This window comes from Monodelphis domestica, chromosome X, assembly GCF_027887165.1.
Source record: "Monodelphis domestica isolate mMonDom1 chromosome X, mMonDom1.pri, whole genome shotgun sequence".
NCBI classification, from domain to species: Eukaryota; Metazoa; Chordata; class Mammalia; order Didelphimorphia; family Didelphidae; genus Monodelphis; species Monodelphis domestica.
In genome coordinates this window covers 83091577-83235755 of record NC_077235.1, presented here as the reverse complement: position 1 = coordinate 83235755, position 144179 = coordinate 83091577, and the positions used below count along the sequence as shown (strand labels likewise).

Genomic DNA, 144179 nt, shown 5'->3' with positions numbered 1-144179 from the left:
CTGCCCCCCCCCCCCAGAGTGGTTTTACAGGAGATTCCTACTCACAGGTGAGAAGAGATCACAGAGCACGGGGGCAGGCAGGCTGAGCACTGCCATAGGCATGCTAACAAACCTTGGAGGCTGGGAAGAACTAGTCTGAGGCAACCTAACTCCACAGAAAACCCACCCATATCACCCAGACCTCAGACCAAAAAGGAAAGGGAAAAATAACCACCAAAGGGATGGCTCACGTGGCCCAAAATCAAGCCTCCAAGAAGAAACGGAAAAAAGTGACTATTGAAAACTTTTATAGTGGGAGTACCCAAGGAAAAGAAGATAAAGAGGATGAAATCCAAACAAAATCAAAACATGCCCCCCAAATGGAAATTATCCACAAGCTCTGGAAGAACTCAAATTGGAGCTCATCCAAAAGATGGAAATCTTCTGGAAAGAAAAATGGGAGAAAGAGATCAGCAGTCTGATAGACAAGACTTCACAATTGGAGAAAGAGCTGGAAGTCTCTAACAAAAGGGTAGAATAAGCTGAAAAACAAATCCAGTCCCTAAAGACCAGAAATAAGCAACTGGAAGACAGTGAGCTTGCAAAACAGCAAGAATTAATAAAGCCAAGCCAAAAAATTAATGAATTAGAAGAAAACATAAAATATCTCACTGACAAGGTGACAGACCAGGAAAACAGAGAAAGGAGAGACAACCTGAGAATCATTGGTCTGCCCGAAAAACCAGAGATAAACAAAAACATCAATGCTATACTACAGGAGATTATAGAAGAAAATTTCCCACATGTTCTGAAGCAAGGGGGCAAAATAGAAATAGAAAGGGTTCATAGAACACTTTCTATACTAAATCCCCAAAAGACAACCCCCAGGAATGTAATCGCCAAATTCAAGAGCTTGCAAGCTAAGGAGAAAATCCTACAAGAAGCCAAGAAGAGGAGCTTCAGATATAGAGGGGCCCCCATAAGGATCACACATGACTTAGCAGCTAACACGCTAAGAGACCACAAAGCATGGAACACAATATTTAGAAAGGCAAGAGAGCTGGGTCTCCAACCAAGAATCAACTACCCATAAAAACTGACTATATACTTCCAGGGGAAAGTATGGGCATTCAACAAAATAGAAGATTTCCAAGTATTTGCTAAGAAGAGACCAGAACTTAATGGAAAATTTGATATCCAATCACATAAAGCAAGAGAAACATGAAAAGGTAAATCTGAAAGAAACGGAAAAGGAGGAAAATCTTATCTTTTTCTTTAAGTCAAACTCTCCTCTATAAGGACTACATTTATATCAAATTATATATATATTAATATGTGGGGAAAATGTATTGTGTAACTCTCTAAAATTGTATGCATCATAAGAGTAGTTAGAAGAATCATGCATAGGGAAAGATTGGGGCATCAAGAAGATTTGGTGAAAGGGGGGACAAAGAAAGAAAAAGGGAGGGGGGAATTGTTGATGATACTAAGATTTGCTTCAAGAAATGGGGGGGGGACTAAATAGAATAATCTTTCCCACACAGAGATACACATGGGAAGGGGAGGGGAAGAACTCTCATATGAGAAGGAGAGGAAGAGAGCACGAAGTGGTATTACTTAAACCTTACTCTCAGTGAAATCAACTCTGAGAGGGAAGAACATCTAGATCCATTGGGATCCTGAATTCTATCTTATCCAACAGGGTAAGAGAGAAAGGAAAATTAAGGAGTGGGAGGGTGGAGGGAGTATAAAAAGGGAGGGAGGGAGAGGGGGGAGGGGAAGGGAACATAAAAAGGGAGGGGCCAGTAAGGGAAGCATATCAAAGGAGGGGACTAGGGGGACTGACCTAAAGTAAAGGTCAGAATTATGGGAAGATATCAAAATGCCAGGGAATCCACAAGTGACAATCATAACTTTGAATGTGAATGGGATGAACTCACCCATAAAATGTAGATGAATAGCAGATTGGATTAGATCCCAAAACCCTACCATATGTTGTCTTCAAGAAACACATATGAGGCTGGTTGACACTCACAAGGTTTAGAATTAAAGGATGGAGTAAGACCTTTTGGGCATCAACTGATAGAAAGAAGGCAGGAGTTGCAATCGTGATATCTGACAAAGGAAAAGCAAAAATAGACCTGATCAAAAGGGATAGGAAAGGTAAATACATCCGGATAAAGGGGAGTATAGACAGTGAGGAATTATCACTAATCAACATGTATGCACCAAATGGTATAGCATCCAAATTTCTAATGAAGAAACTAGGAGAACTGAAGGAGGAAATAGACAGTAAAACCATATTAGTGGGAGACTTGAACCAACCACTATCAAATTTAGATAAATCAAACCAAAAAATAAATAAGAAAGAGGTAAAAGAGGTGAATTAAATCTTAGAAAAATTAGAGTTAATAGACATATGGAGAAAAATAAATAGGGACAAAAAGGAATACATCTTCTCAGCACTACATGGCACATTCACAAAAATAGATCATACACTAGGTCACAGAAACATGGCATTCAAATGCAGAAAAGCAGAAATAATAAATGCAACCTTTTCAGATCATAAGGCAATAAAAATAAATAAAAATAAAAATAAAAATAAGGGTACATGGACAGCCAAATCAAAAATTAATTGGAAATTAAATAATAAGATACTCCAAAATCTGTTAGTTAGAGAAGAAATCATAGAAACAATTAATAATTTCATTGAGGAAACTGACAATGGTGAGACATCCTTTCAAACCTTATGTGATACAGCCAAAGCAGTACTCAGAGGAAAATTCATATCCTTGAGTGCATATATTAACAAATTAGGTAGGGCAGAGATCAATGAATTAGAAATGCAAATCAAAAAACTTGAAAGCGAACAAATTAAAACTCCCCAGAAGAAAACCAAACTAGAGATCCTAAAAATTAAGGGAGAAATTAATAAAATCAAAAGTGATAGAACTATTGAACTAATGAACAAGACTAGAAGCTGGTACTTTGAAAAAACAGACAAAATAGACAAAGTACTGGTCAATCTAATTTAAAATAGGAAAGAAGAAAGGCAAATTAAAAGCATCAAGGATGAAAAGGGGAACCTCACCTCCAATGAAGAGGAAATTAAGGCAATCATTAAAAACTACTTTGCCCAACTATATGGCAATACATATACCAACCTAGGTGATATGGATGAATATTTACAAAAATATAAATTGCCTAGACTAACAGAAGAAGAAATATATTTCTTAAATAATCCCATATCAGAAAATGAAATCCAACAGGCTATCAAAGAACTTCCTAAGAAAAAATCCCCAGGGCCTGATGGATTCACAAGTGAATTCTACCAAACATTCAGAGAACAGCCAATCCCAATGCTATACAAACTATTTGACATAATAAGCAAAGAGGAAGTTCTACCAAACTCCTTTTATGACACAAACATGGTACTGATTCCAAAGCCAGGCAGGCCAAAAATAGAGAAAGAAAACTATAGACCAATCTCCCTAATGAATATAACTGCAAAAATCTTAAATAGGATACTAGCAAAAAGACTCCAGCAAGTGACCAGACGAGTCATTCACCATGATCAAGTAGGATTTATACCAGGGATGTAGGGCTGGTTCAATATTGGGAAAACCATCCACATAATTGACCACATCAACAAGCAAACCAAAAAAAATCACATGATTATTTCAATAGATGCAGAAAAAGCCTTTCATAAAATACAACATCCATTCCTATTGAAAACACTAGAAAGCATAGGAATAGAAGGGTCGTTCCTAAAAATAATAAACAGTCTATATCTAAAACCATCAGCTAATATCATCTGCAATGGGGATAAAGTAGATGTTTTCCCAATAAGATCAGGAGTGAAACAAGGATGCCCATTATCACCTCTATTATTTGACATTGTACTAGAAACACTAGCAGTAGCAATTAGAGAAGAAAAAGAAATTGAAGGCATTAAAATAGGCACGGATGAGACCAAGTTATCACTCTTTGCGGATGACTTGATGGTCTACTTAAAGAATCCTAAATATTCAACTAAAAAGCTATTCGAAATAATCAACAACTTTAGCAAAGATACAGGATACAAAATAAACCCTCATAAGTCATCAGCTTTTCTATATATCTCCAACACAGCATCATCAAAACAATTTGGTACTGTCTAAGAGACAAAAAGGAGGATCAGTGGAATAGACTCGGGGTAAGTGACCTCAGCAAGACAGTATATGACAAACCCAAAGATCCCAGCTTTTGGGACAAAAATCCACTATTTCTTAAAACTGCCAGGAAAATTGGAAGACAGTGTGGGAAAGATTAGGTTTAGGTCAACACCTCACACCCTACACCAAGATAAATTCAAAAAGGTTGAATGACTTGAACATAAAGAAGGAAACTATAAGAAAATTAGGAGAACACAGAATAGTATACGTGTCAGATCTTTGGGAAGAAAAAGGTTTTAAAACCAAGCAAGACTTAGAAAGAGTCACAAAATGCAAAATAAATAATTTTGACTACATAAAATTAAAAAGCTTTTGTACAAACAAAGCCAATGTATCCAAAATCAAAAGGAAAGCAACAAATTGGGAAACAATCCTCATAAAAACCTCAGACAAAGGTTTAATTACTCAAATTTACAAAGAGCTAAATCAATTGTACAAAAAATCAAGCCATTCTCCAATTGATAAATGGGCAAGGGACATGAACAGGCAGTTTTCAGATAAAGAAATCAAAATTATTAATAGGCACATGAGAAAGTGTTCTCAATCTCTTATAATCAGAGAGATGCAAATTAGAACAACTCTGAGGTACCACCTCACACCTAGCAGATTGGCTAACATGACAGCAAAGGAAAGTAATGAATGCTGGAGGGGATGTGGCAAAGTAGGGATGTTAATGCATTGCTGGTGGGGTTGTGAACTGATCCAACCATTCTGGAGGGCAATTTGGAACTATGCCCAAGGGGCGATAAAAGAATGTCTGCCCTTTGATCCAGCCATAGCACTGCTGGGCTTGTACCCCATAGAGATAATAAGTAAAAAGACTTGTACAAGAATATTCATAGCTGTGCTCTTGGTGGTCGCCAAAAAATTGGAAAATGAGGGGATGCCCTTCAGTTGGAGAATGGCTGAACAAATTGTGGTATATGTTGGTGATGGAATACTATTGTGTTAAAAGGAATAATAAAGTGGAGGAATTCCATGGAGACTGGAACAACCTCCAGGAAGTGATGCCAAGCGAAAGAAGCAGAACCAGGAAAACATTGTACACAGAGACTGACACACTGTGGTACAATCGAATGTAATAGACTTCTCCATTAGTGTCAATGCAATGTCCCTGAACAATCTGCAAGGATCTAGGAGAAAAATCACTATCTACAAGCAAAGGACAAACTGTGGGAGTAAAACCACCGAGGAAAACCAACTGCTAGACTACAGGGGTTGAGGGGATATGACTGAGGAGAGACTCTAAATGAATACTCTAATGCAAATACCAATAATATGGAAATGGGTTTGAATCAAGAACACATGTGATACCCAGTGGAATCGCACATCGGCTATGGGATGGGAGGGGGGGAGGAGAAAAGGATCTTTGTCTCCATTGAAAAATGCTTGGAAATGATCAAATAAAATCATGCTAAAAAAATAAATATCTATGCTATGCATATATGCTTTTTGTTTTTTTTCAATTTTAAAAATATTATTTTTGAAAATTTTGTGTTCCAAATTCTCTCTTTCCCTCTAGTTGCTCCCCTACCCATTGAGAAGGTAAGCAATATATAAATTCTCCACATGAAATCATGCCAAACACATTTCTGTCTTAGCCATGTTGCAATAAAAATAATTAAAAATGCAAGTAAAAAATTCTCCATTAATAAATAATGATCAGGAGTTTAGCTTGAATCTGAAAGCTATTACTTCCTCTAGACCCGTGATGGCAAACCTATGGAACACATGCCACAGACAGCACTCAGAGAGCTCTCTGTGGCCATGCGTACCATCTCCCACAAGAGTTGGTTACTAGAAAGACAGAGAGACTCAGGTGAAGATGCTCCGTCCCCCCTCTTCACCACACCTGAGGACATTTTTTCACTTCGCCTGCCCCTCTGTCCAGCAACCCAATGGGAGAGCTTCCTCCCCTGCCCAGGTAAGGCAGTGGGGGAGGGGTGGTGGTGCACATCACATGGTCTCTAAAAGCTTTACCATCACTGTTCTACACAATTAATATTTAAGGGAACAGATCGCTATAATTCCAACTTAGTTCTTCTTCTCTCCAAGAAAAGTAGAGTGACCAAGCCTCTGACCTCAACCTCCTACTTCCTCGACTGGCAGGAATTAAAGATTCCCTTGGAGAAGGGATAGGGGAAGCCATGTCCATTCTTACCTCCCCACAAACTTCACACAACACCCTTTGTTTCACCTGTTAATGATCAGCTAGAGAATTCTGGCTCTGATGGCTGACTGAACAGACTTGGGTTGCCCAATTCCTCCACCTTCATTCCAGCAAAAACCTAAAATTTGCACCCGATTGAATAATGAATAACCAGTGAGAAACTCTAGTGACTTCTTTCACCCCCTAACTGCACAAAAAGAAAACCAGAAGCCAAAGGGCAACAAGAAAGGGGGCTACCAACAAAGGCAGGCAAATAAGCCAGCAGAAATTTAGAAGGATCAGACTAGCCAGAGACTGTGTAGCCTGAAGGGCTCTGTGTTCAAGGTCAGGAAAGTGGAGGGCTCCCACAAAAAAGCCCAGGGGAGGTTGGAAATTGGATTATGGAAGCCCTAAGGAGTGACAGTGACCAGTATGGGGCAACAGCACTTAAAGCAGATCATGCCCAGGCTCTAAGGTCTCTGTAGTAAGACACCAGAGAGGACCCTAAAGATAATGCTTTGAACCTCAAAGATCCATAGAGAACTAACCTTGGGAGGTGAAGGTTGGTACAGAAACCCAGTGAGACCTAGCAGGGCTGACCATAATGACCAAAATACAATCCTGGCAGAAATCCTCAATTACTAAAGCCTTGTAGAGGACACTGACCAGTATAAAAAATTAGTGTAGATCTAGAATAACCAAAAATTCAGTCTAGCAGAAACCAGTAACTTTGTCACAACTGCAAGCAAAGATTTGAGAGAAAAAAGGGAATATTTCTTGAATACTACATTATTAACTAGAAGGATCCAACCAGGCTGGAGGGCAATTTAGAATTATGCTCAAAGGGTTATATAACAATGCATGCCCTTTGATTCAGCAATACCACTAGTGGGTCTGTTTAAAAAAATGGGAAAGGGCCTGTTTGTACAAAGATATTTATAGCTACACTTTTTATGGTGGCAAAAAATTGGAAACTAAAGGGATGTCTCTCATTTGGGGAATGGCTGAACAAATTGTGGTATATGATGATGGCAATGAAATACTACTATATTATAAGGAATGATAAACTGCTTGGTTTCCTTAAGAACTGGAAAGACCTCCATGAATTGATGTGGAGTAGAATAAGCAGAACCAGGAAAATATTATACAGAATAACTGAAACATTGTGGGACAATCAAATGTGATAGACTTCACTACTAATAGCATGCAATGATCCAGGACAATTCTGAGGACTTATGGAAAGAATGCTCTCCACCTCCAGAGAAAGAACTGTGGGAGCAGAAATACAGAAGAAAAAGTGACTTATCACTTCTTTATTTGGGTATATATTTGGGGGGTTGGTTTATAACATTCACTTACAAAAATTAATAATACGGGAGTTGGACTCTTCCAGGTAAACATGGCGGCAGTCTAGACACAAGACTCATCCTCTCCTCAGCACCCACCGATATAGACTACATCAAAAGACCAAAAAAACCAAATTCATAAGAACAAAGGGACTCTACAATAGGGCACAGCATTGAAGGAATGTGGGATTTGGGTATTGCCACACTATAAGGGGGTGAAAAAGCTCCCACCAAAATGCAAGCTGATCTACCCTCCCCCACCCCACCTACAGAGCCAGAGTCAGAGCCAGCATGCGTCAGAATCAGCAAGTGAGTGAGGGGCACCTCTAGGTCCTTGGGAGCTGACTAAGATCACCAAAGACCTACCAGTGAGAGCAGCTACACCTGAAACCCCAGCAGGCTGAAGAGTGCAGACCATGGGAGCTCGTGGGAAGAAAACACAGAAAAGGGCAGCAAACAGCAGAAGCTGCGGAGATTCGAGAGCTTGCCTCAGGCAAAATCCTTGCTCCTTAACTCCATACACAGAGAGCCTGCCCATCTCACTCACATTTCTGACTTAAAAAGGAAGGAAAAACCTCCACAGTGATGGCAAATTGTGCCCAGGAACAACAACCTCCCTCCAAGAAAAACAAGAAGAAGTTTTTAACCCTGGAAAATTTTTACGGAGGAAACACCCAGGCTACAGAGGAAATAGAAAAAGAAATTCAAATAAATGCACCAAAAGCTTCCAAAAAATGGAAATTGTCCACAAGCTCCTGAGGAGCTTATCACAAAGATGGGAGCCTTCTGGCAAGAAAAGTAGGAAATAGTTCAAAAAGAAAATAACAGTTTAAAGAACAAGAACTCCCAATTGCAAAAACAGCTGGAAGCCACAAAAAGCAGGATAGACCAAACTGAAAAGGAAAGCCAGTCTTTAAAGACCAGAATTAGGCAACTGGAAGCCAATGATCTTTCAAAACAATAAGAATTAATAAAGCAAAGTAAAAAGACTGACAAAATAGAAGAAAACATAAAATATCTCACTGAGAAGATGACAGATCAGGAAAACAGAGGAAGGAGAGGCAATTTGGGAATCATTGGTCTACCTGAAAATCCAGAAATAAACAGAAATATTGACATCATACTACAAGAAATCATCCAAGAAAACTGCCCTGATGTTCTTGAACAAGGGGACAAAATAGACATTGGAGGAATTCATAGAACACCCTCTACACTAAATTCTCAAAAGACAACTCCCAGGAATGTAATTGCCAAATTCAAGAGCTTTCAAGCTAAGGAGAAAATTCTACAAGAAGTCAAAAAGTGACAATTCCGATACCAAGGAGAACCAATCAGGATCACACAAGACCTGGCAGCTTCCACACTAAAGGACCGCAAGGTTTGGAACATGATATTCAGAAAGGCAAGAGAATTTGGTCTTCAACCAAGGATCACCTATCCATCAAAACTGACTATATACTTCCAAAGGAAAGTATGGGCATTCAACAAAATAATAGATTTCCAAGTATTTTTAAAGAAAAGACCAGAACTAAGTGGAAAGTTTGCTATCCAAACACAAAGATCAAGAGAAACATGAAAAGGTAAATAAGAGAGGGAAAAGGGGGAAAATGTCTTTTATTCAAACTTTCTTCTTTAAGGGCTACAAGTAGATCAAATTATATATATTAATATATGGGGAAAATATTATTTTTAACTGTCAAAAATTATATTCACTATTATACTCATTAGAAGAAATATTCACAGGAAGAGATTGGGGTAATAAGTGCTATAAGATGATATGGAAAAAAAGAAAAAGAGAGGGGGAATCAAAGATGGCACCAAGAGATACTTGAAGAAATAAAATAAATAGGATAATCTTTATCACACAAAGATATTCATGGGAAGGGGAGGGGAAGAATACTCTTATAAGAAGGGGAGGAAAGAGTGCTAATGGGTAATATTTAAACCTTACTCTCACTGAAATCAACTCTGGGAAGAAAGAGCATCTAGATCCATTGAGGTCTTGAATTCTATCTTATACTACAGGGAAAGTGAGAAGGGAAAACTAAGAAGGGTAGGGGGGCAAGGAGTACAAAAAGGGAGGGAAAGAGAGGGGGGAGGGAACTTAACAGACCATAAAAAAAAACAAGAAGGGAAAAAATGGAGGGGTCAGAAAGGGAAGCATATTAAGGGAAGGGATTAGGGGGACTGATTAAAAGTAAACCACTGCTTTAAAAGGATATAGCAAAAGAAGAAAGAACAGAACTAGGAGAGGATGTCAAAATGCTAGAAAACACACAAGTGACAATCATAACTTTGAACGTGAATGAAATGTCCTTACCCATAAAATTAAAACAAATAGGAGAGTGGGTTAGAATCTCAAATCCTACCATATGTTGTCTTCAAGAAACACATATGAGGCTGGTTGACACTCACAAGGTTAGAATTAAAGGATCGAGTAAGACCTTTTGGGCATCAACTGATAGAAAGAAGGCAGGAGTTACAATCATGATATCTGACAAAGGAAAAGCAAAAATAGACCTGATCAAAAGGGATAGGAAAGGTAAATACATCCGGATAAAAGGGATGAGGAAATATCAGTATTCAACATGTATGCATCAAATGGTATAGCATCCAAATTTCTAAAGGAGAAACTAGTGGAATTGAAGGAGGAAATAGATAGTAAAACTATACTAGTGGGAGACCTGAACCTACCACAATCAAATTTAGATAAATCAAATCAAAAAATAAATAAGAAAGAGGTAAAAGATGTGAGTGAAATCTTAGAAAAATTATAGATATATGGAGAAAAATAAATAGGGACAAAAAGGAATACACCTTCTTTTCAGCATCACATGGTACATTAACAAAGATTGACCATGTACTAGGTCATAAAAACATGGAAAACAAATGCAGAAGAGCAGAAATAATAAATGTAACCTTTTCAGATCATAACACAATAAAACTAATGATCAGTAAGGGTACATGGAGAGCCAAATCAAAAATTAATTGGAAATTAAACTATATGATTCTCCAAAATTGGTTAGAGAACAAATCATAGAAACAATTAATAATTTCATTGAAGAAAATGACAATGATCAGACATCAAAATCTATGAGGTGCAGCCAAAGTAGTATTCAGGGGCAAATTTATATCTTTGAGTTCATATATTAACAAATTAGGGTGGGAAGAGGTCAATGAATTGGACATGCAAATCAAAGAACTTGAAAGCGAACAAATAAAAAATCCCCAGAAGAAAACTAAATTAGAGATCCTAAAAATTAAAGGAGAAATTAATACAATAAAAAGTTAAAGAACTATTGAACTAATAAATAAGACTAGAAGCTTATATTTTGAAAAAACAAACAAAATAGACGAAGTATTGGTCAATCTAATAAAAAAGAGGAAAGAGGAAAATCAAATTAACAGTATCATGGATGGAAAGGGAGAACTCACCTCCAATGAAGAGGAAATTAAAGCAAACATTAAAAACAATTTTGCACAATTACATGGATATAGATATTCCAATCTAGGTGATATGGATGAATATTTACAAAAATATAAATTACCTAGGTTAGTAGAAGAAATAGAATTCTTAAACAATCCCATATAAGAAAAAGAAATTGAACAAGCCATCAAAGAACTCCCTAAGAAAAAATCCCCAGGGCCTGATGGATTCACCAGTGATTCTATCAAACATTCAAAGAACAGATATCCAAATATTATACAAACTATTCAACATAATAAGCAAAGAGGGAGTTCTACCAAACTCTTTTTATGACACAAACATGGTACTAATTCCAAAGCCAGGCAGGCCAAAAACAGAGAAAGAAAATTATAGACCAATCTCCCTAATGAATATAGATGCAAAAATCTTAAATAGGATACTAGCAAAAAGACATCACGAGGGTTATTCACTATGATCAGGTGGGATTTATACCAGGAATCCAAGAATGGTTCAATATCAGGAAAACCATCCTCATAATTGACCATATTAACAAGCAAACTGACAAAAATCACATGATTATCTCAATAGATGCAGAAAAAGCCTTTGATAAAATACAACATCCATTCCTATTGAAAACACTAGAAAGTATAGGAATACAAGGGTCTTTCCTAAAAATAATAAGCTGTATTTATCTAAGACCATCAGACAACATCATCTGCAATGGGGATAAACTAGACACATTCCCAATAAGATCATGAGTGAAACAAGGATGCCCATTATCACCTCTATTATTTGACATTGTACTAGAAACACTAGCAGTAGCAATTGGAAAAGAAAAAGAAATTGAAGGTATTAAAATTGGCAATGAGGAGACCAAGCTATCACTCTTTGTGGATGATATGATGGTCTATTTTTAAAAAATCCTAGAGAATCAACTAAAAAGCTAGTGGAAATAATCAACAACTTTAGCAAAGTTTCAGGATATAAAATAAACCCACATAAGTCATCAGCATTTCTATATATCTCCAACCCAGTTCAGCAGCAAGAATTAGAAAGAGAAATTCCATTTAAAATCACCCTAGACAAAATTAAATACTTAGGAATCAATCTGCCGAGACAAACACAGGAACTATATTAACACAACTACAAAACACTCTCCACACAATTAAAACTAGATCTAAACAATTGGAAAAACATCGACTGCTCATGGGTAGGAAAAGCTAACATAATAAAAATGACAATCCTACCCAAATTAATCTACTTATTTAGTGCCATACCCATTGAACTTCCAAAAAACTTTTTTAATGAATTAGAAAAAAACATAACAAAGTTCATTTGGAAGAACAAAAGATCAAGGATATCCAGGGAAAGCATGAAAAAAAATGCAAAGGAAGGAGGACTTGCAGTCCCAGATCTCAAACTATACTATAGAGCAGCAGTTATCAAAACAATTTGGTACTGGCTAAGAGACAGAAAAGAGGATCAGTGGAATAGACTTGGGGTAAATGACCTCAGCAAGACAGTCTATGATAAACGCAAAGATCCCAGTTTTGGGGACCAAAACCCATTTTTTGATAAAACTGCTGGGAAAATTGGAAGACAATATGGGAGAGATTAGGCTTGGATCAACATCTCACACCCTATACCAAGATAAACTCAGAATGGGTGAATGACTTGAACATAAAGAAGGAAACTATAAGTAAATTAGGTGAACACAGAATAGTATACTTGTCGGATCTTTGGGAATAGAAAGACTTTAACACAAAGCAAGAGCTAGAAAAAACCACAAAATGTAAAATCAATAATTTTGATTACATCAAATTAAAAAGTTTTTGTACAAACAAAACCAATGCAACCAAAATTAGAAGGGAAGCAAAAAATTGGGAAACAATCTTCATAACAAAAACCTCTGACAAAGGTCTAATTACTCAAATTTATAAAGAGCTAAACCAGTTGTATAAAAAATCAAGCCATTCTCCAATTGATAAATGGACAAGGGACATGAACAGGCAGTTTTCAGTTAAGGAAACCAAAACTATTAATAAGCACATGAAAAAGTGCTCTAAATCTCTTATAATAAGAGAAATGCAAATCAAAACAGCTCTGAGGTATCACCTCACACCTAGAATAATGGCTAACATGACAGCAAAGGAAAGTGATGAATTCTGGAGGGAATGTGGCAAAGTTGGAACATTAATTCATTGCTGGTGGAGTTGTGAATTGATCCAACCATTCTAGAGGGCAATTTGGAACTATGCCCAAAGGGCACTAAAAGACTGTCTGCCCTTTGATCCAGCCATAGCACTGCTGGGTTTGTACCCCAAAGAGATAATAAGGGAAAAAACATGTAGAATAATATTCATAGCTGTGCTCTTTGTGGTGGCCAAAAATTGGAAAATGAGGAAATGCCCTTCAATTGGGAAATGGCTGGACAAATTGTGGTATATGTTAGTGATGGAATACTATTGTGCTCAAAGGAATAATAAAGTGGAGGAATTCCATGTGAACTGGAACAACCTCCAGGAATTGATACAGAGTGAGAGGAGCAGAACCAGGAAAACATTGTACACAGAGACTGATACACTGTAGTACAATCGAATGTAATGGATTTCTTCTTTAGTGGCAATGCAATGACCCTGAACAACTTGGAGGAACCTACGAGAAAAACCACTAACCAGAGGAAACACTTTGGGAGTAAAAACACCAAAGAAAAACAACTGCTCGAATACATGGGTCGAAGGGATATGGTAGGGGATGTAGACTCTAAATGAATATCCTAGTGTAAACAACAACATGGAATAGATTCTGATCAAGGACACAAGTAATACCCAATGAAATTGCGCATTGGCTGATGGAAGAGTGGGTGGAGGGGAGGGAGGGAAATAATGTAATTATTGTAACCAAGGATAATGTTCTAAATTGACTAAATAAACTTATTCAAATGGGAAAAAAATAAATAAAATCACGCTCAACGATATAAAATACTTAGGAATCTATCTGCCAAGACAAACACAGGAACTATATGAACATAACTACAAAACACTCTCCACACAATTAAAACTTGATCTAAACAATTGAAACAACATCGACTGCTCATGGGTAGGACAAGCTAACATAATAAAAATGACCATCTTACCCAAACTTATTTACTTATTTAGTGCCATACCCATTGAACTACCAAAAAACTTTTTTTACTGAATTAGGAAAAAAACATAATAGAGTTCATTTGGAAGAACAAAAGATCAAGGATATCCAGGGTAATCATGAAAAAAATTTGAAGGAAGGTGGCCTAGCAGTACCAGATCTCAAACTATACTATAAAGCAGTGGCCATCAAAACAATATGGTACTGGCTAAGAGACAGAAAGGAGGATCAGTGGAATAGACTTGGGGTAAATGACCTCAGCAAGACAGTCTATGATAAGCACAAAGTTCCCAGCTTTTGGGAAAAAATCCAGTATTTGATAAAAAAAACTGCTGGGAAAATTGGAAGACAGTGTGGGAGAGATTAGGTGTGGATCAGCACCTCACACCTTACACCAAGATAAACTCAGAATGGGTGAATGACTTGAACATAAAGAAGGAAACTATAAGTAAATTAGGTGAACACAGAATAGTATACATGTCAGACCTTTGGGAAGGGAAAGGTTTTAAAACCAAGCAAGACTTAGAAAAAGTCACAAAATGTAAAATCAATAATTTTGACTACATCAAATTAAAAAGTTTTTGTACAAACAAAACCAATGCAACCAAAATTAGAAGGGAAGCAGCAAATTGGGAAACAATCTTCATAACAAAAACCTCTGACAAAGGTCTAATTACTCAAATTTATAAAGAGCTAAATCAATTGTACAGAAAGTCAACCCATTCTCCAATTGATAAATGGGCAAGGGACATGAACAGGCAGTTTTCAGTTAAAGAAAGCAAAACTATTAATAAGCACATGAAAAAGTGTTCTAAATCTCTTATAATCAGAGAAATGCAAACCAAAACATCTCTGATGTATCACCTCACACCTAGCAGATTGGATAACATGATAGCAATGGAAAGTAATGAATGCTGGAGGGGATGTGGCAAAGTTGGGACATTAATGCATTGCTGGTGGAGTTGTGAAATGATCTAACAATTCTGGAGGGCAATTTGGAACTATGTCCAAAGGGCAATAAAAGGCTGTCTGTCCTTTGATCCAACCATAGCACTGCTGGGTTTGTACCCCAAAGAGATCATAAGGAAAAATACATGTACAAGAATATTCATAGCTGCGCTCTTTGTGGTGGCAAAAAATTGGAAAATGAGGGGATGCCCTTCAATTGGGGAATGGCTGAATAAATTGTGGAATATGTTGGTGATGGAATACTATTGTGCTCAAAGGAATAATAAATTGGAGGAATTCCATTGGGACTGGAACAACCTCCAGGAAGTGATGCAGAGAGAAAGGAGCAGAACCAGGAGAACAATGTACACAGAGATGGATATACTGTAGTACAATCAAATGTAGTGGACTTCTCCATTAGTGGCAATGCAGTGATCCAGAACAACTTGAAGGGATCTATGAGAAAGAACACTATCCACATTCAGAGAAACAACTGTGGGAATAGAAACACAGAAGAAAAACATCTGCTTGATTACATAGGTCAAGGGGGATATGACTGGGGATGTAGACCCTAAATGAACATCCTAGTGCAAACATCAACAGCATGGAAATAGGTTTTGATCAAGGACACATTTAATACCCAGTGGAATTGCACATTAAGGGTTGGGCGAGGGGAGGGAGGAATAGAATATGATTTTTGTAACCAAGGAATAATGTTTGAAATTGACCAAATAAAAAAATAAAAATAAAATAAAAAAATAATATGGAAATATATTTTGTGTGATAATACATACATAACCCAGATTGAATTGCTTGTCAGCTCTGAGAGGGGAAAGGGGCATAATATAGATCATATAACTTCAGAAAACTTATTTGGAAATTTGTTATTAACATTTTTTTAATTTCAAAAAAACCTAGAAGAGATAAAATGAGAGCTAAAAATGTTCAATAAAACAGAGGATTCTGGGGGTGGATTGGTTCTGCTCTGAGAACCTGAAGAGCAGAAAGAGAGGGGAAGGTAGAAGAAAGAAGACAATTTTAGAAAGGAGGAAGAAGGGAATAGAACTCACTATTGATCATAATTGGGGTGAATGAAAAGAAGAATACATAAACATGGAGAGAGGTGGGGTCAAAGTGGGCATCAGATGAACCATTGTTATCTGACCCAAAAGAAGATTAAACCCACACGTGCAGTTTGATGTGAAAATATATCAAACTAGGGGGCAGCTAGGCGGCTAAGTGGATAGTCAGACTTAGAGAGGTGAGGTCCTGGGTTCAAATCTAGCCTCAGACATTTCATAGCTGTGTGATCCAGGGTAAGTCACTAAATCTCCATTGCTTAGCCCTTATCACTCTTCTGCCTTGGAACCAATACCCAGTATGGATTCTAAGACAAAAGGTAACGGTTTAAAAAAAGAAAATATATCAAACTCTACTGGGAAACAAGCTAGAGGATAAAGAGGAAAGTTAGTAGAGAAGATATTACCAGGAAAGGAATAGCCCAAAACTAAACAAACTTCCTAATCTTAAAGGATCAAATGAAAAAGAGAGGGATAAAAGAAAAGAACTAGGATCCAAAGGGATGCTTTGGATTGTCTCTTGGACACACAAAGAATGGCTGAGCAACTGTGATACATGAATGTCGTTGAATTTTATTGTACTATAAGAAGTGACAAAAGAGATGATTTCAGAAAATCCTGACTAGTAGGAACTGACACAGAGTGAAGTGAGCAGACATAAAGGCAAACAGCCTTGGGAGGATGTCTGGAGAGAGGTTTCCAAAGGAGGACTAGTGGCCCCAGGGTGGTTGTTATCCAGTCTGATGAAAGAGTAAGAGAATCACCAGGACTTCCCCCTTTACTGACTAAACCACCTAACCTGAAAATGGGATGGAGGTCTACACCATTACACCATGCACTAAAAGTAAAAAGTTCATGAACCCTACCCACTGACCAGACTTGAAAAGAAGTCCAGAAGAGGGAGTTTTAAAAGAATAAAAAAGGAATTATGGTAGAAGCTGCAGCACTAAATATGAAGGAGCCCAAACAGATTGTGCAGGACATGGAGAAATTGAATGAGATGAGCACCCATTCTAGTAGAGCAGTCGCAGCTAAATGAAAAGGTGCTAAAAGATAAGTGAAAAAAAACTTTGTGAAATTTTTGAGCACATCCTCTGATGCTCTGAAAAGGAAAATCCAGGTATCTATTTTAAAAAATTCCAAAGTTAGAGGTAGAAGGTAGAATAAGAGCAGAAGAAGGCCCAGTTCAGCTAATACATTATTTTTTAAAAACTCTTACCTTCTGACTAAGTATTGGTTCCAATGCAGAAAAGCAGTAAGGGCTAGGCAGTGGGGTTAAGTGACTTGCCCAGTGTCACACAGGTAGGGAGTAATCAGATTTGAACCCCAGGCTGATTTCTGTCAGTCCCACTAACTGGGGTTCGACAGAGAGGCAAATGAGATGAGAGAGAGAGAGAGAGAGAGAGAGAGAGAGAGATGGTGGTATAGCAAGGCTTTATTGTGGGTAAGGAGGAGGTGGAAGAGGAGAAGAAGGAGGGAGAACAAGGAAGGAGCCCCAAACCAATAGATGGCCAGGGGTCTCCACCTGGGTGGAGAAGGGGGAAATCTTTTATGGGTGGTGGTCTGGGATGAGATAACCTGGATTGACCCTATTGGTTAAAGTGGGGTACTTGTGTGCAGATGACTAGATAGCCCTAAGGGGGTTGGGAACCTCAGTCTCTAGGGGTGGGAACTTCTCAGGCTTGGTGGGAGGCCATTTGTCTAGGCCTGATGTTCTGCCAGGTTTTACTATTGTGGTAGTTTCTGTCCCAGGCTCAGGAAGGTGATGGGGGAAGGGGGGTTTTTGGCCTCAGGGAAGGGGAAAAGGGGTTTTGGTCCCAGGATATATCCATTTCCATACTTCCTCTTATTGGATATGGTAGTTCTTGTTTAACTCTTGGCAGAAAGCCTCCTGGCCCAGCCTCTGGGCCACCTCCTCCTGAAGTTCTAAAGATATATGAGTGTGAAGTGGGCTTTGCCCTAGGACTCACCCCTCATCTTCGTTGAGAAGGGTCATCAAGGTCATGACGATGAATGATGTTTCTAGCACCAGCGAAGATGAAGCAGGGATGACAGTGGCATTGAGAGGTCAAATGATGACAGTGAAGGAGAAGAGTTCACCACAATGAAGAGAGTAGTGACGAGAAAAAGTCAGGTCTCAGTGTATGTTTTGCTGATATTCCTGGAAAATCATGAAAGAAAAACATGGAGGAATGAATGCCTCTTTGAGTGATGGTGCTTAAAATGACAGGTCAGGGATTCTGGAAGAGGGGCAAGAAGTGGAGGCATTTTCAGATGAGGATTCTGATACTGTGGGTCAAGGATACAACCCAGCAGCAACACAAAAGAAGGATCTCTTTCTCCTGGGGCATCATCATCTTTTGCTTCCCAACAGTAGCAAACTCCATCATCTGTTCTTCCTATTCAAATACAGGTATGTATTTGCCAGGCCACTCCTTCTTAGACTACCACCAACTCTACCATTACTACTGTCTGGACAACCCACTAGCCTTTTTCTGGGTCCACCTCCAGGAGCTCCACCATTTTTAAACCCTTACCTTCTGTCTTAGGATCAATACTGTGTATTAGTTCTAAGGCAGAAGAGAGGTAAGGGCTTGGCAATAGAGGTTAAGTGAGTTGCCCAGGGTCACATAGCTAGGAGCTATCTGAGGCCACATTTGAACTCAGGACCTTCCATCTCTAGGCCTGGCTCTCAATCCATTGAACCACCTAACTGCCCCCAGGAGCTCCTCCATTATTAAGACCACTTAGAATGCCAGGACCTTTGCTCTCATTTTTACCTCCTGGTCTTCCTGCACAAGAACCACCACTGAGGCTACTGCCCTCAGCATCTCTAGGCGTCCCTTCATCTCACCCTGGTATGACGTGCCCCTCTTTGGTGCCTCCACTTGGACCTACTCCACCTGGGCTTTTTCTACCAGCTCCCTTGCCAAATCCAGAGGGTTAAAGTGCCCCACCCAAGTTGATCCAGCGACCCAAAGTAGATTATAATAGTGTAGCCACAACTGAGAAGAAAATCATCAGTTTTGTTGTTGTTCTTAACTCTTCATGACCCCTCTTTGGGGAGTTTTCTTGGCACAAATACTGGAGTGGTTTGCCATTTCCCTTTCCAGCTCATTTTGCAGAAGAGGAAACTGAAACAAATAGGGTGAAGTGACTTGACTGGCATCATACAGTTAGTCAGTGTCTAAGGCTAGATTTAAACTAAGGAAGATGATTCTTCCTGACTTAAGACCTAGCATCCAAAGGTCCAAAGTACTGGCATCACGATACCAGTGTAGCCATTACTGAAAAGAACCACAGCAACTATTAATGCCAAGCCACAGATCACCAATCCCAAGGCAGAAATGACCAGATTTGTATCCACTGCACTGAGAATTCAATGGGAGAACAGAGGAATGACTGCTGCTCCCTCAAAAAAGTCAGAAGAATATTCTACTATACTCCTCGACAAAGCAGTCCCTAAATCTGGTCATCTTTCCCCATTTCAGTGCAAACCATGAAAGAGATAGAGGGGATACTGGGAAAGCCTATGATGCTGAGGCAGGTTTTAATACCACTGATTCATATTAAAAAACATGGCTCACAGAGGAAGAGGTTCTCATGTACTGCATCTGAGCGTAAAGTTAAGCTTTTTTAAAAGTTAGAGTTAACTTTTACTCTGTCATAGCAGTTTCTAACTTTGGTGCAAAAGACTGTCTTTTTTTAAAGGGAAATGTGATTGAGAAATCTTTTTTATAATAATATTTTATTTTTCTCAATTACATACAAAAACAATTTTTGATTGTTTTCTAAAATTGTGACCTTGAAATTCTCTTTCTTCCTCCTTCCCTCTCCTCCTCCCTCCCTAAGATGGTAAGCAATTTTATCTCAGTTATACGTGTGATATCAATCCAACCATATTTCCATGTTGGTCATAGTGTGGGGAAAGACACATATCAAAAAAACAACCCACAACAAAAACAAAATGAAAAATAGTATGTTTTGATCTGCATTCATCATTTTTCTTCATGAATCCTTTGGAACTGCCTTATGTCATTGTATTGCTGAGAACTGGCAAGTCACTCCCAGTTGATCATGGTACAATAGTGCTGTTACTGTATATAGTGTTCTCTTGGTTTTGCTCATTTCACTTTGCATCAGTTAATGTAAGTACAAGAATTGATTTAATGTGATTTAGCTTTGGTCAGAATTCACTGCACAGAAGAAAAAGATATTTTATTTGCAGTGGACTGGTAAGTTCCTATAGAAATGCCCCTCCTCATCCCTACTGTATTCATGGCTACCACCATTTCCAAATTTCTTTCTTTTTTTTTTTAAACCCTTACCTTCCGTCTTGGAGTCAATACTGTGTATTGGCTCCAAGGCAGAAGAGTGGTAAGGGCTAGGCAATGGGGGTCAAGTGACTTGCCCAGGGTCACACAGCTGGGAAGTGTCTGAGGCCAGATTTGAACCTAGGACCGCCCGTCTCTAGGCCTGGCTCTCAATCCACTGAGCTACCCAGCTGCCCCTCCAAATTTCTTTAGAGGCATTAGACAGACAGGATTTTAGTGTCTATTCGTTTCTTTTTTAAAGAATCCTCACCTTCTGTCTTAGAATCAATACTGTGTATTTTTTCCAAGGCAGAAAAATGGTATGGATTAGGCAGTTGGGGTTAAGTGACTTGCCCAAGGTCCCACAGCTAGAACCTCTCTGAGGCCAGCTTTGAACCTAGGATCTTTCATCTCTAGGTCTGGCCCTAAATCCATTGAGTCACCTAGCTGCCCCCTGTTTTATTTTTTAAATTCTTTTATTGAATGGATTGGATAAAATGCTGAAGTAGGAATTTATCAGAAACCAGTATTTTTCATCCAGTGTTTCTACTCCTAGTTTTTTTTTAATTTTCCCTATAAATATTTTGCAACATTTTACTTGTAGTGAATTGGATCATAGCTTCATTTCTCTACTATGAAACAGGATGTCTGGGGAAGGAAAATACACTTATGTATTAATTGAGATGACTTCTCAGTAATAAAAAAATAGTGTCTCTCAGAAAAGAAATAAATGTTCTACAAAATGTGGAAGAGGCATGCATGCAAAGGACAGAAGCTGAAGATAGATCAGCTGTCAATCAAAGGAAAATTCCATTTGGAATGTTACTGGGAAAAGCAATTTGGAGCCAAGCCAACAGTGACTGGTTTTGAGGCTTTTGGCTGGTGGTGGTGACTGAAGGAAGAAGCTGGATTTATCTCTGGGACTTGGGATAATCAAGTTGGAGGTGGCCTGGCTGATTTGAAGGCAGAAGAAGAAGGACAATAGTCCATATATCTCTCTCTCTGACTGGCTCTGTTTCATGCTAGTGACTGAATTGCCATTTCTCTCAATATCCTCCAACCTAACACTCATTGTAGATAATAGGGAAATCCCACCCCTCTTACCTTATGCTCATGATCCTTCTGACCTTTGGGGCCTCTTCCACAAAAAATTAAAAAAAGAAAGAAAAAAAATTCTCCAAAAACTTAAGAACTGGAGGCAGGTGGGTAGCTCAGTGAATTGAGAGCCAGGCCTGGAGAAGGGAGGTCCTAGGTTCAAATTTGGCCTCTCACCCTTCCTAGCTGTGTGACCCTGGGCAAGTCACTTAACCTCAACTGCCTAGTCTTTACCATTCTTCTGTCATGGAACCAATACACAGTATTGAGTCCAAGATGAAAGGTGAGAGTTTTTACTTTTAAAAAACAGAAAAAGACTTCTGCAGTGACCAGTCAAGTCTGGTTTCTCACCAGAGATCTGATGAAGCCTCTTGTCAGAAACAGAAAGGGGCATATATATATTTCGGGGGCACAGCCACTGTTGGAATTTGATTTGCTTGTCTATACTTATGCTACAAGGCTGTGGTTGTTTTGTCTCTCACTTTGTAATTTGGAAGGGGACAGGAGATTTGGGAGAGAGGAAAAGAGAAGTTAGCAAGAGTGACACTGAAAAAAGAGGCTATTCAAATGTTTTTAAAACACATAGAACAGAAGGAACATAGGTAAGCAAGATAGTTTTGAAAGTAATGTGTGGAATTTCATCTTCAAAACAAAACAAAACTAAGGGGCATGAAGTGGTTTTGTGGATTCATGTAACAATCCTCTGTTAGTGTTCTGCTATATATGTGGGACTGCTCTTTTTTGGTGGTGAAGTCCAGAATTTAAAAACAAACACAAATCAGATTTAATCAACTCTTAACAAAGGTATTACTCGAATGGTATAGCCAGAAAAGTAATTACAAAACATTTTGACCAATCATCTCAAGGCACACTCTCCCAGAAATACACACAAGGATCCTGGGAAGAGTAGAGTGGGCTCAAACTGAGAGCATCATCACAGTAGTGAGTCACCAATGTGCCAAAGGCAACTTTACAACTTGTAGTATTGTTGGCCTTAGAAGTCCTTTTTTATTTCTTCTTTTTTTTATCCCTTCCCTTCCTTTTTGGAATCAGTACTGTGTATTTGTTAAAAGTCAGAAGAGTGGTAAGGGCTAGGCAATGGGGGTCAAGTGACTCGGCCAGGATCACATAGCTAAGCAGTGTCTGAGGTCAAATTTGAACCCAGGACCTCCCATCTCTAGGCCTGGCTCTCAATCCACTGAGCTACCCAGCTGCCTCCTCCCTCCTCACCTTATTTCTTAAACTACTCTTGCTGGTCGGCTTTTCTTCTTAGCCTGGATCTCCTTGGGGTGCGGAAGTGTCACATTCCTTTGAAGCTGCTTCCTCCCTCAGGAGACTGTTATTCGCTATCCTCCTCTTCCCTGGAGTCTGTCTTTTCTTCCCCTGGATTCAGTCTTTTGGTTGGCGGGTGACAGCTTTAAAGCTAAGTGGCCAAAATTGGGGAGGGATGGAGAAGAGGAAGAAATTGCTTCTTCTCCCTTTGGGGGGGGGGGCGGGGGGAAGGTGTCTCTCTCCACGAGGTAATTCTGACTACTTTGGATTTCTATGCAACCCCCCCCCCCCCAAGCAGGGTTAAATTTTTCTCAGCCCACAGGGTTGTTTTGACTTTTTTTTTTACTCACTCACAGGTGTTCCGACCTCATAAAGGATCGGGCTGAAGATCGGTCTTTTACAGTTAGTTTAACACTTCATAAAAACCTCGTGATTATATTCTTAGTCTTCCATGACTACATTAACCGTTGGGAGTGTATGGGGGGTGGGGGTGTGGAAATCAAGGAGGAGGATGGGATGCTGGGCCTGTGATTTGGTTGCAGAAAACTGAGGTAAAGCAGTGAAAAGACGCACTAGCTCTCCAGTCCAAATCTCTGACTCTGGGCCAAAGCTCATGTGATCTCCTCTGTAAAAGGAAAGAAAGCCTTTGAGGGCCCTTCCAGTCTTTGGGTGACCTTAGGCAAGTCCCTTCTCCTCCCTGGTCCCAGAGGTCCCTTCTAGCTCTAGACCTAGGATTCTGGGTAAGTCACTTTTCCTTTCTGGGCCTGTTTCCTTCTCTGGAAAATGAAGGGGTTAGACTCGATGACCCCAAGAGGTCCCTACCAGTTCAAGACCTAGGATTACCTGTGTATAACTCTAGACAAATTCCTTCCCCTTCGTGGATCTCAGTTTCCTCCCGTGTAAAAGGAAGGTGTTGGACCAGCCGGTCAACTCATCCCGCCTAAGTCTAAACACAAGCTGCAGGCTGCTGAGAGGGCAGAGAAACCACAACTCTAGGGCTGGGACACCAGCTGCCCCACCTTCCTCTCCGTCGCTGGGACTTCTGGGAAACAGAGTCAAGCGCTCCCCTAGCCTCGAGCCGGAGCGCGGGATGAGAACTACAACTCCCAGGAGGCTGTGCGCCAGGGCGGGGCCAATGGCCCCGGTAGGCGGGAGCTGGCAGTGACTCTGCCGACGTGGGAGAGCAGGGCGGGGTGCGAGCAGGTGTGGAGATCCAAAGCCGGAGGGAGGGAACGGGGATCCCTAAGGAGCCGGAGCGGGGCAAAGGAGACTGGACTGGACGGGACGAGACGGGGGGGTGGGGTGGGGGGGGTGGGAGGGCTGTGGGCCAGGATCGGGGTGGCCCCGGGGAGCCAGGCCGACCCGTCCACGATGTGGCTCAAGCCGGAGGAGGTGCTGCTCAAGAATGCGCTCAAGCTGTGGCTCCTCGAACGGGCCAACGACTACTTCGTGCTACAACGGCGCCGGGGCTACGGGGAGGAAGGCGGCGGCGGCGGCGGGGGGCTCACAGGTGAGCTGCTCCGGCCCCCACCCCACCCCACTCTCACCCTCACTTTTGCGGGCCGTCGGGTTGTGCCGGGGCGGCAGCTACCTGCTCGCCTGCCAGTGCACCGCTCTCCTGCTCACTCGCTCCTGGATCTGGACGCACTACCTCGCCATGTCCCCCCACCCCCAACTCCCCGCCCCTCCTCCGCCAATCTTTGCTGCCCTTTTCCCTACTTCCTTGTTTCGGGGAGTCGGCGTCTCCTTTTGGGGAATGGGAGGGGATAGGCATTTCACCCTGGGGAGACCAACCTCCTTTCCTTCCCGCCTGGAGAAATTTTTTTTGGAGGGGGAGGGGAGGGCTTAAAATCTAGGGTGGAATTCTTAGGTGGGTCCACCCTGGCCATCTTCTCCTCTTCTGGAAAGAAAGGAGATTATCCTAGAATGGGATCCGAGGTGCCATCAACCTCATAAACTCCCATCAAGATCTTTTCAGGCCCTTAGTGAGACAGTTAGGCTAGGTGACCTTTGAGGCCCCTTTCTGTTCAAGAGCTAGGAATCTGTGTGTGACCTTGGGTAAGTCACTTGCTCTAGAGAGCTTCAGTTTCCTCTGTTGTCAAGCGAAGGAACTGTCTACTAGCTGATCTCTGAGCTCTCTTCCAGATCTCTATCAAATATAACATGTGTGACCTTGGGCAAATCACTTCCTCATTCTGGGCCTCAGTTTCCTCCTCAGTAAAATGAGGGAGTGTGGCCTAAATGGCCTCTGATCCTTCTTCCTCCTCCAAAGCTAGGATCCAATATGTGACCTTGGACAAGTCACTTTTCCCTGGGCCTCAGTTTTGCCTTATACAAAATGAGGGGGCTAGCCCCCAGACCCATTCTAGTCCTAGATTTGGAATTCTCTGTGTGACTTTGGGTAGTGTAACTTGCACTGGCCAGAAATTTCTCATTGATTAAAAAAGGGGACATTGGACTACATGTCCTCTGAGATCCCTTGGAGTTTTATCAGGATCCTATGATCCCTGAAAGCTCTACTCTGAGTCTTTAAATATTTCATGAGTGCTGCACTCAAGCCATCCGTCTTTTGGCTCTTGTTTTTGCTACCACCAGTCCAGTATTTCCATGATGTACTTTTGTACTACTTCTTCCAAGGCATTTTGGGTTATTTGCTGCAGCCATGCCCATTTGGTGGCATTGAAGCCATGAGCAATATTGGTAATAAAGATGATGGGATTTTGCATCATGGAGCAGCAGCAGTCTGATACCATCAAGAGCACTGCAAGTTTCCCCAAATGCCATCTGACCCTCTTTAGCCTCTGGGGCCACCTCCAGGAAAGCCCCACTTGGATCCATGGAGACAATACTGAATTCTCAAAGGCTCTGCAAATGGACATAGCTCTGATGAGTTCTACCAAGCTGGAAAAATCTCCAAAAACAAATTCAGTTGTACCAGAGTACCACCCTTTCTAAGTACGCCAAGGGTCATTGCCAATAAGTTGGCTGCTCAGGACTGAATTCTTTTGACCGTGGTAAACCCATGTGATGGTTTTCTTCCTGAAAAATCAATGTAACTCATATTTTTGTGAATCAAGCCACTTTAAATCTATCCCCTTCATAGAGTAGTTTGGAGTTTCATCTTATATAGCTTTAAAATATTGTGCACATTCACTAAAATTGTGCAAATTTCTCCAATTTGCCGGGCATGATGAATGGAAGTCAGGAAACCATGAGGAATGCAAGGGGCCATGTTCTTCTAAGTACTTTTGTTCAGGGGAATGAAAAGGAAGTCTTACTTTAGGTGGTATTGGGAATATATGTTTGCAATTCCCAAGAATTGTTTTATTCTTTCACAGTGTCCATAGATGAGTAAGATGAGAGATTAGCACTGGAAGGGACCTCGGCGGACATCATGTAATATAAGCCTCTCATTTTCCAGTTGAAACCCAGAGGTTAAGTGACTTGGCCAAAGCTGGGATGGCATAAATGCATCACAAGAATTTACTCTTTCCAAAATGATGCTTCGTATTCTCCAAAATTCAGCTGCTATTCATGAGATGTTGTCTGTGTGTAGAGAAGAAAAATGCAAACATAGAGGGAGAATGGCAGACAGTTTTGGGTAATGGTCAAAGGCCTGGATTTGGGTTCAGGGACTGGTCCTCTACCCTAATATTTGTATGTGAACTGGAGCAGGTCACTTCCTTTCCCTGGGCCTCAGTTTCCTCCTCTGTAAAACAAGGAAGTTTGGGCTAATTGGCCTCTGATAGACCTTCCAGCTTAGTGAGGTTTAATGAGTTGTTACAGCCCAAAACAAATCAACCAAACAAAACCCACCAGCTGGCAACCAGCTCTCCAATGATGAGAAGGCCTTTCAGAGCTGGGCTCAGCTATGTAGGATCCTAATGTGTAACCACTTCTTTCTGAAGGGCCTCAGTTTCCTTCTGGGGAACATGAGGACAGTGGGCTTATGTGGTTGCTGAAGGCCCTTCCAGATTGTAGCCCCTCACTGATTTGGTCCAACTCCCTCTATGGTTTCAGAGATTCCATTCGCCTATCAACTTGTAAAATCTTTTAGAGCCTCAGATCATAGCATCCTCCCATAAATCCAATGTAGAGTCTCCAAGGCCCTGGAAGCTTTTCTCTCAGTCTTTTAATAAGGTTCAAAATCACATGGTCCCTGGTGTCGGCTCATAAGCTCCATATAGCTTGCTGCCTTTTATTGCTTTCCAAATTTCGCAGGTAAGACAAAGAAAAGCATGTGTCTGAGGAAAATGTACCAAGATTTCTGCTACATGAGTCCCAGTTCCTATGTTTGATATGAATAGGCCACTGTAGAAATGATGATCTTTATTCTTCTGACTCAACATGGATTCCCCCGCCTGACTACATCATCCATAGTGGTTGATATTAGCGGTCAAGGCAGTCAATCAAAAAACATTTAGTAAGTGCCAGTGTGCAAGGCATTGTGCCTTCAAAGAAAGGCCAGAGACTGTCCTAGTTTTCTAGGAGCTCACAGTCTAATGGAGGCAACAACATGGAAACAGCTATGCACCAACAAGCTATAGACAGGAGAACTTGGAGATAATCCTCAGAGGGAAGGCAGTAGAATTTAAGAGGGATCAAAATAACTACAGAGTTATGTTGCTGTTTCTGAATGGCTTGGGAACAGAAAGGGATAATAGGATAGCCAAGAACCCAGCTCTGAAAGACCTTCTCATCATTGGAGAGTTGGCTGCCAGCTGGTGGGTTTTGTTTGTTTGTTTGTTTGGTTGTTTTGGGGCCCATAGCAACTCATTAAACCTGACTAAGGTAAAAGGGAGCCGCCATCTGCATGGATGGATGGATGGACCCAGCTGGGAGACATTTCTTCTTCGTCAAGTACTGATTAAGAATGTCAGACCAACAGCTAATATCAAGAGGCCCAGTGGAGTTTGGTGGTTATAGTCTGAGAAGAGTTTAGAAGTTAAAATTTTGCAACCCTTCCTCAGTGTGGGACTTTCCCCAGAATTCTTTTTGTAGATGGCCGATCATCGTTATGGTGAGACGGAAATAATCTGAAACATGCACAGGTTGGTTGTGGACCCTTGTTTTGTTCTTTACTGATGCCCAGGATGCTTATAACAGTGTGGAATGTGTCCTAGAAGATTGTGCATTTATTTCTTCAAAGTTTTATTGTTGTCTCTTGTTTTTATGGCACTGCCCCTACGCCCAGTTCCCTGACCTCCTCCTCTGTCCTTACAAAGGATGGTTAAATAGGGGCAGTCTGCATGCATACAGCCTACACAGACTACAGTCCAGTTGTATTCTGCAGCTCTAGTCTCCTTCCCCACCCCTCCCTCCTTCTGAGGGGAAAGATGCCGGATGAACCATCTATTCTCTAGGATGGAGAGAGGTCCTGGGATTTGGCTGCCTTGGAGTGTTGTTTCAGTTTACCTTATTATAGAAGTCATGAATATTATTTGTGGGATCCCAGGATTTTTGAGATTTTGAGGTAGAAGGACCCTCAGGTGTCACCTGGTTCAACCCCCCCCCCCTTATTTTCCAGAAGAGGAAACTGAGGCCCAGGGAGGGGGAAGGGACTTGTCCAAGGTCCTAGATCTTGAGCTGGAAGGGACCTCAGAGGCCAGCTAGTCTAAACCCTTCTCTTTACAGAGGGGCAAACTGAGACCCAGCCAGGGAGACAGTGTCATACAGTATAAAGAGCACTTACTCAGGAGAGTATCTGGCTTCAGATCCTGCCTCTGACACTTGTATTGGCTGTGTAACTTTGGGTAAGTCACGTCTCCCTGGGCCTCAGTTTCCTTCTCTGGAAAATGAGGGGTGGGATGGGAATAGACTAGAAGGAGTCGGGAGCCCTTCCAGGATTCTGTCAATGACTTCCCCCAGATCACGGAGTAGAGATTTAACTCCCAAACCAGGCTACTGTTTCCCTTATTGTCTGTAGATTAAAGACTTTTGAAATATTAGAAGTGATTTTCCTTGATTCAGCGGAGTAATTAGTACCTAGAAATTTTGCAGTTATTTGCTTTTAGCCTTTGCTCCTTTTGGCTGATCAGGATAATTTTTCTCTCTCACCTAAATATAGCACCTTCATAGATTGATTGTTTTGGAGTCTAATTTTACATAATTTAAAGATATTATGCATGTTCCCTCAAATTATGCAAATGGCTACAAATTGCAATGCATGGCAGATGGAAGCTACCACACATGGGGAATGAATAGGACTGTTTTCTCCTGAAAACTCTTGTTCCTGGGAATTAAAGGGAAAACTGCCAGTCATGACGACTTGGTTTGGTTTATTGGGCATATATCTTTATGGCTCCTCCGAATTGTTTATACTTTCAAAATATCTGTAGCTGAATAATCTCAAAACTTCTTGTGCTTCGGCTCATGTAAAGCAGAACTGAAAACAAAATGTAGTTGAATTCGAATCGCCTTGGAGGCCCAAGATGGGAGTTGGAAGCTGGGGCTGCTGTTACCTATCACAGAGAAGCCCTTCCCCCTGGGCCATGCAGGGTCCCCATTTGTATATGGAGGGGGAGTGTTGTCTCCACAGGTTAATTTTTATCTGATTTTCCATGCCAAAAAACCAGGCACGCCTTCCAGTTGAGTCATTGAGGGCCGGCCTTAAAGTCCAGAAGTCCTAGGTTCAGATTTTTTCCCTTAGCTTTTGAGTGTCTGACTCTAACATTGTAAGTACATAATAAACTCCAATGGAGGAGATTCTCTTCATCCATCTTAAGCTGGTGTTAAAGGAACTCCTTAAAGCGATGTTCTAGACCGTTCCCTCTTAGGGGACCTTTTCTCCCTTCCAAGAGAGTTCCCACTGGAGTTACTTTGGGGTGTGGCATAGGTGGCGGATGAACAACTCCCTTGTGGATATGCTGGGCTGGCTCCTCATTAGACTAGGCCAATGCTACTCCCAGCTCCCCTCACTGGGATGGGTTGAAGATTTTAGGGAGAGGTAGTGACCTTGCCCAGGGTCCCACGGCCAAAGAGGGTCAGAGGACTATGATTTGGAACCCAGGTTTCCTGGACTCCAAGTCCTGCTTTCTCTCCACTACAGTGCCTCTCGACAGAAGGACACAGAAATAGATACACCTGCCCCGGTTCCTTCCCTTGTCTCCTTTCTCCCTCTTGCCCTCCCCCGTTTAGTTTACATTTTTCCATTTCTCTCCAGAAAATCAGGGTTTTAGTCTTCCTTGATTGGTTCCATCCCAATCACCGCAGCAGCTGCTCCAAACCTTTTCTCCCTCTTGCTCTCAAAACAATTCCGCCCCTGGCCTCTCAGCCCCCTAGCAGATGTCTTCACCTCCTACTTTAATGAGGAAATCCAAGCCATCCATAGGGTATTCCCTCAACGCTTCTTCACACTTGACCTGCCCCCATCCTTTCCACCCCATTCCAGTCTCCCAGGAGGAGGAGGGGGAGGCAAGAATGTGCCCTTTCTTAATCCAGGCCAGCTTCTCTGTGTCTTTGACAGCACCCCTGCTGTCTCCTCCCCAATGTTGCCATCACTCTCTCTCCCTTCTTGTCTTTTGACCATGTCCCCAAACAGGCTCAGGGCTCCCTAATGAACCTCCACCTGACCCCGCCATCCCTACTGTCCTTTTATCTCCTTGGTAAACTGAGAAGTGCTGTCGCTTTTCTCAGTACCAACCCCCTTCCAAACTCTTCTGTGGGAGGAAAAATCTTAGTACTCGATTCATTGGCCTTACCCAGCTTGTCTTGTTAACCACCACTTACCTGATTGCTGGTCCATCCCTTGGAGACAAGCTTCAGAATCGAGAATAGAGGGGGTCAAATAAACCCTGTGGCACTGGTTCCATAAGGCTGAGGTTTGAGATGTTGGGCTTTCTCCGTACAGACCAACTTCTCAATTGTTTTTCCAGCCCTAAGCTTTAGGCCCTCCTACCTCCTCTCCAAATAAAGCTGCCAATAGGAAAAGTTCTTCCCATTGCAGCCATCCCCTTTCTAAAATCTAGAGAAACGCACTTGTCATGACAGACATTTGTCTCATATAGCAGCAGTCTGTTGCACAAACCAAACCACTGAAACACTTGAACAAATGAGCAAATACTTCCTTTCAGACGTCAAATCCTCTATTGTCTTCCTCACTTCTAAGGGCTGGGCTGTCCCTGCAGAAAGTCCAAAGATTACTCCCTCTCATTAAAAACAACCACAAAAAAAAAAAAACAGAAAAAGAGACACATATGGATGTAATTTGGGGGGATTAAGAACGGATTCTTTTCTTTCTCCCATCGGGGCTGAGCATTTATTGCAAGAGCAAACACTACATATTGGGTGATGGAATCCTGAAGTATTGTTCCCAACAATCTTTTTTTTTTAAACCCTTACCTTCTGTCTTGGGATCAATACTGTGTATTGTTTCCAAGGCAGAAGAGTGGTAAGGGCTAGGCAATGGGGGTTAAGTGACTTGTCCAGGGTCACACAGCTAGGAAGTGTCTGAGACCAGATTGGAACCCAGGACCTCCTGTCTCTGGGCCTGGCTCTCAATCCACTGAGCCACTCAGTTGCCCCTCCAACAATCTTTTTTAAAAAAACTCACCTTTCTGTTTTGGAATTGGTTCTAAGGCAGAAGAGCAGTAAAAGCTAGGCAACGAGGGCTGGGGTAGGATGGAGTTAAGTGACTTACCCAGAGTCACACAGCTAAGAAGTTGTCTGAGGCTAGATTTGAACCCATCTCCAGGCTGGGCTCTCCATCCACTGAGCCATCTAGCTGCCCCCAAAAGAATTTCTTATATATTATACTCCTTACTGTTTGTGTGATTTTAGTTAGGAATCTTGATGTATTAGAACAAGAAAACATGACAGTTGTGTCAACTATAAAAACAGGAGGTAGAATGTTGGGTGTGAGAACAGCAAGAAGACCAGTTTGTCTAAACCAGTGATGGTGAACCTTTTAGAGGGATGGGTGATGTCCTCAGAGGGTTTGTGTGGAGAGGGGGGAGGGGAGCAGCCTGGCCCCAAGTCCTTCTGGCTTTCTAGTAACGAACTCTGTCAAACTCTGTGCTGGGGCAATGATGGGCATGCCCACAGAGAGGGCTCTGAGTGCCCCCTGACACACGTGCCATAGGTTTGCCACCGTGGATATAGAATGTAGAGTACATGAAGGGGAGGGAGTGAATAAAAAAGCTGGAAAGGTAGGTTGGAGCCAGGCCACAAAGATGTCAAGAAACAAATGGAGGATTTTGAATTGGATCCGAGAGGTAATAGGGAACTCCTGGAGCTTCTTGAGGAGGGGAGTGACATGATCAAAACTGTTCTTTAGGAATGTCACTTTGGGAGCCATGTAGAAGAAGAATGGGATACCTGACAGATCACCTACGTAGCTATTGGAAAAGTCAAAATGAAGGGAGAACTGAGAAGTATCGTAGCCCATGTGATAAAGTGAGACCCATTTCTGCATATAAAGGAGGTGTCCCAAAGGTTTGTTTTGCACATTTTTATATGTTCTAACTGTTGGTACTTATACCAGTGAGACTGGTGGCAGGTCCAAATGAGAAGTGCCTATGCCCCAGTCCAGCCAACTGCATCTCCAGATTTCATTCCAATAAATTTGACTTCAGATCTAAGTTTTATAAGTTTTGTCCAAGGACTCTACTTGAAATCATTCATTTAGAAAGCATTTACAGAGACAGGTAGATGGCTCAGTGGATTGAGAACCAGAGAAGGGAGGTCCTGGGTTCAAATCTGCCTAGACACTTCCTAGCTGTGTGACCCTGGGCAAGTCATTTGACCCCCATTGCCTAGCCTTACTGTTCTTCTGCCTTAGAACCAATATACAATATTAATTATAAGATGGAAGGTACGGATTTAAAAGAAAGCATTTACTACTAAATGATGGGGGGAAATAATTACATACTGCCCTCCCACCTCCACCCCAGTCCCAATTCAGTGGCACTTTGTTTTAATTCTGGCCTAAGAATTGTTTTTTTTCCTTTCGTTTTCTTAAGATGATAGCTTTAAAATGATATATTTTTTTCAAAGTGGAAAACAATTCTCACACTTATATGTCCTAATCTTCTGAAATAGACTAGTGTCCGTGACTATATTTGTTCTTATGTAATTCTCATGTGAAACCTAATTACCATTTCTGGCTTGAATCCCTTCTGTAGGAAAATAATTCAATTCCATAGTGGACTGTTGGTTAGATGAGGAAATGAGTGCCTACACGGATCTTATTTTTGTATAAATATCCTTCTAAAAGAATGCAAGGATAAGACAAATCAGAAGCACAATTATTATTTGTTAGAATGCTTCCCAGAGTTTTCACTGTGGAGCCGAGAGCTTCCAAAATGCCAACTCGTGACTTTTGTCAAACAAATGCACTGCCCAGTTTGTGCTGGCCACAAGGACTTTGGTTGTTCACTCATTTCAGGCATGTCTGACTCTTAGTGATTCCACTTGGGGTTTTCTTGTCAAAGATACTGGAGTAGTTGGCCATTTTCTTCCCCGTCTCTTCATACTGATGAGGAAACTGAGGCAAACAGGGTCACACAGCTAGGAGGTGTCTGAGGTCAAATTTGAATTCAGAAAGGTGAATCTTCCTGACTCCAGGTCCAGCACCCTATTATGCCACCTAACAGCCTCTGAGAGCTAGAGCAGCCTGGAAAAATGGATAGGTGGATCCTTGGCAGATTCTTCCTCTGATATCTACTATCTGCATGACCTTAAAAGACGTCCATCAGCATGGCGGAAAGAGCATTGACTGTAGCCAGAAGACCCAAATTCTAATCTTACCTCTACCATTTTTTACTTATGTGACTTTTCACAAAGTACTTCCCTTCCCAGGGCCTCAGTTTCCTCGTGTGTAAAATGATGGCTTTGGATGGATAACCCCTGAGATCCCATCTAGCTCTAGACTTATGTGACCTGGGGCAAGTCTCTTCCCCTCCTGGGGCCTCAGTTTCCTCATATGCAAAGTGAGGGAGTTAGACTAAATACCAGCCCTATGACCTTATGATAGTAACTACTGAAAACCCCTGTTTAGACAGAGATGGAGGGTAATAGAATTTAGAATTAGGAAAAGCTTTAGAAAGCACCTAGTACAAACTCCCTGCCATTGGGATCTCTTCTGTGGCACCTTTGACCCAGGCAGACAGCCTCTGCTCAGATAAGCCTGGGAAATGGAGTTCTCTGCTTTTCCATTGGTGACCGTTGTCAGTTTCCTCATTTATGTAGCTACCAGCCTAGTTCAGACCCTCATTGCCTCTCCCCTGGGCTAGAATTTCTTCTTTCGCCAAGCTTGTCATCAGTTTGGGTTGCCATTGGGAGCCACATCTTTTACTATGGTGTCATTATTTGCTTTTGCTTTTATTGTATTACAAACCAAATATGTAGTACAGTCGTCCCTTGCCATACTTATCTTGGCTTCATTGTGTCTTTGGTTTGAAAAAAATAGATATCTAATTCTGTATCGTGGAGTTTTCACTATATCGCGGGATTTGCAGATGAACACCGTACTGTACACGGTGGAAATGTAGCACTCCATGACAGGCAACACTTGCACAAGTTTGCCAACATAAGATTGTACAGGCACACTATTGGCTGGTGGAATGAAAGGCGACCAACCACAGTGCTGTGTCCAGTATCCTGGGTGCTGATTGCCTCAGCGTGGTTTATAGGAGAATGGGAAGCGTTTATAAAGCCTTTATGTGTATATGTATGTATGTATATAATAAAATAAATATAATGCTGCTACTTCACAGATTTTCACCTATCGTGGGGGTCTCTGGAATGTAACTCCCATGATAGGTAAGGATCATTGTATATCCAATTTTTGCTTTCCTAAAGCACAAAATCATGAAATTTCAATGCTGCAAGGTCAGGGGCCACGGGGGGGGGGGCATCTAGGCAAATACATGTCCCAGTAAAAATCCCCTCTTCCTTGGTTGAGTCACTTAACCCAGTTTTCCTGTTTCCTCATCTATAAAATGAGCTGGAGAAGGGAATGGCAAACTATTCCAGTATCTTTGCCGAGAAAAGCCTAAACGGGGCCACAAAGGGTTGAAAACAAAAAAAAAAGGAGGGGAGGAGCCAGGTGGCTCAGTGGATTGAGAGCCAGATCCAGAGACAGGAGGTTCTAGGTTCAAATTTGACTTTAGACACTTGCTAGCTGTATAAACCCTGGACAAGTCATTTAACCCCAGTTGCCTGGCCCTTACTTCTCTTCTGACTGGGAATTGCTAGTTTTGATTCTAAGACAGAAGGTAAGGGTTTAAAAATGCCTATGGACCAACTGACTCTACATCATCCCATATGAGTGATTATCCAGTCTTTGCTTTAGGACCTTTCAGAGGGGGCAGCAAGATGGCTCAGTGGATGGAGAGTCAGGCAAAAAGATGGGACGTCCTGGGTTTAAATCTGGAGACTTCTTAGCTGTGTGTCCTTTGGCAAGGCACATAACCCCCATTGCCTAAACTGTGACTGCTCTTCTGCCTTGAAGCTATTACACAATATTGATTATAAGACAGAAGGTGAGGTTTAAAAAAAGACCTCTCAGTGAGGGAGAACCTACTTGCAAGACCGCACATCTTACCTTTGGGTGATTCTAATGGTCAGGAACCTTAGATTTGCGTCTTTCCAACTTTTTCCCATTGCTCCAGCCTCTCTCCCCAGTAGTCAAATGTCTCCAGTAGAAAGAGGACTGGATCTGGAATCAGGGACATGAGTTTGAACCCCCTCGTTCCCCCATGCTTTGTCCCTATGTGATCTGGGGCAAGTCCCTTCACTTAGCCCCTCTGGGCTTCTGTTCCTGCCTAGGTGACCTCCAACCTTTCCAGCTCTAAAGCTGATTGTTATTCTTCTCCCTCTTGCCCGTGACTGCCCTTCAGATATTTGATGAGAGCTGTCATGTCCTCCTGAATCTTTTTTTTTAGTGCTTTAGAGTTTTTTGTAAAGCTCCCAGGTATCTCCCTTTTTCCCCTCCCTGCACTAGAGAAGGCATCATTTGACCAAATAAATAAATGTATATACAAACACTATCATGTAGGTTTCTAATTATCAGTTCTTTCTCTGGAGATGGACATTCGCAAGTTATTCCTCAAACGCTATTTCTATTGTTAAAGATAATGTTCTATTGGTTTTATTCCCTTTTCTCTTCATAATTTCATGTAGGACTTCCAATGTTTTGTTCTTGTTTTTTAAAAAAAAATTAACTCGTGGGAAGCTAGATGGCTCAGTGGATAGATAACCAAGCCTAGAGATGAGAGGTCCTGGGTTCAGATCTGGCGTGACCCTGGGCAAGTCATTTAACCCCCATTGCCTAGCCCTTACCTCTCTTCTACCTTGGAACCAATATACAGTATTGATTCCAAGATGGAAGGTAAGGGTTTGTTGTTTAAATTTTTTTAAATTAATTAACCTGCTTGTCATTTCTTATGGCGTGGTAGCATTCTATAAATCTTTTTTCCAGGCTAAACATTTCCAGTTTCTCTAACCAGTCCTCATCAGACTCCCCAGCATTCTGATTGCCCTCCTGTAGACATGCTTCAGTTTTACTGTAGCCTTTCAGACATTTGATACCGAGACCTGAACCCCCAATTCCAGTTGGGGCACTCCAGGCATCCAGGGTAGAGCACAATAGTACCTTCTTGTCCTTGGACACTCAGATTTCTTTTTTTTTTTTTGGCATTTAATAATACTTTATTTTTTCCTTTGATTTTATTTTTTTTTTGGTTACAATACTCACTTTATTTCTTTCCCTCCCCTCCACCCACCGTTCCCGCAGCTGATACACAATTAACTGGGTATTACTTGTGTCCTTGATCAAGAACCTATTTCCATGTTGTTGATGTTTGCACTAGGATGTTCATTTAGGGTCTACATCCCCAGCCATATCCCCTTGACTCATGTGATCAAGCAGTTGTTTTTCTTCTGTGTTTCTGCTCCCACAGTTCTTCCTCTGAATGTGGATAGTGTTCTTTCTTGTAGATCCCTCCAAGTTGTTCATGATCACTGTATTGCCACTAATGGAGAAGTCCATTACATTCAGTTGTGTACAATGCTCTCCTGGTTCTGCTCCTTTCACTCTGCATCCATTCCTGGAGGTCATTCCAGTCTCCATGGAATTCCTCCACTTCATTATTCCTTTGAGCACAATAGTATTCCATCACCAACATATACCACAACTTGTTCAGCCATTCCCCAATTGAGGGGCATCCCCTCATTTTCTAGTTTTTGCCACCACAAAGAGCACAGCTATGAATATTCTTGTACATGTCTTTTTCCTTATTATCTCTTTGGGGTACAAACCCAGCAGTGCTATGGCTGGATGAAAGGGCAGACAGCCTTTTATTGCCCTTTGGGCATAGTTCCAGATTGCCCTCCAGAATGGTTGGATCAGTTCACAACTCTACCAGCAATGCATCAATGTCCGACTTTGCCACATCCCCTCCAGCATTCATTACTTTCCTTTGCTGTCATGTTAGCCAATCTGTTAGGTGTGAGGGGATACCTGGACACTCAGATGTCTAAATAGGTTTGGCATCTCATTTCTGCTTTGGATATTTCCTTCAGCAACGTACAAGGAAGTAAAGGGTATAAACATTTATATGGTGCCTATTATGTTCCAGGGACTATGCTAAGCACTTTACAAATACTCCTTCACTTGATTCTCACAACAGCCCTGAGAGTTGAGTGCTATTATTCTCATTTTTCAGGTCAGCAAACTGAGGCACACAGAATTTAAGTGACTTGCCCAAGTTTGAACAGCTAGTAAGTGTCTGAAGCTGGATTTGAACTCAGGCCTTCTCAACCTGACTGCCTCAACCTATAATTATAATAATAGAATGATAGTATGAGATGAAATTCTCCTAATTTGTGATAACTAGGTAATGTACAATGACTATAATTATAATAATAGAATAATGGTTTGATATGAAATGATCACATAATATCTGCGATAATTAGGTAATATTCAGTGACTATAGCTGTAATAATAGAATAGTGATATAACATGAAATTATCACATAATGTCTGTGATATTGTCTACTTATCTTGAGTACTTCTTGCCCATGTCTTTCCACGAATTCACCACAAAGGAGCCCTCCATTGTGCTAGAGGCCTTCCTTTCTTTTGGCACCACAAAGATCCTAATGGCACACTCAGACTGTCGTTCCATGTGCCCAGCCCCCTTTGTTTGCCCTACGTTTTCCTATGACATCCCTTAATCCTCTTTTTTGGAGTTCATTCTGTAGGTGTTTTATCCTGTTCGTATCCACCATGTACCCCCTCTGTGTGACTCATTTTCAGGTTTGGGGGGTTTATCTTTTTTGAATTCAATTTTATTTTTAGTTGTAAATGTTCTCCTTCCCCCATGCATTAAGAAGGCAAGCCATTTTCATTTCTTCAGTCTTATAGCCATACTCTAAAATTGGTAGAATATTGGCATTCAAAAGATAGGCCCTTATTCCCGGGAGAAATTCAAGGTCATCAAAGGAGCTCTCAAATGCACTCTTCCTGCAGTTTTAATTCCACACCCAACTTGTTCATTTGGACCCTCACTCCCATATATACACACAGATAGACAGTGAGTTTTCTATCTTAACTGCGTGTCATAATCAGGACAGTAGACATTGGGTGGCCACTTGGTCTCTCCTGTGTGGATGCGGACCATCCATCAGGCCAAACTCCCTTCAGTGATTATGGATCATTTCCAGGAAACTCTCTGGTATTCTGGGGTTCAGTGTGCCTGGCATGATGCTTCCAGAAGACCTCACTAGCCACAAGGAAAAACCCTTTCAAACTTGGACTCTGTGCTAGTAGTGAACATCTTTGGCAAGCATGCAGCTTTTATTTTTTAACCCTTTCCTTCTGTCTCAGAATCAATACTAAGTAAGATAGAAATAGAAGGTAAAGTTTTTTAAAAGAGAAATACATAAATGCTACAGTTAATAGTGGCGACATCCATGGCTTTGGGCTGCTGCTCAGCCAATGCCCTGTTCGCATGGGGCAGCTTGCAAAGTTTCAGAAAAATTGGGCAATCTACAATTCTGAGGTCTCACGGCTGGAGGGAAAGCCATGCGGAAAGGGGGTGGGGATGGTATAGGCCAGCTCTTCCCCACCCATTTCTCCTACTGAACCAGAAGATTTATCACCAGGGTCTTGTCAAAGACCAGAAGTTTGTTTATGGAAGTAGTAAGTGTCAGAAGGGTTGTAACTTGGGAGTTATTGTGAAGTGGGGCAGTTTTCTACATTCAGGCTATTTCTCATGGAAGAAATCACATAGAAAACTTGAAATTCACATTTTTGAAACTTGTGTTGTGGCATAACTGACTATATAATCAGTTTTGTTTTGTATGATGTTGTGTGGTGCTTGCTGTTGGTGTCCATCACTCGCTAGTTCTTTTCTTTAAGTATTCAAGGCATGAGGCCTCTGTATGGTTTACAAGTCTTTAAACTGTCTTATTACTTCCTCCTGACCCTTGCTTTAAAAAGAAAACAACAAACCCCTTACCTTCTGTCCTAGCACTGATACTAAGTATTGGTTGCAAGGCAGAAGAATGGTGTGGGCTAGGCAATGGGGGTCAAATGATTAGCCCAGGGTCACACAGCTAAGAAGTATCCCAGGTCACACTTGAACTCAGGACCTACTGTCTTTAGGCCTGGCTCTCAATTCATTGAGCCACTTAGCTGTCCCAGCCCTTTGCTTTTTTATCTTTTTCCTCACCATCTTCATTTTTCTCTTGAAGTTTTTTTCTCCTTTTAAATTTAAATTTTATTTTTTAAAAATATTTTTCCATGTTTCTATGATTCATTTTCTTTCCCTCCCCTTTTCTCTCCCCCCTCCCAGAGCTGACAAGCAATTCCACTGGGTTGTACAAATGATACCTATTTCCATATTATTCATTTTTACCATAGAACCAAAACCCCAAATCACATATCCATATAAACAAGTCATAAGTCAAGTTTTGTTTCTTCATTTCTGCTCCCACAATTCTTTCTTTCAAAGTGGATAGCATTCTTTCCCATAAGTCCCTCAGGAGTGTCCTGGATCATTGCATTGCTGCTAGTACTAAAATGAATCACATTGGATAGTTCCACAGTGTATTAGTCTCTGTGCACAAAGTTTTCCTGGTTCTGCTCCTCTCACTCTGCATCACTTCCTGGAGGTTGTTCCAGTCTCCATGGAATTCCTCCACTTTATTATTCCTTTTAGCACAATAGTATTCCATCACCAACATATACCACAATTTGTTCAGCTATTCCCCAAATGAAGGGCATCCCCTCGTTTTCCAATTTTTGTTACCACAAAGAGCGCAGCTATGAATATTCTTGTACAGGTCTTTTTCCTTATTATCTCTTTGGGGTACAAGCCCAGTAGTGCTATGGCTGGATCAAAGGGCAGCCAGTCTTTTATCGCCCTTTGGGCATAGTTCCATGGTTGGATTAATTCACAGCTCCACCAGCAATGCATTAGTTTCACCATCTTCCTGCCTTTGCATTGAAGTTATCATGCTATCAGAGTAGTAGGCTGTTTTAATTTCAAGGGTCTTATTAACTCTAGCTTTTTATCCTCTGTACCCAGTGTGAGTATATAAGCTGCATTCATTTTCATGATCATTTTTCAAATCCTTATCACAAGTATTACAATGCAGATTGGCCAAATATCCCATAAAAAGGTGCTTCTCCCTTAAAAAAAAGAAATGATTTAATTTTTTAAAGTTACATATAAAAACAATTTTATTTATAAATTTTTTTATTTAGCATATTTTCCCATGGTTATGTGATTCATGATTCCCCCTGCTCTTCCCTCCCCTCTTTATCCATGTTATCCATGTATCTTTGTTCAAAACCCATTTCCATGTTATTCATATCTGCAGAAGAGCGATCTTTTAACATCAAAACTCTAATCATATCCCCATCGAACCATGTGATCGATCCTATGTTTTTCTTCTGCGTTTCTGTGGAAACAGGAAACAATTGTTTTCTGACATTTTAGGATTCAGATTTTTCTCCCTTTCTTCCTCCCCTCCTCCCCTAGGTGGTATAAGTTGTGCCAGTGCTTTCATGGAATAGATATTTCCATATTGCTCATGCCATGATAGAAGACACATCACACACACAATAAAAACTCATGAAGGAAAGAAAGTGGAAGATGGGGCACTTTGATCAGCACTTGAACTCCAAAAGTCCCTTCTTTGGCTATGTATAGCATTTTCCTTGATGGGTCTCTTGTGGAAATCTTGAGAACTTGTTTTGCTGATAATAGTTTTGCCCTTCACAATTGATCATTGTACAACATTTCTATTATTGTATACAGTGTTCTAGTTCTGCTTACTTCACTTTGCATTGGTTCATCTAAGAAGTCTTTCCAGGTTTTCAAAAAGATGCTTCTTGTTGCCTTTAGCCCTGCGACAATACCCCTTTCCCTCTTTGCTTCTTCAGAGAACCTGTGTACCTCCCTCCATTCAGCTTCCACCTCCTTCTCCCTAATGGTCTAATTTATGGTGAGAATATCAGGATTCATGATCTGTTTCTTCCAGTAGCACATCTGCTTGGCCATTAAACAAGAATCTCACATTTAGAGTACCAGAATCCGAGTTAACATTTGTAAACGGTATAAAAACTGTAATTTTTACTACCCTCCCACTCCTTTTTCTGTACCTGGCAATGCAGAGGGCCATGTTGCATTTTAAAAACATTTCCTGAGTTGCCATAGCCAAAGAATTGATCACCAAATAGCTAGTCTACTGGTGGTGAGCCTATCTCTACAGTGAGCTAGGCTGGGCCTTGGAAGGCAACATTGGTCGGTTGCTGTTACCATTCTTGAAGCTTTTCCAGCATTGGCCCTAGAAGCTATGCTTTTCTTGATGTAATATCAGATGACATTAGTATTTTTGGTCACTCTGTCACCTTATAGACTCATGTTGCCATTTCAGTTCATTAAAACCTTAACGTTGTTTTTGGATGCACGGCTCTCTGCTTGTACCCCTCTGTATTGTACTTGTGAGATTGACTTTTTTGAAGCCAAGTGTAACATGTCATTAAGCCCAGTGGCTCTTGCTCAGTCATTTCAGTTATGTCTGACTCTTCGTGACTCTATTTGGGGTTTTCTTGGCAGAGATACGGGATTGGTTTGCCATTTCCTTCTCCATCTTATTTGATAGATGGGGAAACTGAGGCAAACAGTTAAATAACTTGCCCGGGGTCACAGCTAGGAAGTTTCTGAGATCTAGATTTGAATTCAGGTCCTCCTGACTTCAAGCCCAATGCTCTTCCCACTGTGCTACCTCCCTATCTCAGTTATATTTCATCTTATTTGATCTGACCCACTCTTCTAGCCCATAAAAATCTTTTTGATAACTGGATTGACACTTAGTATTTATAGTGTAGACTTTTTTCCTGCAGGGACTAAAGTGAGTGCCTTATGCTCTAAGTACCAGTGACAATGGAGTTTTGTGTTTTTTCTTAAATTTACCTCAAAGGCTGTGTCCCAAAATGTATACTTTCAGTTGGCTCTGACAAACTGACCTATGGCTGTTCTGTGATCCGGCATACGGTGTATTTTGATACCTAGTCCATGTGTACTTGGGAGGAATAAATATCAATGTCTTGCTTTGCCCATTCGTTTCTCTCTGTTAGATGTATTCAGCGTTGTCCCTTCAATCTTGCCGATCTTTTTGTTGAAGTTATATTCAGATAGGAGTATTCAGATCTACTCTCATTAATTTTCTGTCTATTTCTTACAAGACTTTGATCTCTTCCTTTATAAATTTCACTGCTTCATTATTTTGAGAATGAATATTTTAAAATGATTATGCTTGCCTTTTGAAAACTACCTTGTAAGTACAATTTCCTTATTTAGCCCTGTCAATACTTTCTGGTTTGAATTCTGCTTTCACTACCTGGATAATCACACCGCTATTCTTTGGCCATCTTCATGTCACATCCTGGGGGCAGGTATGCTTCCTATTCTCTCTCCCTCCCCCTCAATCTCTAGCTCCGAAACCAGTTATCAGATCCACACTGCTATTTCTTGAAGGGCGTACAGGGTGTTCAGAGAAGACTAGTACCTCTGGTGTGAGCCCTTTTGAGGACTTTTTTCTTCCTGTGGTATCTCTCTGCCACCCAGCTCTCATCTGGACTCCCAGAAGCTATAGCATGTGTAGCAGCCATATCCCAATACACCATCTTAGCAAGTGAGCTAACTCAGGTTGACTGTAACTGACAGGATTCAAACCCATCGATGGGGTCTACCCCAGGCATGTGAAGACTTCCCCCAGGGGAAAGGACAGATGAGAACAAATTGTTCCAATGGCCATGAAGATGGTGGAAGTGGGTGTTGTGGAGAGCTTAGAGTTTAGTTAGACATTGAGGAAGCCAGGGTTATCCCCTGCATCCCAAGACATCACTAATTGGCTTGACTTTTGTCTTATCACTGGACTTGATGACCCTGGAAGACCGAGTGAGGCTGATGACTTTGTGTAACTCTGCCTCCCTTCAATCCAATTTATACATGAGTCAAAAGGTATCACCAGATGTCATTTTGGTCCTCTTCAAGTATAAAAGATAAGCAATTATTTCCTTTTTTTAACCCCTTCCCTTCCATCTTGGAATCAATACTGTGTATTGGTTCCAAGGCAGAAGAGTGGTAAGGGCTAGGCATGGGTGTCAAGTGACTTGCCCAGGGTCACATAGCTGGGAAGTGTCTGAGGTCAGATTTGAACCCAGGACCTCCCATATCTAGGCCTGGCTCTCAATCTCTCAATGGGGAGCTACCCAGCTGCCCCCAAGCAACTATTTTTTGAAAGGGTATATCAATCAATTGCTCTATGGTTCCGCTTATCACCCTTGAGACTTCCCAGTCTAGAATACCCCTCTCTGCCCACCCTGCCTATACACACATGTGCATGTGCGCACACGCGTGCACACACACATGCTTGTTTTTCCCCTGTTACTTAAGGACAAGAATGGTATTGTTTTCTGTGCTTGTATCTCTAATACTTGACTCAGTGTCTGGTACCTAGTAAATGCTTATTCATTCATTCATTCAATTCTTTATCATCTAAAATAGCACTCTTACTTTTCTTGAAGAAGGTATAGGCTTTATATATTTTGTTTGAGTCTCAGCTGAAATATGTCAGTGTTTTCTGTGTTGAATAGGAGACTATGCCATATGAGGTCTGAGTCAAGAGTTCTGGGAGCGAGATGAGAACTGTCTGAGTATTTGAAAGGCTGGCAGACAGAAGAGGACTTGTTCAGCTGGACCCCAGTGGGCAGAATCAGTAATAATAGAAGTTACAGAGGGGCAGATGGAAGGAAATACTTTCTGAGAAGTAGACTTTTCTAAAAGGGGAAAAAAAGGCTGGACCTGGAGGTCCTCGAACTAGGATTGGACATTCTGGTGCAGATGGGATTAGATCACCTTTGGGTTCTCTTCCAACTCTGAAATGGACTTCCTCTAGCCAAATATTATTGGATTCTGTTTTCTAATCCGTTCCATAATCCACCTTCCCCCTTTAAAGAGGCATTTATTGTTGCCTTTTATTTTTTATAGCATAGTATTCTCCCTTAGTCTCCTCCCCTGCTATTAAACCTTTACTCATAATCCAGAAAGGCATTTATACAAAGCTGACACCAAGAGACTAGATCTGACATTGTAGACTTCCTCTCCACTGAGAGGAGAAGGATCTGTCTGTTTCTCATTTCTCTTGGATCAAGATGGTTCCTTGCAGTTCACTAGAATTCTGCCTTATTTACATTATTGTGGTTATTGTGTGTATATTATTTTCTTGATTCTGCATCCCTTCATGCAGCATATCTGAATTGTTTCTATGTTTTTATGAATTCCTCATTTATTGTTGCTAATGGCCCACTGATATTCCATTCCATTTCCATAACCACAAGTGTGCTTAACCATTCCCCTAGTAGATGAGTAGGCCATTTTATTTCCATGTTTGCTTGTTTGTTTTGTTGCCATAAAGAATGCCACCGTTATTTTGTCAGTAAATGAAAATTTTAAAAATGTTTGGTCAAATAGAGGACCTTTCTTTTAGTCACTGGTCTCCTTGGAATATATATATATATATATATATATATATATATATATATTTCTATATATATATATATATATATTTCTATATACATATATATATATGTGTGTGTGTGTGTATATTATACATATGTATATATATCCAGTAGGGCGACTGCTGGCTTAAAGGGTATGTATGAGCAGCTTACTGATTCTTCTTGCATAATCCCAAATTGATTTCTAGAATGCTTGATCCCACTGACAGTTCCACCAACAGTGTATTAACGTACCCATCTTCCTGCAGCACTGACTGTTTCTGTTTGTCATTGGCATTGCAACTTTTGCCTGTATTTGGGAGGTAAGGCCAATTATGCTTAATGTTATTATAGTTAACTTTGTCTTCTTCCTGTCATTCTTTTCTTGAATTAGTTGATTTGTCAGAAGGGAATGCAAACTTATTATTTGTCACTAAAGCAGACAACAATATTAAACAAGATTAATACAGTTTATACTTAACAATTTGTTTCTCTAACTCTGTCTGCCCCCTGCCACATACCCATTCAATAAAAATAGGCGCTTCATGTCACGCCCCAACTTCCATCCTATATAATACTTGAATTATAGTAACATCTACCTTATCTTAGCTTAAAGATATGTGTAATTCTAAGCACTTATCTCTTCCATCCCATCCATAAACCAGAATTTATTCTTCTGTCCTCCTACTGATGAGCACTCATCACCTCTCCAGTTTAGAGATATTACAAAAGATGCTCTTCTAAATATTTTAATAAATATATGTGAGACATTTCCTTCTGCCTATATGACCTCTTTGGAGTATTATGTCCATTGGCAGTATTGCTGAGTCAAAATATGTCATCAGTTTAGTCAGTGTCCTAATATAATTGCAAAGTGTTTTTCAGGACAACTGAACAAATTCAGATCTCCACTAACAGCATATTGATAAGGCTCTCTGTTATGTTCTCCATATTGTCTTTTTGTAAAGTTTCATTTGCTTATAGCTTCAGTTCCTCCCCTGGGAATTTTTAATTGTTCCAAGTTCTTCTATTACTTTTCATGATCTTCTCGGTGTTAATCCTTCCTTGAATTAGTGAAGCATGTCATTTATCCATTTGAGAATGTCCTTTGGGATAGCTTGCATTGTTCCCTTTCTGCATTGCTATCACCGCTTTTGGCTTTTGCTTCAGTTGCTTCTTGAATTAAAAAAATTATCAGCTCTTTGGTTTATTAATTTTCTTTTGAGAGGGTAAATTTCAATTTTTCTTAGATAATTAAAAAATTGTTTTCCTTAGTTTTGGTAATTCTTTTGTTTTTAAGTGATATTATAAAGAGGCTAGCTCTCATTCTAGCTTTTTCCTGAAAGCCTGCTCTTCTCCAGGCTAAGCAACTTTACTTCCTTTAGCCATTGCACATATGCCCCAGCTGGGGATAGGGGTGGTGGGGAGAAGAGTGAGATTCCTTTCCCTACATACCCTTCAATGGGCATACTATAGTTTGTCACTGTTCCTCTTACAATATGATACCAAGAACTGGATAGGCTACCCCAGATGTAGTCAGGTCTGGGCAGAGTTGAGATGACTGCCTTCATCTTTTAGGATGTTTTTCTTCCTTAACATACCTCACAATTCTCTTTTGTTTCTTTTATCATTCCATATTTCATTCTGCCTTTTTAAAAAACCCTCACCTTCCATCTTGGAATCAATACTCTGTATTGGGCCCAAGGCAGAAGAGTGGTAAGGAGGGGACAGCTGGGTAGCTCAGTGGATTGAGAGCCAGGCCTAGAGATGGGAGATCCTTGGTTCAAATCTGGCCTCAGAGATTTCCCAGCTGTGTGACCCTGGGCAAGTCACTTGACCCCCATTGCATAGCCCTTACCACTCTTCTGCCTTGGAGCCAATACACAGTATTGACTCCAAGACGGAAGGTAAGGATTTAAAAAAAAAAAGAAGAGTGGTAAGGGCTAGGCAATGGGGGTCAAGTGACTTGCCCAGGGTCACCCAGCTAGGAAGTGTCTGATACCAGATTTGAACCAAGGACCTCCCTTCTCTAGGCCTGGTTCTCAATCCACTGAGCCACCCAGCTGCCCCCTCATTCTGCCTTATAAACCCTAATCCTGGTCTTCCTCTTCACCACAACCTCCAATCCTTCCACCTCTTCATTTTTTATCAAGGTCATCACCCCTGTACTGGCTACACTCACCTTCCTTCCCTACATTGATTCCTTGGTGAATCAGTTCAACTCTACATTGCCCTCTCTACTCTAGTCCTTTGACCCCTGTTCTTTCCCTCGTCATGCCTTGCATTACTCTCATTATTCACCATATGAATGGTGGCATCCATTAAACCCCAACTTTGGATTATTCCCACCATCCACCATATGCTGCTGAAAAGATAAATGGCTCTTGCATAACCTCAGCTGGGCCATAATTTCAACTGGGTCCTCACTCAAGCTTCCCATGACACTGCCGACATCCCCTCCCCAATCCCCCAGCTGAAGATCTCCGTTGAAAAAAATTGAGCCCATGCACTGAGAACTCTTTCTTATCCCTTCTTCACAATATCTTCTTCTACTGTTTCCTCCTTCACTCCTGCCTCAGACAAGAAGATGGCCTTTCTCTTTGCCAAGTACTCTATATGCATCGTTTTTTTCAAAAATAAATTTTATTGTTTCAGTTACATATAGAAACAATTTCTGACAATTGTTTTCTGACATACTGTAATTCAGATTTTCTCCCCTGCTCCCATCCCTAAGGTAGTAAATAGTCTGATATAGATTATACCAGTACTTTCCATGCAGTATGTATTTCCATATTCCCCATGTTGTGACTGAAGGCACATATCTTATATACAATAAAAAACTCATGAAGGAAATAAAGTGAAGGATGGTATGCTTTGATCTGCAATCAGATTCCTACAGTTCTTCTTTGGCTGTGGATCACGAGTCCCTTGGCGTTATCTTGGAGCCTTGTTTTGCTGATAATAGTTTAGTCCTTCACAGTTGATCATATATAACATTTCTTTTGCTGTATACATTATTCTGGTTCTGCTCACTTCACTTTGTATCAGTTCATACAATTTTTCCAGGTTTATGTGCATCCTGGATTCTATTCTGTTCCATCTTTTTCAACAGATTAGCTCTTCTGTCATCCTCACTCACTTTCTACTTGTCAGTCTCTCTTTGTCTACTGGCTGTTTCCCTGATGCCTGCAAATATGCCTAGATGTCTCCCATCTTCCAAAACTGTCATTTGATCCTACCGACTCTGCTAACTGTCATCCTATATCTCTTATCCCTTTCTCAGCTAAATTCCTTTAGACAGACTTCTACTTTTTCTCTTCCCACTTCTAGAACTGCTACAGTTTGGTTTATGACCTCAGTGTTCAACTAAAATTACTCTCTCTGATGTTACCACTAATCATTTAATTGCTCAATCTAATGACCTTTTCTTAGTCCTCATCCTTCTTGATTGCTTTGTAAGCTTTGACATTATCAGTTACTCTCTTCTGGATTCACTTTCCTTACTAGCTTATCGTGACATTGTCTTTCTTGGCCTTCCTTCTACCTGTCTGACTACTCATCAGGCTCTGTTGAATCTTCATCCAGGTAAGATTCTCTATATGGATATATACCCCAAGGATCTGCCTTGGACCCTCTTTTCTTTTTCTTCTGTACTCTTCCATGTGGTATTCTTGTCAGCTCCCATTGCTTCAATTAATAATCTCTATTCAAGTGATTTTATATGTACATATGCACCCCTAATCTCTCCTTAGCTTTTGCCTCCCATTACCAATTTTTACCTAATTTTAGACATCTCAAGCTGGATGTTCTGTAGGCATCTCAAACTCAAATCCAAAACAGAGATCATCATCTTCCTCCAACCCTCCTCTTCCTTTTAAAGACACTGGGAAAAAAGCAAAATCCTTGTAACCAAGAATATCCAGTCAAGTAACAAAAATATCTAGTCAAAGAAAATAAAGTTCCTTGTTGGCCATGTCCAAATAAAATAAAATCAACTCCCATGTTGACCTTGAGTCTACCACTTTTCTTTCAGGAGGTAGGTAGCATGTTTCACCATGGGTCTTCTGACTGGTCATTTAGTTGATCAGAATTTTTAAGTTGTTCAGAGTTGTTTGTCTTTATAATGTTGCTCTTATATAAATTGTTTCCTGGATTTTTGCTCACCTCACTTTGCATCAATTCATCTAAGTCTTCCCAGATTTCTCTGAAACTGTTCTCTTCCTCATTTCTTTTTTTTAAACCCTTACCTTCCTTCTTAGTATCAATACTACTTAACATCCTACTTAGTATCAATACTAAGGCAGAAGAGTGGTAAGAGGTAGGCAATGGGGGTCAAGTGACTTGCCCAGGGTCACACAGCTGGGAAGTGTCTGAGGCCAGACTTGAACCCAGGACCTCCCATCTCTGGACCTGGCACTCAATCCACTGAGCCACCTAGCTGCCCCCATTTGCCACCATTTTTGAACATGCAAGACCTCCATCATCATCATCATCATCATCATCATCATCATCACCACCAGGTCAAAGGATATGCACAGTTTAGCAACTTTGGGGGCATACTTTTTATTTTCTAAAATAACTATATTTGTCCCCAGCTCCACCAACAGTGCATTCATGTGCCCATTTTCCTATAGCCTCTCCAGCAATGGTGATTTTCCTCTTTTTACCTGTTTTGCTAGTCTAACAATGAGGTGTAATCTCAGAGGTCCTTTAATTTGTCATGGGTAAGCTGTTCATGGTTATAAGTCCTTTGCCCTCTGGAATGTTGTCACATAATAGTGTTTTCTGGTAGTCTTTTTGTTTGCTTGCTTGCTTGCTTATTCTCCCAGCCTCTTGCCTCTGTGAACTTCTGGAGGGAATGTCTGGCTTGGTTCTGTTGTTGCTTTCTTGGGGTATTGAGTGTTGAATTATTCTGGGTTCTCAGGGGCAGCTCAGTCTGGGGACCTGCAAACTTTCAATGCTCCCAGAGAGGGTGATGGATGCCCTTCAAATTCTTGGCCTATCAGCCTGTTAGAAAGCTCTGCTGATCCAGTTGCATAATTGAAGGCTCCCCTTTCCTGCCCTGGTTATTCCTCTGCAGGCTTCAGTTGATGAGGCCATAAATTAGAATTATAAGTTGCTCTGCTCCCAGGATTCCAAGTCAGAGTTGCTGCGTCCTTCTGAACTTGTTCCTCCTTCATTCACACACATCGTAGGGCCTATGACCACTCCTGAGCCTGGAGTGCTACTCCTAGGCATGGTTCCCTCCTTAGTCCTGCCTGGATCTCTGACCTGGAACTGGGCAGTGAGTAACAAAGCTGACGTTTAGCACCTGTTTCCACAGCCTGCATGAGGTCGTGGTGCCCCAGTATGGGTGTGACTCCTCATCTTGTCCCAGCATACAGCCTTGGTCTTCTTTTGGTCTCTACGTGCATACTTCTGGCCAGAGCACATCTCCAGTATCCCTGGCTCTCTCCCTATGCTTCCAAATCTGTTTAGAAGAGGGTTGGGCTTTTTTGAGGGCAGGGGGCACAGTATGACAGGGGACCGTATGGTACTCACTATATTTCTTCCTCCTATTTCACCATTCCTGGCTCTGCCCCCTTCTTCCATTTTAAACATTTCCAGTTCCTTCAGCTGATCCTCTTATGACATAGACTCAAGGACCTTCACCATCCTGGTGGCCTTCCTCTGATTTCTCTCCAGTTTACCAATGTCTACTTTAAATTGTGGTCTCCAGAGCTACTAATAGGGAAATTATTCCTGGAAGCTCTATCTTATTTCTATACCTTATATAAGATATATACCTTACACCTATAAAAATAAGATCCTGGGAGACTTTCCTTCTTACACACATCTTCCTCCTACCTGGACGCTTTCCTTCTTAATGCAGCTCGAGTTAATATTGGCATTTTGGGCTGCCACATTGCACCACCAATTCATGTTAAATTTTCAGCCCATTAAATCCCCAGGTCAAAAATTGCTGAATCAATTGTCTTCCCTGCCTGATTCTAGGAAAGTTGAATTTTTCGAATCCAAACATAAGACTTTCTATTTATCCCTATCGAATTTCTTCCAAGTAGATTTAATCCAAGGCTCTAAACTCTCAGGATCCTTTCTGGATCCTGACTTTGTCATCTAGAGTATTGGCTGGGTGGTGATGCAGTGGTAAGAGCTCTGGATTCAGCATTAGGGGATCCATGTTCAAATCTTTGTATTACCACTTACTGCCTGTGGCCTTGGGTAAGTCTCTTCTCCTCTCTGGACCTCAGTTTCCTCATTCCTAAAGTAAGAGGTTGGTCTCAGCAGATGTAGACTCCTAAAGGCTCTTCCAACTTGAAACCTCCAAGGATAATGAGCCGGAACCAAGTCCTCCTTCAGAGTGCTCAATGTTGGGCCAAGGTCAAACCGAACTCCTTAGAGGACTCTTCTGGAGACTTCCTGCCAAGTGGTGAGAAGAACAGTGTCAACAATCACTCCAAGGGTAGGAATGAAAAGATCCCCCAAAGGAAGTCATTGAAAAGCCAATAATGGTCCCAGAGAGCAGATAATGAAACCTATCACCTTCCTTTGAGGAGCAAGGCCGGGGACTTCAAGGGCAGAAGGCCACTTACACATACCTCATCAGACATAGGCACTGTATCAGTTGTCGCAGTTTGTCTCCTTCTTTTGTTATAAGGGAGGATTCAGTCCCCAGAGTGGAGGGGGCAGGACATCCCTCCAAATGACCCTGATGTTAAAAATACGAAATAGCCGTCAAAGGGATTTTTTAAGTAGTAGTAGTCAGTAGTGGTCTCTCGGTAACCGAGGATGACGATTGTCTCTGTGCGCTTTCATCTATGATAGATGAGTGCGTGAAGGAGATTGAAGTGGAAAAGTCGATGCACAGAGACAGCCCCACTCTCGGCGTTGGAAGCCTGGGTCCAGTGGCACGAAAGTCGTTACACCTTTTAAGTAATGGACAGTTAAATGAGATTGCCACTCACAATGGACATCGGTCCTCTTGCTCTTCCTTTGTGTTGATTCCCTACTATTCCCTCTCAGCTATTGTTTTTAGAAATCCTTCAGAGCTTGCTTGAAATATCACTTGTTCCAAGAAAGCTCTTCAGTAGATGAAAACTGGAAATGAGTGGAAAACCTGGGTTTAAGTGGATTCTTCTTGTACAATTTGCTCTCGAATACCCACTCTGAATGAAGAACTAACAAAGTTCTTACTCAAACTTGCCAGAATAAAAGGAAGCGTTCGTCTCATCTTGTTGGATTGGTAGAGTGAGCAAAATACACTGGCTCTGGATCTGGGTTCAAAACCTGATTCTGATCGATGACATAGTCTCTTGGGCAAGTCATTTCTCTGTAAGTTGAAGACATTGGAAGAGATGACTAGCTGATCCTTTGAATCATATGGGTAAGATCATCCAGATGGTTCAGTTTGGATAGAGAGCCAGGCCCAGAGACTCCTGTCTCAGGAGGTCCTGAGTTCAAATGTGGTCTCAGATACTTCTTAGCTGTGGGACCCCAGGTAAGTCATTTAACCCCCGTTGCCTAGCCCTCACCATTCTTCTGCCTTAGAGTCAATATTGACTCTAAGGCAGAAGGTAAGGGTTAAAAAAAAAGACTCACATGGGCAGTGAGAGGGAAGGCAGGAATGGAAAAAGCATAAGATTTGGATGGCCTGAGGCCTGGGGAGGAGATTTGAGCTTGATCCTAGTATGAAAAAAATGCTGAGGAAAAAGCCAGGAGTCATAACAGTGAATTAGCAAGGAGATTGGCCTGCCCAGAGTAGTTCTTTTTGTTGGGGAATGACACAGGGTAAGACTGTATTGGTAGGGCTGGGCCAGTTGACCAAGAGTCTTGGATACTTGGCTAAGGCCTTTGGACTTAAACGTTAGACAGACTCCCCTTCCCTCACACCCCCATTTTTGTACCAGTCTCGTTAGTCACGATTTTACCACTCTAGACAATCACTTATATGTCTCAGTGATTCTGAAATTGGATTATAACTGTTATGATACTGTAAGATTTGGGTAATTGAGCCTTCTACTCCTGCCAAATGGGGATTTCCTCAAGCGCTCTTCTCATAATACTACTATGGTATATAGCAGAAGTGTGATCGACTAGTTTTCTCTCGATGGGGACAAAAATGGCATCGTTGGGGCAGCTCAATGGATAGAAAGCCAGGTCTGAAGACAGGAGATCTTGGGTTCAAATTTGGTCTCATATTCTTACTTCCTAGCCATGTGATCCTGGGCAAGTCACTTAACCTCCATCGTCTAGTGGTTACTGCTCTTTGGCCTTAGAACCAATCCATAGTATTGATTCTAAGACGGAAAGGAAGGTTTTTTTTAAGTGACGTTGTTATAGCTTTGTTTTGAGTTTTTTAAGAGTGCACCTGTGATTGTATTAGTAAAGGGAACTGCCTTTGACTGCATAAATCACCCATCACCTGCTCTGTACATGTAGTCTCAGAGAGCTGTCTGATGGGCCCTGAGATGTTAAATGACTTGACTTTTTTTTTTAAACCCTTACCTTCCTTCTTGGAGTCAATACTGTGTATTGGCTCCAAGGCAGAAGAGTGGTAAGGGCTGGGTGTCAAGTGACTTGCCCAGGGTCACACAGGTTGGAAGTGTCTGAGGCTAGATTAAGTGACTTGTCTTGACACAGCCCGTGGATGGCAGAGTCAGGACTTGAACCATGGTCTTTCTGCCTTTAAGGCTATCATATACTCTACACAGCTTCTTGATTTTTATTTTATCCATTTTTGATAAAAAAAAAAAACCACTGATTTCAATCATCTCTCTTTGCCACAGGCCTTCTGGTTGGGACACTTGATTCAGTCTTAGACTCAACAGCTAAAGTGGCTCCATTTCGCATCCTCCATCAGACACCAGGTTCTCAGGTTTATTGGTCCATCGCATGTGGTAAGTGAGAATCTGTTTTTCATTTTGAAATGAAGAGGTCTAAGAATTTGTCTGTTTGGATCTATCATTTCTGTCTTCTAGTTGTCTTGGCTCATGCTTTGCAAATCCATCTGTTACTGTGCTGGGATATAATAGTAGGTTTCCTGTTATGGTATTTTTTTAACCCCTCACCTTCCGTCTTAGAATCAATACTGTGCATTGGCTCCAAGGCAGAAGAGTGGTAAGGGCTAGGCAATGGGGGTCAAGTGACTTGCCCAGGGTCACACAGCTAGGATGTGTCTGAGGTCAGATTTGAACCCAGGGCCTCCCATCTCTAGGCCTGGCTCTCAAACCACTGAGCTACCTAGCTGCCCCCTGTTATTATATTCTTAATAAAAATTAAGTAATACTTTTTTGTTTTTACTCTCACCCCAAATTCCCATTTAACATGCAGGGCAATCCATTAACAGTACAGATTCCGGCCATGCCTTGGCTAACCCCTCTTTTAAGCCTAGTCAGTCAGGCAGCAAACATTTATTTAACACCTACTATGTGCTAGACACTCTGCTAAGCGCTGGAGATACAAAAAGAGGCAAAAGATGGTCCCTCCTCTGGAAGAACTCCCAGTCTTATAAGGGAGATGACATGCAAACAGCTATAGATAAGAGAGATAGCAATAATTAAGAGGAATTATGGGTGGCAGAAGTAGAAAGAAGGTAGGTGGCTCTGTGATTAGATCCAGGCCTGGAGACAGGAGATCCTGGGTTCAAATCTGACCTCAGACACTTCCTAGATGTGTGACCCTGGGCAAGTCACTTTACCCCCATTGCCTGACCCTTAATGCTCTTCTATCTTGGAATTGAAGATTCTAATTCAGAAGGTAAGTGTTTTGGTTTCGGTTTTTTTAAAGAGAAAGGGGGAGCAGGAAAAGCTTCCTGTAGAAGATGGGCTCTTAGTTGAGACTTAAAGAAAACAAGGGAAACCAGTACTACTGCCCCCTCCCCCCATCCCACAATCCTCATGCTGACAATTGGACATTGACTGTGTAAGCCTCTAAACATTTTCTAAGTACCTACTGGGTGCCCTGCCCCATGCTGCCAAGTACTGGGGCGACACAAAAAAGAGAAAAGACAGTCCCTGCCCTCAAGGAGCTCCCAGTCTAATGGGAGAGATAACAAGCAAGCAAATAAATTAGGTAAGAAAAAACTAGATACAGCATCAATTGAAAGTAATAAATGGAAGCACTGAAATTAGAATTGCCATACAAATCTGGACCTGGTATAGATGCTCAGGTAGCTGTTATTTTTTAAATAAAAATGTTCACCTTCTTAGAGTCAATACTGAGTATTGGTTCCAAGACAGAAGAGTGGTAGGGGCTAGGCAATGTGGATTAAGTGACTTGCCCAGGGTCACACAGCTAGGAAGTATCTGAGGCTAGATTTGAACCCAAGATCTCCTGTTTCCAGGCCTGGCTTTATCCATTGAGCCGCTTAGCTGCCCTGATACTCACTTAACTTTAGTATTTCAGAGAGGGAGGAGAGGGAGGGGATGGAAAGGGAGAGAGAGAGACAGAGAGAGTGAGATAGTGTGTATGTGAGAAAGATGTTTGGGAGATATATGATGGACTACATAGCAGGGGGAAAAATGGATGCCAGGGTTCTTAGCTAACAATATTCAGATGTCTGCTTTGAAATACAAACCCCAATGACTGCTTGTCAATTCGTTTTTATCCCATTGTAATGTTGGTTGGTCTAATTAGATTCTGAGATTTCTACTGTTTCTCTTTAAAATCTAATGTAAGACTCCATTGTTTTCTTCTGTGGGTAGGTGTTCGCTCTAAAGCCGCGTATGACCCACACATTTCTGAAGTCCACGTATGTAGAGAAGTGATGTAGAAGCCATACAAAGACAAATAAGCCCCTTGTTTTACGGGTTGCTGTCCAGTTCTTCAGTGTGCTGGCTGGCTGCTTCCCTTTTGACTCTTTTTGAACCAGCTGGCCTTTGTGCTGGTAATGGAGAACGCACGCTGTCTTCAGCCTAATGGAGGAGTTGGTAGCAATGTGTGACATGCCGCATATGTGTCCATGTGGGAATCTACCTTTTCTGGCCATTGTTTCTGAAAAGGAAACATGCAGAATGTCTCCTCGGAGGGCTGGGATCTCTCTAAAGGGCCAGAAACAAGCTCGTCTGGGAAGCCCCCTCTACCTTTTAAATAGCCGTCCTCACACACTGGCCTGACATGTTTTTGTTCTGTTTTTTTAAACCTTTACAGCTAGGCAATGGGGCTTAAGTGACTTGCCCAGGGTCCCCTAGCTAGGAAGTGTCTGAGATCAGGACCTCCTGTCTCTAGAGCTGGCTCTCAATCTACTGAGCCACCTAGCTGCTCCCTTCTCCTTATTTTTTTAACTCCCATTTTAGAGTCAATATTATGTATTTGTCCCAAGGCAGAAGACTGGTAAGGGCTAAGCAAAGGGGGTTAAGTGACTTGCCCAGGGTCACACAGCTGGGAAGTGTCTGAGGCCACATTTGAACCCAGAATCTTGTCTTTACATGTTTGATGGCTCCCCATTATATTTATGCTTGAGCAGTTTCAAAATTGCAGATTCTTTAAGGATTGATTTCTGCAGGCATCTAAATGTTCAGAAATTGGGCTAGGCTATGGAGAAGACGATAGATGAACCTTGTTGCTCAATGGGCAACTTTAGTTCACATCCAATTGCAACAGCTGGTTCCTCTGTGTGTATTATGGGTCCCGTTCTTGTCATTAAGTAATGCAAACACGAACCCCCTCCATATGTGGGAAGACTCTTTTCAGCCTAAGAAACAACTGTATTATCAAATTGCATCAAGATATTGCTTCCCACATTTCCATTGTTCTTTGAAAAAGCCTTTGTTTCTCCACCTCTAATCTGAATCCATAGAAAGGAAGAGCCCTCCCCCAAATATTACTTCTCATTAGTTACTACTCAAAATAGGAAGATGAGCTGGCATTCTCGGTTGCCGTAGCTACGTTTTATGCTTTTTCATCCTGTCTAATAAGCTTGGACCGACATCTTCGGGAGGGAGTGCTTTGTTTCCCGCCTCCTGCCACCTCCCTCTTGTTTGTTCAGATCCCCCGCTCTCACTGCCCCCCCCCTTTCTGCCTGAGAAAACTGCTTCATCCAAAGACACCTACTTAGCAGAGAGGAAAAACAAACCAAACCAAGCCCTCACCGTCAAGGAGCAGAGCTATACAAGACTCCAGTAATTGCTTTTCGAAAATATAATAGGGACATCAGAGCTTGGCAGCTGTATTAGGTAGGAACCAGTGTGTTTGTCTGTGGGTGCGTGTGTGGGTGGCTGAGTGTGTGGGTGGGTGTTAAAGTTGCTGGATTAACCTATTCTAGCCAGGCACCCAAGTTACTTGAAAAGACACAGGAATCATCCATATACCCGGGTATTTTATAACTGGGTACATGCTTAGGCACCACTGTAGACCTACACACCCAGGCACATTGGAAGTACATGCACATAGACATGTCATAAAAGCACTGGTTCACATAGCCATGTTACAAACATGACAGTTGTCAATACGTGGGCATATTTGTGCACGTTGCAAACATAGGAACACACTTGTACATGTTTTCAGCATAGAGGCACACTGTATATACATACATACATACATACATACATACATACTTTTCCAGTCAGTCAACAAGAGGCTCTTAATAAGGACTTCCTTCCTATGTGCCAGGCATGTTCTGAGCACTGGACAGACAAAGAAAGGGAAGACCAAAGCCTTACCTCAAGGAACTCCCAGTCTAACAGGGGAGACGACATGTAAACAACGAGCTATAAACAAGATCTGGACAGGAGAAATGAGATAATCATGGAGGGAAGCAACTAGCATTAAGAGGAGTGGGAAAGGCTTCCTGTAGAAGAGAGAAGTCTAGTCGAGATTTAGAGAAAGTCAAGGAAGCTAGGAGCCTGAGACGAAGAGGGACAGTACTCCAGGCATGGAAGACAGCCAGTGAAAATGTATGGAATAGGGGGAATGGAGTGCTTTGTACTATGAATAACAAGGCCAGTTTCACTGGATCCTAGGTTCCTGGAAAGGCAAGAATGTTTATAAAGGGCTTTAAAAGACATGGGAGTTTCTTATTTGGTCCTGGAGGTAATGGGGAACCACTGAGGTGGATTGAGTCAGGGAGGAGGTGCTGTGATCTGTGCTTTACGAAGATCACTTTGGTAGTTCACTGAAGGATGGAGTAGAGTGGGAAGACATTTGAGGGAGTTATTGTAATAGTATGAGCATGAGGCCTGTCCTAGGTTAGGGACTGTCAGTTGAGAGAAGGGGGCATATTCAAGAGATGAAGACTACCTACAATTGTTGCTTCCACTTGAGTTTACCTCTCATCCCTCGGAGGTGAGCAGACCAAAGACTACTATAAAATCTAAAGTCAGGAAGTGGACTGGAAAAATGAGCAAACAAAAAAAGAAACCTACCACAAAGTGCTATTGCAATAACAGGGAAATTCAACACACAAACAATGACCTTTTGTTTTTTTATTTTTAGTTTTTTAATACTAAAATATTTATTTTTTTAAACATTATTTTATTTGGTCATTTCCAAACATTATTCATTAGAAACAAAGATCATTTTCTTTTCCTCTTCCCCTCCCACCACCTCTCCCATAGCCGATGCGCGATTCCACTGGGTATCACATGTGTCCTTGATTCGAACCCATTTCCATGTTGTTGGTATTTGCATTAGAGTGTTCATTTAGAGTCTCTCCTCAGTCATATCCCCTCCACCCCTGTAAGTCAAGCAGTTGCTTTTCCTCGGTGTTTTTACTCCCACAGTTTGTCCTCTGCTTGTGGATAGTGTTTTTTAGATCCCTGCAGATTGTTCAGGGACATTGCATTGACACCAATGGAGAAGTCCATTACGTTCTCTTGTACCACAGTGTATCAGTCTCTGTGTACAATGATTTCCTGGTTCTGCTCCTTTCACTCTGCATCACTTCCTGGAGGTTGTTCCAGTCTCCATGGAATTCCTCCAATTCATTATTCCTTTGAGCACAATAGTATTCCATCACCAACATATACCACAATGTGTTCAGCCATTCGCCAGTTGAAGGGCAGCCCCTCATTTTCCAGTTTTGTCCCACCACAGAGTGCAGCTATGAAAATTCTTGTATAAGTCTTTTTCCTTATGAGCTCTTTGGGGTACAAACCCAGCAGTGCTATAGCTGGATCAAAGGGCAGACAGTCTTTTATCACCCTTTGGGCATAGTTCCAAATTGCCCTCCAGAATGGCTGGATCAATTCACAACTCCACCAGCAATGAATTAGTGTCCCAACTTTGCCACATCCCCCCCAGCATTCATTACTTTCTATAGCTGTCATGTTAGCCAATCTGCTAGGTGTGAGGTGATACCTCAGAGTTGTTTTGGTTTGCATGTCTCTGATTATAAGAGATTTAGAACACTTTTTCATGTGCTTATTAATAGTTTTTATTTCTTTGGCTGAGAACTGCCTGTTCATGTCCCTTGCCCATTTATCAATAGGAGAATGGCTTGATTTTTTTGTACAATTGATTTAGCTTTGTAAATTTCTATTTTTGTAATTTTTTTAGCTTTGTAAATTTGTAAATTTGAGTAATTAAACTTTTGTCAGAGGTTTTTATGAAGATTGCTTCCCAATTTGTTGCTTGCCTTCTGATTTTAGTTACATTGGTTTTATTTGTACAAAACCTTTTTAATTTGATGTAGTCAAAATTATTAATTTTACATTTTGTGACTCTTTCTAATTCTTGCTTGGTTTTAAAATCTTATTGAAATTCTTCTATTTTGTTGAATGACCATACTTTCCCCTGTAAGAATATAGTCAGTTTTGCTGGGTAGTTTGTTCTTGGTTGTAGACCTAGTTCCCTTGCTTTCTGGAATCTCATATTCCATGCCTTTCGTTTTTTCAGTGTGGATGCAGCCAGATCCTGCATTATCCTCACTGTGGTTCCGTGGTATCTGAATGACTTCTTCTTGGCAGCTTGTAATATCTTTTCTTTGATCTGATAGTTTTTGAATTTGACTATAACATTCCTGGGTGTTGTCAGTTGGGGATTAAATACAGGAGGTGATCTGTGAATTCTTTCAATCTCCACTTTTCCCTCTTGTTCTAGGATATTGGGGCAGTTTTTTCTGAATAATTTCCTATAGTGTTATGTCCAGGCTTTTTCTTTTGTCATGGTCTTCTGGTAGACCAATGATTCTTAAATTGTCTCTTCTCCATTGATTTTCTAAATCCTTTGTTTTTTATTGAGATGCTTCATATTTTTCTCAAGTTTTTCATTCTTTTCATTTTGTTTTATAGTGTCCTGCTGCCTTGTGAGGTCACTTGATTCTAGTTTTTGTATTCTGATTCTTAAAGACTGGATTTCCTCTTTGGCTTTTTGGTCGTCCTTTTCCTTTTCGTCTGATTTTCTTTGGAGGTCATCTTTCATCATTTTTACCTCGTCTTTCATCTCCTTTTTCTTGTCTTTCATCTCCTTTTTCTCATCTTTCATCTTCTTCACCTCATCTTTCATCTCCTTTGCCTCATTTTCCAGCTGGTTGATTTTGGCTTTCAAGACACTATTTTCTTGTTTTAGTTCAAGTGCCTCTGTTTCCAGATGACTTATCTTAGTTATTAAGTTCTTTTCCCAATTGTCTTCAGTCTCTCTTAATTGTGTTTTGAATTGCATTTTGAGTTCTTTCAAAGCCTGTATCCAATTCGCTGAGATTTCTGATTTTTCCTTTGCTGATCCCAACCCCTCTGTTTCGTTTGCTCTTTTGCTCATTACCTGTGCAGAAGCTGTCTATTGTAATTTCTTTCTTCTTTTTCTGTTGTTTGCTTGAATTTACCCCTTCTTTGCTCCCCATATTTGTCTGTGCTCTTGCTCCTCTCATTTTTTTTGGTTTTGGGGCTGTCAATCTCCCTTCTTGGAGCTTTGTCAGATCTCTTAGTACAGTCTCTAGGGGAGGAATGTTAGCTTCCCTGTCCTCTGGAGGCTTTTGATTGGATTAAGTTCAACTGGGTTGGGCTGTATGTGCTCTGAGCCCAAAGACTCCGGGAAGGCTGGGCCACCCAGGCTCTCTCCAGTTCTCTCCAGCTGCTTCTCCGCTACGCTGTCTGCAAGGTTCCCCAGTGCCTTTGCCCGACCCGAGGTTCCTGTCCTTGCCAGAGGCCCTGCACTTTAGGGGGGGAGGGGTCCTGGCCTCCCTGATCTCTGAGGAGTCCTGATGGGATTAGGTTTAACTGAATTGGTCTGGATGTGCCCCAAGGCAAAAAAACTCCCGGTGAGACTGGAGCCAGATGGAAGGACCTAGCCCCGGGCCGGACTCTCCCTGGCTTCCTCCCCGCTGTCCATGCTGGTCGCTCTGAGCCCAGAGCCCCACTGCTCACAAGGTAGATCCTCCAAACCAGCACCTTTGCCCGCCCAGAGGTATTTGTGCCGCTGGGGGCTCAGCCCTCTGGGTTGGGGGGGAGGCGTCCTGGGACCTTCCCTCTGCCTTCCCCTTAGACCCGAGTGTTCTCAGATTCCAGCTTTGGGGGGCTTACCTTTTGATTTGAGTCAGGAAGGAGGGTTCCCCACCTCTGTCTTGTTGTTAAGTTTGAATTTCAGTCCCCTAGGAGCATTCAGTTTGTGATCAGTAAGGAAGGGTTTTCAGAGGTCTAAACTTGCTGCTTGCCATCTTGACTCTGCCCCCCCAAACAATGACCTTTTAAAATCATATACAAGCAAAGCCTTAAAGAAAAATTCAGTTTGGACAGAAATTGAACCAGAATTCCTATAAGAGTTAAAGGAAGAGTTTTTTTTTCTTTTTTGAGAGCTAGAAATAATTTTTTACAATAAGCATGGTAGAGAAAAAATGGGAAAAGAAGTGAATGTTGGGGAAGAAAGATGTGAAAAGAGAATTAACAGCTTGGCAAAGAGTTATAGAACTTTACTTAAAATGATTCCTTGAGAATTAGAATTGGCCAAAAGGAAGCTAATGATGCTATGAGGCATCAAGAAATAATAAAACAAAATCAAAAGTCTGAAGAAAATATGATCTATCTTGTAGGAAAAGCAATTAACTCCAAAAACAGATTAAGGAGAGATGATTTAGAATCACTGGACTACCAGAAAGCCATGAACTAAGAAAAAGAGCCTAGACATCATATTTCAAGAAAACATGAAAAGTTATTTTAAATTGGAGGGCAAATTAGAAATTGAAAGAATCCACTGGTAACCTACTCAAAGAGACTTCAATATGAAACCTCCCAGGATTATTCTAGCCAAAATTCAGAACTTCCAGGGCAAGAAGGCCATTCATAACTGATGTGTTAATTTTTTGTTCTTTTAGTCTCTTTTTAATTCTCTGAAGTTTGGCTTCTAACCTCATTCAATTGAAACTGCTTTCTGCAAAATTACTTAGTGATTGTTTAACCTACAAATCTAATGGCCTTTTTTTCAGTTTTCATCCTTGCCATTATCTGTAGCCTTTTGCCATTTGATCCCTCTCTTCTCCTCGATCACTACTGTGTAAGCTAGCTGCCTATATTACTGTTGCACCTCGACAATAGATCTAGAATTAGAAGGAAGCTCAAAGGTCATCAAGCCCAGCCTCTTCATTTTATAAGGGAGGAAACTGAGACTGAGAGAAGGGAATAGACTTACCATGGGTCACACAGAGAATCCTCGATTGAGAGCTGGAACAGCCTTAGAGGCCATCTAACCCTAACCCTTCGTTTTATACATCTAGAAAGCTGAGGTTCAGAGTTTCAATTACTTGCCAAGGGTTACCCAGGTGGTGACAGAAGCAGGTTTAAAACCCAGATTGTAAAAGGGGGAAAAGCCATAAAGCCAGCCCCACTTCCATATCATGGTGTCTGAATGAATATTCAACAACATTCCACATTCAGGATTTTCTTCTCCTGGGCCTTGATTAGTCATTCTAACTTCATAGCATACATTGTTGTTCTCCTCCTTTAGGTCGCCAGAGTCATTATGTATGTTGTTGTCCTGCTTCTGTTGGCTTCTCTCTGTATCATTTCATATTCACTATAGCAAAGAACTAGAGACAAAAGTGTGTGCCCAGTAATGGGAAATTCCTAAACAAATCATGGCACTTGAACATAATGGAATATTATTGCTCCAAAAGACATAGCAAATGTATTGCATTTGGAGAAGCATGAAGAGAGAGAGGAAAGACTGTCTGAGAGACATTCGAAGTAAATGGCTGTTAATATACTAATAATATGGCCACTCTCCCAAATAAATGATTTCACACAGTACCAGTCACAAAAGTGGTATTCAGATAAATTCTAGCATTAGAGAATATGATAAAACTCACAAGCCAGGAGAGCAAATGGACAAGACTGTTGAGGGAAATTGAGAGGGGGAAAAGCACTGATCTCTCAAATTATGTTCCAAATCAGTAATCATGGAAAGTATTATACTAGACAGGAATTTGTAAAAAGATCAGTGGAACAGATGGGTTAATCATGATCAAGAACAAAATATACACAGTGGACTAGCAGTTTAAAGAGCTAAGGTAAAAAATACTGGGAAATGAATGAGATTTGACAAAACCTAGCAACAACATTGGAAAACAGTTTGGAAAAAATAGAAGCAGACCCACTTCTCATACCCATAATCAATTTGAACTAACTTAATAATTTAAATGTTTTAAGAAATCAAAAATTAAAATGACAGGATAATGGAATGTTATACCTCTTATGACTGGAAGAGTTTTTAAAAATAGCCATTTATGATTTAGAGGGAATAATATAAGGCAAGATAGATGAATTTAGTTGTATAAAATTAAGCTTCGGTGCAACAAAAAGGAATGCATTCAGAGTGAAAAGGACAGAAATAGAATGGAAAAAGTATCTTTGTAGTAACATCACTTTAGAAAGCCAACAACCCAAAGCTGTAAATAATTGCCTCAAGTATATAAGAATTTTTTTAAATCTCCAATATATCAATGTCCAAAGGACAAAAGTAGGTTCTTAAAAGAGGGAAAGTTATCAGTAACCATATGATTCAAACTCTAGTAATCCCTACTCCAACCTGTAGCTAAGCAAACAAGAATCTTCTTCTCCTTCTCCTTCTCCTTCTCCTCCTTCTCCCTCCTTCCTTCTTCCTTCTTCTTTCTTCCTTCTTCTTCTTCTCTCTCTGTGTCTCTCTCTCCCTTCCCTCCTTCCCCTTTCTCTCCCCCTGTGTGTATCTATCTATCTATCTATCTATCTATCTATCTATCTATCTCTATATATGACATGTGGTCAAGTCTTTAAGGGCGGAATAGCTTCTATTGAGGACAGCCCAGTAACTTTTTTTTGCCAGTTGATTTCCCTTTATTTTTTAACATTATTTTATTTGGTCATTTTCATACATTATTCATTGGAAACAGAGATCATTTTCTTTTCCTCTCCCCCCTCCCACCACCCCTCCCCTAGCCGACGCGCGATTCCACTGGGTATCACATGTGTCCTTGCTCCGAACCCATTTCCTTGTTGGTATTTGCATTAGGGCGCTAATTTAGCATCTCTCCTCAATCATATCCCCTCCACCTCTGTAGTCAAACAGTTGCTTTTCCTCAGTGTTTCTACTCCCACAGTTTGTCCTCTGCTTAAGGATAGTTTTTTTTTCTCCTAGATCCCTGCAGATTGTTCAGGGAAATTACATTGATACTAATGGAGAAGTCCATTACGTTCGATTATACCACAGTGCATCAGTCTCTGTGTACAATGTTTTCCTGGTTCTGCTCCTTTCGCTCTGCATCACTTCCTGGAGGTTGTTCCAGTTCCCATGGAATTCCTCTACTTTATTATTCCTTTGAGCACAATAGTATTTCATCACCAACATATACCACAATTTGTTCAGCCATTCCCCAATTGAGGGGCATCCCCTCATTTTCCAATTTTTGGCCACCACCCAGTAACTTTTTTAAAAGGCAAACAAGGTGAAGTGACATGTCCAGAGGCACATAGATAGTAACTGTGTGAGGCTAATTTTAACTCAGGAATATGACTCTTCCTGACTTAAGGCCCCATTCTCTATCCACTGTGCTACCTAGATGCTGACCCCTAGCCCACTAAAATTTTTTAAACATTTAAATCTGACTTTATTTGTGTAAATAATGTTTACAATCATGTTCATGTAGTTCCTGGGTTTGTTTTGGCAGGTATGCTCCTAGGTATTTTATTCTAACTGTGGTTATTTTTTTTATTTAATTTTTAAGAATATTTTTCTATGGTTAAATGTTTCATGTTCTCTCCCTGCCCCCTCCCAGAGCTGACAAGCAATTCCACTGGTTTATACATGTCTTATTACTCAAAACCTATTTCTTCATTATTCATATTTGTAATAGAGTAATCTTTTTAAAAACTACAATTCCAAATCATATACCCATGTAACCGAGTGATAAATCATGTTTTTCTTTTGCATTTCTACTCCCCTACCTCTTTCTCTAGCTGTGGATGACATTCTTTTTCATAAGATCCATGGGATTGTTATTGATCGTTACTTATTATTAGTATTGATCATTAATAGCACTGCTATTAGTAGCAGAGTCTATTACATTTGATCGTCCAATGCAACATTTGACTTTCTGTGTACAATGTTCTCCTGGTTCTGCTCATTTCACTCTGTCTCAGTTCAAAGAAACCAAGTAGTTCATCATTCCTTATAGCACTTAGTATTCCATCACCATCAGATACCACAATTTGTTCAGCCATTCCCCAATTGAATTTTCCAATTTTTGCCACCACAAAAAGCACAGCTATAAATATTTTTATACACACATTTTTTAATTTCTGGGATACAAACCCAGTAGTGGTTTACCTGGATCAAAGATCAGGCAATCTCTTAAAGCCCTTTGGATATAATTCCAAATTGCCTTCCAGAATGGTTGGATCAATATGAACATAACTACAAAACACTTTCCACACAACTAAAACTAGATTTGAGTAATTGGAAAAACATTAACTGCTCATGGGTAGGACGAGCTAATATAATAAAAATGACCATCCTACCCAAACTTATCTATCTATTTAGTGCCATACCCATTGAACTTCCAAAAAACTTTTTTACTGAATTAGAAAAAACCATAACTAAGTTCATTTGGAAGAACAAAAGATCAAGGATATGCAGGGAAATCATGAAAAAAAAATGTGAAGGAAGGTGGCCTTGCAGTCCCAGATCTCAAACTATACTATAAAGCAGTGGACATCAAAACAATATGGTACTGGCTAAGAGACAGAATGGAGGATCAGTGGAATAGACTTGAAGTAAATGATCTCTGCAAGACAGTTTATGACAAACCCAAAGACCCAAGTTTTGGGGACAAAAATCCACTATTTGATAAAATCTGGTGGGAAAATTGGAAGACAGTGTGGGAGAGATTAGGTTTGGATCAACATCTCACACCCTATACCAAGATAAACTCAAAATGGCTGAACGACTTGAATGTAAAGAAGGAAACTATAAGTAAATTATGTGAACACAGAATAGTATACATGTCAGACCTTTGGGAAGGGAAAGACTTTAAAACTAAGCAAGACATAGAGAGTCACAAAATGTAAAATCAGTAATTTTGACTACATCAAATTAAAAAGTTTTGTACAAAAAAAACTAATGTAACTAAAATCAGAAGGGAAGCAACAAATTAGGAAACAATCTTCATAACAAAAGCCTCTGACAAAGGTTTAATTACTCAAATTTACAAAGAACTAAACCAGTTGTACAAAAAATCAAGCCATTCTCCAATTGATAAATGGACAAGGGACGTGAACAGGCAGTTTTCAGTTAAAGAAATCAAAACTATTAACAAGCACATGAAGAAGTGTTCTAAATCTCTTATAATCAGAGAGATGCAAATCAAAACAACTCTGAGGTATCACCTCACACCTAGCAGATTGGCTAACATGATGGCAAAGGAAAGTAATGAATGCTGGAGGGGATGTGGCAAAGTTGGGACACTAATTCATTGCTGGTGGAGTTGTGAATTGATCCAGCCATTGTGGAGGGCAATTTGGAACTATGCCCAAAGGGAGCTAAAAGACTGTCTTCCCTTTGACCCAGCCATAGCACTGCTGGGTTTGTACCCCAAAGAGATAATAAGGAAAAAGACTTGTACAAGAATATTCATAGCTGCGCTCTTTGTGGTGGCAAAAAATTGGAAAATGAGGGGATGCCCTTCAATTGGGGAATGGCTGAACACATTGTGGTATCTGTTGGTGATGGAATACTATTGTGCTCAAAGGAATAATAAAGTGGAGGAATTCCGTGGGGACTGGAACACCCTCCAGGAAGTGATGCAGAGCGAAAGGAGCAGAACCAGAAAAACATTGTGCACAGAGACTGATATACTGCGGTACAATTGAACATAATGGACTTCTCCATTAGTGTCAATGCAATGTCCCTGAGCAATCTACAGGCATCTAGGAGAAAAAACACTATCCACAAGCAGAGGACAAACTGTGGGAGTAAAAACACCGAGGAAAGGCAACTGCTTGACAACAGGGGCCGAGGGGATATGATTGGTGATGGAGATACTAAATGAACATCCTAGTGCAAATACCAACAACATGGAAATGGGTTTGGATCAAGGACACATGTGATACCCAGTGCAATCGTGCGTCAGCTATGGGAGGGGTGGTAGGAGGGGAGGGAGGAAAAGAAAATGATTTTTGTATCCAATGAATAATGTTTGAAATTGACCAAATAAAAATAATGTTTAAAAGTTAAAAAGGGGGGCAGCTGGGTAGCTCAGTGGATTGAGAGCCAGGCCTAGAGATAGGAGGTCCTAGGTTCAAATCTGACCTCAGACACTTCTCAGCTGTGTGACCCTGGGCAAGTCGCTTGAACCCCATTGCCTAGCCCTTACCACTTTTCTGCCTTGGAGCCAATACACAGTATTGACTCCAAGATGGAAGGTGAGGGTTTAAAAAAAAAGCTAAAAAAAGGAATGGATGGATCAATTCACAACTCTACCAGCAATGCATTAGAGTCCCAATTTTGCCACATCCCCTCCAACATTTATTACTTTCCTTCACTGTCATGTTGGCTAATATGCTAGGTGTGAGATGGTATCCCAGAGTTGTTTTGATGTGCATTTCTCTAATCAGGAGGGATTTAAAACACTTTTTCATGTCATTATAGTCTTGCTTTCTTCATCTGAAAATCGCCTATTCATATCCCTTCACCATTTGTTAATTGGGGAATGGTTTGATTTCTTGTAAATTTGACTTAGTTCCTTATATATTTGGGAAATTAGACCTTTGTCAGGAAATTTTGTTATAAATTTTTTCCCAGTTTGTTCCTTCCCTTCTAATTTTGGTTGCATTGGTTTTGTTTGTACAAACCCTTTTTAATTTAATATAATCAAAATTATTCATTTTACATCTTATAATGTTCTCTATCTCTTGTTTGGTCTTAAATTCCTTCCTTTCTGATAGATCTGACAGGTATACTATTCTATGTTCACCTAATTTATTTATGATTTCACTCTTTATATTTAAGTCATTTACTCAATTTGTATTTATCTTGGTATATATAAGGGTATGAGATGTTAATCTAAACCTATTTTTTCTCATACAGTTTTACATTTTCCCCAGCAGTTTTTACCAAATGTGAGTTCTTCTTCCAAAAGCTGAGATCTTTGGGTTTATTGAACACTGGCTTGATGAGGTCATTTACCTCAAGTCTATTCCATTGATCCACCCTTATATCTTTTAACCAGTACCATATTGTTTTGATGATCACTGCTTTGTAGTACAGTTTAAGATCCGGTACTGCTAGGCTCCCATCCTTCAATTTTTTTATTACTTCCCTTGATATTCTTGACCTTTGTTCTTCCAGATGAACTTCGTTACATTTTTTTCTAATTCTATAAACATGAGTATATGTGTTTTTCCCTCTCTGAGACAGTTACAATGAGAATAAAATTTTTAAGCATTGCCCTTCACCACCCTCATCCTCCACTCCCTGTAATAATTTTTCATGCCTCTTTATGCTGTATAATTTAACCCATTCTATCTCTCCCTTGCCTTTTATCTCAGTGAAATCCTCTTTTACCCCTTGATTTTTTAAATATCACATCATATACATACATATCATTTCAAACATACATATTGTTACATTCATCACATTTACATACACATCATATCATGTGTTATCATATATGTCATGTCATAATAATCAGCTTACTTCCCCACCCTCTTTCTAAGTATATTCCTTCTATCTTTTCTACTACTCTGAATAATGAATTACAGATATCTTCTTTCCATGTAGGAATACAAACATTTTAACCTTAATAAGTCCCTTAAATTTTCTTTTTCTTATTTACCTTTTTAGGCTTCTCTTGGGTCTTGTGTTTGAACTTCAAACTTTTTGTTTAGGTTTGAATTATTTCTCAGGAATGCTTGGAAATATACTATTTTATCAAATGTCCAACCCCCCCCCCCAAAGAATATACTCAGTTTTGTTGGATAGGTGACTCTGGATTGTAAACCTAGACCTTTTTCCTTCCTGAATATCGTATTCCATGTCTTCTGGTTCTTTTAATATGGAAACTGCTCAGTCCTGTGTGATCCTGATTATAGCTCCATGGCATTTTTTTTCTGGCTGCTTGAAATATTTTCTCCTTGGCTTGGGGGCTCTTGAATTTGGCTATTATATTCCTGAAAGTTGTCACTTGGGGATTTCTTTCTAGTGGTGATCTGTGAATTCTTTCAATTTCTATTTTATTTTCTTGTTCAAGAATATCAGAGCAATTTTCTTCAATAATTCTTGTGTTATGATGCCTGAGCTTTTTTTTTTAATCATGGCTTTCAAGTAACCCCCTAATTCTTAAATTGCCTCTCCTGGATCTATTTTCCAGGTCAGTTGGTTTTTTTCAGTGAGATACTTCATATTTTCTTCTCTTTTTTTCATTCTTTTGATTCTGTTTTACTGTTTCTTGATTTCTCATGAAATCATTAGTTTCTAGTTGCTCAATTCTAATTTTTAAGGCCTGATTTTCCTCCCTCAGATTTTTGGTCTCCATTTTAATTTCTTCCATTTCTCTTCCCCACTTTTCCTCTGCCTCTCTTAATTGGTTGTTGAAGTCCTTTTTGAGCTCTTCTAGAATCTGCATTCAGTCCATATTTTTTCCTTTGGACTTTGCATTTGTTTGCTTTGCTTTCACTTTCCCCTTCTGTGTCTGTACCTTGTTCTTTGTCTCCATAAAAATTCTTTGTTGTTAAGTGCTTTTTTTTGTTGTCTGCTCATTTTCCTACCTTTTAATAGGTAGACTCTGTTACTCTGGGAGGTTAGGGTAAGCTCTTAAACTTCAGTGCTTCCTTGATGCTACCATTAGCTTTATTTCTGGATTTCTTCCAGGTTAAGTTCTTCCAAGATGGTATAATGTCCTGAGGGCTGAGAGCTCTGAGAGCCACTTCCTGCTGCTGATTTAGTTAACTCTTGAGATGTTGATAGCTGAAGTTCTCTCCTAAGGCTTGGGCATAAGCTTTTGATTTACTCTGTGCTTGATCAGGTCAAGGACTCCTCAAATTCTAGCCCCTGGCTTGGGTGAAGCTTTTGGTCTCACTGTGGGCTCGATTTTCTCAGAAACACAGTAGATAGTCCCGTCCTGGAGTTCCACCTTGAGCTTTTGGCAAGAGGGACCCCCCTTTTTGGATCTACCAACTACCCCAAACTGGGATCTATGTCCCCACCACATGCCCAGACTAGGACTCCTGGCTTCGCTCTGGGCCCTCGCAGATCAACTGCTTAAGCACAGACTGCTCTGGGCTGGAATTTCAGACATCACTCCAGGTCTGGAATTTCAAAGGGTGTGGGTAGATTGGACCTCTATTTGCCCAGGCAGGGTCTCAGGGTATGGATGTTGGCTTGGCCTTAGGTTCTGAACCTGGCACAGCAGATGAGGGGTGTGGGGATGTGGCTTGTTCTTGGCTTGCTTTTCCCTCCTTGCTGTAGCATCCTGCTGACTGTGCTCCCCTCTCATCCCAGTGCCCCAGATGTTCTCTGCCTACCTTTTGGGTTTTTCTCTTCTTAAAAGTTGTTTCACCTTGTCTTCTTGTTGGTTTTTTTCGCTCCTGTACTCATTTTGTGGAGTTATTTTAAGATTGCTTGGAGAGGATTCTCTTGGTAACTTTGAGCTTCTCTGCTCTACTTTGCCATCTTGGCTCTGCCTTCTAACTTTGGTTCCTAGCCCACTAACTTTTGAGGCAACTCATGCTACTCTGGAACAACTCTTAATTCTTGGGAAGTATTTCCATAGATTGAATTAATATCTCCCTCTTTGGAGACTTCCGGGTAATCATGGCTGCAATCTAGACGCCACACGCTTCCTCCCTCCGGCACCGAATGAAATAGACTACATCAAAGGAGCACAAAAATCACCTTTGGAGGAACAGAAGGACTCCCCAGTAATCCCCAATACACCACAGAGGCGAAGGTATGTGGGGTTTGAATATTTCCACACTATAATAAGAAGGAGGAAAAGCTTGCACAGAAACATGAACTGAGCTGCCCTTCCCCCCTGCTCCCCCACCAAACCAGAGTGAGCTACCGGAGCGCTCACTGGGACAGCGAGTGAGTGGGGAATGTCTCTGTCTGGGGGGGCACTCCAGGGTCCTTGGGATCTGGGGACTGCCAGGAAAAAACGTCTCAGGGCGGTTTCATGGGAGAATCCTGCATACTCAGGGCGGTTGCACTGAGCATCTGGGCGGAGCTAAACACCAGGGGCGGACCACGTGCTGATTATCTGGGAGGAGCTGAACACCTGGGCAGTTCGGCTGTGATCAGGGGCCCAGTGCTCTAAGAAACCTCGGAGGCTGGGAAGAACTAGTCTGAGGCAACCTAAATTCACAAAAAACCCGCCCATATCACCCAGACCCCAGACCAAAAAGGAAAGGGGAATAAAACCACCAAAGGGATGGCTCACATGGCCCAAAATCAAGCCTCCAGGAAGAAAGGAAAAAAGGTGACTATTGAAAACTTTTATGGTGGAAATACCCAAGGAAAAGAAGAGAAGGAGGAAATCCAAAATAAATCAGAACATGCCTTCCAAAATGGAAACTATCAACAAGCTCTGGAAGATCTCAAACTGGAACTTATCCAAAAGATGGAAACCTGGAAAGAAAAATGGGAGAAAGAGATCAGCAGTCTGACAGATAAGGCTGCTCATTTGGAAGAAGAGCTCAAAGCATCCAATAGAAGGGCAGACAAAGCTGAAAAGCAAAACCAGTCCCTAACGACCAGAATTAAGCAACTCGAAGAAAGTGAGATCATAAAACAGCAAGAATCAATAAAGCAAACCCAAAAAATTAATGAATTAGAAGAAAACATAAAATATCTCACTGAAAAGGTCACAGACTTGGAAAACAGAGAAAGAAGAGACAGCCTCCAGATTATTGGTCTCCAAAAAAAAACAGTGATAAACAATAACCTCGATGTTATTCTACAGGAGATTATTGAAGAAAATTGCCCACACATTCTGGAGCAAGGGGGCAAAATAGAAATAGAAAGGGTTCATAGAACACCCTCTATACTAAATCCCCAAAAGACTACCCCTAGGAATGTAATTGCCAAATTCAAGAGCTTCCAAGAAAAGGAGAAAATCCTACAAGAAGCCAAGAAGAGGAGCTTCAGATATAAGGGGGCTCCCATAAGGATCACACACGACTTAGCGGCTAACACACTAAGAGACCGCAAAGCATGGAACACGATATTTAGAAAGGCAAGAGAGCTTGGTCTCCAACCAAGAATCAACTACCCAGCAAAACTGACTATATACTTCCAGGGGAAAGTATGGGCATTCAACAAAATAGATGATTTCCAAGCATTTGCTAAGAAAAGACCAGAACTTAGTAGAAAATTTGATATCCAAGCACAGAAAGCAAGAGAAACATGAAAAGGTAAATATGAAAGAAAGGGAAAAGGAGATAAATCTTATCTTTTTCTTTAAGTCAAACTCTCTTCTATAAGGACTACATTTATATCAAATTATATATATTAATATGCGGGGAAATGTTTTGTGTAACTCTCCAAAATTGTATGCATCATAAGAGTAGTTAGAAGAAACATGCATAGGGAAAGATTGGGGCATTAAGATTTGGGGAAAGTGGGGGCAAAAAAAGGAAAAGGGAGGGGGGACCATCGATAACACTAAGATTTACTTCAAGAAATGGGGGGGGGACTTAATAGAATAATCTTTCCCATATAAAGATACACATGGGAAGGGGAGGGGAAGAACTCTCATATGAGAAGGAGAGGAAGAGAGCGTGAAGTGGAATTACTTAAACCTTACTCTCAGTGAAATCAAATCTGAGAGGGAAGAACATCTAGATCCAGTGGGATCCTGAATTCTATCTTACCCATTAGGGCAAGAAAGAAAGGAAAATTAAGGAGGGGGAAGAGGGAGGGAGTATAAAAAGGGAGGGAAGGAGAGGGGGAAGGGGAAGGGAGCATAAAAAGGGAGGGGCTAGAAAGGGAAGCATCTCAAGGGAGGGGACTAGGGGGACTGACCTAAAGTAAATCACTGGTTCAAAAGGAGATAGCTAAAGAAGAAAGGTCAGAACTAGGGGAAGATATCAAAATGCCATCGAATCCACAAATGACAATCATAACTTTGAACGTGAATGGGATGAACTCACCCATAAAACGTAGACAAATAGCAGATTGGATTAGAACCCAAAACCCTACCATTTGTTGTCTTCAAGAAACACATATGAGGCGGGATGACACTCACAAGGTTAGAATTAAAGGTTGGAGTAAGACCTTTTGGGCCTCAACTGATAGAAAGTAGGCAGGAGTTGCAATCATGATATCTGACAAAGCCAAAGCAAAAATAGACCTGATCAAAAGGGATAGGGAAGGTAAATATATTCTGTTAAAAGGGAGTATAGACAATGAGGAAATATCACTAATGAACAGGTATGCACCAAATGGTATAGCATCCAAATTTTTAATGGAGAAACTAGGAGAATTGAAGGAGGAAATAGAGAGTAAAACCATATTAGTGGGAGACTTGAACCAACCACTATCAAATTTAGATAAATCAAACCAAAAAATAAATAAGAAAGAGGTAAAAGAGGTGAATGAAATCTTAGAAAAATTAGAGTTAATAGACATATGGAGAAAAATAAATAGGTACAAAAAGAAATACACCTTCTTCTTAGCACCAAATGGCACATTCACAAAAATAGATCATACACTAGGTCAGAAACATGGCATTCAAATGCAGAAAAGCAGAAATAATAAATGCAGCCTTTTCAGCTCACAAGGCAATAAAAATATTGATCGGTAAGGGTACATGGAGAGCCAAATCAAAAATTAATTGGAAATTATAAATATTATGATACTCCAAAATTGTTTAGGTAGAGAAGAAATCATAGAAATAATTAATAATTTCATTGAAGAAAATGACAACAGCGAGACATCCTTTCAAACCTTATGGGATGCAGCCAAGGCAGTACTTAGAGGAAAATTCATATCCCTGAGTGCGTATATTAACAAATTAGGGAGGACAGACATCAAGGAATTGGAAATGCAAATCAAAAAACTTGAGAACAAACAAATTAAAACCCCCCAGAAGAAAACCAAACTAGAGATCCTAAAAATTAAGGGAGAAATTAATAAAATCAAAAGTGACTGAACTATTGAGCTAATAAACAAGACTAGAAGCTGGTACTTTGAAAAAACAGACAAAATAGACAAAGTACTGGTCAATCAAATTTAAAAAAGGAAAGAAGAAAGGCAAATTAACAGCATCAAGGATGAAAAGGGGGATCTCACCTCCAATGAAGAGGAAATTAAGGCAATCATTAAAAACTACTTTGCCCAACTATATGGCAATAAATATACCAACCTAGGTGATATGGATGAATATTTACAAAAATATAAATTGCCTAGACTAACAGAAGAAGAAATAGATTTCTTATATAATCCCATATCAGAAAAAGAAATCCAACAGGCCATCAAATAACTTCCTAAGAAAAAATCCCCAGGGCCTAACGGATTCACCAGTGAATTCTATCAAACATTCAAAGAACAGCTAACTCCAATACTATACAAACTATTTGACATAATAAGCAAAGAGGGAGTTCTACCAAACTCTTTTTATGACACAAACATGGTACTAATTCCAAAGCCAGGCAGGCCAAAAACAGAGAAAGAAAATTATAGACCAATCTCCCTAATGAATATAGATGCAAAAATCTTAAATAGGATACTAGCAAAAAGACTCCAGCAAGTGATCAGAAGGGTCATCCACCATGATCAAGTAGGATTTATACCAGGGATGCAGGGCTGGTTCAATATTAGGAAAACTATCCACATAATTGACCACATCAACAAGCAAACCAACAAGAACCACATGATTATCTCAATAGATGCAGAAAAAGCCTTTGATAAAATACAACATCCATTCCTATTGAAAACACTAGAAAGCATAGGAATAGAAGGGTCGTTCCTAAAAATAATAAACAGTATATATCTAAAATCATCATCAAACATTATCTCCAATGGGGATAAACTAGAAGCCTTCCCAATAAGATCAAGTTTGAAACAAGGATGCATATTATCACTTCTATTATTTAACATTGTACTAAAAATGCTAGCGGTAGCAATTAGAGAAGAAAAAGAAATTGAAGGCATTAAAATAGGCAAGGAGGAGACCAAATTATCGCTCTTTGCAGATGACATGATGGTCTACTTAAAGAATCCTAGAGATTCAACCAAAAAGCTAATCGAAATAATCAACAACTTTAGCAAAGTTGCAGGATACAAAATAAACCCACATAAGTCATCAGCATTTCTATATAATTCCAAAACAGCTCAGCAGCAAGAACTAGAAAGAGAAATCCCATTCAAAATTACCTTAGACAAAATAAAATACTTAGGAATCTATCTCACGAGACAAACACAGGAACTATATGAACACAACTACAAAACACTTTCCACACAACTAAAACTAGACTTGAACAATTGGAAGAACATTAACTGCTCATGGGTAGGACGAGCCAATATAATAAAAATGACCATCCTACCCAAACTCATCTATCTATTCAGTGCCATACCCATGGAACTTCCAAAAAATTTTTTTACTGATTTAGAAAAAACCATAACTAAGTTCATTTGGAAGAACAAAAGATCAAGGATATCCAGGGAAATAATGAAAAAAAAAACACAAATAAGGGGGGCCTTGCAGTCCCAGATCTCAGACTATATTATAAAGCAGCAGTCATCAAAACAATTTGGTACTGGCTAAGAGACAGAAAGGAGGATCAGTGGAATGGACTGGGGGCAAGCGACCTCAGCAAGACAGTATATGACAAACCCAAAGATCCCAGCTTTTGGGACAAAAATCCACTATTTCATAAAAATTGCTCGGAAAATTGGAGGACAGTGTGGGAAAGATTAGGTTTAGATCAACACCTCACACCCTACACCAAGATAAATTCAAAATGGGTGAATGACTTGAACATAAAGAAGGAAACTATTAGAAAATTAGGCGAACACAGAATAGCATACATGTCAGACCTTTGGGAAGGGAAAGACTTCAAAACCAAGCAAGACTTAGAAAGAGTTACAAAATGCAAAATAAATAATCTGGAATACATCAAATTAAAAAGGTTTTGTACAAACAAAACCAATGTAACCAAAATCAGAAGGGAAAAAACAAATTGGGAAACATTCTTCATAAAAACCTCTGACAAAGGTTTAATTACTCAAATTTACAAAGAACTAAATCAATTGTACAAAAAATCAAGCCATTCTCCAATTGATAAGTGGGCAAGGGACATGAACAGGCAGTTCTCAGCCAAAGAAATCAAAACTATTAATAAGCACATGGAAAAGTCTTCTCAATCTCTTATAATCAGAGAGATGCAAATCAAAACAACTCTGAGGTATCACTTCACACCTAGCAGATTGGCTAACATGACAGCAAAGGAAAGTAATGAATCCTGGAGGGGATGTGGCAAAGTCGGACATTAATTCGTTGCTGGTGGAGTTGTGAATTGATCCAACCATTCTGGAGGGCAATTTGGAACTATGCCCAAAGGGTGATAAAAGACTGTCTGCCCTTTGATCCAGCCATAGCACTACTGGGTCTGTACCCCAGAGAGATAATAAGGAAAAAGACTTGTACAAGAATATTCATAGCTGTGCTCTTTGTGGTGGCCAAAAATTGGAAAACAAGGGGATGCCCTTCAATTGGGGAATGGCCGAACACATTGTGGTATATGTTGGTGATGGAATACTATTGTGCTAAAAGGAATAATAAAGTGGAGGAATTCCATGGAGACTGGAACAACCTCCAGAAAGTGATGCAGAGCGAAAGGAGCAGAACCAGGAGAACATTGTACACAGATACTGACACAATCGAAGGTGATGGACTTCTCCATTAGTGGCAATGCAATGTCTCTGAACAATCTGCAGGGATCTAAAAAACACTATCCACAAGCAGAAGATAAACTGCGGGAGTAAAAACACTGATGAAAAGCAACTGCTTGACTACAGGGGTGGAGGGGATATGACTGAGGAGAGACTCTAAATGAACACTCTAATGCAAATACCAACAACATGGAAATGGGTTCGAGTCAAGAACACATGTGATAACCAGTGGAATCGTGCGTCGGCTATGGGAGAGGGAAAGGTGGTGGGAGGGGCGGTGGGGAGGAAAGGAAAATGATCTTTGTTTCCAGTGAATAATGTTTGGAAATGACCAAATAAAATAATGTTTAAAATTAAAAAAAAATATCTCCCTCTTTGTACTTTCTACCTATTGCTTCTATCGGAGTTCTCTAGGGAAGGTCAGTTGCTCAGAGAAATGCAATTCCTAACAAGTCTGAGATCACACTGTAGTAATCTGGGAGGTAGAAGTGACTCTAAACTCATTATTCCATTTCTCATCTCTATGTTTTTATATAAGCTACTCCCCCCCAATACCTGGAAATGTGTTCTTTCTTAGTCCCACTGCCAGAGTCTTTTTCTTCTTTTAAATGTCCAATCCAGGTCTCAGATACCGTCTCATCTATGAATTTTCCCAAATAGTGCAGTGGATAGATGTTGGCCTTGGACTCAGAAAAGACCTGAGTTCAAATCCAGTCTCAGACACTTAATAGCTGTGTGATCCTGTGCAAGTCACTAAACCTCTCTTCACCTCAGTTTCCTCATCTATAAAATATAATGATAATAACACCTAACTAACAGAATTGTGGGGCACAAATGAGATGATATTTATGAATCCCTTTGCAAACCTTAAAATGCTTAATAAATGCTAGCTATTATCATTATTCCCATATTTCATCGGTTTTTTGTGCTCTTCCTAAATTACCTCCCATTGACTTATCTCTATAAATATTATATCCCTAAGTAGTTGCTAGCTCTTTGAGAGCAAGGCTGTGTCAGTATTGTCTTTTATATCCCAAGCACCATAGTGCTTAATAAGATTAATTGAATTGACTTGAGAACCAACCTCTATTTGACCAAGAATACAACAAGAAGTGGTTGTCTAGTCTTTACTTGAAAACTCCATGTCAGGGAGAACACACTCCCTGCCTCCCAAGACAATCTATTCCATTTTTAGCAGAGCTCTAAGAAGACTTTCTTAATATTAAGCTTAAATCTAACCTCTTTACAATTTCTCCCTGTAGTTTATAGTCTTTTGGGCCAAGCAGAACTAGTTTAATCCTTCTCCCACATGGGTGCCTTTGAAGATTGTTATTATCCTCCCTTCCCATCATCTCTTCTCTCAGTTGAAAGTCACTAGCTCATTCAACAGATCATCACCCCCTGGTCTCAAGGCCCCTGAAGATCCTGTTTGCTTTGAAAGATTTTAGAATTCTGTTCAATGCAGTGATAACATCCAGAAGACTAAAGATGAAACACACCATTCATCTCTTGCCAGAAAGGTGATAAACTTAAAATACAGAGAGTAATATACATTTTTGACCATAGTCAGTCTGGGAATTTGTTTCATTGAACTCTGCATGTTTATAATAAGGGTTTTTTTTTTGTCCAGTCGAGGGTGGGAGTAGGAAGGACAGAGTATAAATGCCTGTAAAATGAATTATTTTTATTCATTCAGTCATTTATGTATTCATTAATTCATCCCTTAGTTGTCTTTTCCTTTGTTTATTCATTCATTCATTTGATTATTAATTCACTCTTTTGTTTGTTTAGTCATTCATTCATTTTTCAAGATCCTGGTTGTTTTCCTCTGGCATTCTCTCCATTGTTAATGTACCTACTAAAATCTGGTTATCTAGAGCTGTCCACAGTCCTTCAGGTGTGTCCTGACCAGGGAAGAACACAGCATGATTTTCCCTTCCCTGGGTATGAACAACATGCTTATTTTTTTATTCAAAGATATTTTATTTTCCCAATTACATGTAAACCCTTGACCTATCTTAATGCATCCTAAGGTTGTAGTAATTTCATACTATTGACTCATTCAGCTTACCAGATACTAAAACCCCCTAGATGATTGGTTTTCAGAGAGTGTGTTGCTGCTGCTACTGTTGCATGAGATTTGGGATGTTTTTGTAAATAAAAGAAAATTTATCAACTGTTTAATATCAATATTACTTACCTAGCATGTGCACTGTGGTAAGTATAATTTTGGCAAAATAAGCACAATTTTCCTATTACACAAATGCACTCACTTTGAAGTATATTAAACTTCATACTCACAAAGAACTCAACAAAACCAGAAGCTCTTGTTGAAGGCAAACTATGTATCAACTCATCTCCTGACTCTACCTTGGTGTTGCAACCTAAATGTTCACTATGCTGCTATTCTTCATTACAAAGAATACTGAAATTCAAGAACCACTGCCCTAGAACTTTTTCAGTCAGATAGTTGTCTAACCCTTTCTTGAATGTATGTAATTGACTTTTTGAACCCTTAAAGTAGAACTTTACATTTATCTCTATTTAATGGCCTCCTAGATTTGGCCCATCAGCTTTCACTTTTTGAAATCTTTTTGGACCCTGACCCTTTTCCATTGTGTAACTCCATCCCTCCCAGCTTTATACCATCTATAAATTGGATATCATGTCATCTCTGCCTTCATTGGTCAATGATAAAAAAATGTCTTAAAGCCCAAGACCAAGAGCAGACCTCTGGGGCTAGAAATCTCTTTCCAAGTTGACTGAGTCATTAATGACTGCTCTTTGGGACTGGTCAGTCAATCAATAAATTGGTAAACCTTTATTAAGCTTCTATTCTGTACCAGGTACTGTGCTGTGCTAGAGACATAAAAAGAGACAAAAGATAGCCTCTGCCCTCAAGGAGCTTACAATCTAATGGGGGAGGCAACATGCAAACAAATATATACAAAGCAAGTTAGATATACAGGATCAATAGGAAATACTTAAAAGAGATCTGTAGTCAGAATGGAGATAGAAGAATGTTCCAGGTATGGAGAGCAGCCAGAGAAAATACCCAGAACTGAGAGATAGTGTTTTATTCAAGCTGAGAGATGGTGCGATTTGTTCGAGGAAGAGCCAGGCATTGCTGGATTAAAGAGTACGTGTTAGGGCGTGAGGTATAAAAATATTGGAAAAGTAGGAGGGAACTGGATGATTAAAGGATTTGAATGCCAAACAGAGTATTTTGTATTTGATCTTTGAGGTAATAGGGAGTCTTTGGAGTTTATTGAGTATGGAGGGGATGAGGGGCGGTATGGTATGACATGATTGGACCTGAGTTTTAGGACTCTGGTGACTTTAGGACTTTGGTGACTGAATGGAGGATGTCTTGGAGAGGAGAAAGATTTGAGACAGGCAGACACTGCCCCCCCCATAGGCCTATTGCAGGAATGAGGTAATGAAGATCTGGATGGGGACAATGTCAGAGGAGAGAAGGGGGCATATTTGAGAGATGTTGCACAGGTAAAATCGACAGTCCTTCGATATAAGGGGGTACCTCAGGTAGTGAGGAGTTCAGGATGACTACTAGGTTGCAAGCTTGAGGGACTAGGAGGATAGTGTTGCCCTCTACAGTAATAGGGAAGGTTGGAGTAGGGGAGAATTTAGGGGAAGAGATGATGAGTTTAAGACACCTGCTGGACATCTAGTTTGAGATGTCTGAAAGGTAATTGGAGATAAAAGACTGGAAGTCAGCAGAAAGTTGGGGGCAGGATAGGTAGAACTAAGAAACATCAGCATGGAGATAGATGGTAATTAAATCCATGAGAGCTGATGAGATCCCCAAGTAAAGTAGGATAGAAGGCCCAATATAAGAACTCTCTGGGACACCTATGGTTAGCAGGCATGATCTGGGGGAAGATCTACCAAAGGGAAGTGAGAAGGAATGGTCAAATAGGTAGGAAGAGAACCAGGAGAGAGGGCTGTCCCAAAAACCTAGCGAGAAGAGAGTAACAAGAAGGAGAGAGTGAGAGCGATTAACAGGGTCCAAAGCTGCAGAGAGGTTAAGGAGAATGAAGATTGAGAAAAGGCAGTTGGATCTGGCAACTCAGAGATAATGAGTAACTTTCAGTGGAGTGCTAAGGTAAAAAGCCAGATTATAAGAAGTTAAGAGAGTAGAAGAGAAAATTAAAACATCTCTTGTAGGGAGTTTACCTACAAAGGACCGAGACAGGTAGGGCGATAGTTAGCAAGTATAGGAGGATTAAGAGAAGAGAAAGTGACTGCATCTGAATGATAAGAGATGAGGAAGAAGGAAAGAAAGGAGCTCAGAGCAAATGAACTCATTTTTCTGTAAAATATGACTACTGGTTCTCAGCTGAGAGAGTAGGGGGAGGAGGAACCATGGGAAGTTTAAGGAGGGATGAAAAGGTTTGGAATGGTGGAGGGTGGGACAGTACCTTGGTATGGGTGGTTTAGGAGGGTTCTATAGAAGCAGTGAAGGTTCAGTCGAGGTTGTAAAACATAAATTTGTAATGGACCCAGTCAGAGTGGTTATGTGATTTTTTCCCCATCTTCATTCAGTAGTATATGTGTAAGAGTGAAGGTGGCAAATGGTGTGGGAGGCATTCGAAAGCTGAGACTTGGCCAAGTATAATCAGCATTTGATAAAAGGCTTGGGGGTTCAAGAGTTCCAGGAAGACAGTGTAGAATTGAATTGGTTCATTGTATAGTCAGATGTACAAAATTATGCACTCCTATTGGCTCTAATAGGACTATGCCAGAGGCCATTGATAGGAATAAAAACTGTATTTATACAAAAATATTACTAGCAACATTTCATATCAAGAAAAATTAAAAACAGTGTCCAGTGATTGGAGAATACTAGATCGGTGACACATTTGATTGGAATATTTACTGTAGTAGTTTTATTTATTTTTATACAATTTTTTAATGTATACTATGTATTGGTTCCAAGGCAGAAGAGTGGTAAGGGCTAGGCAGTGGGGATTAAGTGACTTGCCCAGGGTCACCCAGCTGGGAAGTGTCTGAGGCCACATTTGAACCCAGGACCTCCCGTCTCTAGGTCTGAGCTACCCAGCTGCCCACTACTGCAGTTTTTAAAATGGTAAATCGGAAGCACATAAAGCATCACAATAGATGTTTGTGAAATAATACAGAGCCAAGAAAGGCAACCCAAGAGTATCCACAGAGCACAATATAGCCAAAAAACCCAAAAAACACAACCCAGAGAAATGGACTGAAAAATGAGTTAAAGTAGAGGTCTCACAGACAAAGAAGACAATTGTGTTACATCTTTGCAGTGCATCTACAGCATGAGTTCATTGTGTTTTGTGTCAATCATCTGTAATGAAGGAGGATTCTAGGTATGAGGGTTGGGAGGTGGGGGGTGGCCGTGGCCATGGCCAAACTCCTGATTTCATGCTTATTGGGAAACTGGGGGCAAGGAAAGCTCCACAAAGGGGCATCAGTAACTGACTGGTTTATAATCTTAGAAAGTCCTTTAGAGCCCATAGAATTGGAAGGGCCAGTGTATGGAGCAGTAGTAGCAAACCCAAGTCTTCCTGACTCCGAAACCAATCTTGTCCTCCTCTTCCTCCTTCTCTCCTTTTTCCTCCTCCTTCTCCTTCTCTTATTTCTCCTGCTCTTTCTACTTTTTCTCCTCTTCTTCCTCTTTCTCCTTCTGTTTCTCCTCTTCCTCCCCCCTTTTTCCTCCTTCTCTTTCTCCTCCTCTTTTCCCTTTTTTTAAAATTCAGGACTTCATTAAGTGCCTGTAGGTACTAGACACCAGGGACACAGCGGAATAAATATGAGAGTCTGCGAACCTTAAGCTTGCTTTGTCCTGCCAGGTCCAGAGGAGGGGCTGGTGGTAGTAGTGCAGACAACATGAATATGGAGAAGTCTGTCCCTGGGATATACAAAGTAATTAGGAGAGGCCCTAGCACCTGGGTGGTCAGAGGGCGGACCTTGAGCTCAGGCCAGGCCAATCTGGTAGCCATTGTGCTATTCTGGAAAAGCTTTTTCCCCCTCATCATTTGGAAGTTTCTTGTTGGTTGGTTGGTTGATTCCGTTCTCGTCTGTGAACACCTTTCCTTGTCAGTAGAAAATGAAATCCCATTTCTTCATTAAAAAAAATAAGACAGATTCAGCAAGGGAGGTTGAAACCCTGCTCCAGGACTCTCCCTCTTTCTCGATTCATGCCATGCTTTTCCACCTTGGCTGGTAAGGAGGGGGCTGGCTCTGAGCAGAAGCTGACTTGACTGATGTAGGCAGAATTCTAACCTGATGACAGCTCCCCACTCTGGGCAATTCATAGGGGAACAACTGTTAGGGTGCCTAACCGATAGAGAGCCGAGAAAGCTTTGCCCAGGTTTCCAGCGTGCTGGGCACCAAATTGAAGACCATAGGGGACAGATAGTGTTTTCATTCCTGCTGCTGATTGAAGGTAGGGAAGTCAAGAAGAGAGAAGTAGATTTGGAAAGCGAAGGTGTCTGAGAATTAGATGAGGATTTCTGGACCATGGCTTGAAATAAAGGTATGATGGGCTCATGCCCAGGCAGATAGGGTACACGCTACAAAAGCTTATTAAAAAGCTGATTTGCCTGGAGTCTTGTGAATCTAATTTAAAGGGTTTTCAACTGAAAAGGAAGGGGCAAGAAGAAAACTGAAACTGTGTATTGGTAATAAAGCCCAGGGCTTCATAGGTCTGTTTACAGATATGCAAAGTATGGGCAATAAACAGGGACAACTAGAGAGTTTGATGCAAGGAAGCACATTTGGCTTGATTTGTGTCATCAAGACTTGGTGACACTCATGATTTGAAATAGGGCTTGGGAAAGGAAGAGAGATAGGACCTGGACTTGTGATTTCATTGGCACAGGGAACTCTTGGGTGAAGAAACTCTGCCTTCCAGTGCAGATTGGCACCTTTTCTGCAACTTGTAGCCTTGGAGAGCTCTTTGGGGCACTTGGCCAGGGTCACAGTCAGGATGTATCCCTGTATCCTGTATCAGGATGTATCTTCTGATGGGACATGATTGGCTCCAAGGCCAGTCGGGCCAATGCTGCTGCTGCCCCACTAAGGTACCCTCTGGAAGGGTATGCTTCATCCAAAAGAGGGCAGAATGGGCAAGGGGAAAAGATGGGGTTATGAGTAAATAGATTCATGTGAGGAATCTAGAACCTAAGTTGAGTTAGAGAGGATTTGGGTGGGATTAACAGAGAGGAGGGGGACAAAAGCAAGGTTTCCATGGTAGAACACTAGACCACTTGAAAAGAAAGTTGAGTTGCACAAAGCATTTGAGACCCCAAACCTCACAACTCTGGTATGAAGGCCCAGTGCCACAATAGTGAGGATGTTTGCTGGAGCTCTCTTCCTATCCAAAGCATAGCAACTGGTAAATAAATCCATGATTCAATGATTGATGGATGCTTTTGTCCGTCTTTCCAAGGTAGAAGTGATGATGACAAGAAAGATTGCTATTCTGGGCTTGACTCAGACATCATGGAGGGAATGTTTGTTGGAGTAGAACTACCAGGAAGAGTAGGGAGGCAAATTTCATGGCAGAAAAAGCAAAAATTTGGACACAATTTGTTGTGCATCCCATTTTGGGAGAGCAGATCTTTGGGAAACAGAACAAAAATGGTTAATAGGGAACTGAAACATGAGGTAAGATATGGTAAGAGTACCTAGATGCCCTCAATGAGATCAAGTCCCCTGTCCTGGATCATTTGAGACTTGTCCCCCCCCATGCCCCAGGGCAGGAACCCTAGTCTAATCTCATCCCTGGGATCAGTGTCCCTGTGGCCCCCCAAGCCCAAATGGAGCTGGAGATGGCCTGTGGGGACTAACTGGGGTGTGCATGTTGAGTTGATACTAGTTGACTCTGACCTACGAGATAAACCCTGACTGTTTTCATCCTCCCCATTCTTCTCCTTACCCCATTTTCCCATCTGAATCTGAAGATATCAAGGAGGTTACTCTAGCAACATCAACTCATCCCAGGGGATTCTCAGGACTATCTTTTAAGGAATGAGAATTTCTCCAGACCCAGAAGGACAATCATATCTAAAAAATTTCCCTTTTGTGGGTAGATGGGACTTCCTGTGGATTTGATGTCTGTGGAAATTAACTGTGACTCCATCAGCCAAAGCCAAAACAAAACTAACCCCCAGTTCTAAACTGCAAACTTCAGAAAAACAATCATAACTAAACCCAGCACTGTAGTTAGGGCTGCCTGCATCCTGGAGAGATGGCTTGTAGAGCCATCATCTTCCAAGAGGATTCCATCTGTCTCCCATGTACTCCCAAAGTATGGCGCTCTTGCAGCCATCTCCTCCCACCAGAGAGATTCTGAGCCAGTCTGAGTGCTGAGACTGATAATGACTCTCTAGCCTGTGCTTTGCATGCCATTAAATCTAGCTCTCTGCCTGTCTGGAGGGAGCACATTGATTCCTGTAACAGTGACCACCCATGGCTTTAGAAATGATGGCAGCCACACCTCCTCCCTCCCAACTCCCCTTAAAGAATCAAGAAGAGGAATGGGAGGAAAAACACACTCTTTTTAAAGAAAAGGAACAGAAATCTCATCTAGTTAGGACTGGGAAGGTTTCTGGAGGAGCACGGGATGGAATCCTTTTCTTCCTCCAACATCCTCACTTTACCTAACCTCATCAACCCTCTACGCTGGTCCTGACCTTGAACCCACTGCTGCTCGCTTCCTGGAGCCAGTGGAAAGACTCCCTCTGTCCCTCTGTCATTGCTCCCATCGCTCTTCTCCCCCAGTAACATCCATCCTGATTTGACCACGATTAAAGGATGTGTGGGCCTTGGGGGGGAAACTCTGATACTCTGATTATGTAGTTAAATGGGAGCTGGGAGTGGTGCCTTGGCATTAGAGATAGGTAAATGTCTTGACTTTCAGAAAAGGAACCTGTGGGCTATTAGGATCTTATTAATGGTGGTGGGTGAGCATTTTGAAAAGGAAGCCCTGATTACTAAAAGCCCTCCTAGGTTCATCAAGAGCAGGTCAGTCCAGACTAAACTTCATTTCTTTTTTAAGCTGGTACATCAAGGGATCAGCTAGGTGGTACAATGGATAGAGCACCCAGCCCAGAGTCAGGAATACCTGAGTTCAAGTCCAGCCTAAAGCAAGTCACTTCACCTTATTGGCCTCAGTTTCCTCATCTATAAAATGAGCAAGAATAGGAAATGGCAAACCATTCTAGGATCTCTGCCAAGAAAACCTCAACTAACAAAGAGTCGATAGTACTGAAATGACACAACTTGGACAAAAGATAGAGAATTCCTACAGAGTTTCTCAATTCTGGCAAAACCTTTGGCCACCTCTTGCTAAATTCTGGGTACATGGCCAGCCCCACCTTTGCACACAGACTTCTTGGCCATTATCCATCAACATTGATTAACCACCTACTATGTGCCAAACACTGTATGGGGCACTGGACATACAAAAAGAAAATGAAACAGGGTTTCTTCTTTTTCAAACCACTTTACCTTCTGTCTTAGAATTGATACTGTGTATTGGTTCTAAGGCAGAAGAGTGGTAAGGGCTAGGCAATTCGGGTTAAGTGACTTGCCCGGGATCACACAATGAGGAAGTGTCTGAGGCCACATTTGAATGCAGAACTGCCTGTCTCCTGGCCTGACCCACCATCCTCTGAGCCACCTAGCTTCCCCTAGGAGTTTGTTTTCTTTCTTTCTGTTTTAAACCCTCACCTTCAATCTTGGAATCAATACTGTGCACTGGTCCCAAGGCAGAAGAGCAGTAAGGGCTAGGCAATGGGGATCAAGTGACTTGCCCAGGGTCACACAGCTAGGAAGTCTCTGAGGCCAGATTTGAACCCAGGACCTCCCATCTCTAGGCCTGGCTGTCAAGCCACCGAGCCACCCAGCTGCCCCCTTAGGAGTTTATTTTCTAATGAAGTATTAGGTTAGATTATTAGCAATGTTGTCTTTAAAAACAACAAATATCAATGACCTTATTTCCTAAAATAGATATTGATGATGGTAGGTACTGAATGCTAAGAAGCTCCACAGTGCAATGGGCAGAGTACTAGGCCTGGAGTCAGGAAGGCCTGAATCTCAGTGTGATCTCAGACACTTACTAGCTAAGTGACCCTGAATTTCCTAAGCTATAAAGTAGGGATAATAATAGCACCTACTTTCTAGGATTGTTGAGAAGATAAAATCTATAAAATGTGCTATATAAACACTAGCTAGGATTGGTTTTACTACTGGTATTTCCAGATTTTCATAAAAGCCTTGCTTATGAACTGTATTGAGTTTTTTGGGGAGGGGTGTTTGCTTTTCTACATTTCCATTACTTTCCATTTCTACTAGAAAAATCTTGATGGTGGTGAAGCTATATTCCAGGATGAAATGGATGCTAAGCTTGGTCCTCTTAGTCTTCCCTGGTTATTATCTACTGTCACCTTTGGAAGGTACTTAGCGTTCATCACAATCCACTTGGATGGAAGTAAATGTCATATAATAAAAGCATCAAGAAATAATGATGTGGAGTTTGAAATGTTTGTCACTCTTGTCTTTTCAACCAGGAGCCAGCAGAGAAGAAATATACAAGCACTGGGAATGGTTGGAACAAAATATCATGAAGACCTTATCTGTGTTTGACTCAAATGAAGACATTACTAGTTTTGTGCATGGAAAGATAAGAGTAAGTGCCATGGAGTCCTCTTGTAGTTGAAAGGCTACAATCCTTGTGCTGAGTGGAATCTGTAGCCCCTATATGGAACTCCACTGTAACCTTGCCTACAGATTTCCAAAGGACCTCCTTCATTCTGGACATCTAATCACTAATTTCATGATCTTCCCCTCTATCTGCCTCCCTCTTCCTCCCCCTCTCCCTCTCCCTCTCCCTCCCTCTATCCCTCTCCCTTTCCTTCTCCCTCTCTTTCCCCTTCCCTCCCATATACACACACTCATACCCTTTCTCTCAACTCTTTTCCTACCTAAACTGTTGTCATAATTTTCTTCCTGCCTTGAAGCCATCCTTCCCAGTACTACCCAAGAGATCTTCCTAACCCATAGCTCTTGTTATGCCATTCCTCTACTCACAGGCCTGTTGCCCTCTAAGTACTGTTACAGATAAAAGAGTGTTTGCATAAACTGTGACCGTGAAAATATGGTTTCAAACCAAAAATATAGTGGTCGCCATGGGAAAATTCCCAAATATTAAACATACCCAAGTCAGCTGGGTTTTATAGAGATTTTAATTAATACAAATAAGGAATTAAAGAAAGGGAGAGAGAGAGAGTAAGAGGAAATAATGAGAAAAGGGCTAGGCCAGCCTAGGCCCTAAGAGAGAGATCAGTCAGTCTTTAATCCACTCACCACAAGATTTGTCCCAAGCAAGATTCTAGTGTTCAGAGAGACCCACCAGTTCAGCTCCTCAGCTCAACTAAGTTCAGCCACCGAGCCCTCCAATTTAGCTTTGGCAAGCTGACCCTCAGAGGCCTTTCTGACCTCCTTTTAAAGAGAATTTTCTCCTATGTCACCTCCTCTAAGTTTTCACATCTACCAATCACAGTAGACATTTTCCAAAGGACTGACCATTCTTAATTCACACCTTCTTTATTTCTCAACTTCTCTGGATAGACTAAAACTTCACATCTCTTTTGTTAAGCTTGTCCCTTGCAAGTTTGCAAGTTTCCTGACCTTCATAGGTACTTATAACCTTTTTGTATTAGATCTAAAAATAGACTTAGCTAGGGGTTTTTAGCTTTACTTTAAGTATGGGTTAAGTACTTTTCATTGTTCAGTAAGGAGTTCACAACTTTATCTTCCCCTAAAGTATGCCTAAGTATGGGTGAAGAAATGTTAGAGTTCTCACATTCCTGATCAAGTACCTCCATCGTTTAAAATGGGGAATGGTCTTAACCAAATGTTCTAAGGTAGAGTCTGAGAATTTTTAACATTCACAAGTCTGAGAAATTTTAAGATTCATAGTACACACTTCCAGCCCTACCATCCAAGATAATTCTCAGTTGCGTACTGATCTAGCCTCATCTTCATACATCTGACACTCTAGGCAAACTGTCCTACCTTATCCCTCTTCAAATATCTTGTGGCATGGTACCTGGTTCTCTCTTTTGTGCGTACTGACCTCTCCCTTGTGTTCTGATTCTTTGCCTGTGTTATATATTTTTGTGTTCCCAGTGCCTGACACAATTTATTACACACAGTAGGTGATTAATGTTAATGGGATGAAAAACAATGGGCCAACCCTTCAGGGTTGCAAAGAGGCATGCGTGGGTACTAGAACCAACTCTTTGTTAAACTTATCAAGTTGGTACCATTTGTCTTTTGGTAGCCTCTGGATCCTTCCTACTGGTATTTTTATTCTAAAGGGGAACTCTCATGGCTTCTTGTTCATGTTTTCTAATAAATCATCCATGAAATATCCACTCAGTGCTCTAGGGACCTTCCATTCTTCTCATAATATCTTGTAGATAACATTTATATTATTGTCCTCTCAATTGTATAATATGATTAACCCACCTCCTTTTCTTTTTTTCATTAAATTTTACTTGATTTTTCCTCCAGTTACAGTAAAAGCAGTTTCCAATATTTTTCCAAGAAAATTGAGTCTCAAATTCTCTCCCTCTCTCCCTCCCTCCCTCCCAGCTTTCCACCCTCCTTGAAATGGTAAGCAATTACATATCAATTTTACAGGTACAATAATATAAAATATTTTTTCATATTTTTGTGGAAGGAAATGCAAATAGAAAAAAATTAAGAAAGTGAAAAAAGTTTGCTTTGGTCTGGATTCAGACACTGTTCTTTTTCTCTGAAAGTAATTGGCATTTTTTAAAAATCATGAGTCCTTTGGCTTAGTTTTGAATCATTGCATTGCTGAGAATAGCTGTTATTCCCAGTTGTGCATTTTAAAGTTTTCCTTTCATTGTATAATGTTCTCCTGGTTCTGCTTATTTGGGTAACTCTGCTTTAGTTTGGGTAAGTCTTTCCAGGTTTTCTGAGCTCCTCCTGCTTGTCAATTTTACAACACAGTAGATAGTATTCCATTACAATCATATATTATAACTCCCAGCCATTCCCTAACTGATGGTTATCCCCTCACTTTCCAAATCTTTGCCCCACCAAAAAGAGATGCTTTAAGTATTTTTGTATATATAGGTTCCCCTCCCCCCTTTCTTAACTCTTTGGGATACAAACCTAGTAATGGTGTTGCTGAGTCAAAGGATATGTACTGTTTTATAGCTTTTTGGACATAGATCCGGATTGCTCTCCTGAATGACTGAGTCAGTTCAGAACTCCCCCAACAATGCATCCATGTCCCAACTTTCCTACGCTCCCTCGAACTTTTGTCATTTTTCTTTTCTGTCAATCTAGTCTGGGGTGGTACCTCAGAGTTTTAATTTGCATTTCTCTAATTAATAGAGATTTAGGGCATTTTTTCCATGACTATAGAGAGCTTTGTTGAGAACTGGCTGCTCATATCCTTTGACCATTTATCAGTTGGGAAATGACTTGTATTCTTATATATTCAACTCATTTCTCTATTATTTGAGAAATGAAGCCTCTATTAGAGATACTTCTAAAACATTTTTCACCATTATGATTACTGTGTATTACTTTCTATCCCATTTACTCCTGTTTAGTTTCTGACCTCCACTTCTCCCAACTTACCCTCTTTTTTATCAGTTCCCCCTCCTATTTTTCTGTAGGGTAAGATAGCTTTCAATACCCAATTGATTGCATTTATTGTTCCTTCGTTGAGCCAAGTGTGATGAGAGTAAAGTTCACACCCTTTCCTCCCCACTTCCCCCATCTTCCCCTCTACTCTTTCATATGCAATAATTTACCTGATTCCATTTTTCCCTTCCTCCTCCTCCCAGTGCTTTCCTTTTTCTATCATCTTATCATATTCAGCTCACGTCCTCACCCCTCTGTCTATGTACACTCCTTCTAACTGTCCCAATAATGACAAAGTTCTCCGGTGTTACAAGAATCATCTCCCCCTGTAGGCAGGTACACAATTTAACCTTATTAAATGTCTTTTTATTCTCTTTCCTTTTTATTCTTCTTTGGAATCTCATATTTGAGGGTCAAATTTTTCATTCACCTCTGGACTTTTCATCAGGAATGTTTGAAAGGCCTCTATTTCACTGAATACTCAGTTTTGCTGGGTAACTGATTTTTGGTTAAAGTCCTAATTCTTCTGCCCTCTGGAATGTCATATTCCAGGCCCTCTCATATTTAATGTCGACACATCTTGACTATGGCTCCACAATATTTGAATTGTTTCTTTTTGGCTCCTTGCAGTATTTTTTCCTTGACCTGAAAGTTTGGGAATTTGGCTATAATATTCCTGGGAGTTATCCTTTGGGCATCTCTTTCAGGAGGCAATTGGTAGATTCTTTCCATTTCTATTTTGTCTTTCGGTTCAAGAATATCAGGGCAGTTTTCCTTGATGGTTTCTTGAAAGATAATATTTAAGGTCTTTTTTTTGGTTGTGGCTTTCAGGTAGTCCAACAATTCTTAAATTATCTCTTCTGAATTTATTTTCTAGGTCAGTTCTTTTTCCCATGAGATATTTGATAGTTTCTTCTATTTTTTATTTTTCCTTGATTTTGATTGTTTCTTTATGACTCATGGAGTCATTAGCTTCCACTTGCCCAAGTCTAATTTTTAGGACATAATTTTCTTGAGTGAGCTTCTGTACCTTCTTTTCCATTTGGCCAATTCTACTTTGTAAAGTGTTCTCTTCCTCAGTGAATTTTTGTACCTTGTTTTTCAAAAGGGTCATTTTTGACTTTCAAGAAGTTTTTCTTTTCAGTGCATTTTTGTATATATTTTTCCATTTGACCAATTCTGCTTTTTATGAAGTTCTTCTCTTCTTTGGATTTTTTGTGCCTCTTTTACCAATTGATCTATTCTGTTTTTAAGGTATTAATTTAATTTCTTCAGTATTTTTTTGTGCCTCCTTTGACTTTTTTTCATGATTTTCCTGTATCATTCTTATTTCTTTTCCCAATTTTTCTTCTACCTCTTTTTCTTGATTTTTAAAAATCCTTTTTGAACTCTTCCATTAATTCTTTTTGGGCTTGAGGGTCATTTATATTTTACTTAGAGGCTTTGGTTACAGCAGTATTGACTTGTAGTCTTCTTCTGAATTTGAGTCTTCCCTGTCACCAAAATAACTTTATATGTTGAGTTTCTTTTTTTGGTGTTTGCTCATTTTCCTGCCTTTTTTCTTTTCTTCTAATTTAAAAAACAGTTAAAGTTGGGCTCTGTACCTGTGGTGAAGGGAGCATTGTTCCAAGCATCAGGTCCTTTGTGCAGCTGCCTTCAGAGCTGGCACTGGAGATTTATCTGCTATCAGTTCTTCTAAGGTGGTATGATGTCAGGAGAGATATGTTTAATACTCTCTCAGTCTATGCTCTGGTCTCCAAGAAATCCCAAGAACTCTTTTATCCCCTAGGAGCTGTGGCCAGGGTCCTCTGCTACCCTGTGGTTGCAAGTGCTGGTGTATGCTGATGCTCCTTCTCATCCTGCACCCATGCCCCAGGACTGTGACCTGGTTCTGCATATGGACAATGTAGCAAAAGTCTTGTACCCAGAGCCAGCAAAAGGACCATTGTAATCTCCTCTTGGGCAATTGTCTGACCCCTATCTTTACCATCTGTGGCTAAGAGTTCCAGAAGCTTTGGCTGCTGCTTCAGTTGTGCCCAGAGCCTGTTGCTTTTGTGGAGCCTGCCCTGGCACCCTGGGCTCCACCTCCACCCTTATGCCTCAGCCTTCTGAGTTGTTTTTGGCTGAAAAATTATTTCACCTTCTTGTCTTTTCATGGGTTCTGCTGCCCCAGAAGTCATTTTGAGGGGTTATAAAATTGCTTTTTGGAGGGTGATTTGGTAGAAAGAAGATGGGTCCCTGTACCTTCTCCACCATCTTGGCTCCACTGCTCAGCCACCTCCTTTTCTAATCATGTTGTCCTCAGTGATACCCTTTATCCATCTCACAAAAAAATCATTGTTCATCACACACTACTGTCTCCTTACTACATAGGATGAAATTCTATGGATCATTTTTTATCTGGACTAGTAAAGATAGTAGAGAGACTATTAACTAGGAGACTTGACATACCACTTTGGAAAGATTGCCAACCCCTTGCCTAAGTAAACATGTATTAAAACTCAGCTGTGGTTAGAGCTAGCACATCCACAAAACATTTTAATGTCCTGAACAAATATATATGGAGGTGCAGACAGATCACTCACTGTGTGAAGTCCATGGTGCGGGAAGAATAATAATGCATCCTAGAAGGGGACTAGTGTGAGCGAGGGCAGGGATTCAGCAGAGGAAGAAGGACATTTCAGGCCTAGCTAATAGCACAAGCTAATGAAAACATGAAGAGCTTTAAGTCATGCTCAGGATATGAGTAACTGGACCAGGGAGCAAGAAGGGAGGGTGAATATGACATAAAGCTGGGAAGGTAGGGAGGGATCATGATCATTATAGTTCAAATTAATTGAGGAAGGAATAGGGAACCCCTGACAATTTTTGAGCAGAGAAGTAGCATGACCAGAGCACATGGTATATAGGAGAAGTTAGTCAGGCAGTTGGAGGAGAAAACTTGTTAGGAGGCTCTTGCCACAGGCCAGGTGGGTGGTGTGAGAATAAGGAGGGTGAAGATGGCTATGAGAGATGGAACAGAGGTGGAATAGTCACCGTTTGCTGACTGACGATATTCAAGAGGTCAGAGCTAGCAAACACCATGGTTTTGATCCTGGGAAATGGGATGAATCATGCTACCCCTGAGGGAAATAAGGAAGTTGGAAGAAAGAACAGTTTTAAGAAGGAAAAATGTTAAGCTTCTCTTGGCTGTGCATGATTCATCGAGGTGCTGGGGCCTCCAGTGTTCCACTATGGAGCATGGAGGTGATTTAGCCTGAAACTCAGAAGAGAGAGGTTAGGGCTGGAAATACTGATTAGGGAGGTCATCTCCATGAGGCTGTGAAAGCCTAGCCAAGGGAGAGAATACTGCAAAACTGAAACTTTATTTATTACCTTTAGCAATTGCCAATTAGATTAAATGCATTTTCAGAAGATCCTTTTCTCTCCTTTAGGGGCTGATTGCTGAAGAGGGAAAAGATTCTCTTGTAAAAGGTGATGATCTTGGGAAATTTCGAGAAGCTCTCATGAAATTTGAAAAATGCTTTGGTTTAGCCAAACAAGAGAAGCTGGTGACATATTATTCGTGCAGTTATTGGAGAGGACGTGTTCCTTGCCAGGGCTGGCTCTATCTTAGCTCCAACTTTCTGAGTTTCTATTCGTTTTTGTTGGGATCAGAAAGTAAGTGGTTTTTCTCTTACATCCCTTGACTTTGGGCTTTGGGACTGATTTACTTCTTGAGTTTTTAAATTATGTGTGCAAGGCAATTGGATAGGTATGTAAGGATAACCAATTCAAAGGTACCTGACAAATTACTAAAGAGAACATTTCTTGTTTTGGTTCCATATTTTCTTCACTGCTTGGAAACAAAGTTAAATATGAAAGGAATAAACACGTATTAAATACCTACTATGTGCCAGGCATTATGTCAATTTCTTTTACAAACATCTCATTTGATCCTCACAACAACCCTGGTGGTAGATGCTATTATTATTGTCCCCATTTCACAGCTGAGGAAACAGGAGGCAGGCAGAAATGAAGTGACTTATCTAGGATCACACAGCTATTAAATGTCTTTGGTCACATTTGAACTCATTTTTTCCTGACTCCAGACCCAGCATTCCATCCATTACAGCATTTACCTACCTAGAAAAACTGCATATGATGTACTTGAAGATTTTTTAAATTTATAAAATTTTAAAATCATCAAAACTTTGAGAATGGAAGGAAGAACCTTTCAGGTCTAAGACCCAATAGGTGATTTTGATTGCATTAAGCACCTACCATGTGTATGGCACCATGCTGGGCTGTAGGTACCCAAAGCCCAAGGGAAACACATCTCTGCCTTCCAGGATCTTACCTTCTTCTGGGGAATGCACAGATAAGGAAATGCATGATGGCTAGAGTTGAGAGAGAGAGTTAAGGGTTGGAGGATCAAAAATTAGCACATGAACTGATCCTTGAAAGGAGCCAAGGCTTCCAAGACACAAAGATATAGTGGAAGGGCTGCATTCTCAGACCTGGAAGATAAATAGCCTGTATACAAAGCAATAGGAGCATGTAGTGGGTGCTTAATAAATGCTGCTTGGTTAGTTGACTGGCCGGTTGGCTGGTTGGTTGATTGACATTGGGGCATCTAGGAAATAAGGGGAAAGGCAAGTGAAAAAATACAAAGAGAGAACTTGGCCAGGGCCAAACCTAAAGTAGTGGCACCTTGGATGCCAATCGGTTCCTTGGCCTAAGGCTTAGATAGGCTTATAGGGTACCCTGAAACTTATTAAAGAATTTGGTAAATATTATCAGGGCAATACTCAAGGCTGGCATATTGGCCTGGGAGACTCTAAAATTACAAACTATGCTTAAGGAATGTGGAGAGGAGAGAGGGAGAGAATCTAGATCGCAAAATGTCAGAAAGCAAATGTTAGTTGTTTCCACGTGTAATTGGGAAAAGATCCAATAAAATATTACTGGAAGAAAACCAAAAAAGATCTAGTGAAGAGGTCATATAGGGTAGGGGTTGGACTGAATTGTGAATGAGGTCTCTTCTAACTCTGAAATGCTGGGACTGCTTTTTTTAATCAAGGCAGGAAAACAATCTTCAAAAATTGAATGATGTCAAGAAGTACATTTAAAAGGGACTCCTTTAATTTCATTCATTTCTAATCCCATTGCTTATTTAAATAAAACAATTTGCTATAAATCAAAAAAAGAATAAAATAGAATTCCAGGCTGGCTGTACCTGTTTTTTTAAGGTAATCCAACCAACCTACTTGGTCCAACAGCTTCAAGTCTTATAACCTCAGAGGAAAAAGTCAGGAAGTGGTATAGATTAAGATTTTGGGGGGATGGGAGAAGGTGGGTGGCTTGGTGGATAGAGAGCCAGGCCTGGAGAAGGGAGGTCCTGGGTTCAAATTTGAACTCAGATACTTCTTAGCTATGTGATCCTAGGCAAGTCACTCAACCCTATTTTCCTAGACCTTCCCATTCTGCTTCCTTGGAACCAATACATGGTATTGGTGCTAAGATGGAAGGTGAGGGTTTACCAAAAAATTGGGGTGGGGGAAGAGCAGACCAGTGGTTTCATTGGGGTCAGGGACTTTTGGTGAAAAAAGTCCTTCTGCCAACAATAATAATGATGATGATGTTAATGGCTACCATCCTATAGTGCTATAGATGCCAAGCTCTTCTCGGGATGCTCTATTATTATTTCCATTTGAGGAATGAGAGGTTCATTGACTCTTCTGGGGTTCCCCAGCTAAGAAATGACCAGGGAGGCAGAATTTAAGCCCTGGTCTTCCAAACTCCCAGGTATAGTTCTTTCTCCACTATGCTAATCTGCCATTGCCGACCAGTATCCATTTTGCAATGTCCAATCTTAGGGCATTGCTCTGGGGCACCCAATCAGTCTGTGTCAGAGGCCTTGTAAATTCTGAGACTGATTCCAATTCCTCAACTTCATGCTGCCTCAGCAACCAGAGCCACTAATAAATAAGCTAAAACTTACTAAGAACAAAGACCAAAGAGGCAAGGGAGTTTGATGACCAACTCGATCTCTCTACACACACACACACACATCTCTGTACCCAGATAAATCCATTGCAAACGTTCTCTCTGATTATCCTGATGATGTGTTTATGACAGTATCCCACCATTTTCACCAATGTCACACCCTAGAATCTAAGCAGCAATTGGTTATGTAAGTGAATAGGGAGAAATTAATCACGTCTTCCCTTACTTCATCTTTTGCAGTCAAGCTTGTTATCTCCTGGGATGCCGTCTCCAAACTTGAAAAGACATCTACTGTCCTCCTCACCGAGACTATCCATGTGTGCTCCCAGGGGGAAGATTACTACTTTTCTATGTTTTTGCACATTAATGAAACATTCTTTCTCATGGAGCAGCTGGCCAATTATGCAGTAAGAAGACTTTTTGACAAGGAGACATTTGAAAATGACCTCAGCGACCCTCTGAAAATCACTAAAAGGTAGTAAAAGGGCAGTTGCTCTTGGTTTCCTTTTTTGTCTGTGCCTCTTGAACTGGGTTCAGAACACCTCTGTGTGCGTGAGACCCTGGTGGGCAAGCCTCTTATTCTCTTTAGGACTGAATTTCCTCTTCTGGGATGTGAATGAGTTAGACAGTAAGTGACCTCTAAGCTCTCTCCCACTTCTAAATCCACAAGCCTGTGAGAACATCTGCAGTCAGAGCTGATATCTTTTTACATTTGGCTTGTACCAATTTATTACCCTGTGAGGTAATAAATGGGTAGAGACTTACTTTGTCATCCTTGTTTTGTAGGTGGGGAAACCAACACTTGGGCACATTTATTAAGTGATTTGCCCCTGATGATGAAGTTTGCGTCCCCAGTGAAATTCAAATTCTGGTCATTTTGCCCTTCCAAATTTTGCATCCTCACCATCGTGCCACACTGCCTTCTCTGGATTGACACAAGTTGGGGAGTGTTTTGTGCCCTAGTGGTACAGGAGTTCACTTTTGACCTTTCTGTGGAATACATTTACAGTTTTATTCATGCATTCTTCCTTCACATGGTAGCCTGGCAGTACCAGATCTTAAACTGTACCACACAGCAGTGATCATCAAAACACTCTGGTACTGGCCGAGAGACAGAAGTGGGGACCAGTGGAATAGATTAGGGGGAAATGACTTTAGCAATCCAGTGTTTGATCAACCCAAAGATCCCAGCTTTGGGGATAAGAACTCAGTATTTGACAAAAACTGCTGGGGAAACTGGAAAAGAGTATGGCAGAAACTAGACACAGACCTTTTACCAAGACAAGCTCGAAATGGATGTATGATTTAGACATAAAGGGTGACACTATGAGTAAATCAGGGCAACCATCAGATCTAGGGAGAAGGGAAGAATATATGACCAAACAAACAAGAGATAGAGAGTATTATAAGATGTAAAATGAATAACTTTAATTGTATTAAATTTTGTACAAAGAAAACCAAGGGAAAGAACAAACTGGGAAAACATTTTTATTTACAACAGATTTCTCTGATAAAAGTTTCATTTCTCAAATACGTAGAGAACTAAATCGAATTTAAAAGAGGTCAAAGGATATAAATAAGCAGTTTTCAGGTGAAGAAATCAAAGCTATCAGTAGTCATATGAAAAAATGTTCTAAATCCCTCTTGATTAGAGAAATGCAAATGTGAACAAGACTGAGGTACCACCTCACACCTAGCAGATTGGCCAATATGACAGTAAAGTTATAAATGTTGGACGGATGTGGCCAAATTGGGACACTTCTGGAAGGCAATTTGGAAATGTGCCCAAAGGGTTATAAAACAACACAGTAATATCACTACTAGGTCTATATCCTAAAGAGATCCAAAAAAAGTGGGGAAGGACCTACTTGTACAAAAATATTTATAGTGGCTCTCTTTGTGGTGGCAAAGAATTGGAAATTGAAGGGATGCCCATCAATTGGGGAATGGTTGAACACATTGTGGTATATGATGGTGATGGAATACTACTGTGCATGTATTCTTCCTTCAGAGTTGGGTCCTTACTCTTGGGTCATTTTTCTCTTATATTAGCTCAGCCTACCCATTAGCAATTAATGTTTCTGAAATTGTTTAGATATGACTTTGTGTATCATAATTATGTTCATATAGTTCCTTGGTTTGTCTTGGTATGAAGACGCCCAGATGTTTTATATTGTCTATAGATATTTTAAATAGGATTTCCTTTTCTATCTCTTGGCCATTTTTCTCTTCAGGTATCACTGTAGGTAGATCAGATGTCTGAAATACCATAGCTGAGGAATGATTTCTCTGTAGGTTGGAGCAGGATTTGCCCTCAAAGACCTCATAGGCATATAGGCAGCTCTTGCTAAGTTAGAACTCCAGGGCTTTTAGTTTCAGTCACTTAATTAATTAAGAATATTTTTTCCATGGTTATATGATTCATGATTCCCCCGCCCTTCCCTCCCCGGAGCTGACAAGTAATTCCACTGAGTTCTACATGTATCATTGTTCAAAACCTATTTCCATTTTATTAATCTTTGCAATAGCATGCTGATTTAGAGTCTACATCCCCAATCATATCCCCATCAGACCATGTGATTGATCCTATGTTTTTCTTCTGTATTTCTGCTCCCACGGTTCTTTCTCATAAACCCCTCAGAACTGTCCTGGGTCATTGCATTGCTGCTAGTAGAGAAGTCCATTACATTCCATTATATCATGGTGTACAATGTTCTCCTGGTTCTAGTTGTAGTCACTTAAGGATTTTCTCCTATGGCTTTTGCATATCTAATTTGGTAAATCTATACTTCATTTTTAAATAAATGTGTGGACTGTACCTTCTCAAATGGATCCACTTGAGCTGTCCCTCTCCATTCTCATCCTCTAATTTTGGTTTGTTTCGAGGAGCCAGTGTCCTATCCTAATGCCCTGCTTGATCATGTGGGGATAAGGGAAAAAAGCAACCAGAAGTGATTGTTGGAAGGAACTTCTGACGATAAAGGTGAAAGTTGTACATATGAGAGGAGGAGGAGAGATTCTGATTTCTTTGGGTCATAGACTCCAAGATTTAGAGATAGAAAGAGCCTTGGAGGACTCATCTTACACAAAAGGAAAACTGAGGCCCAGGAAGAGGGAGTGACCTTTCCAAGGTACTTCAAGGATCTTAGTTTTAGAACTAGAAGAGACTTCAGAGACCACGTAGTCAAACCTTCTCATTTTACAGAAGGGGAAACTAAGGCTCAGAGAGGTAAAAGGACTTGATCAGTGTTGCTCATTGGCTGGTTGCTCTCAAGGCAAAAGGGCCCTAAGGGACAAACTAGTTGAACCCCCTCATTTTATAGAGGAAGAAACTGAAGTTCAGAGGGGGGCACCTTGTCCAAAGTCACACAAATAGTAAGTAGCCTGCTTCTAGGCAGTACTAGCTAGCCCAAACGAACTATTTCAGTGTTCTGCGACCTACAACATAAGGTCAGGATTGACGCATTTTCTCCTTTTCTCTTACCCTTAAGATAGGCCTGAAATCCAGAGATAGAACAGCATTGTGAACCTACCTGCTGATTTTCTATATGCCTTTAACAAATTAGTCATCGGGATGAAACATTATGTAGCCTACACAAATATTAATGCCATGTACTTATTAATAAGAGCTAAGTGCCGTACCCCAAGCAAGGGGACGAAAATCTCTATTTGTGTTTGCTTTCGCTTTGATTGTTGACTTTACTTATTTCTTGTTTAGCTGTTAAAAGGTACTTTTAAAGGGCTTCTTTGCCTTTTTCTTTTCCTTTTTTCCATTTCAAAAGGGATCTGTCAAAAATTTACTTAGCTCCTTAGTCTTTGTTTAAAAGGAATGTAGCAAATGAGTTTTTTTGCTCTGCATAATTTCTCAAAGAGCATCTTTTCAAAATTACATGCTTTTAGGTTCATTTATGAAAATGCTAACTTACTGAAAAGGCATACCCAAGTGCCATTTCAAATGAAAGCAAAAATTAATATAATTTCCTCTTAATGTGCATCCGTATAATTTTGAAACATCTTATCAAGTTGTGCCTCTACCTGTGCCAGGAAGATGAGAAAGGAAAGAGGTAGTTGACCTTTACCTTGCTAAGTGTGTTTGTTTGTTGGATCATCCTGTGATTCTGTTGGTACAGCTGCTAAGCTGGAGCTGTGTCTGCCATCACATGGACCCACATGGCTTTTGGGCCCTTTATCGGTTCTGCCATGGCTCCTCCTGGCAAATATGAGTTAGTGCTTAATATGCATCCTACCCCACCCATGATGCCATTTTGGTCTTCTTTGAGCATGAAGGACAACTACCCCTACCCAAATGGCATAGCTATTTGCCCTGTTTTCAGGGGCCCTGAAATAGCCATTTCAAAAGTATTATTTATAGGCCTCTTTCTAAATGAATCACAGGATGATATTTGTTGGGTGCCCATGACCCCAAACCATGCTGGGCACAAGCAGAGCAGTTTGGGAGTGGACTATTAATAGTTCCCCTTCTTTTTAGCTTTCTTCCTTGGTGCCGCTCCTCCTTGAATTTTGTTTTCATCTTGAAGTTTTACCTACAGTTTTTGAGAGCCAGGTTTGAAGAAGGCTGTCCAGAGAGGAGATTGGGACCACTCTTCGCTTCTCAGGAGCGTAGACTTCTCGTAATCCATCCCATAACAGGGGGGTTCAAATCCAAGCACATATGTAGCTTTTTGAAATCTTTCATCTCTGAGCCACTGCTGGGAGAGATTTTGATGGAAGGAAACATGAGAGAGACCAGCCTTGTAGGAAACAGTGGCTGTCTTCCTTCGCACTGTCTGGAGAAGAATAGGACCGTTAGACTCTTCTTGCATATTGCTGATCTCTGATGCTTCCCCTGCCATGGGCCGCCAGAGTCGGACAGGGTCTTTCGGACTCCACATTTAGCGCCCTGTCCCCAACACCAAGCCACTTTGGGAGAGGCACTTCATGAACAGAGCGCTGAATGTGGAGCCAAATCTTATCCCTACCAATACTTCCACCCTGAAAGAAGTGTTTCTTTATTGGCAGCTAGATGACGCCATAGTGCATAGAGCATTGGACCTGGAATCAAGAAGACTTGAGTTCAAATGTGGCCGTAGACACTTACTAGCTGTGGGACCCTGGACAAAAGACCTATTCTATCTGCCTCCGTTTCCTTGACTGTAAAATGGGGATTTTAATAGCACATACCACCCAGGGTTGCTATAAGGATCAAACAAAGACCCTATTTGTAAAATGCTGTACAAACCTTAAGGGACTATAGAAATGTTAGGTAGTTTTGTCTTTATGTTTTGTTCCTACACCAAGATTTCCAAGGTTTGTTAGACCTGAGTTCTAGATCTGACTTTGACATAGATATGGCTACATGCCTTTAGGTGGGTTCTTTTCCTCTTTCTAGACCTCACTTTCCCACTCTGTTGAATGAAGGGGGGATGGATTTGATGGTTTCTAAAGGACTTTCTGCCTCTGGGATTCTATACTCCTAACTCTTATGAAGCAGCCCTTTGCCATCTCATTTTTTATGCAAGTCTTGTCTCTTCCACTCCGCAGGAAGCTCTTGGACTATATCTTTTCATGTGTCATTCAGAGCTCCAAGCAGAGGAGGCCTGGATAAATCCTTTTGGAATGAAGAGCCTGTGAACAGAGCATCAGATACCCTACACAAACAATTCCTGTCAACCTGCATAGGGAACCATTTAGCATTAGCATACTCTACTCCCGTACTCCCCAAATTCCGGTTCCAGTCTATGCTTTTCACACCTTTATTTACCATTCCCATTTATCTAGAACCTACCATGTGCTAGGCACTGTGATCAACACTTTACAATTATTATCTCATTGGATCTTCACAACAACTGTTATTGTCCCCATTTTATAGATAAGGAAGTTGAGGCAGATGGCAATGAAGTGACTTGAAGTATGTGAAATTGGACCTGAATTCAGGCCCTCTTGACTCTTGGCTCAGCATTCTGCACTATGTCCACTGAGCTGCTGCTGAATACATGCTCACCCATCTCTGCTGAATCCCAACCACCTTTTATTCTTTTCTCACAGAACAATAGAGAACCTGGCACGCAGTGAGCAGTTCAGTTCCTTTTTCAGGCTCCCCAAAGAAGAGAACTTAAAAGAAGTACATGAATGTTTCTTACGGGTACCGTCTGGCCACTTGAGCACTCATGGGAGAATGTGTATTTTCAACAACTACATCTGCTTTGCTAGTCAGGATATCAGTCTCTGCAGTGTAGTCCTTCCACTAAGAGAGGTAAGAGAATAGAGGCCTTTTAGGGATCAACAGTAGGTATTTTCTGCTCCAAATTGTATGAGAGTTTCTCTTTCAAAATTCATTTCTTTTTTTAACTCTTACCTTCTGTCTTAGCATCCATACTATGTATCAGTTCCAAGGCAGAAGAGTGGTAAGGGCTAGGCAATGGGGGTTAAGTGACTTGCCCAGGGTCACACAACTAGAAAGTGTTTAAGGTCAAATTTGAACCCAGGACCTCTCATCTCTAGGCCTTACCACCCAGCTGCTCCCTCAAATTTCATTTCTGTATTTAAGTTCAATGTAGGACTATGAAATAACTGAATTTGTCGATTAGAAATTCAGTGACTTGAGATTCTATTTGCAGAGCCCTTAACACATGCTTATTCCCTTCCCCTTGTACTGCAATCAGGGCCTCCCCAGTGAGAGAAGTGAGGTCCTGAGATTGACCAAAATATGAGCTCAGTCACTTTTGAGCTCTTGTTCAGACACTTTGGATAGCAAGAAGCAGGCTCAATGCCTACCAGCTAAGAAGCCACCATCATACCTAGTATGCTAGAGCAGAAACACAGAGCTTGGGGGGCTTTGCCAAAATCAGTCTACAAGCATTTAGGAAGCTCCAAGCACTGGGCTAGGCACTAGGGACATGGTTACAAAGAATGAAACCATTTCTGTTGTCAAGAAACAACATTCTTTCTGAAGGACACATAAACAGGTAAAAGTATATATAGAAGAGCTAGGATTAAATTAGTTAGAGAGGGAGGCCCCTATCACATTCTAAGAGATGAGGGAAAGAAGGACCACATTCAGACCTAAGTGAAGGGGAAGCCTAAAAAATGGCATCTTTTTTCACCAAATTTTGTAGACTAGGAAAATGTCTTCTTAAGAAATAAAGTAGCTTGGGGCAGCTGATAGAGCTCAGGCCTAGAGACTGGAGGACCTGGTTTCAAATTCATCATTAGACACTTCCTAGCAGTGTGACCCTGGACAAGTCACTTAACCCTCATTGCCTAGCCCTTACCACTGTTCTTGTTGAGAGAGAGAGAGAGAGAGAGAGAGAGAGAGAGAGAGAGAGAGAGAGAGAGAGAGAGAGAGAGAGAGAGAGAGAGAGAGAGAGAGAGAGAGAGAGAGAGAATTGATTCTAAGACAGAATTTTAAAAATAAAATCAAATGGCTTGGGACAGTTAGATAGCACAGTGGATAGAGCCCCAGGCCTGGAGTCAGGAGAACCTAGATTCAAATGGAACTTCAAACAGACACTTCTGAGCTGTATGATCCAGGGCAAGTCACTTAACCCCTACTGCCTGTCCCTTGCTGTTTTTCTGTCTTAGAATTGATACTAAGACAAAAGGTAAGAAAAAGAAAGGAAGGAAGGAAGGAAGGAAGGAAGGAAGGAAGGAAGGAAGGAAGGAAGGAAGGAAGGAAGAAAGAAAGAAAGAAAGAAAGAAAGAAAGAAAGAAAGAAAGAAAGAAAGAAAGAAAGAGAGAGAAAATGGCTTATCCCAAGGTTGTATGAGTCAATATTAAGATTTCAATGCCAGTGCCCATTTTTGTGCTACAGAACCAAGCACCCACAAGGCTTGGTGTGACTCACGTTTGTCCTTTTCTCTCCAGGTCCTTGCTGTAGACAAGGTGGATGATAGTAGCCAATCAGTGGTCTTTAGCATCAAAGGAAAGAAAGCCTTTCGATTCACTGAGGTCAGAGACTTTGAGCAGCTTGTGGCAAGACTGAAACATATATGTGGGGCAGCTTCCATTCCACAGCAGGATTTTAACACAGAGGTAATGACATGTACTCTGTCAAATGATTCTTTATCTCTCCAAAAGTACTGACCATAGTAGTGGTAGTAGTAGCAGCAATAGAAATAGTATGAAGTGACGTGACATGAATATAGTATGTTAGGGCACTGAGGTGGCATAGTGAATAGAGGGCCAGGCCAGAAGTCAGGAAGACTCCTCAGTGGCAGTTGTGCAGTCATTTCAGCTGTTTGACTCTGTGACCCCATTGGTGGCTTTCTTTGTAAAAATGCTAGAGTGTTCTGTTATTTCCTTTTGACTCTAGGTCAGTTGCTTTATCTACTGAGCTGAAATTCCTGGGTTCAAATCTGACCTCAGACACTTACTGTGTGACCCTGGGCAAGTCACTTCACCCTGTTTACCTCGGTTTCCTTGTCTGTAAAATGAACTAGGTAAAATAATGACCATGTTTGCCATTCAGTCATTTTTCAGATGTGCTGAGAAATGACTGAATGACAAATACAGAGCTTTAAGACTTGAAAATGCTTCATGGGCTCATTTCATTTGGTCCTAACAACCACCCTGGGAGGTAGATGCTTTTGTTATTTCCATTTTCCAGATGAAGAAACTGAGGCTTAAAAAGGTTCAGTAACATATCTGGAGTACACAGCTAGTGCCCAAGAAAACATTCGAATGTAGTTCCTCAGATTCCGTTGATCTGGGCATTCTCTCCAATAGTAGTGCAATATAGTCCCTCAATTAGTCAGTCAACAAACCATTTATTAAACATTTACTATGGGTTAGGCACTGTGAAGGTCTAAAGATATAAAGACAGTAAAGACAAACCTTGTGATCCCTTCACATCCTGGACTACTCTTCTCCTAGGTTCCATCCTTCTCCACAGGGTCCATGCAGAGCACTAGAGCTTGCGCACTGTTTAGCCTGTGCCCTTACCACGTGACTCCCCCTACCCAAATTTCTAGCTGATCCTACAGCAACCTGAAGTGTCATCTCATATACCTCTTTTTTTAATAAACCCTTCCATCTTAGAACAAATACTGGGTATTGGTTCCAAAGCACAAGAGTGGTAAGGGCTGGGCAATGGGGGTGAAGTGACTTGCCCAGGGTCACACAGCTAGGAAGCATCTGAGACCAGATTGGAACTCAAGACCTCCTGTCTCCAGAGCTTGACACTGTCCACTGAGCCACCTACGTCCCCCATAGATTTTTTTAAGCACATACCTTCCATCTTAGAACCAAAATTGGTTCCAAGACAAAAGAGCAGTAAGGGCTAGGCAATGGGAATTAAGTGAATTGTCCAAGGTCACACACTAGAAAGTGTCTGAGGTCACATTGGAACCCAGGACCTCCTGCCTCTAGGCCTGGCTCTCAATCCACTGAGCCACCTAGCTGTGCCTATATACTTCTTCTGTCAGGGAACTGGGCAGTCCAGAAGACCAAAGGCCTGGGAAGAAGAGGAACGGGAGGAGGCCTAAAATAATGAGTTCTGTTTTGGACATGTGAAGGTTGAGTTATCTGTTGGCCATCTGGTTTGGAAGTGTCCAAGAGGCACTTTGAGAAAACGTGACTACCTCTTAGCAGAGGGTCTGCAGACAGCTAAATGGATCTCCGTGCAGACTCCAGATCCTCAGCATAGAGATGCTAATGGAAGCCACAGATAGGGGCTCATGACGTCACCAAAGGGGAGCAGACAGAACAAGGAGCTTTTCACCTGGAAGCCCGCTCCCACCACAGTTGGCTCTCTAGGAGGAAGGATGGATAGTGGGAGAAATTCTAGTAATGAAAAAGATTAATAAAATTTTATTTTATAATTAAAAAAAGAGAGTACCCACAATCCCTACAGCCTCTCCCTCTGACTCTTTGGTCCCCCCCAAACTTCCAGTTTAAGAAGGAGGCCGAGGCCCTTCTCCAGACTGCACTGCTGACTCATCTCCACAGGACTTGGTTTCCTTCTCTACCCCACCCCCACCCCCCAGGCTCCTCCGTCAAAATGTAAGCTCCTTGAGGGCAGAGATTGTCTTTCTTTCTGCTTGTCTTTGTAGCCTGAATGCTTAGTCCAATGCCTGGCATGTTGTAAGCACCAGCTGTGTCAGGGTTTTTCTTATTGACACTTAAGCACATAGGCATGGCGTGACCTAGGCATGTTTGGAGGCGGTATAGAAAGAAGGGAGAAGGGAGAAATTGCAATTAAGGGAAAGAATGGAGGTGAAGTGAAAGGAAGAGCAGTCGGCTGGACAAGCTGGGGCTCTTCCCGTCCTCTGAGACGAGAGTAGAGCATAGTCGAGAGGACATCAGGTTAATGTGAAAGAAGAAGAGAGGACATGAGGGAACTCTCGGCAAATAGTTTCTGTTTTTCAGCGGAATATGAAAAGAAGTCCCCAGCTGAGGAGGCACGAGGCTGAGAATAGACACTGTGGAGAATGGGACAGCACGGCAAGTGACAGGGGAACAGAATGTTGGCCCTATTGCAGGGAGGGGCCAGTCGAGATTATTTAGCATAAACCTATAGTGGACCCAGTCAAGCCAGCATCACGATTTTTCTCCAGATCTATTAAGCAACACACAAAGAGGAGCAAAGGTGGCAGACGGGATAATTCAGGATCGGCGCTTGGCAAGATAGAACAAAGGGTCAAGGTTGAGTTGGTTTCCCTAAGGGTCAAGATAGGCAAAAGAAGACACAGTAGTTGGTGCAAGGGCTGGGAAAGAGTTGAGGGCTGGAGGAGTGGAGGTCGCCATGAGATTTAAAAAATAGGGTCAAAAGACGGAATAATAAAGGACTGTGATCAGATTATGAACTTCAGAGTTGAGGAGCGTGGAAATCGAGCCTCTGTCGATGCTGGCGAGGTCCAGGACGTGACTTGCCCTACGAAAGAAAGGGAGACATTGAAAAACCGGTCAGTTCGAGAGAGCACTTGAGGGGGCCTGAATCAGGATGTTCAAGTTCCCGAGTATGAGGGCAGCTGAGGAGGCTGAGGAGGGGGAGAGGACTGGGTCGGGCACTGAAACCTTTGTTGAGATGTGTGTGGAGTGGAATTGAATTTGGGGTTACAGTTTCAGGGCAGCACTTCAGACACCCCTTTGTAATTTCCACGTTTAGGAAACACTGCCACCAGGTGGCCCAAATGCCGAGGAAGACATTTTGCCTGAAGCTGGATGACAGCCATGAATTTTCTGCCCCTTGTTTACAAAAATAGCATTCCCGGGTAAAATGCTCAACATTGACAACATTTCCCAGCTAAGTCAATAATTGTTACAGAGCAGCGTTTTTAAAGAAATAAATCGGATCTGAATGGCTGTTTGGAATCATGTAAGAAATGTGATTAAGCTGCCTTATATATATATACCCTTTACCATTCCTCGGCTTATGCCAGTAGTAAGTCAGAGCCAGAAACAGAGCCCACCAAGACTTCAATATTCACAGCAGCACCCTTTGTGGTAACAAAGGAAGCGGGTACACATCGATTGAGGAATGGCGCCCGAAAACCGTCACCACCACCAACCCTGCAGTTAGCGAAAGTAACAACACGATTATGTAGTAAGAAATGATGAATTTGGGGGATTCGAGGGACATGGGCACATTTGTACAAATTGACGCAGAGGGAAATAGCCAAAGCCAAAAGAATAGCATACCCTGTGATTACCATAATGTAATTGAAAAGATGGAGCTAAATTCTGAATAAGCAGAAAAGCAGTGTGAGTCTCAGAGTACAGACGGTGAAGTCTCTCTGAGAGATGGGGAACTCCTGAGGTCGAATGTTGTATATGATGTCCCGTTTGGTCCCCATCTCATATTCGTACTTGGCTGGTTTTCTTTGTCACGAGGGCAGTGTCAGTTGGGAGTAAAAGGAAGCCTCCTCCACCCCTGAATGTGATGTGAAGACAAAAGACCTCTCTCCGCAGTTAAAAAACAAAGCCAAAGCCCTCCAGCTTCACTTTTTATCAGGAATATGGTGTCCCGAGCCTAGTAGCATATATAGCTTTTGGTTACCGATTGATTTTCCTTTCTTCCTTATCCCAGTAGTTCCTCCCCCGGCTGCTAGGTAACGTAATGCCTCCTAATACCGAAGTGACTTTTGTCTGGGCCTGAGCCTCTCAGCTGGTAAAAAGCCCGTTTGCTAATTAAATTTCACTGTGCCCTGAAATTAATTAGATAGATACCATCATGGCCTGATAGCCTGGAGGAGGAGAAAACAATCTCTGATTATAGCTTATTTATTATTAGAAAGATAGTCTCTGTATTGTGCTTTACAGTTGACACTGGAATTTTGAAGAGGGTTTCTCTCCTAGAGCCTGACAAGCACTGAAGGTCATCTTAGTACCATTCTGACTCTCCCTTTCAGCCCGTGCCCAGTCCTGACCCTGGGAGCTCGGGACAGGCTTCCAAGGGACCCCCTCTGATGGAACAGAAAGGCTGCAGCAAGATGGTGAACACCCAGGCACTAATGACAGAATTTCACCCTCAGGATTTGGAAAATATTGACTCCAAAATGGTAAGAGAACAGAACACCCCTTGAAACCCTCCGAACAGATGAAGAGAAAGAAACCTTCCTTTGGAGAGCTTGTCTGACCAGTGTAATTCTGTCATGTACTAAGGAACAGCAGTGAAAGGCAGCTGCTCATCTGCAGAATGGATTGCTTTCTGCCTAGTGGTCGGGGTGAGAAGGGGAAACCAAAGGCTTCAGGATGTGTTTTGCCTAAATCAAATAATAATACCAATAATTCCATTTTTATATCACTTTCTAGCATGCCGTCTCCATTCATTCCTTTCTTTGTTCATCAATGGCCTATCCAAGGAACAAAGAATACGTTAGGGAGGCAGGATCCGACCCAGTGAATTTTTTCCAGTGAGTCTAAGAGGAGGGCTCATATTGACCTTGCTGCTCCATCGAGTTTTAGTGCACGTTAATGTTGGGGAGCACAGTAAAGGGGCCTGGGCGGTCTCTTCCCTTTCTGCTGCAGCTGAAAGAAAAGATGAAGGAACAATCGTGGAACATACTTTTCGTGGAATGTGGCCGTGGCGTTAGCATGTTTCGGACAAAAAAGACTCGAGACTTGGTTGTAAGGGGTATTCCTGAGACCTTAAGAGGAGAACTGTGGTTGCTTTTTTCAGGTATTCTGCACACACGCCCCTCCCCCTCACCCCAATTACTGAGCAAGTTAATATTAGTAGAATATGACACTAGTAATTGTACATTTAAAAGGCAAGTGTGTTATCATAGGGAAAGGAGTGGCCTTGGATTCAAGGTCAATCAGTTTATTAGCAAGTGTTTATTAAGCAGCTGCTATGTACCAGGCATTGTGCACTAGAGATACAAAAGCAAAAAATGAAATAATCCATACTCTTAAAAAGATTACATTCTTACCTTCCATCTTAGGATCAATACTGTGTATTGGTTCCAAGGCAGACGCACAATAAGAGCTAGGCAATGGGGGTCAGGTGACTTGCCCAGGGTCACCCAGCTAGGAAGTGTCTGAGGTCAGATCTGAATCCAGGATCGCCTGGCTCTTCACCCACTGAGCTGTCTCACTACCCTGAGAATTTATATCCTAATGGGGGACCCATTTTTATGAGGGAAGAAGACTTGGATTCAAGTTTCACCCATGACATATCCCTGTTTTGTGAGCCTTAGTAAATCATGTGACTCTCAAGGCCCCGGACAACTCTGTAATACTCTAAACTGCAGAACAGTTGCCATGCTGAGTTGGTAAAGGGAATTCTCTTACCTGGAAACTCCTTGCACTGATTAAAAAGCATAGGTCCAGACTTTCCCCCAATCCCCACCAAAAAGAAAAATGACTCAAATATGAAGGAGAAACTTAAGCTCATGAAATTCAATTCTTTGTGTTTGATTTGCCAAAAAGAAGTTTTAGCATAGTCCTTTTCTGTATGCTACTATGATCATTTTCCCAGGTGCTGTTAATGATATGGCTACCAATCCTGGCTATTATGCTGACTTGGTCGAGAGGTCCTTGGGGACTTATACTGTAGCAACTGACGAAATTGAACGGGACTTGCGTCGCTCCCTACCTGAGCACCCAGCCTTTCAGAGCGATACTGGCATATCTGCATTGAGGCGGGTACTCACTGCATACGCACACCGGAATCCAAGAATAGGCTATTGCCAGGTATGGCTGCAAAGAGAGCCCAACGCTGTTGAGATTTCAAGAGATAAAACCCTATTCAATCCAAGTCCATTAATTTGAAATTTGTGGATGGGAGCCAGGTATGAGTCAAGAGTGCATATCGGAAGACTGTATTAGAGGGGCCATATTTTTCCGGAGAGCTGAGTGTACTTAGCCTTCCATAGACAAAACATTTTCCCTCTTTGGTCCCCAGCCTCCTCTTTTATAAAATGAATTAGTCCTGGCTATTCATTAAAAGGGCTCTTCAAACTGACTCAGAGTGCACATAGAATCTACAAATGTATGGACCTTTCTATACTTTTTCTATTGGGCTATCGAATTGTTTTCCCACTCTACCCCCAGGGAGTTTTCATTTATAATTGCTATGCAAATGACTTCCAAATCTATCTGTGCAGTCCTTATCTCTTCCCTCAACTCCAGTCCCCTGGCAACATCTGCCTGCTGAGCATCTTTACCTGGGTGTACTGCCAGTACCTCAACCACAACCTGTTTAGAGGATTTGGACAGACAATTTACAGAAGAGGGAACACAAATGGATTGCATTTTTAAAGTGCAAAAATTATTTTCGTTTCTCTTCCCTTCCAGATGTACCAGTATCTGTTTTCTGTCTTTCAAATTTTTGTTTTCAGATGATTGAAACACTAATTGTTTAAGAAAAAAACTCAAGAAAATGCCAAGCCTCACTAATCATCTCCCCGTTTTTCAGAATTTCTTGTGTATCGTTTCTTTCTGCTTGTATTATATTAGTTAAACAACTGAGATTTATCGGATGGGCCAAATTGATTAAACTGGGTGCTGGTGGGGTTGTGGAAAAACAGGTATACTCATTCATTGCTAAAGGAATTGCAAACTAATCAAAATCTTTTTGGGAAGCAATCTAGTGGTGAGATGTCAAAGATACCCAACCATCTGATAGCCCCACTCCCTGACCTAGTAATTACACAGTTGGGAATATAACCTGAGAATGTTGTCAAGAAAAGAAAAAAAGAATTTAGCTGTTCAGAGGTAACAACAGGGTATACAACTGCAAAAAACTGGAAGTAACTAACCTAAATGTCTAACAGTAGGAAATGGCTAAATAAATTGTGATATGTTGGTGTAACAGAATTGAAGAATACCAATTAAAATGGAGAAATAGAAGGACTCTAAAGAGATCCGAAAAGCCCTTTGTGAAATAATGGCAAGCAGAACTAGAAGAGCAAAATATTACTACATAAAAGGGAAAAAAACAGCATAATAAATAGACTTTATTAATAATTTTATCATTACTTATTATGATTAACTATTATAAACACATTATTATATTAAATTTTATTTGGTCATATTTTATAAATATATTACATTATATAAGATTATATTTCATCAATATATTATAAAATAATATGATGATTTTTATAAAATATGCACATTTTATAATAAATATATTATATCATGAATATTGCATTCTGTTGTAAACTATATTATAATAAATATTGCATATCATAAAACATTACATAATATATAATACATAAGTATATTCTCTCATAAATATTGTCATATTATACAAGTATCTATATAATATATCCTAAATTTTAAATATGTTATAAAATTTAATCATATTAATTATTAATAAAAGAGACTTAGAGGAAATCACTGAGAAGTTATGACATTTTATGCCTGGAAATTTAGTTCTTAAAATGTAAATAGTTGCAAAGCAAGTTGAGTTGTTTCTATTCCTATTTAACATTAAACGTATACTCACTCAGTCTTAGAAAGAAAAGCTTCTTTGGGTGGAAAAGATATCTGCTATTTCAATCAAACCTATTTTTGTATGTATTTTCTAAATTTTAGGCAATGAACATTTTGACATCAGTATTGCTTCTCTATGCAAAGGAAGAAGCAGCTTTTTGGCTTCTGGTTGCCGTGTGTGAACGGATGCTTCCTGATTATTTTAATCACCGGATTATCGGTAAAACATGTTTAGAGTGAATGCCTGCCTTTCCCGAAATAATAAATTCAGACCAAATTCCCAGGGAAATAAAACTGCAGGATGAAAAATAAAATCAAACAGCTTAAAAATATCCCACGAACTAGACTTTTCAAGAGAGAGGCTTTTGGGTTTTATTTGATCTTTTCTTTCATCTTTTGCCTTAATTTTCAAAAATGATAACCTGATCTGTTTCTTAACAAAATGGAAGTCCTGAGCCCATTCCCCGTAAGCTTCTAATGTGGTATCAACATGGTATTTCCAGAGCTGTTGGGAGTTTTTTGGAGGGGGTAGGGGAGTGCTTATAACCAGTAAGCTCAAAGACCCATATTTATGTAGAACCATATAGATATCTGTTAGTGCCTTTTGAAAATGGTCGTTGTTTGTCCAAGACAGTCCCAAAGGACTCATCATAAAAAATGCTCTCCAACTCCAGAGAAAGAACCAATGGAGTCTGAATGCAGATCGAAGCCAGCCATCCTTATTTTCTTTGGGGTTTTTTAATATGTCTTCTTCCACGACATGAGGAATATGGAAATTTGTTTTTTATGATGGAACAGGTAGAATCAATATCAAATTCCTTACCCTCTCCGGGAGGGGCAAGAAGGGAGAGAATTTTAAATTCAAAATGTTCGAAAATTTGAATGCCAAAAATTGTTTTTACATGTAATTGGGAAAAAATGAAACATTATCGAAGAAAAAGAACAAGAACAAAGTAGCATCGTTCAGTAGTCCCTTTTACCAAAAGATGGCCAGCCTATAATAGTCAAACACAAAAAAGATCTGTTTCTTTGCTTCAGTTATTCATGGATGGTCCACCTTTATTATGTGCCCCTGGACGGGTGACACTGTCCTTATTGGCTCTTGTTCTATCTTACTGAACCTTGGCCTCAAGAAGCTTAAAATTAGTCTAAGAGGGAAAGACAAGCTAGCCGCATATCTAGTACCAGTTGAGGTTTCACTGTGGGGAGTGGGGCCAATAACCCCTTTGCATCTCGTACGGGGAGCACTCAGGCTGAACTCTTTTGCCTCCTCCACAGGTGCCTTGGTGGATCAGGCAGTCTTTGAGGAACTGATCAGAGACCACCTTCCTCAGCTGATGGGCCACATGACCGACATGACCTTCTTTTCCTCAGTCTCCCTCTCCTGGTTCCTCACTCTCTTTATCAGTGTGCTTCCTATTGAAAGTGCAGTAAATGTTGTGGACTGTTTCTTCTACGATGGCATAAAGGCCATATTGCAGCTGGGATTGGCAGTGCTTGACTATAATATGGAACAGCTATTGGCATGTAAAGATGACGCTGAAGCAGTCACAGTGTTAAACAGGTACAACTGATAGAAACACGAAATTGCTATGGGAAGCTTCGAAACCATCTAGTCCAGCCCTCCTAACTTAAACGACTAATAATAAGAATTAGTCTTTCTGTGGCACTTAAAGCATTTTACAAATAGTATCTTCTTTGATCCTCACAACAGTCCTGAGAGGTAGTTGCTATTGTTATCCCCATTTTACAAGTGAAGAAACTGAGGCAAGAGAGATGATGAAAGTAGATTACCAAGGGTCACACAAGCTAAAAAGTATCCAAGGCTGAATTTGAACTCGGGGCTTCCTGACTCCAGAGGTCCAACACTAACCACTTCACTTGTCTCCAGAGCCGCTGGGATTGTCTTAAGTAATGTATTTGTGCCACACTTACTGTAATATACTCTCCACTTTCCTGGATGCTGCTGGGATATAAGGAGAAGACACAGATCCTCTTCTCTGAGAGCTTGTAGGAAAGTAGAAGAAATTGTTACAGCTAGGTGGTGCTGCAGTAGATGGAGTGCCCAGCCTGGAGATATGTTTTCCTGAATCCTCTGGCCTCAGAGACTTACTAGCTGAGTGACCCTGGGCAAGTCCCTTCACCCTGTTTGCCTAAGTTTCCTCCTCCATCAAATGAACTGGAGAAAGGGTAAATCATTATAGTATCTTTGCCAAGAAAACCCCACTCGGGGTCATGAAGAGTTGGACATGACTAAAATGATTCAACAATAACAAATAACAGTAATTGCTACTTTTAAATCCCTTCATCCCCTGTCCCCCCTCACTCTCACCTTTCCAGGCCTATAGCTTACTCTTCTTCACCGTTCTCTGGAGTCCACTGACCCTGGCCTCCTTACTATTCTTTCTATAAGACCCTCCATCTCTAGACTCCAGATGTTTTCGGTGATGATCTCCCATGCCTAGAACTCTCTCCCTCCAGGTCCCTGCCTCCTGACTTTTTCTAGTTTCCTTCAAGTCTCCCACCTTCTGTAAGAAGCCCTTCTGGGGCCTCCTTAATCATCATGCCTTCGCTCTAAGATTGTCTTCTGCTTGTGCTGAAAATAGCTTATTTGCCATAGTTGTTTGCATGTTGTCTCCCCCATTAGACTAGGAGCTCCCTGAAGGCAGGGACTTTCTTTTTTGTCTTTCTTCATATTCCCAGCTCTTAGCCCAGTGCCTGACCTCTAGGGCAGACTTAGTATAAATGCATGTTGACTTGAAATGAGGCCTCCAGACTAGAAGCAGAATGCAGATTCAGAGAAGAGGAGGAATAGTATGGGTTCAAGTGACCAAGAAAAGTATCTTGGAGGAACTTGGCCTTAAACTGGGTTTTGAAGGATGAGGAGTACATATTGAAGCACCCCAAACAAGAGATACAGCAAAGGAAAAGACACATAGGCAGGAATGAGCATCCATTCTCCATGAAGGTCAACTGCCACTGTGGCAAAGCTACTGTCCAGAAGAGGGCAATAACTGGTTACCATTAGCTCCAGTCTAATCATTGTAGTCCTATGAACTTTTACACTGCTCTTCCTTTTGATCAGGTTCTTTGACAATGTCACTAACAAGGACAGCCCATTGCCTTCAACTGTTCAACAGGGCTCAAGTGCAAGTGATGCCAAAAGTCATTGTACTAAGGTGGATATTACAGATTTGATCAGAGAAGCAAATGAGGTGAGTTCTTGAATGGTGACTGCCTTTACACAGCATATTGATGACAGGCTCTATCTACCCTTTTATAACGGACTGGTACCTGGCATCGATGGTGGCTAGTCCAAGTGACAGGTAAAGAAAATCATACAGCTGTCAATAATATTTCAAACCCAACTTCATGTTTAAAAACGATCCCTATGGACTGTGACCAGACCATGAAGCCCCTCTGTCTGACTTTCCCTTTATTTAAAGTGAACTTATTTGTCTTTTTTGCAGTCAATTAAGGTAATGCATTTATACCATATTACGTTACTGTAAAAGAAGGTAATAAATTACATATTTCTTCTAAGAGACTCCATGCATTTCATGAATATTTTTACACTTAATTTCAGATGAGTAATAAGCAGAATTCTCATCAGTAGTTATCTAGAGCAGAGCTGGAACTAGAAATGTGCTCCCACATAGTCCCAAGAGCATGCTTTCTACATGCCTCTCACCCTGCCCCCCAAATCTTACCATCACCTCCCTGATAGGTCTGTTCCCTTGCTTGAGTCAGGATTCTTTCCCCTTACCCATACTACAATCTATGACTTTCTCTTTAGGTGTGGCCTCCCATGGAATGCACTAGACTAAGGGGTATCCCTTACCCTTGCCCATAGTGCCCTGCCGCACACCCCAGGTGCCAGAATTCCTAGTTGGCCCCTGCTGTGGAGGGAAAACTGGAACCTGGGGAAGTTGAAACCCACACAGGCCTTGGGCCAAGAATTCAAAGCCACGAACTCGCTAATTGAGTCCTTTAGAAAAGAGAGCCCATAGAAGTGCTGCTATTTTTCTTATAGAAATATGGGGACATTCGCTATGAGGATGTGTATAGCATGCGCCAGAGAAGCCGGTTGTGCGTAATCCAGGTGCTTGAAGAAACCACAAAGCAGAATGTGGTAAGTGGGTGGAGGAAATGAAGCCACACAATGGCCTCTTTCTCTCTGGACATCTTTTGAAGACAGTCATTCTATGGGAGGCAAAATGAAAAAGACACGAAGAGTTGCCCAGAGCCTCGCTGGGGCCCAAGTGACTTTCTTAATAAACTCTTTTAGACGAATTGAACTATTTAGCCCCTTCTGGCTGGAGGGCTGGTTATTAGCGAGCCCTTTTGTGTGATCTGGACAGCACAGCTGGATCTCAGGAATGCTATAATGTAAGCATTCAAGGATGGCATTTGTATAGTGAGCCTTCCTCTTTCAGCAAGCCCCTGACTCAGACAGTAGGCGGTAATGCTGGCGGAAAAGTACCATTGTCTCTGAACAATACCATTGTCTCTGCCACCAGCAGAAGGCTGAAGCTGCCTCAGTGGGCTAAGCCAATCAGATGTCCAGTCCAGCATCAATAGGGTGAGGGGGTGGCAGAAGAGGACCAGCGAGCCTAGCTAGAAGTAAACTGTGACAGGTTAGAAACAGAGCAAGTCAAAGGTCCTGTGCTGATCAGAAGTGGAACCGGGCCCTTAAGTACCCACCGCCCAACCAACCACAAGATTATGCTATATATTCTAATATGTTTTAGATATAAATGATAACTCAAAAACCAGTTAATACAAAACGTGCCTTCTAAAAAAATCCTAAATGCTTTGAAATTACAATGACCAAGATTGGCTCCACAGAAGAGGGCCGAGAAGCGAGGCACTGCATTGCATGGAACATCAAACTTTTTCCAGGATGCTGGTTAGTTTTGCTGCGAATGGCTTCTTTCCTCTCTTTTACTCTTACAAGAGATGGCTCTCTAGGAGGAGGTGGGGGAGAGAAACATTGGCAACATAGGATATAGGCGACGTAAAGGCAAAAGAGAGTAATAAAATATTTTCTTTAAAAAAGTGTTCATTGGTGCATCCAGGTGGCTCATTGGTTAGAGTCAGAGTTCCAATCTGGCCTCAGATGCTGCTTAGCTGTATGACCCTGAGCAAGTCACTTAACCCCAGTTGCCTAGCCCTTCTGCTCTTCTCTCTTGGAGTTGATACTAGGTATATCAATTCTAAGCTAGCTTTGGGTTTAAAAAAATCATTAGTTTACAAAGAAAGAAACACTAAGTGTTCTTGGTGGTACAGCTGTTACTACTGATGCTTTAAAGTAATTAAAATGCTCTCCGTCCATTATTTCCTTGGGACCTCCAAACAACCCTTGAGATGTCAGTGCTGCAGATAGTGTTATATCTGCTTTTTTACCGATGAGAAAACGGAAGCTCAGAGAGGTCAACTTGCCCAAGACAGAATTTGAACCCTGATGTTCCTAACTCCCAGTTGGGGTCTCTGTTCACTCAACCTTATGGCAAAGTATTTCTAAATGCACCCTTTATTCTTCATTTAATCATTTATAATCACAAAGAAGTATTCTGAAGATGGGGTCGGCTTGTAATATTGCAAGACTTATTCACTTCAAGACAGGAGTCCCTAGAGATGTTGGGCCACATTTCCACAAGGTCCCAGGCTCAACATGCAGATAAATAATTCAGGGCCTCCATTAGCTTTCTGCCCCCTTGTTGATGTTCCATCATGGGCCTAGCTTTCCTGAAGTACGACGCAATTATGCCATTTCTAAACTGTTTCCTGGAAGGTTCTGTTTTCCAGCCCAGATCTCCTATGGCCTTGGACATGTCTGATGGCAGATTTCCTCGATGGCTTTTAAAATGGCCACATTTGTAAGAGAGAAGTATATGTTGCCTAAGTTGGCTCCTGAGCTGTCGGCCTCCTTGGTCACTAATTTCCCTCACTCTCTTTAAAGCTCCGGGTTGTATCGCAGGATGTGAAAATGGGCCTTCGGGAATTAGAAGAGCTTTATGACATCTTTAAGGTAATGTTAAAATACTGCTCTCTTGGGCGAATCTTATCAGTGTCACAAGCTGCCTCTGTTTTAATGAAATATTCTTGCACTCTGCTCTTTTTAATCGGGTCACGTTCATGCGTGATGTTTTTAGCTCTGATGCCTTTCATTGTCTCAACAGAGGGAGCACTTTTTGGCTTGTTATTGGAATCCGAGCAGCACTGCCCTGAGGCATCACGACCCCAGCTTGCCGTACCTGGAGCAGTATCAAATTGACTGCCAGCAGTTCCGAATACTGTATCATCTGTTGAGCCCCTGGGCATACTCTGCAAACCGGGACTGCTTAGCACTATGGACATTCAGACTGCTGGATGAAAACTCCGACTGCCTTATCAACTTCAAAGAATTCTCCTGTGCACTTGGTAGGAGAGCAGCAGAGAAGATTCTGCATTTTTTAAGGAAAAAACGAAAGGAATCCAAGACTTGCATTACATGCTAAGTCCAATGGGGATAACAACAACCGTAGTAGTCATAGCTAGCATGTCGGCACTCCCTTAAGTTTGGCAGTGCTTTACAAATATTTTCTCCCGTGATGTGGACACTTTAGGCCATACTCCTGTCTCTTGACCATTTTCTGGATTCCTATAGCCGCATTCAGAGGTCAGAGAGTCACGGGGCTGGAAGGGTCATTGGTGGCCATCTAGAGTTGGAAGGTGGTCACATAAGAAGTCCAACCTTGCCCAAAGCATCAATCCCTTCTACTACATCTCCACAAGTGGTTTGGTTACATAGCCACTACTTGAAGAGTTCATAGTGGACAACTCACTTTCTCTTGGGGCAACCCATTCTATTGTGAGGGTATTCAGTTATCAAGAAGTTCTTCTTTAAAGGTAGCTGGGTAGCTCAGTGGATTGAGAGCCAGTCCTAGAGACAGGAGGTCCTAGGTTCAAATCTGGCTTCAGACACTTCCCAGCTGTGTGACCCTGGGCAAGTCACTTGACCCCCATTGCCTAGCCCTTACCACTTTCTTCCTTGGAACCAATACACAGTATTGATTCCAAGATGGAAGGTGAGGGTTTTAATTTTTAAAAAAAGAAGTTCTTCTTTATATTGAGTTGCCATCTGCCTCCCTCTCTCTAGGGCCAAGCAAATGTCTAATCCCTCTTCTATAGGGCAACCTTTTAATTACTTAAAGATAGCTCTAACTTCCCTTCTGGGTCTCCTTTTTCCCTGTTAAACCTCCCTACTTCCAGTAGGTGATCTTTATATGACATAGAAATCAGGTTCTTCCCCAGCCTGGTTGCCCTCCTCTGGACATTCTCCTTCCTTGACTGTAGCACCCAGAACTGAAGACCTTTGGGCCAGCTCTGCCCTGCTCTCTCTCAGTGCTGCCCAAGAACAGATCAGCTGCTGCCTCACACTGCTTACTCACATGAAGCTTGCCGGCCACTATGGCCCCCAGATCTTTTTCAGACCAACTTCTATTTACCTAGACCTACCTCACCACATGTGTTCTTGGAACGTTGATGTTTTAGAAGCAAGCTTAGTATTACATTTATTTCTATGGAATTTCATCATTCTCTCTTTTATGACACTACCAGCTTGATGGATATGAAGTGAAAGCTCTGAGTTGGGTTTGTTTGTTATTTCACTTGTTTTTAGTGATTTTGAGCTTTTTTTTCATATGGTGGTTGATCATTTGAATTTTTCCTTCTGAAAACTGCCTATCCTACAACCCTTCATCTAATGGCTTGTGTTTATATACATACATATATGGAATATATATTGCACGTATATATTATATATATATATGGGGTGCACTTATATATGTGTGTGTTCCCTAAACATCTTTTGAAACAAAGATTCCCCCCAACCCCTCAGTTTACAATCTTTCTCTTTATTAAAGCTGCCATCCACTAAAACCCTGAGGCCTTTTAGTGCACATATATTTTACTTCTTTTGCTCAGCGAAGATGCATGTTCTCACTCCCCGACAACTCTATCCCCCCCATCAAGAACATAAAAACAAAACCCATCACACACACAGTTGATCAAAATGGATTTTTATGTTTTCCGTGGCCAGAAAGATTTTGTCTTTCTCTGCACTCTTGAGTCCTTGATTTCTCAGTTAGAAGTAAGTGACACATTTCTGCTTCAGCCCTTTGGAATTGTGGTTGGTCATCACGCTGATAAGAAAGAATTCGATGTTCCCTCTCATTTATAGACCTCAGCTTGTACGCTTGTGAGAGGAAGAGCCTCTTGCCATATTCCCATAGTGACGTGGGCTGCTGCAGTTCAGTGACTTTCTCAGAAATTGCATAGATGAGACAAGTGGCGAGGGCGGCAGAAAGTGGTTGCACAGGCAACCAGCTAGCCTCCCGCTGTGCTGGCGTCCTGCTGCACTGCCCTGCTGTGGTAGCTCTCTTGCCAAGGAGCAGACGGGCTCCTTGAGGGTAATTCTCCTTTCGAAGGAGGTGCAAGTCCTAGGGAGGGAAGCCGTGGACATCTAAGGAGGGCTCTTTCCTTCTAGAAGGAGATAAGAAGTCACTTAGCTTTGATGAGTTATGGCTACTGCCTAATATTTGAACCTTAATTAACCTGGGCTCCCAGCATTGGTGAATTGTTCCCTGGAGGCATACGCCATTGAAATTAATGTCTCTGGCCTTTTCAGTCACCCCCCCCCTTTTTTTTTTCATTTGACAGATATCCTGTATAATGGAAGTTTTACCGAGAAGCTTAAGCTGCTTTTTAAGCTGCATATTCCACCAGGTGAGACTTGGGTAGTGTCAGGTGCTGTCGAAGGAGAATCGATCGACCAATCGATTGCTTTTACACTTTGGGCAATAGCAGGGACTCCCCAGTGGAAATGATCTCCACTGATGCCAGTTAGCCACTCACGTGTGTTAGAGAGTTGCCTATGGGCACTGAGATTGAAGTGCAAAGATCTGGAGCTGGAAAGAACAGGGAAGCAAAACTGAGGCCAGAAGAAGTTCAGTCACTTGCCCAAAGGTAAAGGCAGATGGATTAAGAGCTGAAAGGGACCTCCAAGACATCTCTTTGGTCTAATTAATGATCCTCATTTTATAAATGAATCCTAGGTGAGGCCAAGTGAATTGCCTGAGGTCAGACAGCTAATATGTCAGGTGTAGAACTTGAACTGAGGTCTTCCTGTCTCTAAGACTAGCCTTTTATCTACTAGGCCACATTGTCTCCTTTTTTTTAAACCCTCACCTTCTGTCTTAGATTCAATACTATGTATCCGTTCCAAGACAGAAGAGTGGTAAGGGCTAGGCAATGGGGGTTAAATGGCACAGCTAGAAAGGGTCTGAAGTCAGATTGGAACCCAGGACCTCCCATCTCCAGGCCTGGAGCTTTATCCACTGAGCCACCCAGCTGGCTCCTGTATATACGTTATCACAATGGATCTTCACAACCGCATTGGGAAGGGAGTTGCTATTATTATCCCCCTTTTACAGATGAGCAAACTGGGGCTCAGAGAAGTCAAATGACTACTCCAGAGTCACCGAAACAATAAACTGTGGAGGCACGATATGAATTGTCAGATCTAGTGCCTTTTCTACTGTGCCCAGCCCAAATCATTTCAAAACCAAACCCAAACCTTTTGGTCAGACCATTGAAGTACATTGAAATTCTCCTGGAACAGAAAACGTTATGCATTTGGCACGCTGACCAGTGTTGTGTGAGACAGTCAGCAGCACCATGTTACGTGCTCTTTGAAAACACCTGAACAAATCCCAAAGAAAAAAGCCCCCTGCACTCCGTGGCGTTCCAGCAATCGGCGGCCACGGGCTTTCATGGGAGCACTGGCAGATTGTGCTACCTAGCAACTCGCACCTCCTGACAACCCACTTCAGAGGAGCTTTGACCTGTATAATTAGTTTTCTCAGCTATAGCATCGGTTGTGCAGTTATCCTTCCCAATCTTTTCTTTTTAATAAAAAGACCCGCTGTGTAAACATGCAGCCTGAATACCCTCGTTCAGCAGTCATTGTCATTTTCTGAGGCTTGCGTTACTCAACTTTATTTCATAAGACTCATAGATGGAGAGCTGGGAGGGGATGGCCCTAGAGGCCATTGAGTTGAACCTGATTCATTTTATAGATAAGGAAAAACTGGGACCCATCGAAGGCAAGGGACTCACCCAAGGTCAACCCTAGGATCCTAGGTCAGGGCTGGAAAGGGGCCTTCTAGTCCAAGCCCCTCATTTCACAGAGAAGGAAACTGAGCCCAGAGAAGGAAAGGGACTTATCCAAGGTCACCCAGCTATATAAATATCAGAGACAGAATTTGGGCCCAGATCTTCTAACTCTGTGCCTGCTAATAATGCTTTTCTTTTTCAACATTAAGCCAGAGTTGTGTTGTTTAGTTTAGTTATTGAAGAGAGTCTCTGTGAATGACTAGTCTAAGGTAATACTCTCAGAGACCTCCATGGAAACACTGCATTTGGCATGTACTTCATGGGCACTTGCAAAGACAGTAGCCGCCTTGTTTTGGGACTCCGTGGGACTGAGTATAACCTGGTTCCTTCCAACACTTGGCCATTTGCACAGCACCTCTTGGTATCTTCTTTCCCTTCCCCTTGAGTGGATGGCTTCTGCCACTACTTTGGCAGAGACAAGCAGTGGTGCTGGTGACATTGGGCACGTGATCTAATCATCTCTGGGCTTCAGTGTCTTCACATGTAAAGAGGGAGGCTGGGCCAGATGACCTCCCAAGGTCCCTCCTAGCTCTAGATAAAGGATTTTGTGAATAAACATGAGCAGATCATTTCCCAGCTCTGGACCCCAGATTTCACCTGTGTGAAAGACGGGGATTAAACTACACCCTAGGAGGACCTTTTCACTTCCCTCTGTGATTTCTCCTCCCTGAGCCTCAGTTTCCTCCCCTGGGGAAGAAGGGAGCTGGACCAGCTGATCTGAGAGGTCCTTCCTTCTAGCTTTCAGTCTAGGAGCCTTTATTTCCCCAGAGGTGAGGCCCACTAGCTGTCTCATACCACACTCCTGGCTTGTTTCACCGGGAATACTGTATGATTTGGGGTTGTCTCTTTTCAGCTTTTACCGAAGTGGAGTCTTTGAGCCCTTCCAAAGGAGACGAGCTTTCTGAGGATGAACTCCTCCGCTTCAGCCAGTTCCACGGTAAATGGGCATCACCAAATTTAGACCTGCTAGTGGCAGTTGATAAGGCATGGAAGCCTTCTCTCTTCCAGTGTGCTACCAGACATCTTCCACTTCATACACAGCTCCTGGTGCCCAGCATGGTGCTAGGCACCTGGGCACTTACTAAATCTTGGACTGATTTGTTGAAATGCAGGGTTTTGTCCAATAAATTGACTTAGTGGATAGAAAGCCAGTCCCAGAGATAGGAGGTCCTGGGTTCAAATGTGACCTCGGATACTTCCTAGATATGTGGCCCTGGACAAGTCCCTTGACTTCCATTGCCTAACTCTTACTTCTCTTGTGCCTTAGAACCAATACACAATATTGATTCTAAGACAGAAGGTAAGGGTTTAAAAATGATTTTTTAAAAGTACCCATTGCATTTCTTACCTTTAGTATACTATAACTGGTACATGGGATGGTTGCGGGTCAGTTAGTCAATAAACATGTATTAAGTGCCTTCTGTGTACCAGGCACAGTGCTAGGGACTGGGAACACAATGACAAGTGAAAGACAACCCCTGCCCTCAAGGAGCTCACCATCTGGACTTTGTCTGGTCATTGGGAATCTGAGTTCTCATTGTATCATAGAAACGGCAGCTTGGTGGAGTAGATATGGGAGCTGGCCTTGGAGCCTGGAAGACCTGGGTTCTATTCCATATTTGGCCACATGTTGGCCCTGGGACTCTGGGAAAGTCACCTCCGCTCTCAGCTCCCCAGGAAACTCTCTAAGAGCAGGTGCCCATCTGTGTTGACAGTGAATTTCCTTCCTGGAAGCTCCCTACAGCAATGAGATCATGAGTCTGGTCCAAAAAAAATGCTAAATGAGTCTGGACCGGATATATAGTAGTCCCAGGAGTCCCCTTCAAGTCTGGGCTTTGTGGTTTGCTTCTTAATGAACCCCTTGATAGGAGCTTTTTGCCTTCTCCTTTGATTTATTCTCCCAAAAGGCAGGAGCCCAGTGAGATGGGGCACTAAGGTCAGCCAGCCATTATTTGGGTTTTCTCTCATAATGGCAGGCCATTTGGGGCCCAAAATGGACCCCAAATGGAAAAAATGAGCCATGCTGATTGCTTGGCAGATGACAAAGCTGGGGGTTTGCCGTCCAAAGGGATTTGGTTTAGTGAAAGATGTCATATGTTCTCTTCCTGTAGTTTCCTTATCTGCACACGGACAGGAAGTAGGATCAGCAAAAGACAGCCCTGAGAAAGGTAAAGAACAAACCATGAGCCTCTGGTGCTGTGCTCAAAAGGCGCAGCAACAGCAACCACCACCACCTCTTCTGATGGTTCCAGTATTAGTCAATGGAAGGACTTAATCAACTGGTAGAGACTCATCCACTGCATTATCTCCTCCCGGTACAGTGGAAAAAATCCCTTCGGCAGGTGTCCTGAAATCGAGGTTTGGGGGCAACAAAGTACTTCCATTTTGTAGGCCTCCATTTTCTCAACCATAGAATGAGGGCATTGGACTAGCTGGCCTCTCTGGGCTCGTATACCTCTCAATCTAGGATCCAGAAATCCTCCCTAGTGGACCTCCTCAACAAGCTGGAGGTCATCCTCTTGTGGACGTGCAAGGAAAAAGCCACAATGTCATAGAGAAACAGGCCATGTATGTGTTAGGTGGTCTGTAAATCTGAGGACTTCTTGTAGACGTTTTGCTTTAGCTTTACTGCTTTACAAAGTATTAGAGTTCCATGGCAGGAGCAAAATATCTGGTGGTCAGCAGACTCACATTATTTTAAAATGAAAATTCTGGGTGTGCTTTTGGCCAAATAACGACAAAGTCGTGAGGGCTATTTAAGAATTACAAATTTCTGAAATGCATCTTGGGCTTCTTACTGATTTGCCTAAAAAGATTCTGAATATTTAGTATTAAATTCATGCCAGTGATAGCCTGATCGATCTCTTTTAAAAACAAATGCATTGGAGAAGCAGCTGGGTGAGTCAGTGGATTGAGAGCCAGGCCTAGAAACAGGATGTGTCCTAGGTTCAAATCTGGCCCTGGTTACTTCCTAGCTGTGGGACCCTGGGCAAGTCACTTCACCCCCATTGCCCAGCCCTTACTGCTTTTCTGCCTTAGAACCAACACATGGTATTGATTCTAAGACAGAAGGAAAGGTTTTTTAAAAAACAAATGCATTGTGGATGAGGGATGGGGACGATTAGTTAACGCTCAGTACATTGAGAACCAGGCCTAGAAATGGGAGGACTTGGGTTCAAATGTGGCCTCCAACACTTCCTAGCTGTGTAGCCCTGGACAAGTCACTTAAACCCAATTGCCTTGACCTTGCCACTTTTCTACCTTGGAACCTTTATTTAATATTGAATCTAAGATGGAAGGTGAGGGTTTAAAAAAATGTATTGGGGCAGCTAGGTAGCACAGTGGATGGAGGGCCAGGCCTGGAGTCAGGAGGTCCTGGGTTCAAATCTAGTCTCAGATATTTCCTAGGTGTATGAGCCTAGAGAAGTCACTTGACCCCCGTTGCCCAACCCTTACCATTCTTCTGCCTTGGAACCAGTACACAGATTGATTCTAAGATGGGAGGTGAGGGCTTTTCAAAACTATATTGTGATCTGTTTTATTGTCTTTTTATTTGTATTGTTCAGTATTTCCAACTACATCTTAGTCTGGTTCAAGCCACCCACACCTAGGAGTGTGGTGTGGCCCCATGCAACCCACAGGCTCAGTGTTTTACCACCTCAGCTGTGTGCACCACTCAAGCCTAGTATCCTTCCATCCCTCTGCTGAGAAGAGGAAGGCCTCTTTCATTCTCAGTTCCCCAGACTCCTGTTTGCTTTTTAGTTACTCACGTTAGCTCCTTGGACTGATCTTTTCATTTCTGTTGTTCTTGGTTTATTCTGGTTCTGCTCCCTTCATTCTTATCAGTTAAAATAGTTTCTCCCATGTTTCTCTAAAGCACTCTTACTTGTCACCTCGGACTGGACGATGCTACTCCATTGCATGCGTGTGCCAAGGGCCCTCCATGTGCTTGTTGTATTTCTCTTCTCCTCCAGGAGAATATAAGCTCCTTTGTGGGCAGGCTCCTTTTGTCTTGATATCTATATCACCAAGCAGAGTGCCTTTGCACACAGCTGATGCTTAATAATTGCTTATTGACTCTAATTTAAATGAAATAAGTGAAGTTGGCCTAGTAGTCCAGAATGAGCAGATTGTTTTCAAATTCAGAGAAAAGAGCCCTAAGATCATATTACAGACTCTCTGACAGGGAAGACGCCTAAGGGAAAAAGAGACTCAAAAAAGAAAATCTGGCCATCCAAACCTGAGGGATGTGAGATTAACGACATGTGAGTTGACTGAAGTCACTTCACAGGGACGTCTCCTAGAAGCTTAGATTCAAAAGGGACAGACATGAAAGATTGAAGCAGCAGCAAAAATCCATGACTAAAGAATACCAAAAAATGGTAGACCCGTTAGAAAGAATAAAGCCTAGAATAAGCCGAAAGTTTGAAACAATGCCAGAGGCAGCCAAAACAGCCCTTGTTTTTTCTAGATTTTTGGGCTTCATTATATTCTAGGAAAGAAAAGTAGCTTTTATAAACTCTGTGGGACCCTATCATTACTCTCTGTCCTGCTCAGCTCATGTCAGTCCCCCGGAGCAGGATTGCTGCTTATCTTTCCCTCAACTTCCTTCCTTCCTTCCTTCCTTCCTTCCTTCCTTCCTTCCTTCCTTCCTTCCTTCCTTCCTTCCTTCCTTCCTTCCTTCCTTCCTTCCTTCCTTCCTTCCTTCCTTCCTTCCTTCCTCCCTCCCTCCCTCCCTCCCTCCCTTCCTTCCTTCCTTCCTTCCTTCCTTCCTTCCTTCCTTCCTTCCTTCCTTCCTTCCCTCCCTCCCTTCCTCCCTTCTTCCCTTCCTTCCTTCTTTCCTTCCTTCCTTCCTTCCTTCCTTCCTTCCTTCCTTCCTTCCTTCCTTCCTTCCTTCCTTCCTTCCTTCCTTCCTTCCCTCCCTCCCTTCTTTCTTTCTTTCTTTCCTTCCTTCCTTCCTTCCCTCTCTCCCTTCCTTCCTTCCTTCCTCCCTCCCTCCCTCCCTCCCTTCCTTCCTTCCTTCCCTCCCTCTCTCCCTTCCTTCCTTCTTTCTTTCTTTCTTTCTTTCCTTCCTTCCTTCCTTCCTTCCTTCCTTCCTTCCTTCCTTCCTTCCCTCCCTCCCTCCCTCCCTCCCTCCCTCCTTTCTTCCTTCCTTCCTTCCCTCCTTCCTTTCCTCCTTCCTTCCTTCCTTCCTTCCTTCCTTCCTTCCTTCCTTCCTTCCTTCCTTCCTTCCTTCCTTCCTCCCTCCCTCCCTCCCTCCCTCCCTCCCTCCCTTCCTCTCTCTTGGTCAATACATGACTTGAAAATCTGAATGACCTCACTCATGTCCTTGTAGACAAGATAGAGAAATGTTTGAAACATGAGGTGCCTTTGGAGCTAGTTGAAAGAACACTAAAAGGGAGGGTTACTGAGTGCCTCGGTACGAGCTTGGAGCAAGGTCTCCAGTCGGGTGCCCCAGATCTGTGGCCATATTTTGGTCAAGATCTTTAACAACGCCTTGGTCAAAGACATTAGTGATGGGGTTTCCAATCCCACCACTAAAGAAAAAGTACAATCCACTTCCTGGTTCAACGATGGTTGGTGTCAGACTGTTGGAATAGCAATAGTAGTTCATTTTCTTATTTGGACAAATGTGTAATGGTGGGTTGCTTGTTCATAATGAAATGTTTCTATTCTCATTCAGGCAGGGGAAAACTCGATGTTCAGGCGTATCTAAAGCAATGGCAAGATGAGCTTCTTAAAAAAGAAGAAAACATTAAGGATTTACCCAGAATGAATCAGGTAGTTTCTCAACCCTTATTTTAGTGTGGGTGTGGGTGTGCGTTAGCCTGAGTTACAAACTTATCTGATGTGCTGGCTGTTATGTTTCCACAAATTACCAAATGAGTCTGGAGGAGTGGGAGCCCATGAGCTTTGCCAATGAATTTGCCTCTAGATTACTGCTTGTGCAAATTAGAACTGTTAAGAGGACTAATTAATAGAACCTTGGTACACCTCTGGGCAGCTAGATGGGGCTGCATTGGCTAGAGCTCTGGGAGCCTGGAGTGAGGCAGATTTATCCTCTTCAGTTCAAACCTGACCTCAGACATTTCCTAGCTGCATGAGGGCAAGTCGCTCCGCCTTGTTTGCCTCAGTTTCCTCCTCTGTAAAAGGAGCCAGAGAAAGCCATGGCAAAGCTCTCCAGTATCTTTGCCATGAAAACCCTAAAAGGGGTCACAGAGGGTTGGACATGACTAAAAAAATGACTGAACAATAGCCCCGACAAGGTAAATGTCTAGGACATCATTTATAACATATCTGGGCTTGTTGTCACTTTTCCAAGTGTTAGACACAATTACGGAGCGGCTATACTAACTTTCAGATTGCCTTTCTTAGCTATTTGGTATGGCAACCAAATGGCAATGCTAGTACCGTGTTGTTAGTTCTTATGATAACACCTGTAGCCACAAAGAGCACTCGTGTGGTTAGCTGAGGTTGCCAGATACCCCGGTGCCTTCTGTTTTCAGTTCTGGCAGGGTCACGGATTTGATTCTGGGCGTGCTCTACCGATGCCTGCCAGGCTCTCGTCTCCTTCACACTGAGTGGCAGGAGCAGTATCCTCATCTTCTCCAAACTAAACTCGAAGCAGGCAGGCACACCGTGGTAGAGGTCAGCGAATTTGGAGTGCTTCCCTGGAGCCCGAAGTATGGGCCCTGAGGGGAACCCAACAATCTGAGGTCCCCCGTGCCACAGAATGGCAGCATTGGAATTAGTGGCCATCTAGTCCTACAAAGCAGGCCCTTCCTCACCAAACCTGGCAAGCTCTGCCTACTAGTAGAATCATTCCATTTTTGAATGGTGCTCATCGTTAGGGGGGTCTTTACATTGAGCCTAAATTTGCACGTCTGCCCCTTGCCTGCTCCTGGGGCAGGAGATCTATCTGGGGATGATCCATGGCAGCCAAACTGAAGATTTTACGTGCACCTTGTGTATCGTACGTATGTAGTGTAGCTATTACAATTTGGTCTCCTCCATTGGCATGTGAGCTCCTTGAAAGCAGGGACCGGTTTTGCCTTCCTTTTTAACCCATGGCTTGGCATGTAGGAAGCTCTCTGATTGATTGATGTACATGTAGACAAGACTGTGTGGTGTAGTGGGGTGGAATCCCACTCCCATAGAGCCAGGGAGACCTGGGTTCGAATCCCCACTCTGACACTTACTGACTGTATGGCTCTTGTCAGGACCCTAGGCAGGTCTCCAGTTCTCCAAGTTGCAGAAAAGGCACTGCTCTACGCTGGTAGAGGAATTTCTCACATAGACAGGTATAGTAAGTGCCCCCAATGCTACAAGCTCTGTCCTTACCCTGAACTTTTGGTATCAGGCATACCTTCCACGAGCCATGTTCTAGGCCAAATCTCAGAGATACCTCTGAGGTCAGACTTGCCTCTCCGGCTTAGGCCCTCCAAGTTTCTCTTGTTTATTGCCTGTACTTTAGGCCTTTATCTCAAGGCAATCTGTGCCTCAGATTTAATTACTTGCTCCTTTCTTGGATCTCTCTCCTGTAAACTTCTGGATGTGTCACCAACTTTTCTTCCTCCTACCTTGCATAAATGAACCAATGAAAACGATTTCAGTACATACTTCGTGCCAAGCACTGAAGCCACAAATAGAAATGCAAAACAGTCTCCGATCCCAAGGAGCTCACAGCCTAATTGGAAGCAACAACACACAAAGGAGGGAGCAGCTGGAGTGCAGGTGGCAAGGCCCAAAGCCCCTTACTGTGAAGCAGCAAAGCAGATGGCAATACATTTTCTTTTGTGCCATTTCCATTGATTACAAATTGTATCTGCTTCCATTTGATGTCACCCAGGACCCTCTTTCTGGGGTCCACAGGAGCCGTGGCTCCTGAGGACACAAGGATTACGTGCTCCCCAGTATCTTTGACTTGGTGGGTGGATGCAGGCGTTCTTCCCCCTCCTCCTTCCTTTGTAGTTTAAATCCCATTTGAGTAGATTTGCAAGACTCCAGACAAATACATTTTTGAAAATTCAGAATTTAATAAACACTAAAAATAACATGAATATTTCCATATACAAAATGGAACAGAAAAAGAGGATTATAGGTAAAGCCATGAATCTATCACATACAGCTTGCTTTTTGTAAAGTAAGTAATAATTATAATAGCATAATTAGTAATAATATAATAAAATTTTCTAATTAATACAACACTTTGCTTTCAGAGCTTCTCTGACTGTGTTTCCTCCTGAATTTCCTTCTCTTCTGTCCATTTTTATGATGCTTCCATGGCCGTGTTGGGGGGTGGGTGGTAGTATTATTGCTAGCCTCACCCCCTTCCTCCCAACTTTGCCCCCCAAAGAAAAAGAGAAAACCACAGTTGGTTTTCTTTTTAAACCCTTGCCTTCTGTCTTAGAATTGATACTAGGTATCAGTTCCAAGGTAGAAGAGCTGTTAAGGAGTAGGCATTTAGGGTAAGTGACTTGCCCAGGGTCACACAGTTAGGAAGTACCTGACACCAGATTTGGACCAGGGTCCTCCTGATTCCAGGCCTGGCACACTATCCACTATGCGACCTAGCTGCCCCCCCAACACAGACCCTGTAACAAATCTGCTTAGTCAAGCAAAACATATTTTCACATTTGGACATTGGCCATGTCCAGAAATGTGTGTCTCATTCTTCAGCCTGAGCCCTCACCTCTCTATCTCAGGAGGTGGGTAGCTTGCCTCATCATTGGGTCCCCAGAATCGTGGTTGATCATTGACTTGATCAGAGTTTGTAAGTCTTTCAATTTTTTTCTTTTATAAAAAATTTTCTTTTTTCCAATTATATGTTAAAAACAATTTTTAGCAGTCTTCTTTTTTTTTTAAACCCTCACCTTCCGTCTTGGAATCAATCCTGTGTATTGGTTCCAAGGCAGAAGAGTGGTATGGGCTAGGCAATGGGGGTCAAGTGACTTGCCCAGGGTCACCCAGCTGGGAAGTATCTGAGGCCAGATTTGAACCCAGGATCTCCCATCTCTAGGCCTGGCTCTCGATCCACTGAGCCACTCAGCTGCTCCCTAACAGTCTTCTTTCAAAATTTTGAGTTCTGAGTTCTCTCCCTCCCTCAGTATTTTCTTTAGTGGTGTTCTTATTTCATAACTCGTTCTCCCGGTTCTGCTCACTTGAGTCTGCGTCAGTGCATCCAAGCCTTCCTAGAGCAGACCCATGCGTTCTTACTAGCCTGTCATGGTTCCGTTCTCAACACGCCATCTTCCAAACCAACTGCTCCCTTCCCAGACACCTTTTTTCCCTTCTTGCCCATGTTTTGAGTGAGCAGCAGTAAAGACAATCCCTCCTACCGCCTCCGCATCTCAGCCAAGGCTTTGTCATCTTCGAAAATGTTTCCAGTACCATTTGTGCCCACACGAGTCCCGGGAAGTGGGGAGCAGTTGTATATTTGGATGAGGCCTGGTCTGTGATCATTACCAATTTCAGAATGGGAAACACCACAGACTCGGAGACGAGTGGGAGCTCCGAGGGAAGCGCTTGCACTTTTTTAACACCGTTCATGAGGGTGGTTTTATGAGTTGCTTTCTGATGAATAAACTTTTGTGGGAATTCTCTGTCGTGAGTTAACATTCACAAATGATATAAAAATGCCTCTGGTTCATCTCCTTTCCTAGTGCCTGCCTTCCAGTATCTCCGCTTTATTACACTCCACCCACAACCTTCATAAAAAGGGCGCTTATTTGTGCAAAGGTATTTATAGCTTTATGGAATAGGGAGAAACTGGAAGGAAGCCCAACACCGCACCACTGGGGAAAGGCCAAGCCAACTCCAGCACGTCACTGCTATGGAGACTATATCACCACGAAGAATAACAAATGCACAGAGGGTAGAGACATCTGGAAATGTCTATACAAAAATATTGTGGCCTGAAAGCAGCAAGGCCACACCCAGTGAAACTATGCATAGGCCAGAAACCATCGTATACATCTATTCACATTTACAACCATGAGGCTCAGGGAAAAGTCGAAGTTTTAGTTGCTAATAATTCGACATTGTGGACATTTAGAAGTTGGGGGTTTTGTTCGTGTTGATTAAACACAACTTCTTTTTAAAGCGGCCTGTCAGCCCCTTAATAGACAAATTCATAAAGTCATTCTTCCTGTTAAACATGATGACTGAGGCAGCTAGGGAATACAATGGATAGAGCCTATTGTCAGGAGGATCTGGGTTCAAATCTGGCCTTAGACACTTCCTAGCTGTGTGATCCTGAGCATGCCCAGCCCTTACCACTCTTCTGTCTTAGAACTGATACTTAGTATGGATTCTAAGACATAGGGTGAGGGATTTTTGAACAGTCCAGCATATCTGTGCTGGGCATTTGGGGCAGCTGGAGAAATAATGTCATCCTCTTGCCAAGGCCATGATGATTCCCATGAGTCTCACAAAGCTCCTGATCGGTGCTTTCATGGATACATATTAACTGGACTAACGTGCTTCTCCCTTTCTTCTCGAATGTAAGCTCCTTGTGGGAAGGGACTCTTGCATTTTTGTTTTCCTGTCTACAGTGCCTAGAGTAGTCCCCCAAACAGCCGATTTTTCATAAATGTGCCAGGATAGAAGAACCAGCTAACAACCAACCATGAGGAAGTGAGTGGAAGATACCTGGGAGATACACATTTCTAGCCTGTAATAGTCAGATGTCTGGGACGTTTTCAACGCCGATTTATGTGACTCAGGTTTATTAATTCCCCTTGTTTTTGACACCATAATCACTTCTCAACATGTCCCCACCGCCCTCCCCCCAACATAAGGCCCCCTTTATAATAAAGAAAAGCGGTTAAAACCGATTTACTAAAGAAGTGGATATTCTACCGTCCACTTCTGTGCTCTCCTACCTCTCTACCAAGAGCAGAGAAATGGGGTTCACCATCTGTTCTCCCAGACCAGAATTGATTGTTTCACTGAACCCAAGAGTGACTTCCTGCTTAGTGTTCATATTACTGTTGTTTGTCTCCATCTTCGCCATGACTGGTGGTTCTAAGTGAATCCCTCCTTCGGTTTATTCAGCAATTGGTGATCAATCAGCATTGATGTTTTGATAGAAATTCCATGCTCTACTTCATAGCGGTGTGCTTCCCCAAATAAGTCTGGGCTATTCAGGCGCCATGCTTGCTTCATATCTCCTAGGTCCAGTTTATTCAGCTCTCGAAGACCTTCTATAACTTGTTCCATGGTCATCCTGAAGAGGAAGAGTTATACCAGGCCATTGCAGTTGTAACCAACCTCCTGCTAAGGATGGAAGAAGTGGGGAGAAGACTGCACAACCCAACGTCACCAGCCAAAAAGAAGGCCAGTGACACTGACACTGCTGTCGCTGCCGGCACCACCGCTGAGACAGCCAAGGAGCCCACCCCACTTAAAGAGGAACACCAGTGGTCTTTTTCATTTGAGCAGATCCTTGCATCATTGTTAAATGAGCCTGTGATAGTGAGGTTTTTTGAAAAACCAGTAGATGTCCAAGCCAAGTTAGCAGATGCAAAAACCTCCCAGTTGAGTTCTAGAACCCGGATGTAATTTACCAGTGTGGAATCCATTTTTACCAAGGATTGCCTAAAGTTTACCAGGGTCCATCTAGCTCGTTCCCCACGATCCCTGGGAGCAAGCCTCAGGGATTTCGCTTTATGTGGCACAGGTCTATTTGAAGGAAACCAAGGTGCCCCAAAGCACAATTTCATTCTTCCTTATACTAGTCTTCACTTTCAGTGACAGCACTTTTTCTATAACCTCTTAGTCCATATGCACTATCGTAAGAAATCCAGTTCATGTCACCCCTAGAGGGCGCCACCAAACCACTCAGTAAAAAAAAATGACTTCCTAGTAGATGCCTATGACATAGTGTTGGTTGTATTTGGATCCTAGTGATGCTGCTTTGTCAGATTGACAGACCTTTGTTCTGAATTCTGGATGTGCGCGTGCCTCAGTCTTGTGTCCAAGTGCTTTAGAGAACAGAGCCCTTTGAGCCTTAATTGTCCAAGGAGCGTTGCCATTCCTTCCGAGCCTTTGTCTCCAAGTCTTAGCTGAGTGACTAGAGTTCTTCTTTTTTTTTAGCTTATCCAATATTATCTTCTGATGATTGGCTCCAGAGGGACTTCCTACATTGGTCCAGTACCAAAGCCGTCTCTCTTCCTTCCTGCATCCTTATGGCAGTATGGTGTAATGGACAGAGTTGGCCCAGGAGAGTCTTGCCTCTGACACATACTGGCTGTGTGACCCAAGGCAAATCACTTAGCCTCTCCACATTCTAGGGCAGCTCTAAGATGCAGAGGAGATGTTGGCCTCATTGGTAGAGGTGTTCTTCTTGCTTGGCAACTTCCCATACCAATGAAATGACAGGTCCAGCCCCTGTCCCATGTTTCCAGCCTTGAAGTCCAGCATTAATTTCCCAGTAGCCATACAGAATCGAGAGGAGGAAGAGACAGACTGGTATCTTTGATCTAAATGATGAAGAGATTGTCTCAGGAAGCATCTGGGAGCCCCTTCCAGGACTTTGAACTTTGCTGATTAGAAAGGGGAGCTGGTCAGAGTTTGATTCACCTGCTTTGGGGGCCGTGAGGGACCGAGTTATTGACAGACATCTGAGAGCACAGGCAGCGTCCCACTTTTGTTCCCAAGACCAAGAGCAATCAGATTAGCTGTGTGACTGGGGACAAATCTCTTATCCTCCCTAGACCTTTGTTTCTTCGTCCATACAATAATGGAATTGGACGAAATGATCTCAGAGGACCCATTTAGCTCTGAGATTCTAGGATTCTGGCTCTGCTGCTGAGGGAGAAGAACTTTCTTTTTTAATCTTGTGTTTCTGCCTTTTGCCCTTGCATTCCCTCCATTTCCCAGCGAATCCTCTCTCCCCAGCAGAGAGCCATCCCTTCCATCAAAGAAGAAAAAGGAGTAGGAGAAACCCAAGTCCCGCAAAATGAATCCCCATAAACTAGCTAGTTTGTATGCAAAATGACCAGCGTCCACTTCAAACATGGCACCCTTAGCAGATGAACTTCGATGGTCTCACATTATCCCGTTTCTAGTTGTGAAAGTGAAAGCCCTTTGAAATTGGAAAGATCAAAGCCGTGCTAAGCCGTGCTCATCCTGTTTTCCCTGCCTTCATTGGCCCTGACGAGGCTTATTCTTCTTCCATAATCAGTCATTAGAATGATCTATCCTTGAAGAGCTTCAGTCTAGGCCAGTTCATATATTCAAAGGGCAAAAAAAAGTACTAATCCTAGCTGATGCTTTACGGTTTGCCAAATGCTTTCTCAGTTGGGCCTCAAAAAAGCCCTGAGAAGTTGGTCCTGCAGATATCATCCCCATTTTTCAAATGAGACTAAGACTTCGAGATACCCCCATGGTTGTATGGACACTCAGATCCAGGGCTTCCCGACACCCATACTAATCTGTCCTGTCCACTACACTAGATAGCACCATGTGTGGCTCTCCAGTAAGGGTACCAGTGTGGGTCAAGCCAACACTCAGTGCACGGGGCCCTGAATCCAGAATGCTTTGGAATGGCATCTCCTTTTCAGGAAGCTTCGATTTCCAACTAAGTCGCGTTCATATCTATTTCTTCTCAATAGGCCAGAATAAGTAGCTGGCCTCCTAAAACCCCCCTTAGTGTGATTTGGAAGAACCCTTTCTGGGACAACACCTTTAAAATGTGCTCGAGCCTGTCTTACCAAAGAAGTCGCAGCTTAGAAACAAAACAACAAGGATACAATCAGCTTTGCTTCCTTCAGAAGTAAGGTTTGTTACAACATTCCCAGCTTTTAGAATCTAGTTAATGATGTCCCTGAAAAAATCCTGACCCAGCATTGCACAATGATTATCAAACTGAAGTGACATTCCGGGCCCTATTGTATACTTTTTCAATGAATTGTCTTTGCAAACACACACACACACACACACACACACACACACGAAAGCATCTATTCATCTTTGTTATAATGATGTCTTGTGGAAGATTACTGTGTATTCTCTTTTAGCCTAAATTCTGTGGGATTGAATAAGTGAAGAGATTATAAATGCAAGTTTAAAGGACAGGTGGTTTATTTTTGGAATTTGTATGAAAAATACGTTGAACAAAATACAGTAGGGGAAGCTTGTAGCATCAAAACCAAACGTATGTGGGAAATCTTATTAAATATATTCTTTAAAATGCCTTTTACTGTTGTTATTAGACTCAGAGTATGTTGACTTGTATAAATTCAAAACAGAAATGAAAAACGGAGTGCTTCTCTGTGGTCACTGGGTGTGTGTCCACATTCTGTATCATCCTTCATTCAGGTACTTCATAGGCAGTGATGGTCCAGTGAAAAGAGCACTGGCTCTGGAGTCAGAGGACCTGGGTTCTAATCTCATTTCTGATGCTTATTACCTGTGTAATATTAGGCGAGTCACTGCTTTTTCTGGGCCCCAGTTTCCTCTGCTAGAGCTCAATTTAGAAGCCCTTCCAGCTCTAAATCCATAATCCCATGATCAGGGTTCAAGATGTTTGGGTTTGGGGGTGGATGTTTTTTAGCATTGGTTTTCTCAGGGCCTCTCCTGGAGAAGGAGAAGGAAAGAGATAGATTGGTCACTTTCTTCAAAAGTCATATATAAAAGCCTCAAGACAACAAGTGCCTACTGGATAGAGTCCTGGGCCTGGCGTCAAGAATACTCATCTTCCTGAGTTCAAATCCAATCTCGGACACTTCCTAGCTGTGTGACCCTGGGTGAGTCCCTTCACCTTGTTTGCTTCACTCTCCTCTATACAATGAGCTGGGGAAGGAAATGGCAAACTACTTCAGTATCTCCACCAAGAAAATCCCAAATGGGGTCACGGGAGAGTCAGAAATGACTGAAAAACAACTGAACCACCACCACCACCACCACCACAATATTGCAAAAGGCCCTGTGCCACTAGATACAAAGAAAGGGATAAAAGGCCCCTGCCCTTGAGAACTCACATTCTAATGAGGGAGACCACAGACAAATCATTATGTACATGGAAGATTAACAAGGTGCCCCCAAAGTCTTAGTGCAGTTTTAAACTTTAGTAGACTCACAGGAAATCCGAGATACAGAATACAAGGAAGGTTATCTCAGAGAGAAGGAACCTGGGAGGAAAGGGGAGGAACCAGGGAAAGTGGCCTGCAGGGGGGATTTGAACTGATCCTTTGAAGGAAGCCCTGGTAGCCAAGAGATATTGCTGAAGAGGAAGCATTCTGAACACAGAGATGGGAAATGGAGTGGCATGTGTGAAGAACAACAGAGACCAGTGTTGCTGGATCACAGAATATCTGGAGGGAATCAAGAGTAGGAAGACTGTAAAGCTAGGAAGGGAATCAGACTGTGAATGCCATTAAAAACCCAACAGAATCAGGGGGCAGCTGGGTAGCTCAGTGGATTGAGAACCAGGCCTAGAGACGGGAGGTCCTAGGTTCAAATCTGGCCTCAGACACTTCCTAGCTGTGTGACCCTGGGCAAGTCACTTGACCCCCATTGCCTAGCCCTTACCACTCTTCTGCCTTGGAGCCAATACACAGTATTGACTCCAAGATGGAAGGTGAGGGTTTTAAAAAAACCCAACAGAATCACTATGGATGTCAATTTCCTTTTCTTTATGTGGGGGTTGAGCTAGATGGCCTCGGAGGCCCCTTCCAACCCTAAATCCAGGACCCTATGATCAGGGCTCAGGTTGTTTTGATTTGGTTTCATTTCATTTTTAACCTCCATTCTCAGAATCACAGACTCATGGATTTGGAAGCCATCCAGTCCAACCTTCACTAAAAGAAGTGGTTGTCTGGCCTTTCCTCTAAGACCTCTAGAGACCCTACGAGTGGAGAAGAGTCTATTACTCTCCATTTCAACCTTGGATAGTTGATAGTTAGGAAGTTTTTCTTTCTACCAAGCTTAAACTAAATCTGCCTCTCTGCAATTTCTGATTGTTCATACTGCCCTCTGGGGCAAAACAGAACAAGTCCAATTCCCCTTCCAGATGAGGATCTTTGAAATACTTGCAGGCAGCTATCATGAAATGGTGAGTATAAAAAGCATTGCGACATATCACCAACTTTCAGATTGCCTGGGAGAGTCCATGTATATCTAGAAAAGGAGGTCACTTCTAATATACTGGGATTTTAGTGACTATGTCCCTTCTAGAATAAAAGCTTACTGGAGTCCCAAATATCCCAATTTCATTTCCTCTCACCATTCCCCCAGAAGTGGAAGGACTCTCCTAGTGATATGTAGCAATGTTTCCCTGCTTTTTTGTGTGCTCATAAATTGCAGGTGACACATAATAGCTGGAGGCTGTCATCTATCTTCCTCTTTCAGGATTAACCTTTGGTTAATGCTGTGGAAAAGAACCAGGTTCGATCTTAGGCCTGGGGGTGGGAGGGGTGAGAAGTTAAGTCCTCTACTCAATCTCCTTCCCATTCTCCTGGTCATTATTTATTCCCTTTTGTAGACAGAAATAGGGTTTTTTTTTATAATATTTTTCTCCAGTTACATGTAAAAAATTTTTAACATTAATTTTTTTTAATTTTGAATTCCAAATTCTCTCCCTCCCTCCTCTCCCCTCCCTGAGACAGTAAGCAATCTGATGTAGATTTTACATGTACAATTGTGGGAAACATTTTTCCATAATAGTCATTTTGTGGAAGAAAACTCAACCAAAGAAATGAAGAAAGAAAATTAAATATAGTATGCTTCAATCTGCATTTAGATTCTACCAGCTCTTTCTCTGGAGGTGGATGGTATTTTTCATCACGAGTCCTCTGGGATTGCCTTGGATGGCTGAATTACTGAGAATTAACTAAGCCTTTTGTAGTTGATCATCATACAGTTTTGCTGTTACTGTGTGTGGTGTTCTGGTTCTGCTCACTTCACTCTGTATCAGTTCATGTAAGTCTTTCCAGGTTTTTTGAAATAGAACAATTGTAAAAGTTAGGAAGGTCTTTTAAGAAACTTGTTTTCCACTCTTGCTATAAAGATGTGTGTTTGCACTTCATCAATACAGAGCTAAAACCATTTCCATATTGGTTTAAATGATCTCACAGCTGTCTCAGTTGAAGTAATCCCAGTTCATCCATCTTCTATTTTATATCTAGTGTATGTCCAGTTCTCAAAGTATTCAGCTTTTAATATGAACATAATTTTATTGGGCCTTTTAAAGTTAAAGAACGTTCCCCCAAAATTACCCACCCCTGGATTTATGTGAGCCATTTGCAGAACACTCACCACATGTGTCTGTCAGGGGTATCGTAAGTCTTTTGAGGGTCTAATATAAAAGATTTACACTTGAGATGGGTACTTTTATTTCTAATTATGGCCATTCAGCTTTTCTATTACAGATTCTTGTGCCTGGGGTGCTGCAAAGCATTCTGGTTCATATTCAAGTCTGATCAGGGACGCTGATTTCTGATGGGTTCACCAGTCAGTCACAGTTATGGGCCAGTTACTCAAAGGGATCCTGCTAGAGCAGAAACCAGATCCTGACTGAGCCAGGTCCTGCTTGGGATCAGCTGTCACAGTCCATCTCCTTGATAGTAATCCAAAATAGTCACAGTCTTCTGGAATCAATATCTTGTGTGGGAGAGATAATGGTAGGGAAATACCCAAAAAGGGACACAAAAGAGAGAGGAACTAGAAATGCAACCCTACCCAAGCAATTGCTAAAAAGAGAAGATGATCATTTAATCTCTCAACAAGAAAGCGGGGCGGGAGGGGGGGGGACAGTAATGTGAGAAGACAAGAATATAAGCAGTGGAGGGAAGGAACTAGAATGAGGTGTAGGAGACTCTCTCTTTGGGAGGGGAAATTAAAGAATGTTCCCATAACAGAGGAAAAGGCGAGTTTCCTATCTGTGGTAAGATACTGGATTATAATGGGTTCTATCAGGAAGGAATTTGGATAATAGAAGACTACCTTCCCTAGGAAAGTCTTCTCTTCCAAGACTATACCCCATCCCAGTAGAGAGAATCTGAGTCCAGGTGGTAAGTGGAATCAAAGATGGAATAAGTTGGACATCCTAGTGGTGAATGATCATGGTAAAAGTAAGGAACGGGATAATAGTTTACTTAGAAAGCTCTAGCAGGCCAGCAAAGAAACATGGCTACTAGCAGAAAATTGGCAAAAACACGTGTTTCTAAATATCAGCAAAATCCAGGAGGAAATAATAGAAAAAGAAACCTTTTTCAAAATAAGTACAAAGGGATCAGCTAGTTAGCACAGTGGATAAAGAGTCAGGCTTGGAGTCAGGAGAACCTGGGCTCAGATACTCCTACCTGTGTGACCCTGAGCAAGTCACTTAACTCCCATTGCCTAGACCTTTCTACTCTTCTGTCTTAGTATTGATTTGAAGACAAAAGGTAAAGATTTGGGGGTTTTGTTTGTTTTTTTGTTTTTAACCAATTACTTGTAGCAAATTGCCACATAAGTTTTCTGAAGTTATATGACCCAGTTTCCCTTCTTCCCTTTCCTTCCCCCTCCTGGAGCTGGCAAGCAATTCAATCTGGATCATATGTGTATTAGCATGCAAAACATATTTCCATATTGTCCATTTTTATAAGTAGATAATCGTATAAAACCAAAACCTCAAATAAATAAGTAAAAAATCATCTGCTTTCATCTGCATTCTGATTCCTGCAGTTCTTTCTCTGGAGGTGAAGAGCATTCTTTGTCATAAGGCCCTCAGAACTGACCCGGATCATTGCATTGCTGAGAGTAGCCAAGTTTCACAGTTGATCATCATCCAATATAGCTGTTACTATGTACAAGGTTCTCCTGGTTCTGCTTATTTCACTCTGCATCAGTTCACATAGACCTTCCCAGCTCTTTCTGAAATCATCCTGTTCACCATCATTTCTCCCAGCACTATAGTATTCCATCACCATCATATACCACAATTTGTTCAGTCATTCCCCAAATGAGAGACATGCCTTTGGTTTCCAATTTTTTGCCAGTACAAAAAGAGTCGCTATCAATATTTTTGTACAAGTAGGTCCTCCCCCTTCTTTTTTTAATCTCTTTTGGATACAGACCTAGTAGTGGATCAGATTGCATTGTTTTATAGCCCTTTGGGCATAGCTCCAAATTGCCTTCAAGAATGGCTGGATCAATTCACAACTTCACAGCAATGAATTAGTGTCCCCACTTTGCCACACCCAAAGAATTGGAAACTAAAGGGATATCCCTTAATTGGAGAATGGCCGAACAAACAAAATATATGATGGTGCTGGGAGAAATGATGAACTGGATGATTTCTGGAACTGGAAAGACCTCCATGAACTGACGTGGAGTGAAATGAGCAGAACCAGGAGAACATTGTACATAGTAATGCAATAGTGTTGAATAATCAACTGTGATAGACTTTGCAATACAATAGACTAACAGCAATACAAGGATCCAGGACAACTCTGAGGGACTTATGAAAAAGAATGCTGCCCACCTCTAGAAAAAGAACTGTGTGGAGTAGGAATGCAGATGAAAACATGATTTATCACTTGTTTATTGGGGTATATGATTTGGGGCTTTGGTTTTATAAGATTATTCTCTTAAAAAGGAATAATATGGAAAAATGTTTTGAGCAAAATTACATTTATATCTCAGTAGAATTGCTTGTTAACTCCGGGGTGGAGGGGAGGGAGACAACATGAATCGTGTAACTTTGGAAAACTTATGTGAAAATGTATTGTTGCAATAAAACAAAGAAAAATTAAAACAAAAATTAAATGAAAATTTTTAAAAAGAAAAATAAATCAGAACTCAGCAATTTTGCCACATTGTCTCCAACATTGATCACTTTCCTTTACTCAGAGTTACCTCAGAGTTGTTTTCATTTGTATTTTTCTACTCAAGAGGAATTTTGAACATTTTTTCATACAATTATTGATAGTTTTGATTTCTTCATCTGAAAACTATTTATTCATATCTTTTGACCTTTTGTCAATTGGGGAATGACTTGTATTCTTATAAATTTGACTTAGTTCTTTATAAATTTGAGAAATGAGACTTCATCAGAGAAATTTGTTATAAAAATGTTTTCCCAGTTTGTTGTTTCCTTTCTAATCTGGGTTGCATTCGTTTTGTTTGTATAAAAACTTTTCAAATTAATGTATTCAAAATTATTCATTTTACAAAAACAAATTATTCATTTTACATTTCATAATATTCTCTGTCTCTTGCTTAGTGTTAAATTCTTCCCTTCTCCATAGATCTGGCAGGTAAACTATTCTATGTTCTACTAATTTACTTATAATATCACCCTTTATGTCTAAATCATATATCCATTTTGACCTTATTGTGGTATATAAGGTGTGAGATACTGGTCTGTACCTAGTTTCTGCCATATTGTTTTCCAATTTGCCCAGCAGTTTTTGTCAAATAGTGAATTCTTATCCCCAAAGCTGGGATCTTTGGTTTTATCAAACACTAGCTTGCTGAGGTCATTAAGCCCCTATCTATTACATTGATCTCCTCTTCTATCTCTTAGTCAGTACCAGATGGTTTTGATGACAACTGCTTTGTAGTACACTTTAAGATCTGGTCCCACTAGGCCTCCTTCCTTCACCTTTTTTTAAGGGTTTAAAAAAACCCTTAAAACAACAAAACAAAATGCATAAAATATCAAGGAGTTGATTCAATAAGACACATACTAAAAATGATTTAAATGCAATTATAAAACATTCTTTAAGGAGTTACTTCAGTAACTGGGCAGTTATGGTTTACTGGTTGAGCTCAGCCAATATAATAAAAATATTACCAATGGCATATGTAATTTACAGATTTGGTGCTGTACCAATCAAATTACCAAGTCTGTCCTAACAGGGGTCAGGCAGCAATCCCTAATCCATGGGCCAAATCTAGACCCAAAGGTCCTCTCCCCAAAGCTAAAAATGTTTTTTTTTTACATTTTAACCTAGTTTTATTGCATTTCCAATGTACAATCCATTCTTAGCTCTGGCCATATGAAAACCAGCAGTGGGCTGGATTTTTACCCCAGGGCTACAGTTTACCAGCCCTGCTTCGTAGAGCTAGATGAAGTCATAACAATCCATTTGGAAGAATGAGAGGTCTAGAATATCAAGGAAAATTATGAAAAAAGCAGGGATGAAGGCAG

The 144179-nt window shown here is 41.5% G+C and overlaps 1 protein-coding gene across 1 annotated transcript; it reads left to right on the top strand.

The window, feature by feature from the left end:
- The first annotated feature begins 24263 nt into the window (after positions 1 to 24263).
- TBC1D8B (TBC1 domain family member 8B) lies at positions 24264 to 137238 on the top strand. The gene is made up of 21 exons (XM_007507027.3): positions 24264 to 24476; positions 53767 to 53877; positions 87838 to 87956; positions 94390 to 94615; positions 97184 to 97418; positions 102989 to 103196; positions 104807 to 104974; positions 109291 to 109440; positions 109910 to 110060; positions 110862 to 111076; positions 112925 to 113042; positions 114101 to 114386; positions 115908 to 116037; positions 116856 to 116954; positions 118785 to 118853; positions 119005 to 119245; positions 121526 to 121591; positions 123894 to 123977; positions 125152 to 125208; positions 128724 to 128821; positions 134216 to 137238. The coding sequence occupies exons 1-21, from the start codon at positions 24338 to 24340 to the stop codon at positions 134600 to 134602; spliced, it is 3357 nt and encodes a 1118-aa protein (XP_007507089.2). The 5' UTR covers positions 24264 to 24337; the 3' UTR covers positions 134603 to 137238.
- The last annotated feature ends 6941 nt before the right edge of the window (positions 137239 to 144179 follow it).

Excerpts from the sequence above, each read along its gene's own strand:
- TBC1D8B (XM_007507027.3), top strand. The coding sequence starts at position 24,338 with ATGTGGCTCAAGCCGGAGGAGGTGCTGCTCAAGAATGCGCTCAAGCTG. Across the intron at positions 87,957-94,389 it reads TTGTGCATGGAAAGATAAGA|GGGCTGATTGCTGAAGAGGG; the intron begins GTAAGTGCCATG and ends TCTCTCCTTTAG. Across the intron at positions 104,975-109,290 it reads AGCAGGATTTTAACACAGAG|CCCGTGCCCAGTCCTGACCC; the intron begins GTAATGACATGT and ends TCTCCCTTTCAG.